Raw genomic sequence first — 132841 nt, 5'->3', positions numbered from 1 at the left:
TACTGGAAAAACCATAGCCTTGACTAGACGGACCTTTGTTGGCAAAGTAATGTCTCTGCTTTTCAATATGCTATCTAGGTTGGTCATAACTTTCCTTCCAAGGAGTAAGCGTCTTTTAATTTCATGGCTGCAATCACCACCTGCAGTGATTTTGGAGCCCAAAAAAATAAAGTCTGACACTGTTTCCACTGATTCCCCATCTATTTCCCATGAAGTGATGGGACCAGATGCCATGACCTTAGTTTTCTGAATGTTGAGATTTAAGCCAACTTTTTCAGTCTCCTCTTTCACTTTCATCAAGAGGTTTTTTAGTTCCTCTTCACTTTCTGCCATAAGGATGGTGTCATCTGCATATCTGAGGTTATTGATATCTCTCCCGGCAATCTTGATTCCAGCTTGTGCTTCTTCCAGCCCAGCGTTTCTCATGATGTACTCTGCATAGAAGTTAAAGGACACTGCTGCTGCTACTGCTAAGTCGCTTCAGTCGTGTCTGACTCTGTGCGACCCCATAGACGGCAGCCCATCAGGCTTCTCTGTCCCTGGGATTCTCAAGGCAAGAACACTGGAGTGGGTTGCCATTTCCTTCTCCAATGCATGAAAGTGGAAAGTGAAAGGGAAGTCACTCAGTCGTATCCGACTCTTAGCGATCCCATGGACTGCAGCCTACCAGGCTCCTCCGTCCATGGGAGTTTCCAGGCAAGAGTACTGGAGTGGGTTCCCAGCACCTTCTTCATAAAGGACACTAAAAAAGGGGCAAATAAAAGCCTTCCTTCAGCAACCATTTTGAAACAGTGGAAAGAAAATTTGATTAAAATTTTAGGGCTGAAAATGGTGGTCAGCCGAAGGGCTAACGGTCAGCCCTTTTCTTCACCTTTTCTTCTTTAAAAATATAAAAGCAAAAACCAAAATCTATTTTTACAGCCAAGTGGAAAACACTATAAAAGGGTCCGTGTGCATGTGATGAGAGAATGACGCGGCAGAACTTAAAAAAAGAACCCGATGAATTCCAAGATCAGATGCAGGGCGCTTGAAGCTTCCTTGACACAGATCAGCTTCTGTTTGTGGCTCAACAACCCATATGCTATATTCACTCACTCCTCAAGGATCACCCGCTCCTTTCCAAGTATTAAGATGTCAGCGAAAATCTACCTTCTGGGGAAATTTAATCTGTCGAAGAAGAGTTGCTGACACTCATAAACATAGCTGTCAGACGTTATGACTCCTCTGGGACACGGATGCCAAAGAGGGTCATGGAGCCCAGAGCAAAAAGCAAAGAAGGATCCTCATGCAGGCCAGAAACTCTCAGCCCAGGGTCCAGAAAGCCTGAGAGCTCTAGGGGTGGGCTTTGGAGTATCTAGAAATTCCCTGAAATGAAACTAAAACTTCTATAACTTTGTGGAATGTAGGGGGAAAGTCTTCATTAAAATCTCAGAAGTCATGACCAAAAAATGATTAAGAACCATCAAATTAGTATATTATTTCCAAAGGTTTTTTTTTTTTGCTACTGAAAATTGTTTATTGGTCAAGAAATACTTGCATACACAAATCTTCTAAGAAATTTTAAAATTATAGCTAAATTGGAAGTCTTTTTAAAATTCTGTTCCAGATCTGTCTTCCTTACTTCTGCCCCCTACAGAGGTAATAATTGTTCTACTTTTCTATGCACTTTCATAATTACACACTCAGAGAAAATTTAGAGCATTTGGGTGTGTCTTTTCTAACTTGAATGGTGCCATATTTTATATATATTTCTACAACTTGCCTTTGCGTTCCGCAATGTCTCAGGGTAAATCCCACGTGTGTACATAAACAGCCACCCCATCCTTTTCACCTACTACATAATACTTCTCAGTGGCTGTGCTAGGGTGCTTGGGCACTTCTCTACTGAAACATTTAGGCGCTTTCCAGCTTCCTCCCATTGCCAACAGCAGCACTATGAATGTCTTTGTGTGTCTATCTATGCACTGAATCAAGTGTTTCTCTAGCAGAGAAGCTGAGAAGAGGAATTGCTTGGTCATGAGATGTGCATTTTTTAAATTATAAGTTCAACTACCAACCCCCTCTCCCAAATATGTTATATTGGTTTATGTTTCTAGTGGGATATGCAAGTATCTGTTTCCTGGCTCCTACTGCTACATGAGATTTTAATCAATCTTTAAAATTTTTACCAATCTGAAAGATAAAAAGTATATCTCCTTGTTGTTTTCATTTCTACTTCCCTAATTGTGAGATTGAGTGCTTTTTCATTTGTTTACTGACTTTCCTTTGTTTATTTGTGTTTCTTTCCCGTGAATTTTCAAGAACAGTGGTTCTCACACCTTACTATATACATCAGAATCATTTGGAGGGTTTAAAACACGATTGCTGAGCCCTGCCCCAGAGTTTCTATGTCAGTGAGTCTGGGGTGGGGCCCTAGAAGTTGCAATTCTAAGATGTTTCAGGTGATGCTAATGCTGCTGGTCTGGGGACCAGACTTTAAAATCACCAAACTAGGGAAAACTCCTGGGCCATGGACTTCTGCAAGGGGTTGCAACAAGGAAGAGAAAGACCTCCTTGGGTGGGGCAATCAGGAAAATTGCCAAAGACTTTGAAGGAAAAGCAAGGTGTTGCTAGGGAGAGAGGACAAAAGTGTTTCTGATGGCAAGTACGGAGTGAGCGATGGCAGAGTTGCCAACGTGCTGAGCAATGAGCAGACCAGATGGATGGCCTGAGATGCTCATGAAGGGGGTGGTGAGAAGCACAGCTGGGGAGGCAGAGCATGGGGGCAGCTTCTGCAGGGCCTAGAAGACCAGGGAGGGAGTCTGAGTGACTGGAGTTTTGGTGGGAGCTGCTTTGCTTCCCTAAAATGGAAGAGAAAATGATTAAACTGTATTGTCTTCATTTTATTATTTGCTTTTTAACTGTTTTAATTTAGTTTGTTGATGGGTATTAATTATATGGCACAAAACACAAAGGTATTATAGTAAGAAGTCTCCTCCCTGCTGTTCCCCAGCTGCCTGGTTTCGTCTCTGAAGCAATCAGTGCTAGTAGTGGTCTGCATATCCTTCAAGTGAGCGCTCATACACACATATACACACCGATGTACACATGAGCCTTGTTATTCGTGGTTGTCACATGCTATGAAACTGCTGCTGTGAACACTAAGTTAGTGAATACTGGCTGATTGCTCCTAGGGGGAATACAAGGTTCTGTTCCTGCTAACTTTTGGTCACAATATTTTCATCAATCAATCAATAAGCAATGTTTTGTGTATTTCTGCTTAAAGACAACTTGTCTAATACATGTTGTTGATCCATTGACCTTGAAACCACAGTTAATAACACTATCACTGATGGCTGAAAGAAGCTTATCTAACACGTTATTTCCTCCATAAGGCACATCATAGCATTTTTGTGCTTTGGAACATGAAACAGGATGCTATCATTATACTTGAGGGCCATTTTAAACAGCAAGATCACCAACACAGTCATAAAAATGCAAAAAAAAAAAAAAAAAAAAGTTACCAAAAAAAGGTGACACCAAATAGACCCTGAGAAGATACTTTCAGTGAGAAGGCAGAGTGTCACCCTGCTCTCCCTCAGCTGAGAATGTCCAACTTTGGTGACTCAAAGTTTTCACCACCCTAAGCATTATCCACAGTTCAGTTCAGTTCAGTCGCTCAGTCGTGTCTGACTCTTTGCGACCCCACGAATCGCAGCACGCCAGGCCTCCCTGTCCATCACCAATCCCCGGAGTTCACTCAGACTCACGTCCATCGAGTCAGTGATGCCATCCAGCCATCTCATCCTCTGTCGTCCCCTTCTCCTCCTGCCCCCAATCCGTCCCAGCCACAAAAGTTCCTGAGTACTTATTTTGGGAGTGGGGTACCAATTAATTTTAGCAACCAGGCAAACTAGCAAATGTAGAATCATCAAAAAATGAGAGAGTCAATTGTACAAACTATCCATTAGAGTGATATAATTTCCCCCTATTTTCACACAAATGATAAAAGCCACTGTTCAGTCAGATGGATAAGTGCAGTGAGGCTGAAGAGATGCCATCGGGAGCGGTCCCCCCTTCGAGGCACAGAGTTCCAGGAAGAGGACGACGACGTCAGTATTCACAGAGGGGGCACAGAAGGCTCTCCCCAGGATGGGAGGACAGGTCAGTGATGGTCTCAGAGTGTCCTTTCACACAAGCATCTTGGGAAGAGGTGGGAGTGGGATCTCAAAGGAGAGAAGTTGGACAAATGAAAACCGAGATGAGTCTTGGGCAAATAGCAGGCAGGGAAAAAAAGCAGCAGGCAGGTAAATGAAGTAGCGAGTAACTGTGGATGTGGAAGAACCGGAGGGGTCTCAAGAGGAGCAAAAGGACTAGAGGGATGATCTTTGTGACCCAGCTAACATCTAAGAAGACAGTCAGGGCTGGGGAGAAGACAAGAGAAGAAACTCCCCCTGAGTCAGCACTTATGTGAATTGCAGTGACCAAGGCTGATCTGTCTTAAGAAGGGCAAAGTCTCAGAGGTCATTTTAGGGGCTGTTGCTATTACCAGCCATCCCTAAAGCTTTTTCAAAGAGGATATTTGCACTGGCTGTAGAATCTAAGAATTGGAGACAATTTTGTTATTTTGTTAGAGCAGCCTGAACTGACTAAGAAATTATAGGGTCACCGGGAGTCCAGGGCTATCTGTGGTCAAGGAAGACAAGACCAAGGGTCACCATGGCTGTGAAGCTCTTTCTGAAAGAGTCACCGTTCTGTTCTTGAGAATTGATGGTTCTGCATATCCAAACAATGCCCTACCTGGTTGACAGCTGTCTCCCAGGATCTCCAGATTCTAATGGCTGCAGAGGCACCAGGCAGAAGCTTCACTGGTATATACTGTGGTCATGATCTAGGCAGAATTCCCAAGGAACAGACATTACCTTTCTCGTGAATATTCACTTTCGCATATGGTGGTGGTTCTCAACTGGGGGCAATTTTGCTCCCCCTTGGGGACATTTCTGGTTGTGTCACACCTCAGGAGGGGAGATGCTATTGGTGTCTCATAGAGGAAAGGCCAGGGATGCTACTAAACATACTATGCACAAAGACAGGTCTACCCCCACAGAAAAGAATGATCACATCAACAGGGCACAGCTTGAGAAACCCTGGAATAGGGAGATCAAAGTTTAAGATGCTTGAAATGTCTTTCAAGCATTACTTCAAACAAGTCAATCTGCTAACAAACCCATGAAACTCATGACTTACAGCTCGGGGTTTGATGTATGATTGACAACCAAAAATTCAGACATGAGAATTAATTTTAGAGATGCATACTCTCAGTCACACTGTAGAGCATTTCATCTTTGAGTCTTGCCCTGCTGACTCAACTGATTTCCTCATTTTATCTCCACATCCTCAAAACTGTCATTTAACAATGACACTGAATGAAGCTGACTCCAGCTTATTTGATGTAAGCTGCAATTTCATAGGCTCTCTCTCTAGTCCTGAGCCCTGCAGAGACAAGACTGGCTCCCACTCTTACGTATGTATCTCAGGACGGCTTCAGGTGGCCAAGTAGAAGGATGACAAAGACATAGAGACTGACTACTCACTCTAAGGTATACATTAATGTGTGTATATAAGAAACAACATATTAGGAGATAAAGTCATTCTAAAAAACCCCATTCTTACTTCCTCGTGAGACTCTAGAATTTGGGGAATCATCTTCTGTGCCCTAAATGTGAATTAGGTGAATGTCTGACTATGCATCCTGGACACTGGACTAGGAAGCATGCTTTATGGTACGTGAGGATCACCTGGGGGTCTTGCTAAATGCAGATGCTGATTCAGCAGGGCCACAGCATGTCCAACAAGCTTCCAGGTGATGTGGATGCTACTGGTCTGTGGACCACTTTTGAGCAGCACCAGAGTACAGAGGAATCTAAGTAGCACTTTGTTAGAATCTGTCACTGTCTGAAAGCCATGTGGTCATCATTTCTAGAATTCAGAAACTATTTCTATCCACTCACTACCTTCATTATGCAATGAGATCAAAATTTTTGGGTCTTTGCTCCTCTGAGGGTCCAGAACAAGTGAACTTTTATATCAAGTGAAAAGTAATAGAGAATGGCTGTAGATAATAATCATTAGGCACCTACTTTGACTTGAAAGATGGTTCTTGTTCAGAATTAATGTCAAATATATGCTTTTTAAGACAGACTCCCCATAGAGAAAGAGATCAGTCTTGTATTTACTGAGGCAGGGGGAGAGGGAGTTGGATGAAGGCGGTCAAAAACACAAGTTGCAGTTATAAAATAGGTACGTAGGAGGGATGTAACACACAACGTGATAAAAATAATCAACCCTGCAGTGTGTTATATATGAAAGTTGTCAGGAGAGTAAATCTAAGAGTTCTCATCATAAGGAAAAAGTTTGTTTTCTTTTTCTTTTTTGTATCTACATGAGATGATGGATGTTCACTAAACTTACTGTGGTAACCATTTCATGGCCTGTGTAAGTCAATCCACTATGCTGTGCATGTCAACTGTATCTCAGTAAAACTGAAAGAGAAAAAGAAGATATAATAGCATTGCATAGCTGAACAGTGACAGCCCACTGGATCAAGAATGAGTAGAAGCAGGTTCCAATCCTGCTGCTGGAAGTCAGAAAATCTCTGCAGACCCAAGGTGACATGCGTGGGGTCTTTCTACATCATGAAAGGCCACAACTTCAAGTGAAGAAAACTGATTTTTATTTAAACTATGCATATACCTTGTACATGCCTTTATATGCACGATATGCTTCATATTACTAACAGTTATCTAAAGAGTTCAGTGGTATCACTGTTGGTAAATTAGAAGGTGATCTTCTGCTTTTAGATATTTAAATAAGATCTTATTTAATCTGTAGATAGGGCCAGCCACAATTTCTTACAGAACAAGGATGTTGACATTGCCAAATGTGTACATGAAATGAATTGTTAAAGAGGCTTTGAAACACCAGTATAAACATATATATGAAAAAGAAGGCAATTTAGCAAACTGTGTGCTTATAAATGTGGAATACAAATCATAACCTGATAGGGATATGGAATGAAAGATTTCAGAGTAGAACTGAAAGAAACTCCAGCTTTTCCTTACACCTCTGTAGGGTCCCAAGGTAGTATATAGATCAGTCTGACACCCAGAATTTTGGGAAACTTCTCTTGCAATATGACACTGCCGACTATCCTGAGAACAGGCGAGGGACGTCTCGAGCACACTGAAGGAGGAGGCTTGCATAGGCTGCGACCCACCTCACCACTGCACAGGCCACTCTCCACAACAGCTCCTCCCATTACCACAGCAGACCACCAGCTGTAACAGTGAGCAGGAGTCCCAGAAGAGAACGATGCAGCCCCCTCCTCCCCAGTTTGGAAACACTCATCTTTGGGTTCCCTTATGACGACTTTCTTCTTGAACTCTCGGTATCCTGTTGCCCATGGCTCCTGGCTTTGAGCATGGAGAGGTCTCCCTGCATCAGGCCAACATCGCAGTTCAGTGAGGGTTAAGAACTATAACTCTTTCTCCCCAGTCACAACAGGGAGCCTATTATGAGAGAAAACCCTGGGAGCTAGTATGATGAAAACACTACCCAGGAGACTACAGGGAAAGGGAACATGGACAAAGGTGAGCTTGAAATGTCAGCAGAACTCAGACCCTCCCACCCCTTTGACTGGAACCCAGAATAGGTTATTGCATTTCTATTGGAGAATTTTCTCATTTGAGGCTTCTTGTATCAGGCAGATTTTGCTTAGGGGGTGGGGTAGCTAGGAAAGAACCAAATTCGTCCATCATTACGTCAGTTATAATTGAGGTACTCATACTCAAATAGATACTACCAAAATTACTCAGTCCTATCCACTTGTGGAATGTCTTAGTACAACTGTGTTTAGTTAAAACTCAAGGTGATGGTGGTTAGAAGAACAGGATAAATGTTGATCACATGGCCACTTTAAGAACTTAGAAAGAAAAAGAGTCATAAACCACTGGAAAGTGGCTTCTCCTTTCCTATCATTGTTAAATTAAAAACATTCACATTTCTCTGTGAGTTTCATGTCAAAATGAAATTGATTTACCTAATTGATGTGAAAAATTATCTCCACACAAAAGCCTGCATGTGAATGTGTATTAACAACTATATGAAGTCGTCAAAAACTGGAAGCAGTCAAATTGTCTTTCAATAAGTGAATGGATAAACAAACTGTGTGGAGTGAATACTGAATGATAAAAACAGAGAGAGCTACCAAACCACAAAGACACGAAGGAAACGTACGTGCATATGACTATGTGAAAAAAAGACTTTAAAAAGACTACACGCTGTGTGATTCCAATTATGTATATAGAATTCTATCAAAGGCAAAATTGTAGAAACAGTAAAAAGATCAGCGGCTGCAAGGAGCTCAGGGAAAGGGAGTGTCATGAACAGGTGAATCACAGGGGATATTTAGGCCAGTGAAACAACTGTTTCATTTTCCTGGATCTGTTATATACTTTTCTTTTAAGGTTTTACTTCAAAAGTTTTCATTTTTATTTACGGTTACTACAAAACATTGGCTCCACTCCCTGTGCTGCATAATACATCCTTAGAAGCCTGTTTTATACCCAATAGCTTGTGCCTCCCACTCCGCCACCCTATGCCAGGCTGACTCCTCACTGGCAACCACTAGTTTGTTCTCCATATCCACGAGTCTGCTTCTCTTTTCTTACATTCACTACTTTGTTGTGGTTTTTAGATTCCACATGTAAGTGATATCATGCAGTATTTTCTTTCTCTGTCTGACATGCACTGAAACTATGCTTCATGATACTCTACTTGTTGGACACTGTGCATTTGTCAGAACCCATAGAATTTATAGCATGAAGAGTGAACTTTGATGTAAGCAATTTGGGGGGAAAAAAAAATCTAGGAGGTCAGGGGATCCCAGTAAGGAGGGCAGACTCTAAGAGACTGTAACTATATTACAAATGTATGAAACCACTTCACTGAAGGGAGCCAGGCTAAAAAGTGCTGACCTAAGTAATTTGGAAATAGGTCTACAAGACCAAAAACAAAAGGGACTCAGCACGAGCATGGTGCTCTAGGTGATACAATTGTTTCATGGGGGTCAGTTCAGTTCAGTCGCTCAGTCGTGCCCGACTCTTTGCAACGCCATGAATCGCAGCACGCCAGGCTTCCCTGTCACCGGCTCCCGGAGTTCACTCAGATTCATGTCCATCGAGTCAGTGATGCCATCCAGCCATCTCATCCTCTGTTGTCCCCTTCTCCTCCTGCCCCCAATCCCTCCCAGCATCAGAGTCTTTTCCAACGAGTCAACTCTTTGCATGAGGTGGCCAAAGTATTGGAGTTTCAGCTTTAGCATCATTCCTTCCAATGAACACCCAGGACCGATCTCCTTTAGAATGGACTGGGGTACAGGATGATAATTCTGATGCTTCTATACATGTATACTGAAGCTGAACAATGAAGTAAATGGCCAGTATTGGGAGCCAAGTGTCTCCTGTTGGACTGAGAGTTTACATATAAGCAAAGGAAGGAGGCTGGAATGAGCCCTGTGGTACTAGATTAAAGCTCATCAGGATGAACTCATGTTTAGCTTAATAGATAGATAGTTACATAAATGTGTATGTACACAGATTAGTAGATACACATGTATTTCTTTGCTGTCAGCCGTTAAGGCCTAAAAGACCCCAGGAGCAACAAACACACCTTAAACCTAGATACTTGTTTCCAAAAGCATTCTCCAATAAAAGGAAAGAGGATTTATTGGAGAAATAGCTTAATGAAAAATTGGGAGGGAAATATAGAATGAGCCTGGAGCATCTCATGGTGCTAGAAAGTAAGGACGTGATGAAACCAATACCCTCCCACCCCTCCACACACACACAATAATGGGAATTACGTCAAAGGGACACAGGAGCCAACCAAAGAACACAGTACAGGCAGGGGAAAGAAGAGTTCAGAGTGGAGAACCTGGCCAATACTACCAATATGTAGTCAAAGTCAGTGTTATCAGAAAATGTATTCTACCTCTGGGATAATAATCCCCAACCCAAAGCCCACCTAGTCATGAGAAAACATCAGACATTAGAGGACCATTCTAAAAAACACCAGAGCAGTGCTCCTCAAAACCGTCAAGGTCATCAAAAGCAAGTGACGTCTGAGAAAACGTCACAGCCAAGAAGAGCCTAAAGGCTCATGAACAGCTCAGTGAAATGCGGTGTGCCGCACAGGATCCTGGGACAGGAAAGGAATATGAGGTGGAAAACTAAAATCTGTTGGATGTTTTAAAGGCATTAAAAAGTGGGGGTGGGGAAGTGGGGAGAACTGTTGCCATAGAATAAACTGACAAAGCGGCCTTAGTCTCCACTTATACGAGGAGTCCAAATTTCCAACACATTTCTTCACATTCCTCAGTTAATCCATTAGAAAGGTGCAGGGATGCAGGCAGGATCTAGATCATAGTAAGCAGTGACGTCATTCATCTCCTTCAATTCTGTCTCCCCAAATAAGAAGGTGTGGAGGGCAATATCGTGGTCCTTAAGGTCCTAGAGCTGCCAATCCAAAGCTATACTCTTCTAAGTTTCTAAGTCAGACTATTCAAGAGTCATACCGATTTCAGTGGCCATGACAGGCTGCCAAGGCTTGGCTTATCCAGTGCAACGAGGGTGCTGAGGGAGTGTATTTGTAAATCCAGGACCCAGCATCTCAGCAAGTTTTATGATGATGCTAGGTTTCTACATTTCAGCAGTTCTTTTGAAACAAGTCCTTAAATATTCTCACAAACACGCAAAGGAAAATGAGTGGCAGCTCTATTTCCTGTAACATGTATCTTTAACCAACAGGTGTGGCTGTATTTATTTGGCTTTATGATTTCTTCTACAAAGGACTTGGGAATGTGGCCCTATAAATTTCAAATTCCTGTAAGAGTATATCCCCAGGTGTTTTGTTGAAATGCACAGAGTAGAAAAATAAAAATAAACATGAGGTAAAGAAATGAAATAGCAAAAGGGAAGGAAATCATGCTCTCCAACCTTTCAAAGTATAGTAACAAATAGGTTCATGGTAGGACTTAAAAGTTTCTTACATTATTATTCAAGAAAAGAACACTTTTATTTTCTTTTCACTAAGTATATATCTTTAGTAAAAAAAAAACAACAAAATTCAACCAAGTAAATTTAAAGATCCCATTGGCTTTATTCAAGAGTCCTGATAAGGGAGCATCCTACCCAACAAACAGAAGAGTGGTCTAGGAGTTGTACGAAATGGAAAGCTTCTATAGGCAGAAGGAAGGACAGACAGAGAGATTAAAGGAGTGGATTATCTCAGGCAGGGTCATGTGCCCTTAGGGGAGGGCAGGAGGTCTTCTCCAGCAGACTAGCTCACTGGTGTTGACTAGAAATTTCCAGTCTGCCTGGTTTAAAATTCTACTCCTGGCTGAAACTGCAGTGAGGTTAGGTATTCAGTCTTGGTGGGACTTTGCATGAGTGACTCCAGCTGGGGCCTGAAGGTTCTTTTTAACACTTTAAACTCTTTGACAGGAAACTTCATGTTCATTGCAAACACACATTCTTTTGAAATATTTTGTCTCATTTAAGGAGTGAGCTTTGCTGAGTTTGTGTTAAAACTAACATGGAATCAAGGAAAATGTTTTTAAATGGAACAGCTGGCAATCTGTTTTCTATTCAGTTTTCAAGCATAGTTAAAGCCACCTGTGGCTGTAAGCATCTCGTCTGTGGAGTGCTCTGAATGGTGAACCGTGTTTGTGTGGCTCTTCAGTGGTTCTTTCACAGTCTACAGCCCCAGGGGGTGTCACTGGAATTTGGGATGAAGCCTAATCACTACTAAACAAAACAAACTACTCTTCAAGGATAGAGTAGTGTAAAATATTTATACCTCCTACAATTACAACTGGAAAAGACCAAGGATCCAGTTATGAAATGGCCTGGGAACTACAGAGTGCTCTTTGGGCATTTATAATAGGTATTTTTAAACTCATTTAAAAACCCATTCATCATTCTTTTAGTCACTTACAATAATTACAAGTACCTATTTATGTTCTGGGTACTGTTGTAAGTGTTGGAGGGGGAAAAGACAAAAATATATGCCTTAACAGAGGTAAGAACACATGTAAATTTATCTCATACTTTTTCTAATACTGATTAGACAGATTAGTAGTATTTCACTGAATGTGTATTCATGACATAGTCATTCAATCTCCCAGTGATGGATATACAGGCCTTTTCCATCTTGTTGTTTTCTTTCCTGTTACAAAACTGCTACAACGAGTCCTCAGCATATATACTGGTGCACCAGTATGACTAAGGGTAAAATTTAAATTTCTAGAAGCAGAACTGCTTGGCTAAAGGATTTGTGCATTTCAAGTGTTGATAGATACTCCCAAGTTGCCCTCTTAGAGACACTGCCTCAGCGTATACCACCAGCAGCACAAGTTGAGAACCCCTCACCATGCTGCTGCTAAGTCGCTTCAGTCGTGTCTGACTCTGTGCGACCCCATAGACGGCAGCCCACCAAGCTTCCCGTCCCTGGGATTCTCCAGGCAAGAACACTGGAGTGGGTTGCCATTTGCTTCTCCAGTGCATGAAAGTGAAAAGTGAAAGTGAAGTTGCTCAGTCGTGTCCGACTCTAGCGACCCCATGGACTGCAGCATTCCTCCGTCCATGGGATTTTCTAGGTAAAAGTATTGGAGTGGGGTGCCATTGCCTTCTCCACCCCTGACCATAGGCATATTTAAAAGGCAGAAGAATGGGCTACAGAGGACTAGAATTGTATCAAGATCAGAAGGATCATCTAATCCAAGCCCCCTCAGCATATGAAAACTTTTTTCTGGGTGAGCAGCCACCCTGTTTATTTCAAGGTTGCTATGTGAGAAATGTGTCCCAGCTCAAATTTACGAGTTCCAGATGAAGGTGGCATGTCTTTCAACACAAGTCGTCTTTCATCGAGTTGAACATGAGCCACCCAAGGGTAACAATCTAGTTAGCACTCCAGGCTCTGGATGTGCCTGGGCAGCATAAAGCCTCAGAAGACGCAGGGCAGGCAGTATTCTTTCCTTACTAGCAGACACAGTTCATTTCTTAAATGGAGGCATCTCTCCTGCATATGAACTTATTTCATTCTTTCAGGACAGTAACAGTGAGAACATTTCAGCTGGGAGATTTTAATTCTTTGCCTAAACTCTTTTATTTTGATGGACTGATGAATAAAGAAGAAATCTCTGCATAAGACGTGTTCATTTCTATTAAGATTGTTGCCTGATATAACTATTACTAGTTGCTAGCAAAATATATAATACCAATATTCTTATGTACTACTTTTGGAACTTTTGACAAGTGAAAAGATTTTTTTAAGCTGATCAAAAAAAAAATGGACTCACTTTGCTTTGGATGAGGTAGAGTCCCTGAATTTTTCTTAGTGGAGTAAATGTGTATTCACAAGTCAGGAAACCAAGCTCTTGCCTTTCCCGAAGCTCAGTAAACTGACAGATGCTCTGCATCCAATTACCTTTCTAGATATTCTAGCATTCCATGGGAGCTATTTCAAGGCCATAGTTCTACAGGCAGATAGGATGCTGGTGGGTTTACTGGAAACCAATTTCACTGCCCTCCCCCCATCTACCTGTCCTGCCATCCTCGGTTTCTCTGCTCTCCTTCCATCCCTCCTTCCACAGTATCATGATGCCCTCTTCTCGTATTCCAGGGGCCACCTCTCATCTTATTTCACTCTTTCTAATTTCATCCTGTCTGCTTCCTTCTCCTCCTCTCTCCACTGGCTGAGCCCTGCTCCCCCATCACCAGTGTCCTCCAAAACTTATACTGGTCCTCAACCCCCACAGCCTCCTCCCTGCAGCTTCGCAGCCCACTGTCTTAACTCCTCCCTCCATATTTTACTTGATCTCCAATCACCAGACACCCTCACACTTTTCCATTAACAGGAACACATTTGTAACTTGTTGACCTCAACGTCAGTTGCCTACAGGTCTGAGCTTCTGAGTCACTGTTGTTTCACAGAGTGATGATACAACCCCACTCTGTGGGCAGAAACCTTTCCCCTTGAAAGGCTGCATTTTCAATAGTCCATTTTGACAGAAAGTAGCAGAGTGTCAAGGGCCATGTATTACATTTAAATTAGTTTAAGTGGACATTTAAATGAAGCCCAAAAGTAATAAACTTAAAGTATTGAATTGGGAAGGAAAAAGGAAAAGCTAGTGGTAACTACCTTTGATAGAAAAAAAAAATCATATATATTTTTTAAAAATCAAAGGGCAAGATCTTCCCAATTTCCAAGTTCCTTTCTGATATTCAAGTTCCTTTCTTATCAAAAGTTAAATGTCTGTAAAGTTATAACTACTGCATAGGTATTTCTTGAGAAGTGGTAATGGTACACATGGTGACCATACTGCAATGAGACAGTTACTTAAGTAACTTAAGATAACATATCATATATTCACAAATGGTGCAGCTGCTATGGAAAATGGTATGGAGGTTCCTCAAAAAATTAAAAATAGAACTACCATATGATCCAGCAATCCCATTTCTGGGTATCTGTTCAAAAGAATTGAAGTCAGGACCTCAAAGAGGTATTTATACTCACCTGTTCATTGCAATATTATTCACAGTAGCCAAGATGTACAAACAACCTAGATGTACATCAGTGGATAAATGGATTAAAAAAATGTGTTTTATACTATACACACAATAGGATATTAGCCCTGAAAAAGAAGGCAATCCTGCCATTTGTCAAAACATGGATGAACCTTGATGACAGCAAGCTAAGTGAAATAAGTCACAAAAGGATAAATATTACATGATTCGTCTTATATGCAAAACCTACAATAGTCAGACTCATAGAAGCAGAAAGCAAAATAGTGGTTTCCAGGGGCTGTAAGGAGGGGGAAATGCTGAGTTGCTTGTCAACAGGTGTGATGTTTCAGTCATGCAAGATGAAAAAGTTCTAGAGATCTGCAGTGCAACATCGTGTCTGGAGCTAACAGTGCTGTATTTATTGTACACTTAAAAAATTATTAAGAGGCTTCCCTGGTGGCTCAGATGGTAAAGAACCTGCCTGCAATGTGGGAGACCCAGGTTTGATCCCTGGGTCAGGAAGATCCCCTGGAGAAGGGAATGGCTACTCACTCCAGTACTGTTGCCTGGAGAATCCCAAGGACAGAGGAGCCTGGCAGGCTACAGTCCATAGGATTGCGAAGAGTTGGATACAACTGAGCAACTAACACTTTGATGTTTCTCACCCTCATGTTAAATGTTCTAACTACCAAAAAAAAGTTGACACTCACCTGACTTCGCTGGCTACTGTTGATAATCAAGCAAACAGCTGTCAATGCTATTTTTCTAATAGCTAGATGCGCCAGGCTGAGGGTGTGCACTAATGAATACGTGTACTTATAAAAGACCTAGCCCAGCCCCAGGAGCCAGGGCATGGTTAGAGGAAAGGGAACTGGAAGGCACCAGCCAATGGCAGCTGCCTCCTAGCCCTCACACCCTGAAGAGCCAGGTGGGGTTAGGGAGCCCAGGACACGTGGAAAGTATCCTGTCTACCTCTGCTTGGCTATCTGGTCCCCTGGTTTAACCAACAGCTTCAGCAGAAACAACTCCCAGGACTTTTCAGACTCTGATCTCTTCCCTTCCCATCCTGCCCTTTCCCATTCCAACCCTCAACTGCTTTTTCTATCTTACTCCAGGGGAAAAAAAGAAATGGGGGCTCTACACCAGTGTTTTATAAAAGACAGGCCCCATATCCACTCATATGCCTCACCCTCCATTGACATAAGCATAGGTATGCTAATTAGAACAAATGAGGATAGACATCAGATCTGTATAGTTACAAAATAAAAAAGGAAAAAATCAGAACAATGAAAATGAATGTATTGACACTCTATAAAAATATAAAACTAGATACTGTGACTAGACACTATTGACATTATTATAGTATAAAACAAGGTGGAAAAAAAAGGGCTTCTCCAAACAATAATCACCTTTACAAAATAAAACACCTTACAAAGCTACTAGGTACACTTCACTCACAGAGCACACTTATAAAGCAGGATCCTAGGTCAAATTAGGTCTAGTTCCCACTTTTTTGGCTAATATTTTGCTTCTCTGCTCATTCATTGTTGCTTAATAAAAACTCACATCTTCTACTTCTCTCCAATCCACCAGTCATTTGACAGATTCTGCTGATGTATCAAAAGAAGAAAATCATTCTATGAGCAATTCAGATTTTTGCTTAAAGATGTGGTTTTTAGGCCCAAAGTGTTTCTGAAATCAGTTTTCCAGCAGTGAAATGCTCAGAGAACTAAGTTAACAGTTTAAACCCGCTGTCATGTTATTTCAAAGGCAGACTATAATTTTTTTTGGTTCGTTTTTTGTTTTCCTAGCTTCAGGTCTAAGCTAAGTTTAAACACTATCAGATTAACACGGAGAAGGGGCGGTGAGGTGCAGGTGATGTTCTCTTTCTACCTGGATGAGGGTTACCTGGTGGATTCGGCTTATAAAAATTCATCAAGCAATAATCTTATGATACATTTACCTTTTTGTGTTTATATTATACTTCAAGAAAGAGTTTTAAAAACTAAACATGCTATCTTCACATAAGGATACAGGAGCTATAGACAGTTATGATATGATTTACCAAGGAGATATGATTTACCAAGAGCTTTTCTGGTCAAACTACTGCAATGGTTGTTGCCTGAAACCAATAAAGAGTAATAAGTTCAGGGACTCAGTCTTATACCCTGGAAGTGCATTTTTATTTGTTGGGGTATGCCTAACAAACAACAAAAATATCCCTTTCTTCCCCCCAGCTTTACTGAGATACAAGTGTAAGTTCAAGGTATACAATGTATTGATCTGATACACTTACGTATTTTAAATGATTACCTCCATAACCTAAACTCACCTCTACATCATAATTACCATTTCTTTTCTGTGGTGAGAACATACAGGATGTACTCACTTAGCAATTTTCAAGTGTATGATACAAAATTATTAACTATAATCACTACGCTAAACATTAGATCCCCAGAACTTATTCATCTTACAACTGGAGGTTTGGACCCTTTGTCTGAACAGTATCCATTTATTCAACAGAGTGTTGTGCTCTCTTGTGGCTTGGGAGTAGACCTTGCAGAAAAAAGCTTCTCTGTTACCACAGGAATCCCCAGGAGACTCTACTCAGCCATAACCGGCTGTGCTTGTCCACCTACCACGCAGTTCAAGTTCAGGGGCGTCAGTCAATTGCCACAACCTGTTTACAAAGTCACACACCCACTGTCTCTCTCTCCTCCCTTCCTCTCCTCCCCCAGGACATCACCACTGGACCCCTAGACCCCATTTAACCAGTGCTTCTTCCCTTCTGCTTTCAAACAAGCGCATTTACTCCTATTGAAGATGGGGGAAATGCTTACCTTGACTCTACTGACCTTTCAATGGTCTCTCCTCTTATACTTGTTGATTGCTTGCCTCTGAATCAGCCAACCTCTTTTGCCCCTTCCCAATATTCTCCGCTTTCTGTTTGTATTTCTAGACAGTTCCAGAGAAGGTGATTCCCCTCACCCTACTACCTCCAGGGATGGAGGGGGCACTGGCCTGAACCAAAACTGAAGCCATGATCAATTTGTTGTTATCCTTCATGTACCACTGGGAATTTTGAAAAACTGAGTCCCCTCCCATATTTTTAGTTTGACATCCAAAATCCTTCATTATCAGTTTTAAATGGCTGGAAAAGAAATAATCTTGCATTTATTTTGACATTTTTTGACATTTTGACATTTTTAAATAAAACTATTAATTAACTCTTTTATGTGGCTACAACAGAATCTAAATACCATGGCATCTGGTTTCCAAAATCTAAAATATGTGAACAAGATCTTCTATAACAGGCCAAATTTCCACTGTTCTTTTTTATTACTTAAAATTGTATTTCTATTTTATTTCTTCCCCAGAATTTGATCACAATGTAATGAATGTTCTTTTTTGCTATTAAGTGAGCCATCATTCCTTCATGCAATAAAATATGTCTATTATTTGAGATTAATTTTTTGAGGTTTTTCTGCATTGCTATTATTACAATTTTGGTAAGTAAAAATTTAATTAAAAAATCTAAATATATGATGTTTTGATAAGTAATGACCAAACATAAATAGTAAAGTTGTACTGAAAAGGTATTTTTTAATGAGATGGATGTGGCTGTTTTTATATTTTAATTAGTTCATAAATCCATGGATAGCTGTTACTAATTTTGAGAAAAGGTTTCCAGAGTTAATTCTTTTGCTATTGTTTTTCTTTTTATAGATGTAAGTGCTGAAACTTTCACTCATATAAATAAACAGAAGAAAAGGGATTCTATCAAAGAAATTAATATTTTACTATTAGCTTCACAGGTCATATAGCTAAAATCATAAAGTGGTATGCAAAAAACTTTTTTAATGATCAATTAGTAGGTAAGTTAGAGTTTTTTCTTAATTTTGTTGGAAACAAAGATTTGGAAATCACATGTCCTGCTAATAGACTTGATTCCCATTTAGGGTCATTTACTCTCTCAGTTTTGGGGAGTCATAACAAAAAGGCTTTACCTAGATAGCAAATGACTATGAATTATACTAGTAATTGTCAGTTTTACCAAAAAGAAGGTAAAGATGATAATACCAGATTTAATGTGAGATGGACACCCTGACAAAGTCTACACATAACTGGGAGAGCAAGAAGGAAGAGGAGGTGGTGGTCTCAAGTGTTCTGTCTGCCCTGAAAATCTTTAAGAATTAAGAATTCCTACAATTCAATAAGAAAAAAACCAAATCACTCAGGTTTTAAAAATAGATAGAAGATTTCAATGAGAATTCCCCAAGAGAAGATATCCAAGTGGTCAAAAAGCACATGATAATACATTCAACTTCATTAGCCGTCTGGGACATGCAAATTAAAACCACAATGAGATACTTCTTTATACCTACTACTTAGTTAAAATTTTATTAAAAGACTATCAATTTCTAATGTTTGGAGGATATGGAGAAACTGGAGCTCTTCTACTTTGTAGCTGAGAGTATAAACCAGTAAAACCACTCTGCAAAGCTGTTTGGTGCCTTACTATGAAGTTAAGCCTGCACCACCCTGCTGCTGCTGCTAAGTCGCTTCAGTCGTGTCCAACTCTGTGCGACCCCATGGACTGCAGCCTACGAGGCTTCTCCGTCCATGGGATTCTCCAGGCAAGAACACTGGAATGGGTTGCCATTTCCTTCTCCAATGCATGAAAGTGAAAAGTGAAAGGGAAGTCGCTCCATCGTGTCCGACTCTTCGCGACCCCATGGACTGCAGCCTACCAGGCTCCTCCATCCATGGGATTTTCCGGGCAACAGTACTGGAGTGGGGTGCCATTGCCTTCTCCACCCTATGATCTAGTAATTCCACTCTAGGTATTTATCCCAAAGAAATAAAAACTCAAGTCTGTACAGAGACTTGTTCACATATGCTCACAGACGCTTTTACTACAATAGTAAAAAAGAAAAAGTGTAGACAGCCCAAATGTCCATCAACAGGAGAATAGATTATACTTTATAAACAATGATTATACCTTTATATAGATCAATATATCTCAAAAACATTACACTGAATTAAGGAGCCAGACACAATAGAGAACAAACTGAAGGATTACATTTATATGAAGTCCCCAAACAGACAAACCTGATTTGTGGTGGAAAAATCAGAAGTGGTGACCTTTGTGGTAGGCTCTGACTGAGAAGGCACACAAAGAAACTTCCTGAGATGGTGGAAAAGTGTTATATGTTAATCTTGGTGGTAGTACAGGTGAAAGTCCATTGATCTGATTATGCCTCAATTTCTATAAAGTCTAAACGCTGTAATATATAAAACCTGAAATTTACTTGTCTAACATAATTAAAACACCATATTTTATCAATACTAAGACACATTTCCACACATTTTAACATTTCTGAAGTCAGGATATGCCTTATATTCAAAGGCACATCATGGTTTACTGGTAGCATATTTTTGTTGCTAGAAGTATATAAACTAATGATACATCTTAGATTCATTGAAACTTGGAATCTTCTTTCTAAATTTTTTTATTTTGCAAAGTTCTTACTAAAGTTATCAAAATCAAACTTTTCTCAGACTCCCTACTTAGCCTACTCAGTAATCTAGAAAAGCCTCCATTTTATGACCTACGGAATGACATTCTTTAACACCCATGTCCCTGAAGTTTGAAGACAAACTACAATGACTGCCCGCAGAAGGCAATGGCACCCCACTCCAGTACTCTTACCTGGAAAATCCCATGGACGGAGGAGCCTGGTAGGCTGCAGTCCATGGGGTCTCGAAGAGTCAGACACGACTGAGCAACTTCACTTTCACTTTTCACTTTCGTACATTGGAGAAGGAAATGGCAACCCACTCCAGTGTTCTTGCCTGGAGAATCCCAAGGCCGGGGGAGCCGGGGGAGCCTGGTGAGCTGCCGTCTCTGGGATCACAGAGAGTCGAACACGACTGAAGCGACTGAACACGACTGAAGCAGCACAATGACTGCCAGGCTCCAGCCCCATGTGGCTCTAGCACCCACACCTGGGGCTCCTCCACTAATATGCTCATTCGTGCTTCATCCTGAAGGCCTCATCAGGCCAAGAGCAGCAACATGTGATCACCGCCACGGCTCAGCAGCTCAACTACTCCTGCTGCCAATTCCACTCTGTCCTCATCCAGTTCTAATGATTAGTTTCACAGAATGGAGACAGGTGCCAAGTAAAACTTTTCTCTTCCCAAAACTAGTGTGAAAGATACTATATGTTGGCTTATTAGCAACTATGCCTCACCTTATTAATCCATATAATCCTCTATTACAGAGGTTGGAAAGACAAACACTCAGTTTTCCAACTTGCCTTGTTAGTAATGGCAGCCACCGACATAGTTCTGGCAGATGAAAGGCGAGACCTCACTCAGGTCTGTGGGTGTAAGGGAGGGAGGAGGGGTCTGGGAAAGGTGATTTCTTGCTACTCTGCCTCGTGGTGTCTTGCCTTGAACTTCAATGTGATGGCTGAAGATAGAGTAGCTTTCTTGCAACTGTTAAACAGCAAGATAAAGAATCACACGCCAAGGAGGGCAGACTGGGAAAACAGAAACAGCTTCAAGATTATAAAGCTTTTAAGAAATGGTAATGATATCGACCCGGGGATCAAACCCAGGTTTCCTGCATTGCAGGCAGATTCTTTACCATCTGGGAAGACTCTACCATCAGGGAAGCCCCGTGATATTGTGGCTATTTTTCTTGAAGTCCTTATACTTTAGTGATCCGTACTGAAAATCACAACAAACTGTGGAAAATTCTGAAAGAGATGGGAATACCAGACCACCTGACATGCCTCTTGAGAAACCTATATGCAGGTCAGGAAGCAACAGTTAGAACTGGGCATGGAACAACAGATTGGTTCCAAATAGGAAAAGGAGTACGTCAAGGCTGTACATTGTCACCCTGCTTATTTAACTTATATGCAGAGTACATCATGAGAAACGCTGGGCTGGAAGAAGCACAAGCTGGAATCAAGATTGCCAGGAGAAATATCAATAACCTCAGATGATACCACCCTTATGGCAGAAAGTGAAGAGGAACTAAACGGCCTCTTGATGAAAGTAAAAGAGGAGAGTGAAAAAGTTGGCTTAAAGCTCAACATTCAGAAAACGAAGATCATGGCATCTGGTCCCATCACTTCATGGGAAATAGATGGGGAAACAGTGGAAACAGTGTCAGACTTTATTTTTGGGGCTCCAAAATCACTGCAGGTAGTGATTGCAGCCATGAAATTAAAAGAAGCTTACTCCTTGGAAGGAAAGTTATGACCAACCTAGACAGCATATTAAAAAGCAGAGACATTACTTTGCCAATAAAGGTCTGTCTAGTCAAGGCTATGGTTTTTCCAGTGGTCATGTACGGATGTGAGAGTTGGACTGTGAAGAAAGCTGAGCGCCAAAGAATTGATACTTTTGAACTGTGGTGTTGGAGAAGACTCTTGAGAGTCCCTTGGACTGCAAGAAGGTCCAACCAGTCCATCCTAAAGGAGATCAGTCCTGGGTTTTCATTGGAAGGAATGATGCTAAAGCTGAAATTCCAGTACTTTGGCCACCTCATGCGAAGAGTTGACTCATTGGAAAAGACCCTGATGCTGGGAGGGATTGGGGGCAGGAGGAGAAGGGGATGACAGAGGATGAGATGGCTGGATGGCATCACTGACTCGATGGACATGAGCTTGAGTAAACTCCGGGAGTTGGTGATGGACAGGGAGGCCTGGCGTGCTGCGATTCATGGAGTCGCAAAGAGTCGGACATGACTGAGCAACTGAACTGAACTGAACTATGGTATCTACAACTTGCTTCAAAATAGCTCAGTGGCGGCTGCTGGGAAAGTGAGTGTAAGTATAGATTGAAACAAGATCAATTATAGATAGATAACTGTTGAAGTTAGACATACAAGCGTCTTCTCTCTACTTCTGTGTATGTTTCAAATTCTCCATAATAAAAAGACTGAAAGATTTGGCAGACACTACTTCTGTAATTAAGTTTAGCACTACCAGTTGACAGTCACAGGGCTAACATCACAGGGGATTAATCTTGTCGAGGTCATGTGGCCCCTGATATGATGCAATGAGAGGGGCACTCCACCTCTGGGGCATTCTTCCCCTAAACCCACAATCCCAGGCTAAGTATCAGAAACACCAGCCAAACCATGTTGAGGAACCATTTACAAACTGGCTAGTAATCTTCAAAAAGTGTCAAAGTCATGAAAAACAAATGAAGGCTTAGAGACACACAAGGATCCTAAAGTAAGTAAGTCAAATCATTCAGTCATGCCCGACTCTTTGCGACCCCATGGACAGTAGCCTGCACCAAGCTCCTCCATCCATGGGATTTTCAAGGCAAGAGTACTGGAGTGGGTTGCCATTTCATTCTCCAGGGAATCTTCCCAACCCAGGGATCGAACCCAGGTCTCTCGCATTGTAGACAGATGCTTTACCATCTGAGCCACCAGATCCTTCCAAGGATCCTAAGGAGACATGAAATCCAAATGTAATGTGATACCTGGATTGGGTGGAATAGGACAAACACATTAGTAGAAAAACTGATGAAATTCCAAAAAACTGTGGTTTAGTTAATAACAATGTACCAACTTTTTACTTTTGACAAATGTTCTTTATAGGAGACAATAATGTTAGGAGAAACTCGGGGAAGGGTATATGAGAACTCTTTGTAATTTCTTTGTGATTTTCCTGTGAACATAAAATTTCAATGTAAAAAGTTTTTTTTTTTCCCCCAAGTCTAAAAGAGTTTGGATTCCTAGTGGTAGTATTGAAGCGCTGAACCAACACCAGCAACAGCCTACCTTCAGATTTCTTGTTATGTGAGAAAAACAAAACACATCTTAAAAAGTAAATGCCACTCAACTAGTCTGTTACTTGAGCTGAATAAAATATGGACTGATAAAATGTGTTTAGTGTTTATCTGATGCAATTAGCTCTTAAACCCCAGAGCTGAGAACAATGGCATTAAGTACCTCACAGCAAATGGGGTCAGTTCCTGACCCTCAGCGCTGGTCGGCATCTGTCATTTCAGCAGAATTCACAGGACTGACACCCCACCCCATTCCTGCTCCTAGCTGACAGAAGGGAAAGACAGGAAGTGGGAGGGAAGGGATTGTTGGAGACCTGCCTAAAGAAAACAATGAGCAGGACCCTTTAGTAAAGCGGTTGTGACACACGATCAAAGCATAAAAACAACAGCTTTCTTTTCAACTATATCCATCAACTATAAAGGAACTGATCAACATAATGGAAAACAAATCTCACTCAAGTGGCAAAAAAAACTCCAAAATATCTTGGAATAAACTACTAAAAATGAGCACAATATATGTGGATAAAACTATAAAGTTTTACAGACATAAAAGACTTGAATCATTTAAAAAACATGATCATGTTCTTGGATATAAAAATATTACATTGTAAAGATGCCAGTGCTTCCTAAATGAATCTATAAATTAAATACGTTGCCAAAGTTTCAATGTAAAACCTAAATCATAATCATATATACTACACAAAAATTAACTGAAAGCAGATCATATATCTTAAGGTTTTAAAACATAAAACTATAAAGCACTTATAAGATAACAAGAGAAACTTTTTGTGATCAAAGGGATCTTGGTCATGACACCAAAAGCACAGTCAAAAAAAAAAGAAAACCCAAAAAGCCATAAACTGGACTTTACCAAAATGTAAAACTTTTGCTCTGAGAAAGACACTGTTAAGAGAAAAAAAAAAGACAAGCTACTGATGGGGAAAAATATCTGCAAATCTTGTATCAACAAATAAGATGAGCTACATAATTTATGAGGCCCAGTACCAATTGAAAATGTGGGACCCCTTGATGAAAACTTATTAAGAATTTCAGCTGCAACAGCAGAACATTAAATGGGGCTCCTCTGAGCATAGGTCTGTGTGACCACACGGGTCACACTCCCATGAAGCCACCCTTACCAACAAAGGATTTGCATCCAGAATATATAAAGAACCCTCAAAACTCAATAATAAGGAACAAATAGCCCATTTTTAAAATGAGCAAAAGATGTGAACAGACACCTGCACCAAAGAGAATGTGAGAATGGCAAATAAGGACATGAAAAGATGTTCAGCATCATTAACCATTAGGCAAATGCAAACTAAAACCATGATGAGATCCCACTGCACGCTGATCAGAATGACAGAATACAAAGAACTCACGACAGCAAGGGCTGATGAGGATACTGCAGGGCCTGTACTCTCAGACACGACTGGGGGGAATGCAAACAGGACTGCTGCTCTGAAAGAGTTTGGCAGTCTTTACAATTAAACAGAAACTCAGCATGCAACCCAGAAATCCCACATCTGGGTATTTAGCCAAGAAAAATGAAGGTTTATGTTCACATGAAAATCTGTACGTGTTTAAGATGACTCTCTCTTCAGAGTGGCCCCGAACTGCAAACAACTTGAGTGTCCTTCAGCAGAGAAGAATGAATAAACTGGAATCATTCATGCCGTGGGATATTACTTTACAATGCAAGAAACACACTCAAGAACTTGGGTGAATCTCAAAGGCACCATGCTGACTGAGAGATCGGTCTCAGAGGGCTCCATACTATTCGATTCCATGCATATAAGATCCTCAAAAAGACAAAATTATAGTGGCAGAGAATAGACAGTGGATGACAGGAGCTACAGCTGGAGGAAAGTCTGACAGTAACAGGTTGATGAAAGTGTTGCATATCCTGGCTGGGGTGGTGCCTACACCAATCTGCACACGTTGGTACTCACAGAACTGTACATTTCCCCGAAAGTTAATTCTACTATATGTTAATTTTTTTTTAAATTTCCAATGTAATTTTTAAGTGGAACTTGACAAACTAACACTAAAGCTCAGCCATAAGGAAAAAAAATGAACAAAAATAATGAAAATATTTTGAGAACAGTGTTTGAAGACCTGCCCCACCAAATTTGAAAACATCCTATAAGATTATCCTAACTGTATGGCATGGAAAGTATGGTTGGTTTAGACAAAGAAATCTATAGAAAGGCAAATCACTGGAAGAGTCAGAAGCAGGTATACATGCAAATTTAGTTCAGGATACAGTTTACATCTTAGACCAATAGGAACAAGTGAAGTCGCTCAGTCATGTCCAACACAACCCCACGGACTGTAGCCTACCAGGCTCCTCTGTCCATGGGATTTTCCAGGCAGTAGTACTGGAGTGGATTGCCATTTCCTTCTCCAGGGGATCTTCCCAACCCAGGGATCGAACCCAGGTCTCCCACATTGTAGATAGACGCTTTACCATCTGAGCCACCAGGGAAGTCCTAATAGGAACAAGAGGGCCTATTAAATAAATGGTTGGGAACAAAGGATACCTATTTCTTTCAAAGTACGGTTATATCACATTAATGTATTAAAATAAAACTTAGCTACATTAAAGATTCGTTAATTGTATAAGATTGTAAGTTTTCTTCAGAAATCTGTGTGAGAATATCCACCGGAGCATCCTTTGTAACAGCAAAGGGAGAGAGTGAGAAAGACAACAAATAAAGAAATGTCCATCAGAAGTTACATGACGCACATTCATGCTACGGAATAGGTATATTTACATATGCTCCAACATGAAAAGATTTGGAAAATGTAGTGCAAAATGCACAGAAAGATGTCTTTATATTGAAGCTGCATACACTGATCTGGAGGGCTTGCTCTAGCTGCTAACCTGGGAGAGAGGGGAGGAGGAGGTCTACATTTACCCTGCATACTTCACTTTAAACAGTTTTTCACTACAAAGAGCAATGTATTATTTATTGTTAAAACAGACAAACAAACAAACAAAAAAAACGCTTAACTTCCACTAACTTTAGCACGTAGTGGTAGGAGGAAAGAGGTCTGAGAGAAGAGCCTTGGAAGCCTGGAGACAGGCCTGTCAAGTCTGCGAGAGGCTGTCATAAGAGAAGGACGTTTGTGCTAAGTGACAGCCAGACCTCCCTGGCCAGCAGGGCTTTTTGTTCCCTTTGCCATCCAAGGCCCAGTTCCCCAGTAAGAAGTAGTTTTCAAGGAATAAGAAGACTCTTTTAGCCCAGATCCAGGGTTAGTAAATGTTTACTGATTTGCATTTTCCAATGCGTTGAAGAAGACTCTTGAGAGTCCCTTGGACTGCAAGGAGATCAAACCAGTCCCTCCTAAAGGAAATCAATCCTGAATATTCATTGGAAGGACTGAGGCTGAAGTTGAAGCTCCAATACTTTGGCTACCTGATGTGAAGAACAGACTCATTAGAAAAGACCCCGATGCAGGGAAAGACTGAAGGCAGGAGGAGAAGGGGGCGACAGAGGACAAGATGGTTGGATGGCATCGCTGACTCAATGGACATGAGCTTGAGCAAGCTCTGGGAGTTGGTGAGGGACAGGGAAGCCTGGCGTGCAGCAGTCCATTGGGTTGCCAAGAGTCAGACTCGACTGAGTGACTGAACAAACAGCAACAACAATGATTTTTACAAGAAAAAGAAAAGCAAGAGACAGAAAACCACGGCAGTGCTCAACTGTGAAAAGAATGCTCTGCCTTGTAATGCAGAAAGACAGTAAACCCACAATGAAGTGAAAAGATAATTAAAGAAATCAACTGGCGAAGGCCCTGGGAAGCACTAAAGAGGATGAGGAGGGATTCGAGCTGTATTCCTGCTTCACCTTCTCTCCTGGGTTGTGAGCTCTTGGAGGGTAGGAATATTTCTCAGATTTCCCTGAAGGTCTTAAACAATGATTTTCACATAGTAGAATCAATACATCAGTGACATGCTATTTAAAGAGCAAAATATATGCTCTGACAGCCTTTTGTTCGAATGTAAATTACGGTTTTCTGGAAATTATACCCCTTTAGCTCTAGTTTATTCTACCTATATCCGAAGGTGGAATGCAGAAGGATTGTCCTTCATTCTGTAGGGTACAAGAGCTTACATCATACTCACTAGTCAGGAAGATCAGAAAACCCCAAAGGGTTTGAACCTGAGCAGGAACCTATAGAGCCTTCATGGGGCAAATCCCCACCCTGTGTCCCCTGCCTCTTGTTTGTATCAACAGAAAAGTTTTAGCCTCCCAGGCCTTCTGAGTTCCAAAAAGCAAATTTCATCAGAGAAGTGAGAAAATGAAAACACAAAGGAAAGCAGTCAAGTAAAAGAGAATAATAATAATTTAGCTATAAAACAAAGTCAAGGATTCCTGATGCTTCAAGGGCTGCAGATAATATCCCTAGCCATATCCTCGGGTTGTTTTAACAGAAACCAAACTCTTACCAGATGAAAATTGGGAGCCACTGGCACAGAAACCTCAGAAAGGTTGGAGCCAGGAGGTTGATTGAGATTCCTAAAACATCACCCTCTTACCTCATCATCAACAATCAGAGAACTGCACAAGCTGATCACGCATCTGTGACCCTTTCCCTCACACTCTCTTCAACAACCCTTTCCTGAAAGCCACTGGGGAGTTCAGGTCTTTGAGCATGAGTTCCCATTCTCCTTGCTTAGTGCTCTACAAATAAATGCTGTATTTTACCTTCTCCACAAGCTGGGGTCAGTCGATTCACTTTGTTGCATGCCAGGCGTTGAACCCAGTTCCGTTTGTTAGTAAGTTCAGCATGGCAAGTTCTCCTGATAGAAAAAAATAATGCAAAATTTAACTTGGTTAAAACTTTTAGGTTTCAAGTCTTGTTTCTCAAAATTCTCCCACAACCTAAATCAGTAGCTGGAACTATTAGATGAGCCACAAGTACATCATTTATTGAATAACTGATGCCCTGCAATAAATGGCAGCTTTGAAGGAAATATTCATCTTCCAAATGGCTTGTTTCACCTAATTCCTATAAAAGTCATCAGACACTGAGACATACAGTTGTTTATTACTTAATTAGAGGGCTTCAGATACATCACATTTTGGTTCTTTTTCTTTTTTTTGACAAATAATTCTGAGTCCTGACCATATGTCAGACGATTGAGAAAGAATGGTGAGCAAAACTGAACCATACCCTCCAGTTCATGGAGTTTACTGAATAATGGTACTTTTTCATTCAGTTCCCTGAATTCCACCCCATACTTTCTGAATAAGAATCCCTAGGACAGTCACAAACTTTAGTTCAGTTCAGTTCAGTCACTCAGTCGTGTCCGACTCTTTGCGATCCCATGAATCACAGCACGCCAGGCTGTCCATCACCAACTCCCGGAGTTCACTCAGACTCACGTCCATCGAGTCAGTGATGCCATCCAGCCATCTCATCCTCTGTCATCCCCTTCTCCTCCTGCCCCCAATCCCTCCCAGCATCAGAGTCTTTTCCAATGAGTCAACTCTTCGCATGAGGTGGCCAAAGTACTGGAGTTTCAGCTTTAGCATCATTCCTTCCAAAGAAATCCCAGGGCTGATCTCCTTCAGAATGGACTGGTTGGATCTCCTTGCAGTCCAAGGGACTCTCAAGAGTCTTCTCCAACACCACAGTTCAAAAGCATCAATTCTTCGGCGCTCAGCCTTCTTCACAGTCCAACTCTTACATCCACACATGACCACAGGAAAAACCATAGCCTTAACTAGACAAACCTTTGTTGGCAAAGTAATGTCTCTGCTTTTCAATATGCTATCTAGGTTGGTCATAACATTCCTTCCAAGGAGTAAGCGTCTTTTAACTTCATGGCTGCAGTCACCATCTGCAGTGATTTTGGAGCCCAGAAAAATAAAGTCTGACACTGTTTCCACTGTTTCCCCATCTATTTCCTATGAAGTGATGGGACCGGATGCCATGATCTTCGTTTTCTGAATGTTGAGCTTTAAGCCAACTTTTTCACTCTCCACTTTCACTTTCATCAAGAGGCTTTTTAATTCCTCTTCACTTTCTGCCATAAGGGTGGTGTCATCTGCATATCTGAGGTTATTGATATTTCTCCTGGCAATCTTGATTCCAGCTTGTGTTTCTTCCAGTCCAGCGTTTCTCATGATGTACTCTGCAGAGAAGTTAAATAAGCAGGGTGACAATATACAGCCTTGACGTACTCCTTTTCCTATTTGGAACCAGTCTGTTGTTCCATGCCCAGTTCTAACTGTTGCTTCCTGACCTGCATATAGGTTTCTCAAGAGGCAGATAAGGTGGTCTGGTATTCCCATCTCTTTCAGAATATTCCACAGTTTATTGTGATCCACACAGTCAAAGGCTTTGGCATAGTCAATAAAGCAGAAATAGATGTTTTTCTGGAACTCTCTTGCTTTTTCGATGATCCATCGGATGTTGGCAATTTGATCTCTGGTTCCTCTGCCTTTTCTAAAACCAGCTTGAACATCAGGAAGTTCACGGTTCACAAACTTCAGTGCCTCTCAAAAGCAGACTGCTTTCCTCTCCACCTCCAGAGTTTCTGATTCAGTTATTTCAGGGTAGCGTTCAACAATTTGCATTCTAACAAATTTAGATTTAGGCAATGCCAATGCTGCTGGTCCAGGGACCACACTTTGACAGCCACTGGCCTAGGACGCAGGACCCAAGCATTTGCAGTGACTCTGATGGGCGTCCAGGGTTAAGAACCACTGGAGTACCATCTGCCCATCACCATGTTGTTTGCCATTGCTAATGGAATTTCAAAAGAAGCACAAGTCCAGTCTCTGCTTCCAAGAAACTCACAGTGAGATAGGAGAGATAAAACACAGCTGAATTTTATGAACAAATGAAGTGCCTTTCTGGGTGTTATTGTTACATTTACACAAAAGATCCAGAAATGTGTGTCCTCTGTGAAGGTTGCTGCTGCTGCTAAGTCGCTTCAGTCGTGTCCGACTCTGTGCGACCCCATAGACAGCAGCCCATCAGGCTCCCCCGTCCCTGGGATTCTCCAGGCAAGAACACTGGAGTGGGTTGCCATTTCCTTCTCCAATATACGAAAGTGAAAAGTGAAAGTGAAGTTGCTCAGTCGTGTCTGACTCTTCGCGACCCCATGGACTGCAGCCTACCAGGCTCCTCCATCCATGGGATTTTCCAGGCCAGAGTATTGGAGTGGGGTGCCATTAGGGAGGGTTAAACAGGCTGCTGGGTCTTGAAAACTAAGTGATATATGGATAGGCAGGCAGGAATTGGCAAATTTTTAATGAAAAACTAGAGACTTCTCTGTAGCTCAAATGGTAAAGAATCTTCTTGCGAGGCAGGAGACCAGTGTTCAATCCCTGGGTTGGGAATTCCTCTGGAGAAGGGAATGGCAATCCACTCCAGTATTTTTGCCTGGAGAATTCCATGGGCAGAGAAGCCTGGTGGGTTACAGTCCGTGGGGTCACAATGGGTCAGATACGACTGAGCGACTAACACAGCCCACAGTGAAATTAACTGAGTCCATTTGGTGACAAACACCAGGACTGGGAGCAGCACCTGTGACTTTGTCACCAAAAGAAACTACAGGTATTTTCACATCGTATTTCAGTTAACTATAGCTATTTCAAATATTGTTTATAGACATTACCTCTGTGAAATTACAACAGCCACAGGTCTGCCTCTAGATCTTACAGGAAATGCAAGTATGGCTTTTTTATCAATATATCTTTTAAAATATTTTGATAACTGTATTTCAGTATAACTTTAGTGTAAGTGTCTCTTGAAATCTTACATGTTTCATTGCATGCATTTTAAAATTACTCTGGGGAGGGGTCTATGGCACAAAACCTGGTGAAGACAGCATTAGCAAGGCTGGGTGGCCATGAGAGCAGAGGAAGCACAGAAGACAGAGGGCAGGGTGTGGAGCTGGGGATAAAAGTAAACTAAGTCTGGACTGGTGGGGGGTTGGGTGGGGGCTTAAAAACCAAGGACAGAGCCCATAAGTTTGGTGGACTCTTTGTCCTTAAGACGTAATTGTTGGTCTCAGTTCTGACTGAATAGTTGCATTGAGGCTTCTCAAATTTTGGTATAGATAAGAATTCTATGGAGAACTTATGAAAACACATATACAGCACATACAGCAGTCCATCCACACAGACCCTTCTGATTACCTCTGATATAATTAATGACATATACACAGAAAAATCAAGTTCAGGAACAGCTATAGGTTGTGCTAGTGGTAAAGAATCCTCCTGCCAATGCAGCAGACACATGAGATGTGGGTTCGATCCCTGGGTCAGGAAGATCCCCTAGAGGAGGAAATGGCAACCCACTCCTGTGTTCCTGCCTGAGAAATCCCAAGGACAGAGGAGCCTGGTGGGCCACAGTCCATGGGGTCTCAAAGACTCAGGTATGACTTAGTGACTGAACACCATACACATTGTGTTATAATACTTTCTGCATTTAGCAATATGGCGCAAGTACAAAGTGGGAAAGAAAAAAACGTCCCATGCTAAGGAGATATATGAAAACTTTAGAACAATGAAATCAGATTTATGCTCAGACTGTTTATCATGCCCGTGTGCACAGTCACTCTTCAGAAGGAGGTGGAGGGCAGTGTGTCCCAAGTTTATATCATGCTGGACTAAGAGTCCTAAGGACACATTTTGAGTAAAGCTGATATCTCTGGAAAAGCTTCCCAGGATACAAGAGACCATTTAAGGCAATCTACAGATAAAAAATTTTTGTTCATAAGTCTTTGCCCATGGGACCTGAGGAGCTGAATAAACATCATAAGGTTCAGCTGAAGACAGTTTCTCGGACTTTGATTTCCTTATGTCACCTAAAGTATTGATTTCCCCGAATGCTAACTTAGAATCCTCTGCTCTATAGGACCTCAGGGGAGAGGCCTATCTAAACACCCAGCTGCCCTGTGATGAGTCGGAGGTTGGGGCACTAAACACGCACGGCACCCACGTGTGCACACACACAGGACTCCATCTTCCATCCATCGTCTCTTCACAGACCTTTTACTTTGAGGACTGTTCAAGATTGGCCAGCTGGCATATCATGACAGTATGACGTGACTTGGGGGTTTCAATGGTTATTTTTATTGCTCAAGGGGGAAAGAATACAGAACATGAGGCTTGAGTCTCCATGGGACAATCAAAACACCCCCAATGCCTGTGTTCACTGACAGTGTATAAAAGGGACAAAGAATGAGAAAATTCACTCAAAAGTCCGTCAGGTTCCTCAGGCAGGCCGTTAGAGCAACTGGGTCTCTACCACGTTCGGTCTCTGGATGCCTGGCCCCTGGCTGCACCTCTCCTGAAGTGTTCTCCCTGAGTCCTGCCAAGAGCCAGCTTCTACACAGAACTAGTGCTTTGGATGACATTATCATCCTTTCCTTCAAATAAAGAAACCTGCCTCCTCAAGACCTAAAAATACTTCTCAGACTTGGAGCTCAGCCCTGTTTTCATCAACACCTGTCCACTGGACTAGTTGCTCAACTGGGGCAAGCCAAAAGCAAACAAAAAGCAGCAGTTTTGAGGAAGCCAGTTCTCCGTGAAATATCAAGTTCACAGAACGAGCAAAAATCTTTCTTCTTTTGACCATGAGAATTCCATTCTCATCCCAAACTCACACTCTTTTCTAAATTCACTTTTTGGGGGGATTTTTTTTTTTCTGAGGAGAATGATCTTGGTAGGACAGAACAAAAATTATTTTGATTGAGCTTTTTTCATTGCAACTGGTACAAAGGCAAAGAAAGACTTAATTGAATACTTTTTCCATTCCTAAAAATTGACTTAAAACATCCCATCACAATCAAATAAAATTTTCTCAGAGAAACATTGGGTAGACTTTATTTTAAACCATGTGTGAGAAGATTTTAGTGCTCAATGGTATCGCATTCTGAATTCATGGACTGTTGTTTTGCTCAATATCCCATAAAGGCTAAATATCTGTTTTATTCATGTCAAACTCTTCTGTATAGCCTTTGAGGCTCCTTGTGGTCACAGGCTGTGAGTGGGTTTGGGAGGGCAACATAGGCACAGAGCAGAAGTCACAATTGTTTCACGCTTCAAGAGACATCAGTGTGAGGAAGGGCCATAGTCAAGGGAGAGGGTGAAGGTTAGATGTCCTGACAGTGTGAGCAAGGGCAGTCCAGGGAGGAAGAGCTCAAGGCAGATCAAAGGCAGAATAGGGCCCCAGTAGTGAAAGGCTATCACGGTGAGTGAGGATATGGGGGCTGGGAAATAAACACAGTGCAGAACTGGATGAAAACCAAGGAAGCTGGGCTGGGGGTTGGTCAGTGGTCTGGGGATAAAGGCGGAAAGCTCCTGCAGCAGGTGCTACGGTCAGCCTCGGTTGCACTTTGGAGAAAAGACATTTTGTTCTTAATGGGTTAGTCACAGAAACAGCCTCTGACACACCTGGTCTCAGTTTGCCTCCCTAGACGTCTCCCTTACACAGCTGTTTGACTCACATCAGACAAGACAGCTCCCTCACCCTCAGACAGACTCCAAGCTCCCCCTCTTTCCTGCTTTGATCTTTCTGTTTCCATTCTTACCTCCATTCTTTCTTTCTTCCTGGATCTCTACCTGTCAAGTCCTACCCACTCCTTCCTGGACCGGCTCAGATGTCACTTCTATGAAGGCTCTCCTTCCCCTAGGTCCCATCTCTTCACGTGAGACGTATGTGTTCTGTTACAGGCAGCCACTAACTTGGGGGTGACTGAGAGCACAGGGTAGCAAAGGCGGGGGTGAGAATTATTCCACGGCATCTCCTCTCGGGGTGCACACTTCAGACTGTCTGCATTCCAGAATAACTAGTGGTAAATTCATATGGGCACAATCATCTTACCTCCCCAGAAGGTTTGTATGACGACTGGTGAAGGCTAGAATTTGACTAACGTACATCTTAACAATCTATGTAAAGGAGTTAGAGCAATTCTGAAATGAACAGCAATTGGAGTTACATATATTAGGCATTATAAGCAGAGGAGAGTGGAGCAGTTGAGCTCTGCTCTGCACAGGCGGCCATTTGACACACCCTCTGAATCATGGTTAATTCAAATATGAAATGGGTAATGTGTATTTTCTCCACCCACACTCCAGAGCTTCAGAATACAAAAGTAAGATAATGCCCACAAGGTATTTACAGGCTATAAAATGCTAGTACATAGTTGGCATTATCAAAATTATGTTATTTTTAATCATTCAACTAACATGAATTAATGTCTACTATTTGATAAGCAGGAGAATAATATAGACCAAAACATACTTATTATACCTCTTAACTGCATAATCAAATTAACCTGATACAAGTAGGTAAGTGAATGTTGAGATGTACAGAAGTGAATGCATTTTTTTCCACATCTAACATTGAGAAATAAATTATCTTGGCTTTCATTCTTTTGTTATTCTTTTTCCCAATTCCAGAATATCCATATACCTATGTTACTTTTGTAATTAGGAAAACAAACATTGGTTTGGTCTTAAGGGAGTTAGTTATTCTTCTCCCAAATTTCTCCAAGGATGCTCACCAAGCTCCCTTATCCACACACAGATTCCATGCTCTGTGCTGGTGGGACTGCTGGGTGTTGGACACCAGACATGGCCTATCTTCCTCTCTCCTAAGCTCTTAACAGGTTGCTTCATGCACAACAAGTCTTTGGATTCCTGCATTTTAGCGCAGCGTCGTTCCAGCAACTTCCTGAACAATTCTACCCACCAGTGCTCACAGATACAAACTTTCCCTCTCCCACATCTATTTTCAAGTAGGACTAACGAAGGCTTTATTTCAAAGCCCAATCTGCAGCTACTAAAAAGAACCACATAATACATCTTGCCTGGAGGATCCCATGGACGGAGGAGCCTGGTGGGCTGCAGTCCATGGGGTCGCTGAGGGTCAGACACGACTGAGGGACTTCACTTTCACTTTTCACTTTCATGCATTGGAGAAGGAAATGGCAACCCACTCCAGTGTTCTTGCCTGGAGAATTCCAGGGACGGAGGAGCCTGGTGGGCTGCCGTCTATGGGGTCGCACAGAGTCGGACAGGACTAAAGCAACTTAGCAGCAGCAGCAGAAATACATGACAAAACCAATTTATAAATGGCTTTTGAATGACTCTCACCATCTCTCTGAATAACTTTCAGTTATGAGCACTCCCACTGGGAGTGCTAGCCATTTTCTTTTTTCTTTATAAAGCAAATTCTCAGGGAATTCTGTGACTACATATTTGAAAGTACAGATTTTTACGATGGCACTTTATACATGTGGGTTGCTAGTGCAAAGGGATCGATCTGAACCAGAAAAGTCTGCACATTCCTAGAAAACGACATCGACACCCATAGTTTTCAACATGTGGTTCAATGAGTCTCGTCTACAGAAAACAGAAGTGGCTGCTGAGAACTTTCTAGGATCGTGACTCTTCCGTCTCTCATCTCTTTAATTCTGTGGCCATACTTCTTTCAATTACACTCATTCTCTTGCTGTGTTTTTTAGAGGGGTCCTCTTTTAACCAATCATCAATTTTTTCTTTTAAACACATACCCAGCACAAAATCAAAAAGTATGAAAGGCATAGCATGAAACCTCAGTCTCCCTTCGACCCTGCTATCAAATGTTAATTTCCATTCTCCTGGGAAAGTACCAGTGAACCAGTTTCTTCAACATCCTCTCTTTTCATTTCTACCACCAATTCTCTAGACTGGATTTCCATTTCTACACAACTGTCTTCATGTAACAGTTTGTCTCTTACACCAGTTTATCTCTTTCCAGGCCAAACTACCCTTCCTCTATCAGGTAGGATAACGGAAGGAAATGTCTGGGTAAGTCCTGGGCTGGATTTCGATATACATGAGACATATGAATGATGACAAAAGAGAGTCAGACATTCCACAGTGGCAGCGGGGAGCTTACCTAAGAGCCTGACTTAGAGGAACGTTCTGAAAATGTTTAGTGAAATAATCAATGAAACGAGCATGTATTGTCTCAGACGTGAATCAGAAAAGAAAACTACTTCACTGCAACAGAGAATTTACAATAAGAAGTAACAACAGATGGGGGACAGAGAACTCACAATTGTTAATATCCTTTGAATTAATAATGTTGCCAGACACTGTTCTAAAGTTTTAGATATTGTATTATTTATTCTTTAAACATCTTTATGAGGTATCACTTCATTATCCATTCTATAGATCAGGAAATGGAGTCTACTGGGGAGGCTTAGTAACTTCCAGAGATACCCAGCTTCTGTGTATTCATGGCAAATCCAGATTCCAGTTTGCTATTGGGAACGACAATTATTAAAGAAATCTGGAATGTCAAGAGTTTGTAAGCTGGAATTGGGGGGCACTATCTATACATTTGCACCATTCTAGCTGTTGATGAAAATCAAACAGATGGCTAAAATATGGCTCCTTCCTTGCAAATATGTATGCTGTATTTTTAAACCTGCCATCGCATTGTTCAAAAGGTGACCCAAGCTGCTTCATAAAGCTTTTTTTTTTTTTTTTCCCCAGCTAGCTTGTGACTTCTGAAGACAATCAGTGCCTGACATTCCCTTTGGCTCACCTTTAAGTGCACAGGCCAATATTCACTCTTGAATCCCCCTATTCCTGAGTTGTCAGTAGATCCAAATGTGACACATATCTCAAGGGGTAAGCAATGGAAAGTCAAAAGCACCTGACTTGTTAGAGCAGTGGCCAAAATATTGTTGAAATCAAGAAAAATTCCAGAAGAGAATGTATGTTTTGACTTGTTTGTAGACTGGAAAAGCAGATTATCCTGGTAGACATATTCCTTAAGCCCTAGTTCTCAGAGAACATCTACCAGGGACAAATCATGAGCCACACAGCTCCACAGGGGACAATTAGAAGTATTTCTCATCCACTGGAAATGAGGCTTTGCACTTTCTTTTTTACACTAAAATATATATTTTAGACAATTCTGTCAATAAATACAATATTCGCCAAAGGAGTTTACAAACTGAGGAAGCAGAATATAGAACCATGACAGGACTTAAAAGTTAAGGATGCTTTGTAAAGAACATAAGACAGGAAGTATTTAATAAAGTATAGAGAAAATGCCCATGGGCAGCAAGAACAGAACCAGACATGTCAAAATATTGGTTTGGGCAGTAAAAATTGGTTGCTTAGTGTGGGGAAATAGAACCACAGTTCCCCTGAAAGCAGAGCTGGCAACCAGTGAGTCTCAGCCTCAAAAAGGCTACTGATGTGCCATGAAATATTGATTCCAGCAGTCACAGGGTGGCTGATGGGCAGAGGCCAGAGTCTTGGGAGGTGGTCTCTGGCTGTGAGACATTAGCCAGAGGTTCCTCAGAGGGCAGTCTGGGCTGACTTAAAGTTGCATGGACCCCACAATCCCACTGCTGGGCATACACACCGAGGAAACCAGAATTGAAAGAGACATGGGTACCCCAGTGTTCATCACAGCACTGTTTATAATAGCCAGGACATGGAAGCAACCTAGATGTCCATCAGCAGACGAATGGATAAGAAAGCTGTGGTACATATACACAATGGAGTACTATGTAGCCATTAAAAAGAATACATTTGAATCAGTTCTAATGAGGTGGATGAAACTGGAGCCTATTATATAGAGTGAAGTAAGCCAGAAAGAAAAACACCAATACAGTATACTAACGCATATATATGGAATTTAGAAAGATGGTAACAATAACCCTGTATGCGAGGCAGCAAAAGAGACACAGATGTATAGAATAGTCTTTTGGACTCTGTGGGAGAGGGAGAGAGTGGGATGATTTGGGAGAATGGCATTGAAACTTGTATAATATCATATATGAAACAAATCACCAGTCCAGGTTCGATGCATGATACAGGATGCTCGGGGCTGGTGCACTGGGACGACCCAGAGGGATGGTATGGGGAGGGAGGAAGGAGGGGGGTTCAGGATGGGGAACACATGTACACCCGTGGGGGATTCATGTTGATGTATGACAAAACCAATACAATATTGTAAAGTAATTAGCCTCCAATGAAATAAATTTATATATTTTTTAAAAAGTTGCATGGATATTGTACCCTACAACCCTCAAAGCAGGCAAGCACAGTGATAGCATTCATCATGTGCTGAGTGGAACCAAGAAGGGCATGTACTTAAGAGCCAGCTGAGAGTGTGGTGCTGCCAGCCGTAGGCAGGAGACCCCTGGAGTTTCTGGGAGGGCTGCTGTTCCAGGATGCCTGGAACAGGGCATACCGCCAGAGAGCTGCCAGCCAGCGCAGAGGTGCTGGAAGGCCAAGGGATTTTTCTGGTGGAGACAGTTCCAACTGGTAGCTCCAAATTCTGGACTTTGACTCTCTCAGGTACTTCTCTGTATTTGTGGCCGAGGTGCCCTTTCAGTGATGACCATCCTGCTACAGGATAAGTCCTCTAACACGTGAAGATTATGGCTTCATCACCTTTCGAAATACTTGACATGAAAAAGAGTTCAAGTGGATTCAAAATTTATTCTCATTATCCTTCAAATTTCAGCATTATACTTGTCAATCAAGGAAAAAGAGCTACAAATGTTTACAATTTCAACAGTTGTTTAAAAATATACACATATGTGTGTGTACACACACACACACATATAGTTTTATGTTAGCATAGCCTTTATGGGCAAAGTTACAATGGTAATTATCAGGAATGCACTTACTCCACATTCTCATTTACTATTTTTGATAAGGGAACATGTCATGGCTTCAAGTACAAAGTCAGATATAAACAAGTTTGATTCATGGCATCAAGCTGAAATTTCTCCTTAAAAGATTTTTCAAAATTATTTGGAAGTTTTAGACACATTCAGTATTTAATATATTCCTTAATGCCGTGTATATTTATTGTATTTATATCACATAAAGAAGTATAAAGACATGTTCTCACCATGGCTTGTACATATTAATACATAACCAAAGCACACCCGCATTTTTCTAGCACAATACCTAAACGTTATTTTTTCCCCAGTGTGTTGACATGAAAAACACTGGGGTGTGCGCCCAAAAAGCCCTTTGAAATATTCAGCTTTTCTCTTTTTCTGCAGGCAAGTCAACTGAGTAGGAGGACAGGAAACGAGTAAGGGTACACCCCAAACTACAAGAAGACTGGAAAAGAGGACTTTCTTTTTAAATCGTTGAGGGCATGGAGCTTAATTTTACAGGGCTGGAAGGAAAGGATCAACAGGTGAAAATTAACCCTCGCAAAATTAAAATAAATATTTGTATTTTATTTCTACCATTTAATCTGTCAAATATGAAAAGTGATGCAACAAGCCCGAAAGGCATGCCCAGCAAGGCCAGGAGGAATTTAAGAGAGAAGCCAGGTATTCTGGATGCCTGGCCACTGCCTGTATCCACCAGCATGAACCTTCCTTTCAGATCATCTTCTCAAATTATCCATAAGAGATTTATCCACATACTCAATAAGAAAAATATTTCTAATTATATCCAACCATTCTTAACATGAATGACAATTATGCGGGGACACAAGATTGCCAAGACTTTTTTGCCAAACAATTCCTTTTGACTTAAGAAAGAAGAGGCAGCTGCATTGTTTCCATAGCTATCCATATAAAAGAGCCCTTGGAATGAGGCTGACTCGTCCTGCTTTAAAAAGCTCCAAGGTAAGTGGGAACAAGGACCAGACTCTCAAGAGGGACGCTAGCCGCACCACCCCGTGTCGGCTGCAGCTGCTGCCTAGGGTACTGCTCCTTCTGCATGTTTTACATCCATGGCTTTGGTTGCCCTCTGTTAACAACAGCCAGTGTTGTAGCAAATGGAGTTTTTGGTTTGCTTTGTTTTCTTTTTGGTTAATTAATCAAGTGCTTTTCCTTTTCCTTTTATAGAACCGTCTCACTTCCAGGCTGCGTTTTCTCACTTGGTAACAAGGTAAGATTTGGACTAACCAGTCCCTGGAGAAGGCGAGAGCCTCTGGGATGGATGTGTGTCACTTAGCAACCTTTGAGAAAGTGCTTGTCTCAGTAAATACCTAACAACTGTATTTCAGGAAAGATGCAGGAGAGGGAGAAGGGGACGGAGAGCTTGCCTTTTAGAACAAGGCACATAGTCTTAGGACTCTGGCACTGGTGGGATGACATTTTAGCAAGGAAAAGTTTGTGAAAAGAATATCATTTCCGTAGGGGAAAAAAACATCTGCACTAAGATTCCCTGGTTAAAAATCTCAACTTTGTAAAAATGTGTCCTGCTTTTAGAATTCATTTAGCAAACACGATATCTAACAAGTAAGAAAAGAAGAACCTAGGAAAGCGGGCTGCTTTTACTTCTGTGAAGAGTTTTAAAAAGTCACCTTACCCAATGCTAGGTGTTATATGAAACCAGAACACTGAAATTTTTGTTACATAAATAATGAAGGTATTAGTCTGCCCACTACTACACACTGCATTTCTAAAGAGAGAGGCTGGTGGGTAGATGATTAAAGTGAGTTTCAAGTAACTCGATCACTTAATGACTGAAGCAGCATCCTCTGCCAAGCCTTTCATTCTACTGATGTTGCCGGTGATCTGCAGACAGCACTGAATGGAGCAGCCTGAGCCTGTGTCCTTCGGAAGGAGATGTGGAACAGGAAAGTGAGCCTTCAGTGCAGAAGAATGAGGATAATGTTTGCTTTTATCCTCAATTAGTTTAACTGGGTTAAGCTGATTAACTGGATTTAATATGCAAAGAAATTATGCTAGAGAAATTCTACTAAGCACCTAACTCAAAAAAAAAAAAAAAAAAAAAGATAAACAAAATTATAATGTGACCTCCTGCCAAATCCACTGAACATGAGCACTTCCGGCTGAACACCTAAAGGAGGAAATAAAGTTCTCATATGGCAAAAAATGGAATTCTCTTACATTATAATAAACGACATTTTCTATCTTAGTCATAGCCTGAACTTGTTCAAATTGCTTTCTTACTCAAATTTTAACTTTTTCTCAAACTGTCTTCACGCTGTCTCATGGACTGTGGATACAAAAGGCAATATTGTGATCCCTAAAGATGGAGATGCTGAGGCACAGAGGATCAAGGGCAACCCAAGGTCACAAGCTCCTTAGCAGCTTGTGAGGCTACCCCTCAGCAATCTTATTAGAACATCAGTCTTGAAGGATGAAAGAAGGTAGCCCCGAGTCCACTGCTGGGTGCACAGTGACCCCAGATGCCTTTGAGTCCTGGTGATTTCTTATGATTATGTTTGCTTCAATAACTACAGCATGGAGTACAGTGCATCTGCCTGGTGAAATTTCCAACTGGGCCCATGAAATATCATCAAGGTAGAGATTTATGCGTATAGATGACAATTCAGAATCTCTAGTAAGAAATGCTTCATCGTCTTTAGGACCTCTGAGTTCAGCAGCCATGAGTTCGGACCAGGAAATGGCCATCTTTGGGGAGGCTGCTCCTTACCTCCGAAAGTCTGAAAAGGAGCGCATTGAAGCCCAGAATAAGCCTTTTGATGCCAAGACATCTGTCTTTGTGGCCGAGCCCAAGGAATCTTTTGTCAAAGGGACTATCCAGAGCAGAGAAGGTGGGAAAGTGACAGTGAAGACCGAAGGAGGAGCGGTGAGTAGTCCAGGAGCTGGCCACATGCTACTGATTATTTTGTTTGGCCACTTGGTTGACATAAGCAGTTATCCTTCCTGTTTACCAGACTCTGACAGTGAAAGAGGATCAAGTCTTCCCCATGAATCCTCCCAAATTCGACAAGATCGAGGACATGGCCATGATGACCCACTTGCACGAGCCTGCTGTGCTGTACAACCTCAAAGAGCGTTATGCAGCCTGGATGATCTACGTGAGTGTTCCCAAAACCCCAAAGTGGTTTTGACCACTAGACCCTGTCAGCTCACTGTACTACAAATGGGTCACAGACAGTGATTCACTGCACTTTCACTAGTAATGTAACTAACTAAGAGGTTCACGATTGCTACTGTAAGGCCCAACCCAACAGCTGGCACATAATCTTTTGTCTTCCCAGGCAAAGCCACTGTCCACATGGACTGGGTTTGCCACAGATCCCCTGAACAAACACGGTAGCAGCTACTGTTTACATCTCAACCACATGCCTGCGTCTCCCCTCATCCCCATTCCTGCTGCAGAATCATCCAGAGGAAAAACATAAACTTATGTTTCAACACTTAAAAGTAATGTTTTTAAAGACCAATTTTCAATCCCCCCAAATAATAGCAATTTGTATCTCTGTGTTCTGGTCCCTTCTGAGTGGAGCACTTCCTTGATGGAATCTTGCCAACTTCCCCAGGCAGAGTTCAACCTTGTGTCCTGGTGTTTCTGCCCTGCAATAATGCTGACAATGTTTTTTCAGCATGAATCATTTACATGTCCATCTCCTACACAGACTGGGAGTTCCTCAAGGAACAGTATCATATGTTCAAAGAAAAATAACGTTTATATTTCATTCTTAGGGCCTTGCAGAGACTTTTCACATAACACAAACTCAGTAATACTAATTGAATTTACAACGTTAGGTTGACATTTCTGTACAGTTTTGTGGTTGCTGCTTTGGCCCCACCACACAGCTTACAAGACCTTAGTTCCCTGACCAGGGATTGAACTCATGCCCCCTGCATTGGGAATTCAAAGACCTAACCATGGGACCATCAGGGAATTCTCATCATTTCTGAATGCTGTAGTCACTGCTGCTATTCAGCTGGACAACACCTACACAGGTGTGCCTGTGATTAGTGTCAGAATCCATTCTGTTTGGTTGGCAGTTATCCTAGACCAGATGTCAAAAATATTGGAAATCCAGCTGTTGTAATCGTAATGTATTCCCATCATTCTGTGTTCTGTTTCTTCACAATTCAGGAGTGGTTTACAACTATTTCCCCAGTATTGCTGCATACCTTCATGTTTGCCTTTTTAAATGTCTGAATCATACTATCTTAAGAAGATTTTTCCATAGTTCACCTACCTATTTCATACTGTTGAGTACTTAGGTACCATAAATTCATTTTCCTAGATCATAAATTCATTTTCATGAATTTGAACTATCTTAAATATACTCCTATTTTCTAAACTATGGTAAAAATGTATTAAACATTTTTTAAAAAACCCACAATTTTGGATCTCCTACTGTGTGAAAATCACTGTGACAAATCCCAAGAGGAATAAGAATCTAAACTGTATGCCTCACCCTCAAGATTTTGCTATCTTGTTGAACCTTTCAACTAGTTTCCATGCTGATACCTTGAAGATGTGTAGACCACTTACTTAGAGTGTTCTTTTTCTGTTAAAATTCATTAAATAACTGAGCTGTGCAAATAACAGGAAAGGTGTCTGGTTAGTTATTCTTTGTTATTCGCTTGCATAGACCTACTCGGGCCTCTTCTGCGTCACCGTCAACCCCTACAAGTGGCTGCCGGTGTACAACCCTGAGGTGGTGACAGCCTACCGAGGCAAAAAGCGCCAGGAGGCCCCGCCCCACATCTTCTCCATCTCTGACAACGCCTATCAGTTCATGCTGACTGGTGAGTTGGATGTTTCCACGTGCATCTTTTTAGGAGATGAGACTCTAGGAGAGAGAGACTAACCACAGGAGAAAGAGACTCTACTCATCTCAACACACTCTTTGAGGTGGTCCTCTAAATGCCATTGCCCTTTTCCCAGAACCAACCAAAACATACTCCAGAGTATAAGGTGTATCTGGAATTAGAGCGGTCACACTATGAATCTTCTTCCTGGAATGCTGTCTCAGCTAGACAATTCTAAGGCACAATGGCACCTTGGGGAAAGGACTGAGAGATTTCCTCTTCAGAGAGAGCAGAACATCAACATGAGCCTTTAGTTTTCCCTGAAAATACGACTAAGGCTGTGTTTACTTCCAAAGCTACCACCTTTACTATACTGACTCCTTCTCCCACACTAAAAATATCTCTAATGCCTTTTTTCCCCATTACTTTTTGTACTTACAATAAACATGCTACTAACTTGTCATCTAAATCCACCTGAAAACCCAAGTCCACTTGGTGTACATTTAGTGTGGAGTATAAAAAGAGAAAGCCTGCTGCTTCCTGGCAGTGTTCTGTTTCAGCGGTGGTCTGTAAGCTGATGCAATGGGGGAAGCCTCAGGGAGCAGGAGAGAGGGGAGCTGGAAAAGATGCTGGGCCTGGGGACCACCAACCCTCAGGATGCTGAAAAATACTAGCTTCATACCATTTTATTAATTTACCATTTACAAATATATTTAAAGACGGTATTGACTGCCTATAATTTCTCTTTTATAGACCGAGAGAATCAGTCAATCCTGATCACGTAAGTAGACTTGATGCTTTGTTTTCACGACTGCTATAGCTGCTGGCTTCGGGACCTCTACTGACTTGGTTTTTATTCAACAGCGGAGAATCCGGGGCAGGAAAGACTGTGAACACAAAACGTGTCATCCAGTACTTTGCAACAATTGCAGTCACTGGGGAGAAGAAGAAGGAGGAAATAACTTCAGGCAAAATACAGGTGGGTCTGATGGACATGTCAGAATCATGACGGAAAGGGTGCTCAAGAAGCCCCACGTGTGAGCACTGCTGTTGTGTTTCTCTGCAGGGGACTCTGGAGGATCAGATCATCAGTGCCAATCCACTGCTTGAGGCCTTTGGCAACGCCAAGACCGTGAGGAATGACAACTCCTCTCGCTTTGTAAGTCTCTTGGACATTACCATGGACACTACTCACTGGTCAAGATTTATGGGATGTTTGTGAATACATTCTCTGAGTCTTTTTCATTCCCATTATACCAGGGTTCTTTCCTTTTCCTCTAAGCACGTAATAATATGGATCCAAGCCTTGTCCAAAAAGAAATGTGACCCTATATCTGAGTTCTTATCTTTCATTACCTACAATTATTCACAGATTTTTAAATTAAAATTGTTTTATCTACAAAATAGGAGATACAGCTTTTTTTTTAAACCTGATACCAATAGTGTCTGAATTGATTTACTATTAAAACTTTAGCACTTAGTGCTAATGTTAGTGTTTTGAGTTTCTCAAAGATTTGATATGATTCAGAAACGAAGTAGTAATATTAACTTTTCCTTCAAGGGTAAATTCATTAGAATCCACTTTGGCACTACAGGAAAACTGGCCTCTGCTGATATTGAAACATGTAAGTGCCTGGATAGTCTTTACCACAATTTCTATTTCTTATGACCTACAACACTGAACAGAAATAAAATTTGCATTTCATATGAATTTTTCTTGTTTGTTATTAATTTCTTTTCAGATCTGTTAGAGAAGTCTAGAGTTACTTTCCAGCTTAAGGCTGAAAGGAGCTATCATATTTTTTACCAGATCACATCAAACAGGAAACCAGAACTAATTGGTAAGAAATGTCATCCTTTCTTTACAAAATTTATCTCACCTACACCTATCGATGCCTGGTCAACTTGGTATTCCATGATGGAATTTTGTTAACTGTATACATTATCTTTATTTTGAAAATCGCTTTGTAAGTTTGATAGAAACTTATGTGTGCTCTTCATAAAAATTCAAAAGGAAAACTGAAAACACCTCCAAATCTTATCACTATGAAACAACCACTATGAACACTTGGATGAAATCTTTAAATACATACAGTAACTAGGATCAGAGTTACATGCTCTTCCATCATCTACCTTTTTTACTGATCAATAATATATCCTGGCTTTTTCCATTCTAGTGCCTTAGAATTTGTCTCATAATCTCTCATTTTAATGAAGAGGATATTTCTGCTTACTTTTGCTTTCTTCCATTTACTTAGAGATGCTTCTGATTACCACCAACCCATATGACTACCCATTCATCAGTCAAGGGGAGATCAGTGTGGCCAGTATTGATGATCAGGAAGAACTGATAGCCACAGATGTAAGTAAAACACAAGAAAATTAGAATGATTATTTTGGACGGAGTGATGGTCCCTCTAGATAAACATTCAGTTTCCAGTAGAAATCACAAAACTTCAAAGATGGGCATGACCTGGAGTCAACTGAAAAGACTGGCATGTGCTCCTACATCTCACTTTCTCTTAATAGTCTTAATGATCTATCCTTTCTGAATTTCCCTAAACCATTTTTTAAAATCTGTGTGTGTGTGCTCAGTTGCTCAGTCGTTCCAACACTTTTGCGACCCCACAGACTGTAGCCTGCCAGGTTCCTCTCTCCATGGGATTATCCTGGCAAGAATACTGGAGCGGGTTGCCATTTCCTCCTCCAGGGGATCTTCCCAATCCAGCGATAAAACCTATGGGTCCTGCATTGGCAAGTGGGTTCTCTATTGCTGAGCCACCTGGGAAGCCTCGTAACAGTAATAAGTGCTCTTTTATTGGAGCACCCAATAAAAGAGCACCCCCCCACCCCTCCAGTTCCCTGCTATGGTTGCTTATTTTTCCTTTTCTTGTCTATCAGTCATTTTGAAACTGGCAATTTGATTCAAGTTAAACAATTTTCCTTTGAATCCAGAAAATAAGTTAAATGCAGAGTCATTATTCTCCCATTCTATATTTCCACTTACTCTAAGAATTTAGAAACAATCATTTGGATGACTTTATGTTATCTTACAAGAATCTGTTCCACCTCTCAAAACAACAAGTTAAATAACTATCCACGTTCTCTATTTTAAATCTACTTTTGGCATCTTTAGAAGGTATGCACCTGTGATTCCCATGCTCTGTGCTGGCCTCTGACTGACCAGCTCCCTAGGTCTCGAATCTAAGGAGTTCCTTGCTCTGCAGCAGTACTGGCAGTTTCCTCGGTTTGACCGAAAAATCAGGAATCCAAATATGAAGTATTGATAGTACGCATGTGGATCCTAACTTGACAGTTATTCTACTGGTTGTATTGGCAGAGTGCTATTGATATTTTGGGCTTTACTAATGAAGAGAAGGTCTCCATCTACAAGCTCACGGGGGCTGTGATGCATTATGGGAACCTGAAATTCAAGCAAAAGCAGCGTGAGGAGCAAGCAGAGCCAGATGGCACTGAAGGTACCAACCTAGTCACCTGCCTGACTTCACGTCTGCTTGAAAATGATGTTCTTAACTTGCTACCCTTGAGCTCTCCCGAGAAGACAAATTCATTTCCAAGAATTGCATTTGAAAGTATACCTAGATAGGATATATGTGGCATGGGTATTAGACACATGTTGCTACAATCTCTAAGTTCTTTGGGGAACACTACCCATAATAAAGGTCTTGAACTTATTGGGGGGTGAGTGGAGAAGGTAAGAATACTCAAAAGATATTCTTAAAACACTGCACAAAATGCCTGTAGCTTATTATTTTTGTTTTGTTTTTTTTTAAGGAAGTGGACTGCTGTGGGCAATAACATCATTCTATCCTTTCTTCCTTTCAGTGGCTGACAAGGCTGCCTACCTCCAGAGTCTGAACTCTGCTGACCTACTCAAAGCCCTTTGCTACCCCAGGGTCAAGGTTGGCAATGAGTATGTCACCAAAGGCCAGACTGTAGAGCAGGTAGGTACATAATTCAAATTCACCACCAGGGATGCAGGCATTTTACAGTCCTCTATTAACCTCAAGAAATACTCCTTTCTTTTTCAAGGTAACCAATGCAGTGGGTGCTCTGGCCAAAGCCGTCTATGAGAAGATGTTCCTGTGGATGGTCGCCCGCATCAACCAGCAGCTGGACACCAAGCAGCCCAGGCAGTACTTCATCGGGGTCTTGGACATCGCTGGCTTTGAGATCTTTGATGTGAGTTGGTAATCAGTTCATAAGGGGTTTTTACAATAAAGCAACGGATACTTAGTAAGAAGAAATTTGTGAATATTACAACCTTTTATTACCACTGTCACAAAGTTATGCTAAAATTTAAAAGAGAGTGAATGGGTAGCTACTAAATATTTATTGTAGTGGCAATTCCACTACTATGAGAAATAATCCACTTAATGAGGATGCTTTAACTCTAAAGGGATCTAAAGGGAGTCAGGAATTAGGTTGGTGTAATGAGAAGTCTAAAAATCCCACAATGCAAAGTGAAGTTAATATAAAACATCAAAATAAATCTGTGCAATGTATAATATGCTCTCAATATATGGTAGAGAAACCACTCAGAAACATATAGGCAGATGATAAGAGCTGAGAAAGTATCAGTAGTTTAGAAACAGCATTAATAAACTCAATGCAAGGAACTCTTAATTCTCAATGTGATATGGGGTAAAAATTCGAGTTTGATTATAAAATACATTTTTTCTTCCTTATAATTTTAAAGAAGCTTATTTTCTTCTAATTATAGACACAACACTTAGGCATGGCAGAAATCATTGAAAATCAAAGAAAAGAATTCCAGACTGATTCCACTATATGTGAAAGTCACTCTGAAAAGTCACTTTTCACGAGTGAAAGTCACTCGTGTCTGACTCTTTGCAACCTCATGGACTACAGTCCATGGAATTCTCCAGTCCAGAATAGTGGAGTGGGTAGCCTTTCCCTTCTCCAGGGATTTTTCCCAACCCAGAGATCGAACCCAGGACTCCCACATTGTAGGCAGATTCTTTACCAGCTGAGCTACCGGGGATTCCACTATATATATCCACTTAATGTCAACATTTTGGCTTTTCTTTTCCAAAAAAATATGAGTGTGTGTTAACATATTGTACATGATATTAGATACTTGATTTTTTTAAATCTCACATTAAAAAATAAAGGTGGTGATTATTGCTCCCTCGCAATGTTGACTATGACTGCTTCCACACAACAGAGAGAACATTCCAGTCAGCTTCTAATAGGTTGCAAATTAGCTGCTAAGTGAGTCAATAGACGGAGAAGGCAATGGCACCCCACTCCAGTACTCTTGCCTGGAAAATCCCAAGGACGGAGGAGCCTGTTAGGCTGCAATTCATGGGGTCGCTAAGAGTCGGACATGACTGAGCGACTTCACTTTATTTTTTCACTTTCATGCATTGGAGAAGGAAATGGCAACCCACTCCAGTGTTCTTGCCTGGAGAATCCTAGGGATGGTGGAGCCTGGTGGGCTGCCGTCTATGGGGTCGCACAGAGTCGCACATGACTGAAGGGACTTAGCAGCAGCAGCAGCAGAGTCAATAGAAAATGCAAAAGATAAAGGAAATAAGTACAGAATAATTAAGCAGGAACTCAGAAAAACACCTGAGTCAATTTAAGCAAGTACAAGAAAAAAGAATTACTAATGATTTAAGATTTTGGATAAAATGACCGCAGAGAAACAGTAGATTTCATAGGTCCCCAAGGATTTTGGTATCTATAATCTAAAGGCTATTCAATATACACTTTTGAATTAAAAGTCCTATATTTTAAAATGCCCAATATGCAGAGAGAAAAGTAAACCCATCTGTTTATTTAGTTCAACAGCCTGGAGCAGCTGTGCATCAACTTCACCAATGAGAAACTGCAACAGTTTTTCAACCACCACATGTTCGTGCTGGAGCAGGAGGAGTACAAAAGAGAAGGCATCGAGTGGACGTTCATTGACTTTGGGATGGACCTGGCTGCCTGCATCGAGCTCATTGAGAAGGTCTGTTTCAAGTTTCAGAAACTATGTTTTATGATGACTAAATTATTCATACATCTTGTTTAAGCCTATAGACAGAGAAAAATGCTTACATAGAGTTGTAACATTGTGTTGTGGGCTGCTTCCAGCCTATGGGCATCTTCTCCATCCTCGAAGAGGAGTGCATGTTCCCCAAGGCCACAGACATGTCCTTCAAGAACAAGCTGTATGACCAGCACCTGGGCAAGTCTGCCAATTTCCAGAAGCCCAAGGTGGTCAAGGGCAAACCTGAGGCCCATTTTGCCCTGATCCACTATGCGGGTGTCGTGGACTACAACATTACTGGCTGGCTGGAGAAGAACAAGGACCCCCTGAACGATACTGTGGTTGGGCTGTACCAGAAGTCTGCGTTGAAAACTCTAGCTTTCCTTTTCTCTGGGACTCCAACTGGTGACTCAGGTAATGCTCAAAAAAATCCCAATGTTTTCTCCTGATATTACAAAACATGGTGTTAGACTGAAGCTAGTGATATCCCAGCCCAGGACGAAGGGTTGTGGCCAAATCCACTGTGCCTCCAAGTTCTGAGGAAGCAGGCTGCATCATGACATTCACTCCAGCACTGATGAAGGCCCTGCTGCCAACAGCCAGAAAGGAACTTTCAACATCTTAAGCAATGAAAAGGCTTGGCTTCTATCATTCTCTCCTGCTTCTTCCTCCATATCTGCTGCTTACTGAGTGTCACTGAGAAATGGATATGAACTTAATTGACATATAAGATTCATTAAGGCTCAAACAGACAGGCCAACTGCATTGGAAAAAATGCTCCATCTGAACACAGAAATCAACAAATGGGCAGCATATAGCCCTGTCAATTTAAAATTATATCTGAATGACATCTTTTCCGATTTTTTTCTCCAGAGGCAAGTGGTGGAACTAAGAAAGGTGGTAAGAAGAAGGGCTCTTCTTTCCAGACGGTGTCTGCACTTTTCAGGGTAAGGAGGAAATTGTTTTTGACACTCTCTTGTTACTTTGTGAATTTGTTTTTAAAAGCACAAGTCATTTAGGACAGGATTAACCTTAGCTAATGATTTCTGTTAATCGAGTTTTGGAGAGAAGAGCTTTAAATTACTTGGAAATTATTAGGTCATCTTTTGTGCTAAGCCAAATAGTAAAAAATATTTTATATGTTATAAAACGTAGTGCTCTGCTATTCATAATCTAATTGAGTTGTGGAAATAAGCAATGGTACATACCCAAAAAGACTAAGTCCTCAGTAGCTCTAATGAACATCTGACAGCTAGTCTTTAAGGAACCTAATATGGTATCCTTGCTCTTAATCTAGTCAATTCTCAATTGTAGCTGGCAGGTTCCCCTTACAGATAATCTTTATGCCCCCAAAGCTGACAGAGTTGAAAAGGGGAAGCTATATTTATGAGAAGTAGACCAAATGCAGTGCAGGCATGTTTCCTTACTGGAGAACCATAGAGTTTAGCAGAAGAAAGGGTGACCATCTAGGATGGGAAGCCAATGGCTTTGTGAAGGCTTGTGGGTGGCCAGGGGCCAGGGCTGAGAGGACGATAGTGCTTGGATACTGAAAAGATTCAGCTGTCAAGACTGCTTTATGTGTGTAACTCCTGCAAACTCGAGTGGAACAAGAGGTACTAAGAAGGAAACTGCCTCTCAGGAGAAGCTTACCAAGGTGCTATCTTAAGTGAAAATGGTCCACAAGGGTCATTCAACTCAGATGGACACTGATTTTATAGACATTGCCAAGCTTTCATAAGCATGTCTAAAACTCAGATAACAGGGTTTCCTGATTTTACAGGAAAATCTGAACAAACTGATGACCAACCTCAGGAGTACCCATCCTCACTTTGTGCGGTGCATCATCCCCAATGAAACGAAGACCCCTGGTAAGACATTCCAGAGACGAAGAACAAAGCATGACTGCCATCCCTCCCTTTAATAAAACTCTGCAATGACATGAACATGTATTTGTAGGGGCCATGGAGCACGAGCTGGTCCTGCACCAGCTGAGGTGTAATGGCGTGCTGGAGGGCATCCGCATCTGCAGGAAGGGCTTCCCCAGCAGAATCCTGTATGCGGACTTCAAACAGAGGTCAGCCTCTCCTAATTATGGGGTGTCCTGGAGTTTTAGTGCAAGCAAAGCAATTTAGTAAAAAACATGCCTCTATTTGTTATTTTTAATTTGCCACAAAAAGTGTAAAAAGTTATAAGCCTCAAAGCACCTTTAAAATAAAGATACACCACCTGGTGGGTACTCTGTGGACTTTTCACTGGATATACCATGCTCCTAGCTTAGCTCACGGATGTCCACTGTAACTTCAATAATTAGGGAACATCATTTCTGAGTGCTTAATATATTGGGGTTATTTCATTTAATCCTTCCAAAACCACAGTAGAGATTAAGCACTACCAATAGCAAATGCATTTATTGGTCATCTACACATTAATGTGAACCAGATTATAGAATCCTTTCCTGAGAACAGGGTCTGATGAGGCAGAATGGAAAGTTGCAACTGTGCAGAAAGGTAAAATGGAATAAAAAGACAGCAGATAACTAGATTGGCCATCTACGTATACAATGTCCTTCTTGTGAAGAAAATAATTGTTTTAAAGCTCTGACTTTTAAAAATCAATCATTTATGTTAGCTACTTCTAGTCTCATCAATAAACCAAGTTTTAGAAAACTATATTTACTTTATCAGATACAAGGTATTAAATGCAAGTGCGATCCCTGAAGGACAATACATCGACAGCAAGAAGGCTTCTGAGAAGCTCCTTGCATCCATTGACATCGACCACACCCAGTATAAATTTGGTCACACCAAGGTAATGGTCTCTAAGGCCCACCTGGCACTGTGTCTGTCCCTTTGGAGTCTGTGTAAAGTTTCTGATCTGCAACTCTGGCCATACACAGGTCTTTTTCAAAGCTGGTCTTCTGGGGCTCCTAGAGGAGATGCGAGATGAAAAGCTAGCCCAGCTGATGACCCGAACCCAGGCCAGGTGCAGAGGGTTCTTGGCAAGAGTGGAGTACCAGAAGATGGTGGAGAGGAGGTATACAAATATATTGCTTATTTAGTCATACTTTCCTTCTTCAGAAACACATTTGAGGTGGCTTACAATTAAGACTCAGATATCACAAGTCTACCAGAGTAAGAGGGATGAATAAGAGTCTGATGCCAAACTGGAGATACACATATACCAAAGTACTTAAGGTAGCAATCACCATGGAATAAACTGAATGCTCGGGTAAAAAAGAAAAAGTAAGAAAATTAAAAAGAGAGAGAAGCATAATAAAAAAGAGAGAGAGAGATGTGTCAGTCTCATCTAACGAGAAAACATACCACTGAGCAAGCAGAGGCAAAATGTTGCCCCAGCATTTGGTTCTAACATGAATTTACTGGGTCGATAATTAAATAAGATATTGAACTGCAGAGCACACATTTATTTTCAACAGCAGTTTTACATGAAATACAGAAACAACTTCTTTGTCTGATCACTTATATTATTGAATTATTATGATTTAAAGTATTAAGGGCAAAACTGGTGAAAGAACTTTTTCAATAAGTTAATACAATTTCACCAAGGTATCTTACTTTTTAGTGATCTACTCTGATGCAGTGACAGTGCTCTAAGGCTACAGGTCAGGTGTCTCAAACTGTAGGACACATATGAATAGGATCCACAGAGAGAAATGTATTTTACACTGATCCCTGTATATGCATGCATACCTGTGTGTGTAAATACATAATTTACGTGAAACAGATTTTCTATCACCTGTAGTTCTGCTAATATTTTCTACTATATTCTATTTCATTAAAAATAAGTTTGGTATAACCCCCCTATACACACACACACACATACACACACACACATATATATATACACTTGGGCAATTGACTATATATGAAGGCAATTTTTAAGAATAATTATATTAAAACAAATGTGATGATATTAAAGAATAGAATGCAAAAATCATACAACATTAAAATATAAAACCAGAGATTTTTCAAAGAAACTGAGTTTTTAATGAGTCTCTTTATCCTGCGCCTCACACCTGGCAGGGGTCTGGTTCCCCCTTGGCTGCTCTCAGCGGTGTTCACATAGGAAAGTTTGCAAAGCACTGAAGCAAAGCAGTACTTCTCAAAGGGTGGTCCTTGGACCTGTATCATCAGCATCTCTTACAAACTTGTTAAAAATGCACATTTTTGGCCCCATCTCATATCTGCTGAATCTGAATCTCTAGGGAAATAGCCCAGGAATCAGTATTTTAACAAGGTCTTAGCTGATTCTAATGCACACCAAAGTTTGAGAAGCACCAACGAAGAGAAATAAATGACTGATGAGTCCTTGACCACCACCCCCAAATACAATTTATTTCATTTGTGTTTTTGAAAGTGGTGAGGAACATGGTGGAAGGCAGAACCTCCAACTCTCATCACCAAGATTTCATCTCATTCCATCATCCACACAGCATCTAATTTGCATTGGTTAAATTTCAGGGAGTCCATCTTCTGCATCCAGTACAACATCCGAGCCTTCATGAATGTCAAGCACTGGCCCTGGATGAAACTGTTCTTCAGGATCAAGCCCCTGCTGAAGAGTGCAGAGACGGAGAAGGAGATGGCCACCATGAAGGAAGAGTTCCAGAAAACCAAGGATGAACTGGCCAAGTCAGAGGCCAAAAGGAAGGAACTGGAGGAAAAAATGGTGACTCTCTTGAAAGAGAAAAATGACCTACAGCTCCAGGTTCAATCTGTGAGTACCCTCTGTGCTGAATGCACCATGTCAGTGACTTCAATTGCACCATTTTCTTGACTTCACAAACACCTTGGATTTACAAATGGCCTTTTCTTGAAAAAGAATATTTCCAACTGCTTTTTTCAGTATTTCACTTAACTTTCAACATTCCTATGAAGAAGGCAAGAACTACTTCCAAATTGCAAATGGGAAATTGAAGAATTTATTTAACAATGTCACAAATTTAACAGCCATGAAGGAAGCAATTTAAAGGCAAGCCCTCAAATCTCAGTCATTTTTCTGAGAAAATGACTGCTTTAATGCTTCAACCCAGCCTTAAAAGTGGAGCCCTATTTTCTGAATACACATGTATAAGATTGCATTTAAACTCAAAAAAGACAGTCATTCTTATTTCTCTCTGGATCTCTTTTTCCCAACCCCCAGGATTTAGCCCAACAAATTGACTTGCAGTTATTTGAACTGAACTACCAGGGTAAAAGGCAGAGCTAGTGAACCCTGTGATTCTTCCTTTGATACAGATCCCGAGTTCTTAAGGTCTCTCCTCTGTTTATTGATTCAAGAAGAAGCTGAAATCAAAGTGGGACAGGCTTGGCACCAACATTCTGGCCAATTACAATCTCCCATTTCCTTAGTCCAAGTCAAGCAAGCCCAACAATGTCATGAAGAAATCCATAAAAAGGATAGCTTTCTTAAAATTTTTAAGCTATTTTCAACTTTTCCTATTGATAAATTAACTTATATGAGTTACATTTTCCTTAAAGCACAGTATCACAGCCACTTCATTTTAACCTCTCTTCATAGGTATTATCGTTAGTCAGTGAGTAAATATGTACTAAGCGTATCACTTGAAAGCAAAGGAACCCTGAAAAGTCCCCATTATCATTCATTCAAGCATTTTAAAAACTTAAGATATAAACAAACACTGAGAAGTTAAAGAAATTCCCCAGATCAGAGTAATCTAATAAGTCAGTGGCTGAACTGATTTTTATGAGTCCTTTAGTCATTTATAAAAACCTTATTGAGTTATATAGTTTCTCAAAATTACAAGTTCTGACATACTCTAAAATTCCTTTTGAGACTAATTCTTAAAATGGAAAAGGAAACCTTGGACAATTATAGAACTGTTATGGCCTATCAGCCTGGTAGGCTGCAGTCCATGGGGTCGCTAAGAATCGGACACGACTGAGCGACTTCACTTTCACTTTTCACTTTCATGCGTTGGAGAAGGAAATGGCAACCCACTCCAGTGTTCTTGCCTGGAGAATCCCAGGGACGGTGGAGCCTGGTGGGCTGCCGTCTATGGGGTCGTACAGAGTCGGACACGACTGAAGCGACTTAGCAGCAGCAGCAGCAGCCCAAATACAAAGGGGGAGAACAGCGTGGAGAAAGTGATTTGTTTTCTCTACAACTTCCTTGAACTTCTAGATGTTTATGGATCTTAAATCACAGTGTGTACAGCTGATAACGGATAGTACTCTACATCAGTTTTTACTGAATTATTGTTTGTTATTGATCTCTAAAATGAGACTTGCTCTTTCCAATCCATCTCCATAGTCAGTGCGCATCATATAACGTTCGGGTTGCTGCATCAGCACTTAACTTGCTCTACCTGCCCCCAATTCTCTCCCTCCATCCAGCCTGCTCATTGCTATGCCTGAACCAATCATTTTACAACTGCTTTCATCAACTCTGAAATGTAATTTATGAGACTGTCTTTGATTTGAAGTGAACTGAATTGGTTTGGTATAATTTACTCATCACAAAATCATATATTTTTTCCTGCTGATTAAGATTGGTCTCTTCTGTCAAGTTGGGGTGGTATAATAACTCCTTCCTTTAGATTACAGAAGGGAAAAGAGCTGTTTTGCTGTCCCCATTCCCTTCAAAGCTATCCTGAAGTCTCTTCTCTTGTCCCTAGAGAATCACTTAGCTACTGTCCTATATTACCATGCTCACTACCTGCCTGTGTGCAGCACACTTTCTTCTTTTATGTATCCAAAGACTGATATGGAGGCTCACTGATGAATGTATCTATCAATTTCTCTCTCTTTTCCATCCACCCCCAACTCTCTTAAGTAGAAACATATGTTGCTAGGAATTTGATTACTTAATGCCTCAATTAGAATTTAAAGTATCATAACCAGGATCATCCTCCAAGACTACAAAGGGAAATAATTTGCTAGTAGTGGCTACATCTGGAAACTTCTGAATGCTTTCCCTTCTCCTGATCCTTCCCCCAATAAGTTCATTTCTACAAAACCAAGTCCTATCCATCTCTCAAAGCCCAACTCAAATGCCACTTCATTCATTAAATCATATCTGAAACAACTTCTCTGATCTTTTATGTCACTAATTGCTTTCTGAATTAATCGTAGCTTGTTGGGGTTAAGCTTTCTAACCTACTGTAGAATATACTCTTCTAAATGAACAGGACAATACCTGATACATTTTGTTTTTCCCAAAATGTGGAGCATCTGGCAATCACACATGACAAGTGGTTCATAAAAGTTTAATCCAAAGAATTAATGGGGGAGATTTATACCATTATCATTGTATAATACTTCATTCTTACTTCCCAATTTTGATTTTGCTTTCAACTCAAGGAAGCTGAAGGCTTGGCTGATGCAGAGGAAAGATGTGACCAGCTGATCAAAACCAAAATCCAGCTGGAGGCTAAGATCAAGGAGGTGACTGAGAGAGCAGAGGATGAGGAAGAGATCAATGCTGAGCTGACGGCCAAGAAGAGGAAACTGGAGGACGAATGTTCGGAACTAAAGAAAGACATAGACGACCTTGAGCTGACACTGGCCAAGGTTGAGAAGGAGAAACATGCCACAGAAAATAAGGTATGAAACATACAAGGAAAGTTTATGTTTTTATCATTACTAGGCAATACAAGCAAAAAACGGAAGCCACCAAAATGTAACATGTAATGAATGCAAAGTGTTTTTACTTCCTAAGGTGAAAAACCTCACAGAAGAGATGGCAGGTCTGGATGAAACCATCGCCAAGCTGACCAAGGAGAAAAAGGCCCTCCAGGAGGCCCACCAGCAGACCCTGGATGACCTGCAGGCAGAAGAGGACAAAGTCAACACTCTGACCAAAGCTAAAACCAAGCTAGAGCAGCAAGTGGATGACGTAAGTCTAGGATTGTCAAGGAAATTTTCTTTCAAAGGAAGCTAAGCAATTCTTTTTGACTCAGCATTATTTGTATTTAGCTTGAGGGGTCCTTGGAGCAAGAAAAGAAACTTCGCATGGACCTAGAGAGAGCCAAGAGGAAACTTGAAGGTGATCTCAAGTTGGCCCAAGAGTCCATAATGGACATTGAAAATGAAAAACAACAACTTGATGAAAAGCTCAAAAAGTAAGTATGAAAGAATTGTTTATGGACTTGCTTCCAATGTTGACTATGGACTCAACTGTTATCCTTTACTACTTTTCAAAAAGGAAAGAGTTTGAAATCAGCAATTTGCAAAGCAAGATTGAAGATGAACAAGCACTTGGCATTCAACTGCAGAAGAAGATCAAAGAGTTGCAGGTAAGTTCATATTTCTATCAGTCTGGCTCAAAGAGCCATAGTTATGAGCATAAAGGAGCTCACAGTGAGCTTCTCCCCACCTCCAGGCCCGCATCGAGGAGCTGGAGGAGGAGATCGAGGCCGAGCGGGCCTCCCGCGCCAAGGCAGAGAAGCAGCGCTCAGACCTCTCCCGGGAACTGGAGGAGATCAGCGAGCGGCTGGAAGAAGCCGGCGGGGCCACTTCTGCCCAGATTGAGATGAACAAGAAGCGGGAGGCCGAGTTCCAGAAGATGCGCAGGGACCTGGAGGAGGCCACCCTGCAGCACGAGGCCACGGCGGCCGCTCTTCGCAAGAAGCACGCGGACAGTGTGGCTGAGCTGGGGGAGCAGATTGACAACCTGCAGAGGGTCAAGCAGAAGCTGGAGAAGGAGAAGAGCGAGATGAAGATGGAGATCGACGACCTTGCTAGCAATGTGGAAACGATCTCTAAAGCCAAGGTACTGCCGAGTCTGAGAAACTGTTATTAACAGCAATGACCCATTATGTGCACAGTCTGCATAGGGCCTTTACACACAGGTGATTTGTTCTTTGCAGTAATCCAGGAGGTAAACAAGAAAGATACCAGTATTATATTATTTCCACTCAATCATAGGAAGAAACTAAAATTCAAAGAAGCTGAGCATATTAACCCCACCACACTATTAACATAGGACAACATCTGCAGCGAACCAGGCTGTCCGTGTTCTCTAGCACTCCAACTGGGGAACACAGGTCTCCAAAATTCTCAACTATCCAACATGCAGTTTCACTGTACATAAGTAGGCAGTGAAGTATTTATAAATGCTTTTTGAAAATATGTCACTACATTTTTCACAAAATCTTTAGTACATGATCTTTCATTTTTTTATCACAGGCAGACCTCAGAGATATTGCAGGTTTGGTTCCAGACCACCACAATGAAGCAAATATCAAAATAAAGCAAGCCACTCAAATTCCCTGGTTTCCCAAGGCGTATAAAAATGATGTTTACACTATAATGTAGTCTATTAAGTGTGCAACAGCATTATGCCTAAAAAAAAATGCATCCCTTCATTTAAAAATGCTTTCTTGCTTAAAAAAAAATGCTAACCATCATCTGAACCATCAATGAGTCACAGTGCCAACATCAAAGATCACAGATCACTGAAACAAATATAATAATGAAGAAAAGCTTGAATACTGTGAGAATTACCAAAATGTGATACAGAGACATGAAGTGGGCCAATGCTATTGGAAAAATAGTGCTGATAGACTTACTGGATACAGGGTTGCCGAAACCCTAAATTTGTTTTAAAAAAAAAGTGATATCTGGGAAGAGCGATAATACAAGGAATGCCTGGAATAATGAATGAAGCTTCACAATTAGCTTTTTAAAACTCCCAATGTGTGTCTTCACCTTAGGACAGCAATCATATTATACAAGATAAAGAAAAAATTCCTATATATTACATACAAGACAATTTACTTTATATGTCAAAATAAATCTTTTTCTATTTTAGAAGAAATGGTAGCTGTCAATGTCTGCACTTGCTTCTTCCACTTTTCCTCTCACAGGGAAACCTAGAGAAGATGTGCCGAACTCTGGAGGACCAAGTGAACGAGCTGAAATCCAAGGAGGAGGAGCAGCAGCGGCTGATCAATGACCTGACAACCCAGAGGGGACGCTTGCAGACTGAATCTGGTAACTCTCTCCTCCTCCATGAGGCCTAAAAGTGGAGATGATGTGGTCTAAAACAACTGATATGTGAGAGCCTAATAAAAGCAACTGAGAACATGTGATTCACCGGACAGTTCAGACTCTCCCCCACGTACAAGGTTACTTAGGGACGATGCTGAGGTGAAGACTTCCATAGGACTGGGCCAAGCTCTGCTCCACAAAGGCCTTGAGGATTTGGCCACATAGAAGGGATGCCTGGGGCCAAGGGTTTTTCCATCATGGGTCCAGGGCTTCTGTTTTAGATCGTGCTTCCTTTTAGCTAAACCAGAATGAACCAAATTCCTGCATAGGGCAATGGATAACCCAGTCTCTCAAAAGTCTTATGAAACAGGGCCAATGTGGAATTAAAAAGTTTAACTCCCTTCTTTGACAGTTATTAACAGGTTTTGTACAATAATGTAACCCGAAAGAATCAGTTATGGAGAGGACAAAGAGAAGTTAAGCTGCATTTATTCATTTAGGTTATTTTCACCATAAAAATCAGAAAATTGACATCAAGCATGATGATGTCAATAGAGAATTCAACCACCCGAGCACTCAACTGAAAAGGGGGTGTTGAGATTTTCAACTTATTTCTCATACAGTCTTGCAAAACCTTTTCTTCGCTTTAACAAGTGGTGCCATATCATTTGCCTATCAGGTGAATTTTCACGTCAGCTAGATGAGAAAGAAGCTCTGGTGTCTCAGTTGTCAAGGGGCAAACAAGCATTTACTCAACAGATTGAGGAATTAAAGAGGCAACTTGAAGAGGAGATAAAGGTAACTAGATAAGACTCATTTCCCCCTACCCTGACCCTAATTGGAGTCCATTATACCAACTTTTACAGGGTTTTGAAGCTTAAGAATTAAACACTAAGTATTCAGTAAAATGAACATATAACTCTCTTCGCAGGCCAAGAATGCCCTGGCCCATGGCCTGCAGTCAGCCCGTCATGACTGTGACCTGCTGCGTGAACAGTATGAGGAGGAGCAGGAATCCAAGGCCGAGCTGCAGAGGGCGCTGTCCAAGGCCAACACCGAGGTGGCCCAGTGGAGGACCAAGTATGAGACAGACGCCATCCAGCGCACGGAGGAGCTGGAGGAGGCCAAGTATGTGCTCAGATATAAGAGAATGTGCAGAGAATGTTGAACATTGAATCACAGAAACAGAACCTTTGAGGATTCAGTGAATTAACTCACAAACATTCATTAATTAGCTCCTATCTGCCAGGCATTATCAGCCCCTGAGAACAGGATATGAATAAAGCAAACACCATCACTGACCTCTGAGCCTAAAATCTAGTTAAAAAGAATAACTCACACAGATAATCAGCCTTATTGCTGGCTGTCAGGCACACCAAGCTCATTGATGCTTCAGGAATTTGTTAGCCCCTCTTGTGTCTGGAACAACCTCCCCCCGCCAGATCTCCCTCTGGCTCTCTCTGACTTCTTTTAGATCTTGACTCAAACATTACCTCCTCAGAAAGGACATCCCTGAATATCTAAGAATAGCTGCCCACTCCTTACTCCATTTTATCTTCCTTCACTGCACTTTACATCTGCAATAAGTCGCTATGCATTTTCTGACTTGCTTATTGTTTATCTCTCTCTTCTTTGGAAGCTTCATGAGGCAGGGATCTTTTCTGTCCTATTCGCTGCAGTGTACTCAGCATCTGGTTCATAAAAGGAGCTCATCAATATTTTTTTGAATGAAGGAGATTTTTAATATGAAGTTCCCCACACTTTTCAGCACGGTAACAGTTCATAATTCTCGGTTTGGTTTCCCTCTCTCTACAACCATGTGTAATCTTCAAGGAAGAAACTGGCCCAGCGTCTGCAGGCTGCTGAGGAACACGTGGAAGCTGTGAACGCCAAATGCGCCTCCCTTGAGAAGACCAAGCAGAGGCTCCAGAATGAGGTTGAGGACCTCATGCTCGATGTGGAGAGGACAAATGCTGCCTGCGCAGCCCTGGACAAAAAGCAAAGGAACTTTGACAAGGTAACTTCTGCACAGCCTCCGGCCTCCACCACTGTTCTCTGTCCTTTCCAGCCAGGTAACCTCTTTTGGTGTGTGTTTCAGATCCTGGCAGAATGGAAACAGAAGTATGAGGAAACCCACGCCGAGCTCGAGGCAGCTCAGAAGGAGGCCCGCTCTCTGGGTACCGAGCTGTTCAAGATGAAGAATGCCTACGAGGAGTCCTTGGATCAGCTAGAAACTTTGAAACGAGAGAACAAAAACTTGCAGCGTGAGTCCCTTTCACTTTGAATAGTTTTCATGCCTTGGAGGTACCTTTCTCTTCTGTTTTCTGTCTGATCAAGTCTCTTCCCGTCTTTCACCCAAACAGAGGAGATCTCTGACCTCACGGAGCAGATCGCAGAAGGAGGGAAACGTATGCATGAACTGGAGAAAATAAAGAAGCAAGTGGAACAAGAAAAGTCTGAAATTCAGGCTGCTTTAGAGGAGGCAGAGGTATGAGTCAAAAATGTACATTGTAAACAAATTCAGAAAAGAATTAGGACTAGCCACATTCACTGAACAGAGGAATAAATGGCACAAAATTAGCGGAAGGAAAGGTGTGCAGAAAAGCTGCTAAATGTGTCCATTCCTGCTAACGTCATCCCTTGCTGTTGTTAAGGCATCTCTTGAACACGAAGAGGGCAAGATCCTGCGTATCCAGCTGGAGCTGAACCAAGTCAAGTCTGAAATTGACAGGAAAATTGCTGAAAAGGATGAGGAAATTGACCAGCTGAAGAGGAACCACATTAGAGTCGTGGAGTCCATGCAGACCATGCTGGATGCTGAAATCAGGAGCAGGAATGACGCCATCAGGCTCAAGAAGAAGATGGAAGGAGACCTCAATGAAATGGAGATCCAGTTGAACCATGCCAACCGCATGGCTGCTGAGGCCCTGAAGAACTACAGGAACACTCAAGCCATCCTCAAGGTAAATGGGTTCAGGAGATGGTCCCAGTACAGGTGGGTGACTGCAGCCCTGAGAACAAGGTGTCTCAATGATCGTTCATTCCACAGGATACCCAGATCCACCTGGATGATGCTCTGCGGGGCCAGGAGGACTTGAAGGAGCAGCTGGCCATGGTGGAGCGCAGAGCCAACCTGCTGCAGGCTGAGATCGAGGAGCTGAGGGCCACCCTGGAGCAGACAGAGAGGAGCAGGAAGATCGCAGAGCAGGAGCTCCTGGATGCCAGTGAGCGCGTCCAGCTCCTGCACACCCAGGTAAGATTCAGCACAAAGAATTCACCTTCAGTAAATGCCTATGACCCAGAAAAGATAAACTTGAATTTTTTATATAACAGTCAGGTTTTATACTTCTACCAAATTTTCACTGCATTATTGAGAAATCTTTCGCTATTTCATCTTGCATGTATTATTAGTGATTAACTTCTTAAAATATTCTAAAACTTGCCATATTCTTTTGTGTTAGTATCTTTATTGACCCTGGCTATCAATATTGACATTTTTATTGTGGTAAAAGAAATACTTGAACATGTTATAATTTTATCCTTGTGAGTAGTTTCACTGGTAAACGGCAGTTTAAAATTATAGAGATATTTGGTCTAATTATAAGAAATGTACAAAGATGCTAAATATTCTATAACATTTCTATTTTAATTAATTGTACTACATAACAGAATAATATTCAAGAGCATTTGACTTCCAAGTTTTTATCTGAAATTTTTATCAAACAGTGGCCACCACTACGTACTTTGGTAACATGATTAAAAGAGCATATAACTTACTTTCAAACAGAACACCAGCCTGATCAACACCAAGAAGAAGCTAGAGACAGACATCACGCAAATCCAGGGAGAGATGGAGGACATTCTCCAGGAAGCTCGCAACGCAGAAGAGAAAGCCAAGAAGGCCATCACTGATGTGAGCAGAGGGCCACACCGGGTCGTCAAGCTAGAATCTTGATGGGCTGTCTCACCTTCCTCAACTAGCTTTATTTTACTGCTAATTAGGCAGCCATGATGGCTGAGGAGCTGAAGAAGGAGCAGGACACCAGCGCCCACCTGGAGCGGATGAAGAAGAACATGGAGCAGACGGTGAAGGACCTGCAGAACCGTCTGGATGAGGCTGAGCAGCTGGCCCTGAAGGGCGGGAAGAAGCAAATCCAGAAACTGGAGGCCAGGGTGGGTCTCCCAGTATCTATCTATTTCCATTTATTCCCAGTGCCTTAGTGGATCAAAGTTCTTAAGCGCCTACTCCTTTGCAGGTGCGTGAGCTGGAAGGAGAGGTAGAGAGTGAGCAGAAGCGCAATGTGGAAGCTGTCAAGGGTCTGCGCAAACACGAGAGGAGAGTGAAGGAACTCACTTACCAGGTGCAGCAACAGTTTCTATCAGCTAAGCACTCCTTGTATATATAGGAAATGCTCCCATGTCATGACACAACAGTAGTGTGCTTTTGAACTAAGACTCTGTGGTTTGTATCATCTTTCAGACGGAAGAAGATCGGAAAAATATTCTCAGACTTCAGGACTTGGTAGATAAACTTCAGGCGAAAGTGAAATCTTACAAGAGACAAGCTGAGGAGGCTGTAAGTATTCTTAAGACAAAGGGAAGAAAGTCCTCTGTTAAGAAAAACTCATAAGTACTTAGATTTACTATTTAACTGTAGTAAATAAGCTGTCTGCATTATAGAAGACTGAGTACTTCTTAAAAATATTTGTACTTTTTTTTAATTTTTAAAGTTGACCTTCTATCCACAAAGAAACCTCAAAAAAATCTCAAAGCAGAAATAATACATTCTCTAGCCCTAGTGTGATAAAGTTGTAAAGTGATGAGAAAATATCAAGAAAAATTTCCAAGTATTTAAATGTTAAAAAACTGACTTTCCTAAAAAATTTTTGGATTAACTTGAAATAAAAACACAATTACTGAATAGTTTTTAACTGTAAATAAAATTTCATGGAAGATGAGACTTTTATAAACCTTGAATGTAGTCTGAGCTGTCCTTGAAGGACAATTCATTTCTTTATATGCTTTCATTATGAATCAAAAATAAAAATAAATGAAGAAACTGACAGTCCAATCAAGAAGTTAAAAATAATAGTAAAATAATGAAGAGGTACTGTTAAAGGTAATATAGAAATGAATGAATGAGTATATCCTATTTCCAACAGCTAATCTCAGTAATATCTTGGGAATTAATAAAAATAAATATATAATCAAATAAAAAGTGAGTGAAAGTAAAAACTCACAACATTACAAATGAGAAAGGGGACAAACCATATCAGGAAGAAGATTATTTTTTTAAATGCAAAATATGTAACTATCAAGGTGGTTGAAATCTTAAATAAGAGAATATAAATTATTAAATTGGCTGAATAAGTTACTTCAGAATTCCTTCTGAAAATGAACTCATTCCAGATAAGTCTTTCAAATTTTGAAGGAACAGATAATCCCTGAGCTATGTAAGCCACTTCAGAGCATGGGAAAAGATGAAAAGCTTTCCAAATCATTTTAAGAAGCTCGCATAACCCTCATACCAAAACCTGTCCAAAAGAGAACAGGGGTGGGGAAAGACACTAAAGGCAGTTTTATTCATGAGTATAGTTGTAGTGAAGATAAATTACTAGGTCACTGAAACCCGTACTTTATTAAGTAAATTGTCCATCAGTGATTAAATATATTTAATTCCTACAAACTAAGGATTACTTAATATTAAGGAGTCTGTCAACAGAATCATTACATACAAAGTAGGAGGGAAAAAGTGATTGCTTTGAAATGTGCCAAAATAACATATGATAAAATCCAACATTTATTTCCACTTAAAGAAGCTATTAAGAAATGCATCCTTAGTGATGAAGAATATCTAACTCAAGCGAACAGTCGTCATCTTCCAGCAAGCATTAACAAGCATGATTTTATCCTTGCCTTCTTTCCTGCTTTTATATTATTTCTTGCTTTACTTGTGGTACATATTTGTTACCCTGTTTTGGTTGCAAAAGTAGAGCTGCAATTCTTTATGAAGCATAAAGCCCCAGATAAATCTTAATTTCAATGATAAGCAAAGTCCAGGAGGTGGTAGGATAATAATGTCTCCTGTTGAGTATTCTAACTTTGTAGATGCCAAGTCCTTTCTTTCCTTAGGCCTACAGAGTCTATGAAGATGCTCAGTATGCATTCCTTACAATTCCATTTTTATTCTCAGGAGGAACAATCCAATACAAATCTATCTAAATTCCGCAAGCTCCAGCATGAGCTGGAGGAAGCCGAGGAAAGGGCTGACATTGCTGAATCCCAGGTCAACAAGCTGCGGGTGAAGAGCCGGGAGGTTCACACAAAAATCATCAGTGAAGAGTGATCGTGTCCTGATGCTATGGGATGACTGAAGAGAGGCACAAAATGTGAAGTCTTTGGTCATTTCTCTCTGTAATTATCATCTATCCTACTCTACTGCAAAGGAAATAAAGAGCATAGGGCACTGTATAAGCAATACCCTTAGACTGGTCTTTTCTTTCTCTCCTGAAGCAAAGTCAAAACTGAAATAATCATAGAATATAAACAATCCCATTTGATCTGCCACTAAGAAGTAATTATGCACTTGCTTTTATTTTAGGTCTATAGTCATACTTTGGGGCTTCCCTGGTGGCTCAGCAGTAAAGAATATGCCTGCAATGCAGGAGATGCGGGTTTGATCCCTGAGTTGGGAAGATCCCCTGGAGAAGGAAATGGCAAACCACTCCAGTATTCATGCCTGGAGAATCCCACGGACAGAGGAGCCTGGCAAGCTACAGTCCATGGGGTCGCAAAGAGTCAGACACGACTGAAGCAACTTAGGGGGAATAGTCATACTTTAAGACCATAATGTTGTCACTGATCAAGGAAGCCTGTTCTGATGAACAGAAATATGGAAATTACTTTTATTTCTTCCTAATCTTTCCTTGAAACTGGGGTCTAGTAGGAACTCAGAAAGCTCCTACTTCCTCTAACATGAATCTATTTTCCAGGTCTATGCAAGGAATGGCCCTAGTTATATTCTCACACAGGGGTGCCTCCTGAAGCATATCATGAATTCTCCTTGCTAATTCTCCTTGAATTCGTAGCTAATATGAATTCCAAGTATGGGTATTATTAGCACAGAAAGATTTTCATCATTAATACCAGTACACAATATATTCATAGTATATGTGCTGGATAATAGGTAACCACATGAAACAGTCAGATGAGACTTTTCTCTCTAGGAAAGCCATAAAGTCTGGAGGCAAAATATTATTCTATATATTATGTAATATCAATAGGCTGTTTATTAGCCTATGTTTCCAGACTTTATGGCCTCCTATAATTATGTAAAGAGTCAAAATAAATGATTACAAGTATCAATAAAATATGATCCCAAATAAATTATTCAAATGTATATTAAACCCACAGAATGATAAGAATTTGGTGCAAAAGCTAGATATAGTAGCAACCTGAATTATTTAGAGGAGTTTCCCAAGAGAATCAAGATTTTTTTTAAGCTGGATTTAATTGCAATGCATAGCCAAAAATATAACCTTCTTGGACAGCATAAAGTAAAGACTAAATGATGATTTCCCATCTGAATAAAAAGCACATCAGTCTAAATGGCCCTGCAAGAGAATTGACTTAATCATATGTGCGGAAGTAGTTGCACAGGTAATTTGGATCCACACTGTCACACTGGCTCAGGAAGGATGTGGAATCACTTCTCACTGCCCTGGCCCCTTTCACTGTGTTCTCACACCACCTGTAAATAGTTGTGTGCCTCAGAACTTGGCAGTAATGACCAAAACCAACGTCTATTTTCTACTTATTGGAAACTCTATCCAGAGTAGTCCAAAGGCTGTCTTAAAATTCCCACAGAACTCTATTGAGAGCATTATTAAAATGTTCTCTCTTCCTGAAACTACTCAACATTTTCCTGATAAAGTGTGTAAAAAAGCAAAATGATGCACCTGTGGTTACAAAGCAGATGAAGGCTAGGCTAGGGAAGCCCCTCTCAGACTCAAGTCTCCAAAGACCCTTCCTAAAGGTTTTAACCTACTCAGTTACCAGCAAGCACACCAGACTGCGAATCAGGTGCCCAGTGTCTACACTGCTGTGTCATTTGTGAACTCTCTTCTGTTCTTGGAATCTCCGTTACATTATTAGTGAAGTAACGAATAGCGGTTAGATAGTCCATTACAGCAATAAAATCATGTGACTGTTACAAACAGTATCTCCAGATATCTGCTTTCATAAGGCAGCCTCTTTGCACTGAATCAACTGAAATATCAGTACAATAATACAGGAATGGTTGCCAAGCAGGGTATATTAAGCAAATTTTGTCTCAGTCCCAGATAAACAATGCTGACATAAGAGATGCAAGACCATCGAGACGATAAGCCAAATTTTTAAAATTAAAAATCAAAATAGAAAATAATGTACCAGTATTGTTTGTAAGCAAAATGTGAAATATATACCATGGATAACTGATAGAGAAGTCACAGATGTTATATATTTAGACAGATAAATGCCCTGTTTTCTATGGTGAGTTTCATAGAGGAAAACAAATGTCACAAGCAACTTGCATCTAAAAAATAAAAGTGAAGGAAAATGATTTTGCTGGCTTGGCAAAAATGATTTGACAATGAATCAGGAGTGACTAACCAAAGGAAAAAAAAGAAGCTGTGTATCTTTGGCTGCTCTTCATGAGGAAAATTGTAAAATTAAATTTCCAAGCATCCTTGAAAAAGTACAATAAATTGGGAGAAAAAAAACATGGCTTCTTGGGAGAAACTATCTTTTTCTGGTGCTCTGGTAAAGAGCAGAAACTTTGCTCCCTAGTATAATATCTGCAATTGTGCAGGCAGTCGAAAAGACTCACACAGGCGATTCAGTGAAATACAAGAGCAGCAGGCAACAAAGTCCAGGGAATCCAGCTCATGGCTATCTCTGAAACAACACCTTACATTATTCCAAAGGCAGTCACTTTCAGGTTGCCAACAACTCAACTTATTTATAGGAGATTGATTTATACACTTAACCCAATGTGAGAGGAAATATTTCTAATTATATCCAAACATCTTTAATATGAAGGGAATTATGCTTGGAGACCTTCATTGCCAAAAACAGGTTTTGCCAAATATGATTTAAGAAAGAGGAGGAGGCGACGTGTTTTCCATATTTGACCCTATAAAAGTACCCTGGGGATGAGTATGACTTGTCTTTCCTCATAAAGCTTCAAGGTAAGTGTGTGTGAGGACAGAGCTCTGTCTGAAGGGCCAGCAGGGATGCCTGGCTGCCCGCATGCATGCCACACATCCTGGCTCCTGCTGCCCCTGGGAGCCCTTCCAGTGAAGCACCAACTTACTCCGCAGCAATTTTAATTAGATGTTTTGGTGTTCCCAGTCATTTCCTGCTTCTCAATTCAGAATCATTCTTGCTACTATTGGGAACTGTTCACATTTAATCAGAGGACATTTGCTCTTTTTCTTACAGTTCTGACCCACTTCAAGGTTGCATCTCCAAGGTAAGGCACTGGCTTGTTTTTCTCATTCCTTGCAAGGAGTAGGAAACCTTCTGCAGTGGTTTGGAGAGTGGTTGAGGGTAAGGGCTACAAAATAAAAGCATTTCAATTTCATGGCTGTTCATGCTTCCCTGAAAAACTCAGAGGGAGACTTTAGAAACTGGTTCTCATTAATCAGTATCTTTTGCAATAAATACAATGCTTCAGGAGTTTTTAGATACGTTGTTTTTTCTATTTCCAGCATTGCAGATTATCTTTTAAATAATTCAATTACAATATGCAACGCAGCATTTCACACCATTATTGCTCATTTACAGAGAAAATGTAAATGTCCTATCCTGCAGCTCTTACCACTGTATATAATATAAAAACCCTTGAGATGCAGCATTACTGGATTAATAAAATGAAGTGAATCTTTGACCTGGAAAAGTGGTTGAAATCTGCATGCTGTTTCACACTCTGTAAAATGAACATTTAAAAAATTATATGATACGAAAAATGATTGTGAGCATTTTCAGTAGGACAAAGGATTTTTAAAAAATATATTTTGCTGTGGACCATTTTTAAAGTCTTACTGAATTTGTTACAATATTGCTTCGGTTTCATGCTTTGGGTTTTTGGGCCCGAGGCATTTGGCATGTTAGTTCCCCTACCAGGGATCGAACCTGCATCCCCTGCCCTGGAAGATGAACTCCCAACCACTGCACTGCCAGGAAAGTCTAGACAATGGACTTTAACTGTGCTATCCAAACCACTGTGGTTTGAATAGAAAAATATTGAGAAGATGACTCAAGTGCTTTGAGTTTTTCTCAATAAAATATCTTTTTAAAATTATAAAATAGTATACCTGTGGCAGATTCATTTCGATATTTGGCAAAACTAATACAATATTGTAAAGTTTAAAAATAAAATAAAATTTAAAAAAAATTATAAAATAGGTTATATATGATTCTTATTGACAGGATTAATGAATGTTAAAGTGACAAGAGACAGATTTGAAAAGAAAAAGTTTCCTGAAATTTTTATGAGAATACTAGTAATAAAGCAAGAAAACTTAAGTAATAACTAATGTCTTTGAGAAATACTAAAGACAGGTGAAGAAGCTGAGTTTCTCAAAATTATGACACAGGAACAAGAGTAGTGGATGTAAAAACAGGATTTTTTAACTGAACAATGCAAAACAAAGCTCCTCACATTTATGCTTTCCTTTATTATTATGTGGTCCTTGTAAATTTCAAATCTATAATGAAAAGGTTTTCACCAGGCACTGAATAGTTCATATAACTTTAGCAACATAGTTGTATTGCTCTTTTAATATATAAAGCCAACTCTGGTCCTTACCCACACCCAGCATGTGTTCTAAGAGGTGTGAAGGATGCTATAAAAGGAACATACTCCCAGTCTGCAGGGTCCCTGTAATCTGATTGGAAGACAAGAAGTACAGGTGAAGGAGCTCGAGAAATCCTGCTGTCGTCTTAGCATTGTGTCTGTATAAGCTGATGATAAGCGGCTTTCTTTTATGCAAAAGAAACAGAGAAAGGAGTTATAATATCGTGTAGAAGATGAGCCAGAACCAACAGTCTCTTGCCAAATAAGTATCTGTCAGCAATGGTACAGAACACAGAGACTGCCATTTCACCTCCAGCCAAGCCAGGGAGGTAGTCATACCCAGCAAAGATGCTAGTGCTCAACCTGTCAAGGAATAAGGTTGGGTTTGTTTTTGTTTGTTTGTTTTTTAAAAAAAAAAACAAACATGAATCTAATGATCCAGTTTCTGAATTTCTGTAATATGTTTTCTTCCTCTGCCAGGCAGGGTCTTTGATTGGGCTGCCATCAATAAACTGCAGCCATGAGTTCAGACCAGGAAATGGCTGTTTTTGGGGAGGCCGCTCCTTACCTCCGAAAGTCTGAAAAGGAGCGCATCGAGGCCCAGAATAAGCCTTTCGATGCCAAGACCTCAGTCTTCGTGGCGGACCCTAAGGAGTCCTTCGTGAAAGCGACTGTGCAGAGCAGGGAAGGGGGGAAGGTGACGGCCAAGACCGAAGCTGGGGCGGTGAGTAGAGCATCTGGAGGGGATGCGATGGGGCCCCACTGCCCATTAGGAGAGCTGACACTTCTTTACTAACCTGGCTCCTCTTGTTTGACCTGACAGACAGTAACTGTGAAAGAAGACCAAGTCTTCCCCATGAACCCTCCCAAGTTTGACAAGATCGAGGACATGGCCATGATGACCCACCTGCACGAGCCCGCTGTGCTGTACAACCTCAAAGAGCGTTATGCAGCCTGGATGATCTACGTGAGTTTGTTCTCATGGACTCTGTTCATGCAGGCGGTTAACATTTTGAAAACCAGTATTAATGTCCTCATGAAACAATTATATTCCTTTTTTCCTTTATGGTGCAGACTTACTCAGGCCTCTTCTGTGTCACCGTCAACCCCTACAAGTGGCTGCCAGTGTACAATGCAGAGGTGGTGACGGCCTACCGAGGCAAAAAGCGCCAGGAGGCCCCGCCCCACATCTTCTCCATCTCTGACAACGCCTATCAGTTCATGCTGACTGGTACGAGCCTTGACCGTTTATCATACAAAAATTTTCACCATCTATAATCACCAAACGGGGAAGCTAAAACATAAAAAGATCCTTAGAAATAACCAAATCCAAATCCAAGCCCCCTAGTTGCACACCAAAAGTGAGCAAAGAATAGGCATACACACCCTGTCAAGTGGGGAAAAAACCTCCGTTCTCCTGATTCCACCTCCACAACTTTATCAGACCACACTGCTGCTCCAACCCAATTAAGCTTAATTTGTTTACAGTCTCCTTGCTGAGAAATATATGATTCATTTTATATATTCAAGTCACAAAAAAGGTTAAGTTAGAGCTGAATAGTATTGCCTGAACAGAAATGAAAAATATATGTTCAATCATTTTAGTACCCAAGTTTCTTGTTGATTTTGAATTAGATGGTTAAGAAGTGTTGTATGTCTTTAAAGTTATCAGAACCCATTTCAGAGATGGCAGCCTCTCTCTGAATGAAATGTATTGGGGGACTACAGCATTCAAATGGAAGCTGTTTCTGGCCCCTCTCCAAAAGACTTTATTCTGATTAAGGCATCCTCTCTGATCTGTCTTTGACCCAATGGCCTACTCTGGGAAGCCTGATCAGAGTTAGGGTTGCAGTCTGGGATCTTGAGACAGATAGATGTGTGTATGTGTGTGTGTGTGTGTGTGTCTGTGTGAGATTGATCCATAGAAACCAAATCTCAATCTTGGCCTAATTAACACTATTTGGAACTATGAAATACAGTCCGCATCCTGAGTGTACTGCATTTCTCAGTTATATGCATTTGTCCATGAAGAGCAGGCCATTGGAGCCTAGAGATAACAATGAACAGCTGTGCCTCTGGAAAGAACTGCTCTTTCCTTCAAACCAGAAGGACACACTTTCTGTGGAGTTCAAGGAGTTTAAAATGTGACAACATTTTAATGTTTCTCTTCCCCAACTTGAGAGATATAACAACATTGCATGTACCTTTATAATAATATACTGAAAAATTCTCCTAAATATGACACTTACACTCAATGCCCTCAATGTTTCCCGGTGGGAAGTTCTGCGTAAGTAGCTGGTAAATAATCTGATTGTCCACTGTTTTTCTTCTAGATCGGGAGAATCAGTCTATCTTGATCACGTATGTATTATTATTCTGACACTCCAGTTTTATTTTCACTGGGAAAATGACTAATCAAAGGAATAAATTAGTTCATGCCCCCGTATTAAAGCAATGGCAAATCAGCCAGGAACTAAATACCATTATTGTTTATTATAGGGTTCGGATTGCATCTGAATGTAAAATAGCAATGTCCCAAATTACATCATTTGCTAGACCAACCTTAAAAGTCCCAGAGCTTTCCAGGGATTAGATGTAAAACACTATGTCCACACGTGGCCAGAACCCAGTACTGGACAGCAAGCGTATATACCTTCTAAAGGCTGGACACTTTGTGAATATTACCAGTGGTTCATTTTCAAGGCTTACTGGAGGAATGTCTAGTCCTTCAAAGACCTAACTTGGGAGTATCTTTAGTCTAAGGAAGCAAAAGAACGCATGCATTGCTTCAGAGAGTTTTTACTAATCGTTTCATTTACTACATAATGGTTGAGTTAGTTGCTTCTCGGACTCCTCAAGCCCTGGCCTCAGCACATAGAAGAGAGCTTGACACATTTTAAGCACTCAAGAAACAAGTGCTGCATGATTAATGATTGAATGTCTCAGCTTTTCATCAATGCAAAGCAACAGAAATAATACGAGCTAAACACGGGCTGAAGAGAAAAACCTAGGGGGCTCTGACAAAGACATATAAAGACAGGCACATTGGCTAGTCAAGGGTAATAAAGGAAGCAGTTTCACTTGTCATAGAGCTTAAATTCTCACATTTATTTGACAACTGTTTGACAGCGGAGAATCTGGGGCAGGAAAGACTGTGAACACGAAACGTGTCATCCAGTACTTTGCAACAATTGCAGTCACTGGGGAGAAGAAGAAGGAGGAACCAACTTCAGGCAAAATGCAGGTGGGTCTGGTTGCCAGGGCAGCATGTGGGCTATCAGGTGAGAAACTCCCAAGCCCCACATGTGAGCACCGCTCTTGCCTTGGCAGGGGACTCTGGAGGATCAGATCATCAGTGCCAACCCCCTGCTGGAGGCTTTTGGCAACGCCAAGACCGTGAGGAATGACAACTCCTCTCGCTTTGTAAGTCTCTGGTCACAGAAGGGTGTTCTTTTAGATGCCAGAGAGGGCTGTCTGTGTTATTATTTCAATCTCTTTTACTGTGTGCTTCCAGTTTTATATACACCATCATCTTTTTCACTTTCAAGGGTAAATTCATCAGGATCCACTTTGGTACCACAGGGAAACTGGCTTCTGCTGATATTGAAACATGTGAGTAACAGGACCTCCTAAACAGAATCCGGAGTGACAGTGATGGATTGGAGGAACATCTTACAGCTCATACTGGGCCTGGAGCCTGTGCAATACCACTCACTGCCAAACACACCCCTGGGAAATGCCAGTCTAACTAGATCCAATGGTGTGCTTCACCCACTTCAGTCAGGGGCTGCAGAAACTGCCAGGAGTTGCTGGGCTTGTCAGAAGAATTCCAGCCTCACAAGACACTTCAAATTTTTATAAGAAAAGACTAAGATTAGGGGTGCATTATTTGGGTTTAGTGTATGAGATTTCTTCCTAAGTGTGAGCTTGATAAATTTGCTCTTAGTAATAACCCCTGTTATAAAGTGAGCAGAGATGCTGAGGAGGAACAGGTTATCAAGAATCAATTATACCCAAAATGTCAAGGATCCTCTGCATGAGAGGTGAATATGTCTTGAGCCAGAGAACATGAGTTTCCTTCAAGAGGTGGTAAGAGTAACCACAGTGATAGAGACAAAATTACGTGGTACCTCATGGGACCATTCAGCTGAAATCACAAGGGGCCAATGAAATTTTTAGTTCATGACCCCAAGAACCAAAGTCACTCCCAGAACTTTATCAGTTTTCCCTCTAATCCCGTGTCCACTTGCCATTGCAGATCTTCTGGAGAAGTCTAGAGTCACTTTCCAGCTGAAGGCAGAAAGAAGCTACCATATTTTTTATCAGATCATGTCTAACAAGAAGCCAGAGCTAATTGGTATGCAAGAGCTTAAATGTATTAAGTTAAAAGCTAACATCTTTATTAGTCCCTTCTAATGCAAAACATACACCCTAAATTCTATGTACCCAGAAATGCTCCTAATCACCACCAACCCATATGACTATGCCTACGTGAGTCAAGGGGAGATCACAGTCCCTAGCATTGATGACCAAGAAGAGTTGATGGCCACAGATGTAAGTTTCACATGCAGTTTTTAAAGCGAATTTGTATATATGGGAATGACAGTGACAACCCTGCTGTAGGTGTGGTTCAGGACACAGTATAAAGTCTCCTAAATAAGTTAGTGTCTTACGTCCTAATTCTGTCCTCTCATCTCTCCTGGCAGAGTGCCATTGAAATCCTGGGCTTCACTTCTGATGAAAGAGTGTCCATCTACAAGCTCACGGGGGCAGTAATGCATTATGGGAACCTAAAATTCAAGCAAAAGCAGCGTGAGGAGCAAGCAGAACCAGATGGCACTGAAGGTACCAATGAACCCCCAAGTGGGTTGAATGAGAGAAAATAGGCAACTCCACGCTCATGTCTCCTTTACACCTGAGCATCTGATGGACACACAAATCAAACCCCACATAGCAGTGATTCCCTCCTTACTCTGCCCCTAAGTGTTGTGGGGCCACAGCAGGCCATGCTGGATGTCTGAATTGTGTCTCTGCAGTTGCTGACAAGGCTGCCTACCTCCAGGGTCTGAACTCTGCTGACCTGCTCAAAGCCCTCTGCTACCCCAGGGTCAAGGTTGGCAATGAGTTTGTCACCAAAGGCCAGACTGTAGAGCAGGTAAGTGCACAACCTCTGTGAATCACATCCTTCCCAGGCCTTCACATCATGCCTTTATTAATGGCAATGATCATTACTTTGTCCATGAAGGTATATAATGCAGTGGGTGCTCTTGCCAAAGCCGTCTATGATAAGATGTTCCTGTGGATGGTCGCCCGCATCAACCAGCAGCTGGACACCAAGCAGCCCAGGCAGTACTTCATCGGGGTCTTGGACATTGCTGGCTTTGAGATCTTTGATGTGAGTAAGCAGAAACTTAGCAGGAGGAAAACTTACAAATCTTGCTGCCACAGTAAATGTTTAAAAAGATCCATGAAAATAACTACACTACAAACTGAACTGACACATGAAGGGAGATCAAAAGTCCATGAATGGACATCAGCTTTGGGATGAGACAGATCTGGGCTCAAACTGCACCTCTGTGAACTTAGATAATGAAAATGGTATTGACCCCAAACAGGGTAAATTCACCTAGGACCTGTACAGAAAGCTCCACATAACATGCTTATTTCTGTAAATCTTTTGCCATTGTAAGATTTCTGGATTTAAAGACCTAAGCACTGTCCCCCAGCACATAGTTTAGCATTTAGTAAATGATAAAGAACGTGATGAGGGTGACAGTGGCAGAAAAGATGGCCATGGGGAAGTTAATGACAAATTCAAAGCAGAATCCAGAGATTCTCACCTGCCCTCCATGGCCAGTAGAGGGGATGGAAATGGCATGGTAAATAAGCTCAAATTCATTTGCCTGAGACAGAATACCTCCCATACAGTTTACCCAAGTCTTCTCCCCAACAGCAGTGTCTCAGGTGTGTCTGATCGAGAGGTCTGATTTCCACACCTTTCTCTATGAGTGCATTCATGGACACTGAATGAGATTTTCTGGGTTTAGGAACAAAAGCATTTCCAGAAATCCTCAACCCAACATGGGAAGAAAGGAATAATCTAGTACCAAGCAATAATATGAAGAGTAATCCACAAGCTTTCAAATAAAAGTGCTAAGGACAGTGCAAACCTGCAACCTCTTTCCCATTTCCCTCTTACTTCACCCCCTAGAAATCTGTTTCCTGTCTGTAAGGATATGCTTAATCTGGACATTTCATGTAAATGACATCATACACTACTTAGAGCTTTGAACCCGGCTTCCTTCACTCAGCCTAGTATTTGCAAGGTTCACCCGTGTCTTAGAACCTCTTTGGCTTCTGTGTATGGGGACATCACTCTGAGTCAGGTTGTATTTTCATGCAGGAAGCAGTTAGGCTAACTATGTCAGAAGAGTCCTTTCAAAGAGAAGCTGTTATCACAAGAAGAATGTTCACTTGTATTTTCTACTTATTTAGTTCAATAGCCTGGAGCAGCTGTGCATCAACTTCACCAATGAGAAACTGCAACAGTTTTTCAACCACCACATGTTCGTGCTGGAGCAGGAGGAGTACAAGAAGGAAGGCATCGAGTGGGAGTTCATCGACTTCGGGATGGACCTGGCCGCCTGCATCGAGCTCATCGAGAAGGTTCGCCTTCCTTTCTCAGACCACAGGTCACACTGCTGACCCGTATTTAGAGGAAAATCACAAATCTCACTGCACACTCTGGTAAAAGGTTTCTATTGGTAACTAAGATCAGGGAAGGTCCTTTGGCCAACTCTGAGGTAGATGATCTGATGAAAGGAGACTGAGTCTTTCCTAGAGTCCAGAACTCTACCCTTCCTCATAGTCTGATGACAAGTCTGATTCTTAAACCATCTTTCCTTATTAAAGAGCTCTGAGGAGAGCATGATTCACTTATTTCTTTGTCAGTTTTGGAGCCATTCCTGCTGGCATTTGAAGGTGGAGTTCCTAGTACTTGAAAGCAGGGGCTCTCAGTTGTGCCAAAGACCCCACAGGTACTGAGTAAACCTGCACATTCCCCTAAGCTCGCTCCTAGAAACATTTTGGGGGAAGGGTGGGGTAGAGCCTTGGGATCTGCATTTTTACCAGGTGTTTCTGACACAACCCATCACACTTGGAGAAACATTGCTCCAAGGCTTTGGGGCAAAGACACAAACTCCACCAGAGGTCCTTCCTTGTTCATCTTACCCTCCATCATATCCCAGAGCCCAGCACACACCTGGGTATTGATAGACACCCAATTAATCCTTGCCATTTAACGACTTCTAACCAAAGAAATCAGTTTTCACTAACTGTAAAGAATGATATGATGTATTTACTCAAGTAGGATCAGAATGCTACCCATTACTTCTGCAGGCAGACAATTCAAGTGGCATGTTTCTTTTCATTCTCTCAGCCTATGGGCATCTTCTCCATACTGGAAGAGGAGTGCATGTTCCCCAAGGCCACAGACATGTCCTTCAAGAACAAGCTTTATGAACAGCATCTTGGAAAGTCCAACAACTTCCAGAAACCCAAACCTGCCAAGGGCAAGGCTGAGGCCCACTTCTCCCTCATTCACTATGCGGGCACTGTGGACTACAACATTACTGGCTGGCTGGACAAGAACAAGGACCCCCTGAATGAGACGGTGGTCGGGCTGTACCAGAAGTCTTCAGTGAAGACTCTGGCTTTACTGTTCTCTGGCCCAGCATCTGGTGAAGCAGGTAATTACCAACAGAATTCATGTCTACCTAAGGTATAAAATGAGATAAAGCAAGCCTGTACTACGAGTGCCTGTGGTTTCTCTTCCCCTCAGAGGGCGGTCCAAAGAAAGGTGGCAAGAAGAAGGGTTCTTCTTTCCAGACCGTGTCTGCTCTTTTCAGGGTATGGACCTCATTTTCTCTCTCTCATTAGATTCAGGAAATTAAATCTGAATTTACTGTGTGGGGAAGGGGAAGCAGTCTTGCAAGTATTCTAGAACTGAATGTAACTCAAGGAACCAGGGCAGCAGAGGTAGTGGTGCTGAGTCTCTCAGGAAGGTTTGGGGCAACTTGGAAGAGACAGTCAGCAGGTAGAAAATACAGGTGCCCGAAGGTCGGACTCCGTATAAGATGGTAACACTCAATATTGGGGCTGGGAAATATAGTCATTCGACACATAAAAGCTTCTTCTTGGAAAAGCAAATCAGGAGATTTTCTTGAGTTTCTGGGGGCGTCTAACTGAGGTAGAGGCTTAGGTGCATCTTGGCACAGAACTAAAATGAGTGGATTTTGAAAAGTGAGGGTAGAAAAAATAGTGGCAGGACTTGGAGGCTGTTCTAAAAGAAGAAAATAAGAAATCAGAGAAGGTGTGCTAAGAAATACCGCTTAAGGAAAATTTACTTACCTTTTAAGAATTCTATCTATAATAACTGAAGTTCCAGTTATTCTGAAAACTCAGAATTTCCATAGGGTGAATGATCTCTCACACTTGGTAATATGGCTGTCCATTTTCTGCCAATTCCCAGAAGCAGGCATTATAAGAGCCCTTTCTATGAAACCAGCAGGAGGGCACAGCTATGTAATTATAAAGAATAAACTTGTGCTAGAGAAGCAGATACAATTGAAAAGTTGGGAAAAGAAAGAAAGGGGTGAGTTGGAGGAAGACTCTGAATTTGTAAATCAGACTCCGTATCTCGTAAAACATAATGGGTTGAGTATTTCCATATGTTAATATGCCATAAATTTACACAATAAACTAGGAAATTCAACAGGAATGAACAACCACTTCAACAGCAAGTTTATAATGCACAAAGATAGGGAAAATAGAGCTATTTTCAGAGACAACCCTTGGCAAATTCAATCTAGATACTATTCACTGGATTAAACAAATTTCATGGATGGTGACAATTATGTCTATAAATATGAATGTATAAAAATGCTGCATTTTTAACCAGATATGTATATGGGTCCACAGGAGAACCTGAATAAGCTGATGACCAACCTGAGGAGCACTCACCCCCACTTTGTACGCTGCATCATCCCCAATGAAACTAAAACTCCTGGTAAGGCACATCTGATACCCAGACAAGCTCCTGCATGACTTCTCAGGAGATTATTCTATGGAAAACATCTTTTTTTTTTAGGGGCCATGGAGCACGAGCTGGTCCTGCACCAGCTGAGGTGTAATGGGGTGCTGGAGGGTATCCGCATCTGCAGGAAGGGCTTCCCCAGCAGAATCCTGTACGCAGACTTCAAACAGAGGTCAGACTTTCTCACTGTGAATTATTTTACAAGGTTCTTGTTATTGAATTTTTCAATGAAATAAGCCTATCCTTTATACCATCTATTAAAACTGGAAAAAGCAACAAATTTAACAAATTCCATATTGATATACCAAAAGTTTGACACCCTTTGAATATACAAAGAATAGATAAAGAGGTAGATATGATTACTTGGTTATGTGTTAGACTACCCAACCTTTCAACTGTTTCTGTAGTAAGGCAGAAAGAGTTCTTGTTGGTGACAATAGCTATATCACTTATTTGTTTGGCTCAAACAGATACAAGGTATTAAATGCAAGTGCGATCCCTGAAGGACAATTCATTGACAGCAAGAAGGCTTCTGAGAAGCTCCTTGCATCCATTGACGTTGATCACACCCAGTATAAATTTGGTCACACCAAGGTAATGGTCTCTAAGGCCCACCTGGCACTGTGTCTGTCCCTTTGGAGTCTGTGTAAAGTTTCTGATCTGCAACTCTGGCCATACACAGGTCTTTTTCAAAGCTGGTCTTCTGGGGCTCCTAGAGGAGATGCGAGATGAAAAGCTAGCCCAGCTGATTACCCGAACCCAGGCCAGGTGCAGAGGGTTCTTGGCAAGAGTGGAGTACCAGAAGATGGTGGAGAGGAGGTACTCTATGGGAAACTTTCTAACCCCATCAGCCTATGCCCTGTAATTCCGTTTCCTATTATACCTGACTTTGAACATTTCTGCTCCTATCACAGAGAGTCCATCTTCTGCATCCAGTACAATGTCCGTGCTTTCATGAACGTCAAGCACTGGCCTTGGATGAAGCTGTATTTCAAGATCAAGCCCCTCCTCAAGAGTGCAGAGACAGAGAAGGAGATGGCCAACATGAAGGAAGAGTTTGAGAAGACCAAAGAAGAGCTGGCTAAGTCAGAAGCAAAAAGGAAAGAACTTGAAGAGAAAATGGTGACTCTGACACAAGAGAAGAATGACCTGCAGCTCCAGGTTCAGTCTGTGAGTATCAGAAGCCATTGTCTACTATCTGATGCTAAAATTCCAATTCAGCAGCTACTAGGGGAGAGTCTAGATGGCACCTTATTGAGGGACTGATCACCAGTCTTTCCTAATTCCCATCCTCAAAGTGTTCCATAAAATTTCATATGCACTATTATGAACAGCTCTGTCGGAGGATCCTGTGCTGTTGAGAAGAAAGTAATAAAAGTGATTTTCTTTTGCCCCTGGTGTTTTTCCTAGCAGAATACGGGCAGGAAATAAAGTGATCTTTGCTCCCTAAGATTCTCCCCACTGAAAAATGCAAATAAGAACAGTGAAGAAAGAACAATATAGACAGTAAAGAGGGTGGAGACTCTATGATGAAAATGTACCAGCTGGAAACCAATATTGTGAATTTTTAAATCTGTGGCCTCCTGGCAACTTCCCTCTCAACTAGCTCTTTAGGAATCCTCCAGTACCTGAAAATATAAGATCATTGCCAAGATAATGGCAGCACTTTCTAAAAATAGTGTCAATGAGGCAAAGCATGAGTTGATGCTCTTGTTGTGATGTCCTAAGAAGTCTCCAGAGGCTTGGGAAGAGATATTTGATGAACATCACTGTCTATCCCATTTCTGTGACTCAAATGACAAGAAAATTTCAGCTGCCACCAATGAAATCAATAACAGAAATATTAAAAGTTACTCTCTAGTTCTCTGAATTCAGAAGGGAATCTACATCGCTTCTAGGGAGTGCACACATTTTAGACACATAACTAGAAAAAATAAAAGTGAATTATAAATACTTGGGTTGGCACTTCCCAAGTCACAAGTTGTGACTTCCCTTATGGTTTATGGAGTTCAAGATTTTTCAAACTGAGGATGGATTTATCATACCTTCAAAAATCAAGGGATAACTACATGGGAATTAACTCCTCTCAGTATAATATGCTCCAACCATTTCTTTTTTTTTCATTTACTAAACCTTTCTGGAAAACAATGCTAAATAAAGTCAGCTAACTGAAATTATGGGAATCAGGTTGGGGCTTCCCTGGTGGCTTAGATGGTAAAGAATCTGACTGCAAACACGGGGAGTTATCATGTAGGGGAGTAAAAAAATTTCATTGACCCTCTTAGGGTTCCTTGGCTAGGTCTGAAAATTAAACTCACAAAGATTGATAGGAGAAAAACATACAAACTTTATTTAATTTTTATGTATATATGTAAGCCTGTATAAGAGAATGAAGACCCAAAGAAGTGACCAGAGCATGAAGCTTTAATACCTTTGAGACAAAGAAATGATAAATACGTGAAGAACTGACAAGACAGGGGGTCCTGGACTGGGGTAGTAAGTGATGAAGAAACAGAAAGATAAGAGTTAGTTTAACAAGATTTGTTTATACAGCCTTCTCAGCCCTAAATTCCCCATCTCTTGTAATAAGAATGCCTTCTTTCCTCCCAGTACAGAGAGGGAACCTTCCACGTAGAAGGTTAGTGGCTTGTTTCAGGGAAAAGGGGCAAGAGGAATAGTTCAGAGTGGTCTTCCTGTTTCTGCTCTTTTCTCAAACTCCTTTAGCTTAAGATATTCATTGTGCCAAGGTACCATATTTTGGGACAGAATATCCTGAAACTCATCATTAATACGTTTATTTTATTATAATTTCACCAGGAATTGTAACTTAAATTCCTTTTTAAAAATCTCCAGTGCCTTAAATACCCAATAAATATTTCCTAAATTATGGAAAACTAATAAAAATTAACCTAAAGCTTTAAAGTACAATTTACTTATTTGGTTTCAATTCTTAATAAAATCTGAAAAGGTCCACAGAACAAGACCTAAAAGTGTCTACCATCCCTTCTCAGGAAGCTGATGCCTTGGCTGATGCAGAGGAAAGATGTGACCAGCTGATTAAAACCAAAATCCAGCTGGAGGCTAAGATCAAGGAGGTGACTGAGAGAGCCGAGGATGAGGAAGAGATCAATGCTGAGCTGACGGCCAAGAAGAGGAAACTGGAGGACGAATGTTCAGAACTAAAGAAAGATATAGATGACCTTGAGCTGACACTGGCCAAGGTTGAGAAGGAGAAACACGCCACAGAGAATAAGGTATGAAATATACTTCTATACAGCATATAGAGACTCTGCCATCTAATTAGGCTGCTTTACAACAGAGATCATCTCTTTCTTAACCTTTCTAGGTGAAAAACCTCACAGAAGAGATGGCAGGTCTGGATGAAACCATTGCCAAGCTGACCAAGGAAAAGAAGGCCCTCCAGGAGGCCCACCAGCAGACCCTGGATGACCTACAGGCAGAAGAGGACAAAGTCAACACTCTGACCAAAGCTAAGACTAAGCTAGAGCAGCAAGTGGATGATGTAAGTCTAGGACTGTCAAGGAAATTTTCTTTGAAAGTAAGCTAAGCAATTCTTTGACTCAACATTATTTACATTCAGCTTGAGGGGTCCTTGGAGCAAGAAAAGAAACTTCGCATGGACCTAGAGAGAGCCAAGAGGAAACTGGAGGGTGATCTAAAACTGGCCCAAGAATCCACAATGGATATAGAAAATGATAAGCAGCAACTGGATGAGAAACTCAAAAAGTGAGTATGAGAGAATACAATTGTAACCCACTCATTGTCTGGATCTCAAAAATATTACTTCACAGCACACAGAAAAAAAAAATAACATCTTTGACTTTTGATTTAAAGAAAATGGTACATTTCTGACTTGTAAAACACCCACTTAGCACTTCCTCATCACCAGCCATACAAAAATGTTCAGTTACACACAGAAAAGAAGACACGGTGTGAGCTAACATGCTGCTCTCCTAACAGGAAGGAGTTTGAAATGAGCAATCTGCAAAGCAAGATTGAAGATGAACAGGCCCTCGCGATGCAGCTGCAGAAGAAGATCAAGGAGTTACAGGTAAGTCCCTGGTTTCCACCAGTGTCATGCAAAATGACAAAATTACCAACTCAAAGGAGCTCACAATGAGCTTCTCCCCACCTCCAGGCCCGCATCGAGGAGCTGGAGGAGGAGATCGAGGCTGAGCGGGCCTCCCGCGCCAAAGCAGAGAAGCAGCGCTCAGACCTCTCCCGGGAACTGGAGGAGATCAGCGAGCGGCTAGAAGAAGCAGGCGGGGCCACTTCCGCCCAGATTGAGATGAACAAGAAGCGGGAGGCCGAGTTCCAGAAGATGCGCAGGGACCTGGAAGAGGCCACCCTGCAGCACGAGGCCACGGCGGCCGCTCTTCGCAAGAAGCACGCGGACAGTGTGGCTGAGCTGGGGGAGCAGATTGACAACCTGCAGAGGGTCAAGCAGAAGCTGGAGAAGGAGAAGAGCGAGATGAAGATGGAGATCGACGACCTGGCCAGCAACATGGAGACTGTCTCCAAAGCCAAGGTACAATCATGATTTAAGTCTTAAAAGAGATTTCTGTGGGACAGGTGAGAGCAAGCCTTTCAGGAATCATTAGCAACTGTCAGGATGAGATTATGACAGGAGGCTAGTGGCAGGAAGGGCTAACCCCAGTGTGATGGGGCGAGTGTTCCCTCTTACACGAGACTAGCTGTACCCCAAGACTGTGCATCCTGAAAACTCAAGTTCTTTCCAATAAAAAATACAATTCAATGGTATATTTTGAAATTTTAAAAACACCTCACCTTGAATAGGCTCTTTGTTTTCCCCTTAAGCACAAATACATAATTTGTTTCTCAAAAAAATTTCTTGAGCTGAATCGTTGACTATCACTATTCTCATATCACAGATGAGCCAACTGAGTAAAGGTTTTGAGTCACAAGGCAATTTCATGGCAGTACGTTTAGACTGTTATATTTTGACTCTTTCCATCACAGCCTAAGGCCTCTGTTGGTTTTGTTTGTAAAGATAGCTTATTCTCGAAGGAAATGAGTACAGCAGCTCCTATGGAATCCTGGGATTACTGCAGATTTCCATGATCCAAATACTTGAGATGATGCCATCTACCACTTTTTGAATGCAGGGAAACCTCGAAAAGATGTGCCGCGCTCTAGAGGATCAGCTGAGTGAACTTAAGACAAAAGAGGATGAGCAGCAGCGGCTGATCAATGACCTAACGACTCAGAGAGCGCGTCTGCAGACAGAATCAGGTGGGCATCTACCAGTCCTGACTTTGAATGACCAGTTTACCTTGGATTCTCAACTGGCTGATAAACCCTGCACTGAGTTACTTGAGCTCATGGGAGGTGCTGCTAATATGAACACCTTAGCTACCACCGGCTTGGACATGTATTCATCAATGCAATGGACATGAACTTGGACAAACTTTGGGAGATTGTGAGGGACAGGGAGGCCTGGCATGCTGCAATCCACAGGGTCACAAAGAGTCAGACATAACTGAACAACAACAGTATTTACTTTCACTTTTCAAAATGCTTCCACACATTAATTACTTTTTTACCCTCATTAGTCTGTATAATGTTATCCCCATTTTAATGATGTTAGATTACGGTTGCAGAGAAATGACCTGTCCAAGAATGCTTACTCCAGTCTTTTCCCTGAAGTCTTGACAATTTCTGGTAACACCACATTTAAGTAGGGAACTATTCAGGACCACGATCTAACCAGGAGCATGCAAGTGAGATTCAAAGAGTTCTGATTATCCAAACTGGAGAGTCTCTGCATTTACTCCTCCCCGTATGTACCAACTTGTCCAATTTTCTACCAAAGTTCTGCCTCCCCAAGTGAGAGGTGGAAATTGCTTTACGGGTCTTTTGAACCAGTAAAGCAATGGGTGGATCAAATTGTTGGAGAACCACTTTTACTCTTTCATATTCATTCAAATATTGTTCTTTCTAGAACAAAACTCAAGTAAGGCTTGTTATTACTGTTATACAGGTGGTAAGTACATTTCATGAAAAGAAAAAATTGTCTTCTCAAAGAATCAAAATGCCCCTTGTAGTTTCTTTTCCTCATTACATGTTTGTTCCTAGTAATCCAGTGGTATGAAAAAAAATTGGAAGTTGTGATTCTTATTAAATGTTAAACAGGTAAGGCTTCCAGGTTATCTGTTCAAAAATGGTGCTGAAAGGGTTTTCCCTCTTTTTAACATAATACATTTGACCCTTGAACAACATGGGTTTGAAGAGTGTGGGTCCACTTATACGTGAATTATTTCCAATAAAAATGCACTATAATACTAGATTATCCACAGTTGGTTGAGTCCATGGGTGTGGACAGAGAGGGCTGACTGTAAAGTTATATCTGGGTTTCTAACTGCTGAAAGGGTTGAAATCCCTTGGTTGTTCAAGGGTCAACTGTATAGTATATGTTCAAATTATGGTGCTTAAAGAATGGAAGACAAACTTAAATGACACTTAGTTTAGGAACTGATTTGTTATCCACAGACCAACTCATTCTTGGGGTGGAAGGACGCTTGACTGTCTCGATATAAAAATTCTTCCAGGATTTCTCTTTGAACATCAGTTCAAAGGGTGCTGCTCCAAGTCTCCTATTTTCCACAGAATAAATTCTGTTTCAGTCAAGTTTCAGTGGAAGGTAAACTAGTACAACACCATTGCCATAGACAAAAAACACTGGAATGCTTTTTGTTAGTCTGATTTATATTTCTTTTCACATATTTCTTCATCTATTTCTACTGTGATCAAACAATTTTAAATATCTCCTGAAATCTTTTCTGTTGTTCAGAAGAGTGTAATCTGCCTTAAAGTCTTCCCTACTTCTCATTTTCACATGGATGTGCTCACCAGGGTTGACGTAGAAATTCGTGGTTTGCTGTAATCCACACTCTGCATCATGTTTCAACCCCAGCTCCCTTTCCCCTGCTCCAGTTTGTATCTTGGGAGTTTTAATTTCCAAAGTGAGGTTGAGTTTTCTGGTTCTTGGTCTTTATAGGTGAATTCTCACGCCAGCTAGATGAAAAGGATGCACTCGTTTCTCAGCTCTCAAGGGGCAAACAAGCATTCACACAACAGATTGAAGAACTGAAAAGGCAGCTGGAAGAGGAGATAAAGGTTAGCCCTACTTATTACTGTTGTTGTTTCTGTCATTATACTTGCTTTTAAGGTTGTTTTCTGCTTACTTCTACAGATTTTCTTCTGGTGGCCTACAGGAGCTTAGGGACTAAACATCACTTTAAAGATAATAAAATTAAGTCACCAATTGCTATGTTCTCAGGCCAAGAGTGCCCTGGCCCATGCCCTGCAGTCAGCCCGTCATGACTGTGACCTGCTGCGGGAACAGTATGAGGAGGAGCAGGAGGGCAAGGCCGAGCTGCAGAGGGCGATGTCCAAGGCCAACAGCGAGGTGGCCCAGTGGAGGACCAAGTACGAGACGGACGCCATCCAGCGCACGGAGGAGCTGGAGGAGGCCAAGTATGTTCTAGACTTACTTAAAATGGAAATAGAGATAACAATCAAAGTGCACCTGATATTAAATACCATGTGAACAAATGTCCATTGCTCCCCAAACAAGAACTTAGGAATAGATCATACATGATATAAACTTAAGCAAGTAAAACAAATACTCTAGGTTATCTGGGGAAAGAAATTAAGTTAGAGGGTAGAAGGAAGAAGGACATGAGCAACAGGAAGCTGAAAGATTATTTTTTAAAAAGGAAGCTTTTGATGTCATCTTATATAGAGTAAGAGTCAATTATACTGTCCTGAGCTTCTCCTCCTTCTTAGCCACTAATGAAAAAATTGATCCAAAGTGATAGGTATGTAAGAGAAAAAACATCTGGCTTTAAACCACAGGTCCTCCTTTTGAGATGTAAAAGTACAGCTACTTGTAGAAGGAAAAAGAAATCTATTATTAAAGACTAAAAAGTAGACATTAAATTCTGCAATAAGAAAGAAAACATTCTTATATAAAGATTTAAATGCAATCAAAAGTTCAAGACTGAACTTAACCGGGAGAATCTTATTCTACAGAAAGTTTAAGGAAGGGACCTGCTTATTCAAGAGAAAACTTAAGAAGAGATCTAGTCATTTCTCCTGTGAATAATGTACAGCCAGACAGGAATGATAATGTTTTAGTGGATGCCTTAGAAGAGTATCTGTGTGAGCCTTTATTTCACATTTTAGGAAGAAGCTGGCCCAGCGTCTGCAGGATGCTGAGGAACACGTAGAAGCTGTGAACGCCAAATGCGCCTCCCTTGAGAAGACCAAGCAGCGGCTCCAGAATGAGGTTGAGGACCTCATGATTGATGTGGAGAGGACAAACGCTGCCTGTGCAGCCCTGGACAAAAAGCAAAGGAACTTCGACAAGGTAACTTCTGCACCAATTTCTGCCTCAGCATTCACATGTGGCTGAGGACAGCTGGTCACCTTCCGTGTGCCTATTCAAACCATCCACGGGCTGTGCTCAGCAGCTCCTGCCATAAGTAGGTGGGGAGGAGGGGGCACTCCTGTGGTTTCTACTCTTCTCATTCATAAGTATTTTTTAGTCCCCAGTCATCTCAACTCTGTTTGAAAGCTGCCAGAAAAAATGGTTTCATCCCATCCAACTTTCTCCACCAATTTCCTGACCATTCCTTGCCCCTCAGATCCTATCAGAATGGAAACAGAAGTATGAAGAGACTCATGCTGAACTTGAAGCCTCCCAGAAGGAGTCTCGCTCCCTTAGCACAGAGCTGTTTAAGATCAAGAATGCCTATGAGGAGTCCTTAGACCAACTGGAAACCTTGAAGCGGGAAAATAAGAACTTGCAACGTGAGTACACTTTACCTTTTCTCCAACAAAGAATTTGAAAGAATGTTTTCCTCACTGAATGAATTTTTAAATGTTTTTCACCAACAGAGGAGATCTCTGACCTCACGGAGCAGATCGCAGAAGGAGGGAAACGTATCCATGAACTGGAGAAAGTAAAGAAGCAAGTGGAACAAGAGAAGTCTGAAATTCAGGCTGCTTTAGAGGAGGCAGAGGTACACATTTTACTGTAGACTCTAAAACCATTTTGAAAGCAACTGAGATCGAATACATGCAAGAACAGGTGAATCAAGATAAAAGAAAAATAATTTTCACTCTGTAATAATAAATATGAGGATGGAAAATTGACCATGCATACAACAAACATAACTGGACATCAGAAACTATGTGCTAGACACTGAGAAAATAAAGATGAGGTCAGGGCCCTAAACTCAAGGGCATGAGCTAGCTGGGAAGATAGAATTATACAAAACCAACAACTCCACATTGCAGAAATTTCTATAACAGTGGAATAAAGATGCATTATGGTAGCACAAAGGTAGTAGCTAATTCCTATCTCCAGAATACTAAACACTTCCACTCCTTGCTAACGTCACCCCCTTGCTGTTGTTAAGGCATCTCTTGAACACGAAGAGGGCAAGATCCTGCGTATCCAGCTGGAGCTGAACCAGGTCAAGTCTGAAATTGACAGGAAAATTGCTGAAAAGGATGAGGAAATTGACCAGCTGAAGAGGAACCACATTAGAATCGTGGAGTCCATGCAGAGCACGTTGGATGCTGAAATCAGGAGCAGGAATGATGCCATCAGGCTCAAGAAGAAGATGGAAGGAGACCTCAATGAAATGGAGATCCAGTTGAACCATGCCAACCGCATGGCTGCTGAGGCCCTGAAGAACTACAGGAGCACTCAAGCCATCCTCAAGGTAAATGGGTTCAGGAGATGGTCCCAGTACAGGTGGGTGACTGCAGCCCTGAGAACAAGGTGTCTCAATGATCGTTCATTCCACAGGATACCCAGATCCACCTGGATGATGCTCTGCGGGGCCAGGAGGACTTGAAGGAGCAGCTGGCCATGGTGGAGCGCAGAGCCAACCTGCTGCAGGCTGAGATCGAGGAGCTGAGGGCCACCCTGGAGCAGACAGAGAGGAGCAGGAAGATCGCAGAGCAGGAGCTCCTGGATGCCAGTGAGCGTGTCCAGCTCCTGCACACCCAGGTGGGCATAACAGAACAGCAAAAGATACTGGAAATGAAAATCTTGCTCAAATCTTCATATTATTTAAAAATTTATTCACAGTGTTATATGGGGGATTAAAGTTTAAAATACGTACTATTTTTGAATTAACAAATATTTTTATTAATATGAACTATGACATTCAGAGTTGACTGTCTTGTAAAAATGTATTGTCAACTCAGATAATTTATGGAACAAGAAGGGATACTAATTAGTTATCTTAATTAATTAGCTTGTGGGTTCATTAGAACATTGGACACCCTGATTTTGCTCTCATGTATTAATATTTCTAAATTTGGTATTTTAACCAGAACACCAGCCTGATCAACACCAAGAAGAAGCTAGAGACAGACATCACTCAAATCCAGGGAGAGATGGAGGACATTATCCAGGAAGCTCGCAACGCAGAAGAGAAAGCCAAGAAGGCCATCACTGATGTGAGCAGAGGGCCACCCTGGGTGCTCAAGCTAGAATCTTGATGGGCTGTCTCACCTTTCTCAACTGGTTTTGTTTTACTGTTAATCAGGCAGCCATGATGGCTGAGGAGCTAAAGAAGGAGCAGGACACCAGTGCCCACCTGGAGCGGATGAAGAAGAACCTGGAGCAGACGGTGAAGGACCTGCAGCACCGCCTGGACGAAGCTGAGCAGCTGGCCCTGAAGGGCGGGAAGAAGCAGATCCAGAAGCTGGAGGCCAGGGTGGGTCTTCTGATCAGCCTATTCCCATCTCATTCTAATCTAATGTGCGATTTTTTTTTAGAATCTCCCACTGTTAGATGATGTGGGGCATACAAAGATTCAGAAGAGATATTCTTTGTAAGAGCTTATAAAGGGGGTGACTAGACTAGGGCATCGTATACTACATATAAAGCAGAGTAAAAGCAGCATTATGGTTCATCTGAAGAAGGAGAAATCCACTGAGTGAATGGACCAGAGTAAACATCTCTAAAATACTCATCTTGCAGGTACGTGAACTGGAAGGAGAAGTTGAGAGTGAACAGAAACGCAATGTTGAAGCTGTCAAGGGTCTACGCAAACACGAGAGAAGAGTGAAGGAGCTCACTTACCAGGTAAGGAAAATATCCCGTCTCTGTTTTCCCCTCGGCTACAAGGGATCAAAAAACCAAATAAACAACAAAATGGGATGGTATCTGTGCTTTCAAGAAACTCACTCTTGGAAATATTTCAGACTGAGGAGGACCGCAAGAACATTCTCAGGCTCCAGGATTTGGTGGATAAACTGCAAGCAAAGGTGAAATCTTACAAGAGACAAGCTGAGGAAGCGGTGAGTTCAGTCCCCCTCGGGGTGATGGGGCTGCCTCCTGTTCTCAGATATATCCAAGCCAATTTAGTTCAAGGGGTGAAAGAAATAGGGTAAAATAAGGAAGGATCAATGAAAGATGATTCAATGAATATGTGAAGAATGAACAGAAACCAACCACTTGACAAGATAGTGGAGAGTGTTCTAGGAAGGAGGAACAGCAATGCAAATCTGTTGAGTGGGAAAGAGCCTGGTCTGAGAGGTGGAAAGAATAGGGGAACAGCAATAGAGACCCCCCTGCCCTGGGCAGGGGGTGGGTCATGGGGTCTTCTAGGCAATGATAAGAAGTCTGGTTTTTATTCGAGGTACAGTGAAACACTGGGGAAGCCGCAGCAGGGTTTAAGCTGGTTTGGTCATGCCTTGATTTATATTTTTTAAAAAAGAATTCTGACTACTATTGGAGAATGGATAGTGAGACAACACTACTAGGTACAAGAAGACATTTTAGAAGGGTTTTCAAGTGGTCCAGTGGTTTGTGGAGAAAACAGAAGTAGAGAGATTCAAGATATATTTTGGAGGTCAAAACTAGAAGATATACTAATAGGTTTTGCTTGGAAAGACAGAGAAAGGAAAACAAGGATAATTAATCAGATTTATGATTTGAGTAACTAGGTACATGACATAAATTTACTAAAATGAGAAACTAAGGAAGGAACATATGTAGGCCAAGAAGAAAACAGGAATTCTGTTTTGGAAACATTGTTTGAGATATCATTATATATACACAGTGAAGGTGTCAAGTAAGCCTTTAAATATCAAGTCTCAGAAGGTCTTGGTTATATTCCAACCACTAGATCCTCAGCACTCCGCCTCATCTCATTTCTTCAGCCTGTGAATTATCTGAAAAAATAATAAAAATATGAATTTCCAAGGTATAGAAGTATAAATACATACATACCTAAATATCACAAATTGGTTCCTCTGACCATCTCTGGTTTTGTTTTTCCCCTGATCTAAGGTCTGAGAGAGAGAGAGAGAGAACATTTCTCTGGCTCCTACTCTTTCATTTATAAGAGGACCATCTGGGGTTTTTCTCAAGTTCTATTTTTTAATGACTCAAAGTTTTCTAAACGTTCTAAATTGGAAAGCCTTACTTTGGACAGTTCTTAATGAGCCTTTAAAAAAAGAATGACTACTAGAGACTAAACTAGAACTGGCCTTCCCAAATTTACTGCTATGTGCTCAAATATTCATATAATTCATATAATCAGGGAACACATCGACTGTTTTGGCAAACAACTTCCTGTTTAATTTTTAAACTGCATTAAGTGGCAATAATTTATACTCAAGTGACAATAATAATTTATGGGGCTTCCCTGGTGGCTCAGTGGTAAAGAATCCACCTGCAGTGCAGGAGTCACAGGAGATGAAGGTTTGATCCCTGGGTCAGGAAGATCTCTTGGAGAAGGGCATGGCAACCCACTCCAGTATTCTTGTCTGGAGAATCCCATGGACAGAGGAGCCTGGCAGGCTACAGTCCATAGGGTCGCAGAGTTGGACATGACTGAAGTGACTTAGCATGACAATAATTTATAGTCAAGGGTACTAGCTTGGTATAGTACAAATTGTATACATGTATTTTTAAGAGGTCTGGTTCCATTCTCAGAATTCTGGGAGGTAAGGGGAAAGAATAAGAGTCTGGAAAGCTGGCATATTTAGCAGTAGTTCTAAGATGTTTAGATGTTATAAAAAGAGAACTTTTAGTTAGAACAACTTGGAGACAAATGTCACCTGTCCTTCCTTGCTACCCATGACTTCAGAAACATGAGAGAATTTTTTTTTTTAATGCAAGAGCATTTCTCTAAGCTAAAAAAAGGTGTACTAGAGTGAACTGTTTTTAATTAATAGGAAATTCAAGACCCACTGATCTAAGAAACTAGAAATTTTTAACTTTCCCCCTCTTAAATGCATTTCCATTTATTCTCAGGAGGAACAATCCAATGTCAACCTCTCCAAATTCCGCAAGCTCCAGCACGAGCTGGAAGAGGCTGAGGAACGGGCTGACATTGCCGAGTCCCAGGTCAACAAGCTGCGGGTGAAGAGCCGGGAGGTTCACACAAAAATCATCAGTGAAGAGTAACTCATCCAAATGCTAAAAAGTGACCAAAGAAATGCACAAAATGTGAAAATCTTTGTCACTCTGTTTTGTACTTATGATTTTTGCAGATAAAAAATTTATCTGCAAGGAACTTGTGAGTCTCTTTTTTACAGTGTCAATTTATCTTTTGGTGCCACAAGAAACAAACATATTACTTATAACTTATGGTATTTAGTCACCAAAAATAAAACATGGAACGAGCAGCCAAGCCAGCCCCTGTTAGGAAGAGCCCTAAACACCACATGGCCCTGTGGGAAGAGCAGGTGAAGCCTAGAGGCAGATCTCAGACATACAAAACAAGAGTATGCAGAGCCGAGTGTAAATCGCAGCCGGCAGAGCATCAGCTAGTTATCAGGAGAAAAGGATTTCTCTTAGTGAATTTACTGACCTTCTTCATAAAATGGTAGGAAATCCTTGATCCTAAGACTGAGAACAAATAAAACAGCAATTACCTACATAAAAGAAAAAAGTTGAAAAAAATTGGAATAGACACGTCAAAGTATTTAAAATGCAAACTTTATATCCACTAAGTTGGGACTAGGACCCCTTGAGAGGGAAATATGTTTTATAGATTTTCTGGAATTGTTAGTTTTTTTGCTACTACAGATGTTCTGTTGTTTGTTTTACTGAGTCTTCTCACTTGTTAAGAATGAATATATTTTCAGTAGTTCTGTCTCTTTGGAAATTTCTGTGCTTTTTATAAGACTTTCTCCTAGTACTTCTACTAGCAACAGAAGGTCAATTGATCTTTCCAAAAAGTCGGTTCCCTGCTGTCATTATTTGATCTTTCGTTCCCACACTGTGCCTCTCTACAGTATACGGCAATTACTATCATTACTCTAACTGGTATTACTGCTACAGATTTACATGTGCTGAGGCCAGCATGGGCCTTCCCCTTATTTTTCACAGGCAGGGAGCAGGTTAAACAGCATTATCTTGTCTATTAGGAATGTATACAACAAAGGTCTTACAAGAACATTACACACCTCTTTAAAAGGAACAATACAAAATTAAATGTTTTTAATTACATTATCTAGTAGGTTAAGTTAATCCAACTGCACCCTCTGGATCTCAGCTCCTGGGGACGATTCCCTCTGGGGTATTACACACCTCCGTCTGCTTTCTACCAATCATTAGAGACAACTGTTTAATGCTACACCTCGAGTTGCACTTTAAAATACTTTATAAAGCAGTTTTTAACAGTCCTTAATATATGATTCAATTCTCTGCTAGTGGTTACAACCTAATATTCCAATCTCATATTGCCATTTCATTTGGCTACTGACTTAATGAGAAAACTCAATAGGAAAATGGACAAATGTTAAGCAGAAACACAGGAAAGAGAGGCAGGCTCTGACAATGGCAGCCAGTCTTAGTGGGACCTCACTGAATATTGACTGTGCTGGAAAACATGAGATTCCTCATGCCTCTTGGAACATGCTCCACCTCTTGGCTTGAACTAAAATCTGCTACCCACCAAGATCAGTGCTTCTCCAGAAGCTCTTGTAAGAGCTGACCATTATTCCCTAATGCCTTAAGAATGCCTTAGTCCTAAGCTAGAAATGATAACCCCCTTGACCCCCACTGCTGTTTATCCTCTTACAGAAAGCTCTTCCTTGAGAATCATGCTACCCTGCTATTCAACATACCTATTGATGACACCTAATGACTTCTCATTCATTGAAGATTTTGGCACCTCTCCTCTCTCCATGCAATTTGCACTACATTCCTGGTAGACGTCAGTGCCCACATGGATGGTTCATCCAATACACTGACTCCTGCCTCCACTCCATCTCTTCCACAGCCTTACTCTAGAAAATGCCTAACCTTCTAAGTCACCAAATCAAGCATCTCTCTCCTGATTTTCTAGCTTGCTTGTTGGACTATTCTCAACATAACAATTCTTTAACTCCATTGACATCTCCAATATTTTGACCTTTTGTTTCTTCCATATCCATCAGCCCCTATTTCATCTTTATTTTTCCCCCAGCTAAGCAAAAATTCATAATTTGGCTTTTTGTCTATTCTACTGACAGAATCCTAAACATCCTTGCCATCTCTTATCCCCTGTCACACTTGAGAGCAAAGACACTAATGAATCAAACAACTCATTACTCCACACTTCAGAGAAACTCCCAATCACTAACCCCAGTGAGCCTTCAGTGCAGGAGTTACGTAGTCAGCTTGCTCACTCTTACTTCTCTCTACTTCAAATCTTCCCACTCTCCTCAAATTTCCATTTCCCTCTTTGCCTGACAAAATGATCTCACATCCTGATTAAAAGAAAAAAGAAACTGGATGTCAGCCGATGAAAAAGGCCACCCATTTTTACTGCAAAACCAGCTTCTGATGTGGAGGTCTCTCCACCAATTCAGGGCCCTCTCCTCTGCCTGGCTCTGAGTCTCATCCCTTCCCCCTACTTAGAATATTTCTACGATGAACTATCCTTTTCTTTCAGTTTTATTTCCAATCTCTCCCACTCTACTATATCCTTTCTTAAACTCTCCCTTGACCCTATTTTTTTCTCCAGCTATTGAGTCATTTCTCTGCTTTTCTTTACAAGAATTCTCAAAAGTGTTATATATACAAACCGACTCTACTTCCTCACCTTCCACCTACTCCTTGCTTTAGACTTTTTAAGAACTGCATGGTCAATCTATCTACAACTGGGCAAAGCTGTGATATTAGGTAGAGAATCCCCAGTAGCTCTACCTGTATAACTCAGCCTATATGTCTTGATCTCATCCATAGTTTCTTCTTTCATCTTTCAGCTCCAAAACTAGTACACGTGTTTGATAACATTTATGTCTATCATTTAGATATTAAGGTCCAGAAAAAGTAAAACTAAATAAGTTGTGAAAATCTTAAATTTGAGAAAAAAATCAAAAGTTGGCTCTTCTTTCTGGCTTCAAGACTAACATTTTGGGTAAGTCACTAGATTTCTGTGAATCATTTCCATGGAGACTGGGGGAGGGGAGGCGGGGAACAGACTGACCAACTCTTCCACGGTAGTGTATCAAAGAAATAAAACCTGTAAAAGATTCAATCTGCAAATGTATGAAAAAGAAATTCTAAGTTAATAGGACATTTGAAAACAGTAATCACACTGATGGGTCATTTAAGCTAGCAGATGATAGCCAACAATATCACATCAGATCTCAGTCACACCAAGTAGATAGGTTTCCTGTCATGTTCAGCAGCAGCTGTCTATAGCAAAACCACCAAAACCCAATTTACATGTACTATGGGCATATGTGACAGCCCACTCATGTTCTCAACTCAGAGAGAGACAGTCTTATGGATACCATAGCTTTCCTCCCACCTTCAATAAAAATGTGTACTACCCACCTCATTTGAGCAACAAATAGTCATGAAGATTTGCCTGTTAACTAGGAATGTGTATTATGTCTCCTTCCATTATCCAGTGGAAACATACATGGAGTATCACATGGCATCTTGTTTCTTCAGTGAAAACATGTGAACTGAAGACAGCTATGTCCTCCAGAAAAGGACAAACGTGTTTATATCCACTCTAAATTCTATATGACTCCCCCACTGGTCTGTCACTACTGTCTACTCTGAGAATCTGCCTAAACTTTCTCCTTCATGTTTAGGAGACTTGAAAAGAATCCATCACTAGTGTTTCCAAGATCCGGACCTGGGATGGAAATTTTCTGCTTCAATATCCATCACTCACTGCTTCCAGTCATACTGTCAGATCTAAAATTCATCCCAGCTCCTTAATGGCTCTAAGGGCTAACAAATCCATTAGTTCTAAACTCCTCATGTCAAGCTCATTCTGTTGGACCAGTTTTATAGGAGAATAGTGGGAACCTGGCTTTGAATGCTGTGATGAATGATGCAACAGCAAAGCTGGAGAAATAACCTTAGAAGCACTGAATCCCCATCCCTATCAAATACCTATAAAGAACCCTAGATCATCCTCTGTCAAATTATTTATAGGTGTCAAGAAATATTTCTAATTATATCCATTCACAGCCACAGTCAGTGAATATTGTGCAAAGAGATTGCCAAAAAAGGTTTTGCCAAGTAGGTTCCCAGATGGGACAGCTGAGGTGGCTGCTGTGTTTGCAAAACGGTCTCTATAAAAGTAGAGTTGGAATGCCTCTGTCCTGTCCTTCCTCAAAAGCCTTTAAGGTATGTATACGTGGAAGAACACTTGGCTAGTCTTACAGTCCTGATAAAAATGATTATTCACTTAAGGGAGATGGCTACTATTTCCCAAATTTTAATTTCTCTCTCCGACACTCCTAAGATGACATCGTACACAATACAGTTACTAATATTTTGTGATTAAGTGGAAAAAAATCAAAGAATCTGCATTCTCTTGTTTGTCTTTCAACGGTAGTTTCTGCTTTGAGCCTGCTACCTTCTGCATCTGGTAACACAAGAGGTAAGAGTAATTTATTATTACACTCTAAAGAATAAAGAGATTTCTATATTGCTATGTCTTAAAGAGCTACCAGTTTATTTCCTAGTTTAGTATTGGGAATAGGATACAAGAAGCAGTTCTTCTTTAAAACTGGCTTCTCATAAAATTCTGGCTTTTCAGGCCACTTACTCACACAAAATCTAGTGACTCTTCTCTTTGACATGTGAGAACTTCAGAAAGAATGTAAGGATCACATCTAATATTTAATATGAACTATTACTGCAACTTAACCTCTGAGGATATTATCAGGAGGGATAAAATCAACAACGTGCAACAATAGAAGTCAAAATTCCCAGGTGCCAATCCAGGCTTTGCACCAACTCTATTTGCCTGGGTCAAGCCAGTTGGCTTTGTGTATCTTAAAATACAGCATGTTGCAGTGGAATTAGCACTGAACCTGGACTTAAGACAACAGGGCTCACATCCTAACACCACCACTCACACCTTTGGAACACTGCATGACTCTTCACCTTTCTGGGACTCGGTTACCTCATCAGTAAAATAAAGGAAGCTGAATCCTACGTGACTACTCAAGGGCCTCCAGCTCTTATAAACTATGATCTAAATCAGTGGTTCCAAGGACTTCTCCATGGAACTGAAACATTTAACGGATCTCCCTCACTCCATGTATTGGAACGTGTACTTTTACTACTACACTAGAAATATAAAATATACATAATGATAAAAACATACTATATATTTAATAACTATTTTGAATGAGTTTATGTTAAATATAGCAGCTATATTAGATATATTCATTAAAAGAAGAGAAAACATAGTTTGGGAATGTTGCTTGTTTGAACTTGAGACCATTATCACTGTGCGGGTGGATTCAAGGACCTTGGGGATCCTTGGGGGTTTCTGACCCTCATGTTGGGAAATGATTTATCTCAGACTGAAATGAGAAGCATCCTTTCTGAGTTCTATGGATACACTGCATCATAGTAATCTCTGCAAAGTAGATTTTTGTTAATTCAAAACTGCCTGGTGTGAAAACAAACACAGAAGCAAAAAAAGCTTTTCTCCTTGCAAGAGAAAGCCCTAGCATTAAATGTTCCAGTATCTAAAAAAATGTCTAAATTTCAGAATTGTCAAGAGACTATTAGGGGTACAAATTAGATAGATTTCAGAGATGCAGTACATGGCAAACACCCAAACTTTCTTAGTCAAGGGAAGTTTAATCCCGATGATTAAGGACCAAGACTTCTTCTGGAAAGCCTACAAAATGTTGAGGCTGTTGCTGTCTTTGCTGTTGGCAACCAACACATGGCTTTCCACCTTCTTTAACTCTGGTCACTCATCTGGGCTAAAGGACTTATTTTCTCATAATTAATTTTTGAGTGAGAAAAAAAGTTCACTTTGGCTTGAAACTTTATACTGGCTATCCATTTCAGAAGAGAGATTTATAGGGCTGAAGGAAAGTTATGACCAACCTAGATAGCATATTCAAAAGCAGAGACATTACTTTGCCAACAAAGGTCCGTCTAGTCAAGGCTATGGTTTTTCCTGTGGTCATGTATGGATGTGAAAGTTGGACTGTGAAGAAAGCTGAACACCAAAGAATTGATGCTTTTGAACTATGGTATTGGAGAAGACTCTTGAGAGTCCCTTGGACTGCAAGGAGATCCAACCAGTCCATTCTAAAGGAGATCAGTCCTGGATGTTCTTTGGAAGGAATGATGCTAAAGCTGAAACTCCAGTACTTTGGCCACCTCATGTGAAGAGTTGACTTATTGGAAAAGACTCTGATGCTGGGAGGGATTGGGGGCAGGAGGAGAAGGTGACAACAGAGGATGAGATGGCTGGATGGCATCCATGTCCATCAAGTCCACCGACTCGATGGACATGAGTTTGGGTGAACTCCGGGAGTTGATGATGGACAGGGAGGCCTGGCGTGCTGCATTTCATGGGGTCGCAAAGAGTTGGACACAACTGAGCGACTGAACTGAACTGATATTTTTTAAAAGAAAGAGAAAGGGGAAGATAAACATATAGATATATACCTAAAATAATAAGAATCAGATAAAAGCAACTGGTATGCTGAAATCTAGCTTAAAAAAATCATAGACCAAAGATACACAATCACTATGAAATTTTACTAAGAATTCAGATGTTTTAATTCAAGAGTCTTTTAAAGTTATCTTATGTTTAGATAAACCACTGACTTCCACAAATTTTAAGAACAGATTACAGAAAAAGACTTTTATATGACTTAGGATAAAATCATTTGTTGCATTTTCAGCTTTCACTGTACTTATCCTTTTACTTACCTAATACCTTTGAATTAATGAAGAGTATATTTGTGTTTGTTTTTTTTTTTACCATACAAACAATTTTAATCGTGTAGTTACAGTCAATAACCACTCCTAATCAGAACATTTCTGCATAAATAAAATTGTGATACACTTTTAAAAACAGCCAGCTGTAACAAAATAGCTGGTGTTTTCATAGCCATAAACTCATAAAAAAGAAATAACACCTTTATACAGAAATTTTATACAGATGTAGCTTTAAATTGATTGTAAACCAAAGGAAGACACGTTGCAAACATCAATTATTTTCACATTAATTGCATAATTTTCTAAGGTGATCTATTAGTTTTATTAACCTAAGCTTATTTGCATGATAGTAAAAATTGCATACAACAATAAGAGTGAAGCTTATAGTATGAATTGCTTGGATAACATAGAACACTTTTTATAGGCAACTGTGTAAAGCACTATATTTGTGTTTATCAGGTGTTTTCAACCTGGAATTTTGTTCAAATAACAGATTTACCTTTTCATACATCCAATTTTAATAATTTTCACATTCAATTAATAAATCTAGTTTTAATAATTTGAGGCAGGAGGAAAATTTCCCTGAGTAGTTGAGTTTTTAAAATAAGTTCATTTAGATGGTAAAGCCATTAGAAATAGTTATTTTCCATTTCTTTTATAATCACAATGTCAAAAAAAAAAAAGGGCAGGGGGTTTGGAAAAGGAAACAACAACAACAAAAAAAAAAAAAAGGAGAAGAAAAAATTCTGAACACATTGGAGAGGTTGCTGGTTGAAATGTCAATTACTCCACATTTGTCAAGGATGGATGGCTAATAACGCAGAGGATAGAATAGAGGCTTAAATATCACAAATACTAAGCTATCAAGATAAGACTTTCAAATCAGCGATCTGCTCTACCAGCACACTGGCATAATACACAGGAGTAAGTCCTCAAGTCAGAGTAAGGAATAAGCACAGCCACTGAAGCATACTGACCAAAAAGCAATGGGACGAGGTCCACCTGTGCCCTGGTTCACCGTCCAGCTCTGTCTCTCCATCTAGGTATTAGCTGCGCTGCTGCCACCAGTAACCTGCAGCCATGAGTTCAGACCAGGAAATGGCTATTTTTGGGGAGGCCGCTCCTTACCTCCGAAAGTCTGAAAAGGAGCGCGTTGAGGCCCAGAATAAGCCTTTTGACGCCAAGACCTCAGTCTTCGTGGTGGACCCTAAGGAGTCCTTCGTGAAAGCGACTGTGCAGAGCAGGGAAGGGGGGAAGGTGACAGCCAAGACCGAAGCTGGGGCGGTGAGTAGAGCATCTGGAGGGGATGCGATGGGGCCCCACTGCCAATTAGGAGAGCCGACATTTCTTTACTGACCTGGCTCCTCTTGTTTGACCTAACAGACAGTAACTGTGAAAGAAGACCAAGTCTTCCCCATGAACCCTCCCAAATATGACAAGATCGAGGACATGGCCATGATGACCCACCTGCACGAGCCCGCTGTGCTGTACAACCTCAAAGAGCGTTATGCAGCCTGGATGATCTACGTGAGTTTGTTCTCATGGACTCTGCTCACACAGGTGGTTAATATTTTGAAAAACAGTATTAATGTCCTCATTAAATAATTATATTCCTTTTTTCCTTTATGGTGCAGACTTACTCAGGCCTCTTCTGTGTCACCGTCAACCCCTACAAGTGGCTGCCGGTGTACAATGCAGAGGTGGTGACGGCCTACCGAGGCAAAAAGCGCCAGGAGGCCCCGCCCCACATCTTCTCCATCTCTGACAACGCCTATCAGTTCATGCTGACTGGTGAGTTGGATGTTTCCACGTGCATCTTTTTAGGAGATGAGACTCTAGGAGAGAGAGACTAACCATAGGAGAAAGAGACTCTACTCATCTCAACACACTCTTTGAGGTGGTCCCCTAAATGCCATTGCCCTTTGCCCAGAACCAACCAAAACATATTCCAGATTATAAGGTGTATCTGGAATTAGAGCGGTCACACTACGAATCTTCTTCCTGGAATGCTGTCTCAGCTAGACCATTCTAAGGCACAATGGCACCTTGGGGAAAGGACTGAGAGATTTCCTCTTCAGAGAGAGCAGAACATCAAAATGAGCCTTTAGTTTTCCCTGAAAATATGACTAAGGCTATGATTACTTCCAAAGCTACCACCTTTACTATACTGACTCCTTCTCCCACACTAAAAATATCTCGAATGCCTTTTTCCCCCATTACTTCTTGTACATACAATAAACATGCTACTAACCTGTCATCTAAATCCACCTGAAAACCCAAGTCCACTTGGTGTGCATTTAGTGTGGAGTATAAAAAGAGAAAGTCTGCTGCATCCTTGCAGTGTTCTGTTTCAGCGGTGGTCTGTAAGCTGATGTGATGAGGGGAACCTCAGGGAGCAGGAAAGAGGGAAGCTGGAAAAGGTGCTGGGCCTGGGGACCACCAAGCCCTCAGGATGCTGAAAAATACTAGCTTCATACCATTTTATTAACTTACCATTTACAAATATATTTAAAAATGGTATTGACTGCCTATAATTTCTCTTTTATAGACCGAGAGAATCAATCAATCCTGATCACGTAAGTAGACTTGATGCTTTGTTTTCATGACTGAAATAGCTGCTGGTTTTAGGAACTCTACTGATTTGGCTTTTTTTTTTTTTATCTTTATTTATTTTACACAACTGTAAAAATTATATATTATACATAGCATGCCTGCTCAGTCCGTGGGATTTCCCAAGCAAGAATACTGGAATGAGTTGCCATTTCTTACTTCAGGGCAAATATTTATTTTCATTAAAAAATTTTAATGCACAAATACATCTTTGTGTATTCAAATTAAACTATTTTTTGTAGTTTCTTCCTTTTCTTTCATGGTTATTAAGTCCTTTCTTATTCCAATGGCTCAATAATAGTTAACTTTGTCATTCATATTTGTTTTTCATAATTTTTTTTTATTTTTTATTTTTTTACTTTACAATATTGTATTGGTTTTGCCATACATCAACATGAATCTGCCACAGGTGTACACATGTTCCCCATCCCGAACCCCCCTCCCATCTCCCTCCCCATACCATCCCTCTGGGTCATCCCAGTGCATCAGTCCCGAGCATCCTATGTCATGCATCGAACCTGATCTGGCGATTCGTTTCACATATGATATTATATATGTTTCAATGCCATTCTCCCAAATCATCCCACCCTCGCCCTCTCCCACAGAGTCCAAAAGACTGTTCTATACATCTGTGTCTCTTTTGCTGTCTCGCATACAGGGTTATCGTTACCATCTTTCTAAATTCCATATATATGTGTTAGTATACTGTATTGGTGTTTTTCTTTCTGGCTTACTTCACTTTGTATACTTCCCTGGTGGCTCAGATGGTAATGCATCTGTCTACGATGAGGGAGACCCGGGTTTGATCCCTGGGTTGGGAAGATCCCTTGGAGAAGGAAATGACAATCCACTCCAGGACTATTGCCTGGAAAATCCCATGGACAGAGGAGCCTGGTAGGCTACAGTCCATGGGGTCACAAAGAAATATGACTGGGCAACTTCCCTTTCACCTTTTACACTTTGTATAATAGGCTCCAGTTTCATCCACCTCATTAGAACTGATTCAAATGTATTCTTTTTAATGGCTGAGTAATACTCCATTGTGTATATGTACCACAGCTTTTCTTATCCATTCATCTGCTGATGGACATCTAGATTGCTTCCATGTCCTGGCTATTATAAACAGTGCTGTGATGAACATTGGGGTACACATGTCTCTTTCAATTCTGGTTTCCTTGGTGTATATGCCCAGCAGTGGGATTGCTGGGTCATAAGGCAGTTCTATTTCCAGTTTTTTAAGGAATCTCCACACTGTTCTCCATAGTGTCTGTGCTAGTTTGCATTCCCACCAACAGTGTAAGAGGGTTCCCTTTTCTCCACACCCTCTCCAGCATTTATTGTTTGTAGACTTTTGGATAGAAGCCATTCTGACTGGCATGAAATGGTACCTCATAGTGGTTTTGATTTGCATTTCTCTGATAATGAGTAATGTTGAGCATCTTTTCATGTGTTTGTTAGCCATCTGTATGTTTTCTTTGGAGAAATGTCTGTTTAGTTCTTTGGCCCATTTTTTGATTGGGTCGTTTATTTTTCTGGAATTGAACTGCAGGAGTTGCTTGTACATTTTTGAGATTAATTCTTTGTCAGTTGCTTCATTTGCTATTATTTTCTCCCATTCTGAAGGCTGCCTTTTCACCTTGCTTATAATTTCCTTTGTTGTACAGAAGCTTTTAATTTTAATTAGGTCCCATTTGTTTATTTTTGCTTTTATTTCCAATATTCTGGGAGGTGGGTCATAGAGGATCCTGCTGTGATTTATGTTGGAGAGTGTTTTGCCTATGTTCTCCTCTAGGAGTTTTACAGTTTCTGGTCTTACATTTAGATCTTTAATCCATTTTGAGTTTATTTTTGTGTGTAGTGTTAGAAAGTGTTCTAGTTTCATTCTTTTACAAGTGGTTGACCCATTTTCCCAGCTGCTGCTGCTGCTGCTGCTAAGTCACTTCAGTCGTGTCCAACTCTGTGTGACCCCATTGACGGCAGCCCACCAGGCTTCCCCGCCCTGGGGATTCTCCAGGCAAGAACACTGGAGTGGGTTGCCATTTCCTTCTCCAATGCATGAAAGTGGAAAGTGAAAAATGAAAGGGAAATCGCTCAGTCGTGTCTGACTCTTCGCGACCCCATGGACTGTAGCCCACCAGGCTCCTCCATCCATGGGATTTGCCAGGCAAGAGTACTGGAATGGGGTCCCATCACCTTCTCCATTTTTCCAGCACCACTTGTTAAAGAGATTGTCTTTTCTCCATTGTATATTCTTGCCTCCTTTGTCAAAGATAAGGTGTCCATAGGTGTGTGGATTTATCTCTGGGCTTTCTATTTTGTTGCATTGATCTATATTTCTGTCTTTGTGCCAATACCATACTGTCTTGATCCTCTACATAGAAAACCCTAAAGACTCCCAGAAAATTACTAGAGCTAATCAATGAATATAGTAAAGTTGCAGGATATAAAATCAACACACAGAAATCCCTTGCCTTCCTATACACTAGTAATGAGAAAACAGAAAGAGAAATTAAGGAAACAATTCCATTCACCATTGCAACGAAAAGAATAAAATACTTAGGAATATATCTACCTGAAGAAACTAAAGACCTATATATAGAAAACTATAAACCACTGGTGAAAGAAATCAAAGAGGACACTAATAGATGGAGAAATATACCATGTTCTTGGATCGGAAGAATCAATATAGTGAAAATGAGTATACTACCCAAAGCAATCTATGGATTCAATGCAATCCCTATCAAGCTACCAACGGTCATTTTTCACAGAGCTAGAACAAAGTATGGAAATACAAAAACCTCGAATAGCCAAAGCAATGTTGAGAAAGAAGAATGGAACTGGAGGAATCAACCTGCCTGATTCAGGCTCTACTACAAAGCCACAGTCATCAAGAGAGTATGATACTGATTTGGTTTTTATCTGACAGCGGAGAATCCGGGGCAGGAAAGACTGTGAACACGAAACGTGTCATCCAGTACTTTGCAACAATTGCAGTCACTGGGGAGAAGAAGAAGGAGGAACCAACTTCAGGCAAAATGCAGGTGGGTCTGGTTGCCAGGTCAGCATGTGGGCTGTCAGGTGAGAAACTCCCAAGCCCCAGATGTGAGCACCACTCTTGCCTTGGCAGGGGACTCTGGAGGATCAGATCATCAGTGCCAACCCCCTGCTGGAGGCTTTTGGCAACGCCAAGACCGTGAGGAATGACAATTCCTCTCGCTTTGTGAGTCTCTGGGTCACAGAAGGGTTTTCTCGGGTCTTAAATGCCCACAAAGGCATCTCTCAGTCATTATTTCAATCTCTTCTTACTCATGAGCTGTTTTGTATGTAACATCATCTTTTTCACTTGCAAGGGTAAATTCATTAGGATCCACTTCGGTACCACAGGGAAACTGGCTTCTGCTGATATTGAAACATGTGAGTAACAGGACCTTCTAAACAGAATCCAGAGTGACAGTGATAGACTGGAGGAACATCTTACAGCTCCTGCTGGGACTAAGAGCCTATGCAACACCAAATAAGCTCTTGGGAAATGCCAGTCTAACCAGAGCCAAAGGTGTGCTTCACCCACTTCAGTCAGGAGCTAACTCTGCTATAGAAACTGCAAGGAATTGTTGGGCTTCTCAGAAGGATTTCAGCCTCACAAGACATTTCAAATTTTTCTAAGTAAAAAGTAAGACTAGGGGTACATTAGTTGGGTTTAGTGTATGAGATTTCTTCCTTAGTGCAAGCTTGATAAATGTTGCTCTTAGTAACTATTATTAAGTGAGCAGAGACACTGAGGAGGAACAGGTTATCAAGAATCAATTGTCAAGGATCCTATGTATGAGAAATGAATATGTCTTCAGACAGACAACTTTAGTTTCCTTCAAGAGGGGTAAGAGTAACCACAGTGGTAAAGACAAAATTACATGGTACCTCATGGGACCATTCAGCTGAAATCACAAGGGACCAATGAAATTTTTAGTTCATGACCCCAAGAACCAAAGTCACTCCCAGAACTTTATCAGTTTTCCCTCTAATCCCATGTCCACTTGCCATTGCAGATCTTCTGGAGAAGTCTAGAGTCACTTTCCAGCTGAAGGCAGAAAGAAGCTACCATATTTTTTATCAGATCATGTCTAACAAGAAGCCAGAGCTAATTGGTATGAAAAAGCTTAAATATGTTAAGTTAAAAGCTAACATCTTTATTAGTCCCTTCTAACATTAAACATATACCCTGAATTCTACGTACCCAGAAATGCTCCTAATCACCACCAACCCATATGACTACGCCTACGTGAGTCAAGGGGAGATCACAGTCCCTAGCATCGATGACCAAGAAGAGTTGATAGCCACAGATGTAAGTTTCACATGCAGTTTTTAAAACGAATTGGTATATATGGGAATGACAGTGACAACCCTGCTGTAGGTGTGGTTCAGGACACAGTACAAACTCTCCTAAGTAATTTAGTGTCTTATGTCCTAATTCTGTCCTCTCATCTCTCCTGGCAGAGTGCCATTGACATCCTGGGCTTCACTTCTGATGAAAGAGTGTCCATCTACAAGCTCACAGGGGCAGTAATGCATTATGGGAACCTAAAATTCAAGCAAAAGCAGCGTGAGGAGCAAGCAGAACCAGATGGCACTGAAGGTACAAAATGAACCCCCAAGTGGGCTGAATGAGAGAAAATAGGCAAGTAAACCGACTCCAAGCTCATGTCTCTTTTACACCTGAGCATCTGATGGACACACAAATCAAACCCTACATAGCAGTGACTCCCTCCTTACTCCGCTCCTAGGTGTTGTGGGGCCACAGTAGGCCATGCTGGATGTCTGAATTGTGTCTCTGCAGTTGCTGACAAGGCTGCCTACCTCCAGAGTCTGAACTCTGCTGATCTGCTCAAAGCCCTCTGCTACCCTAGAGTCAAGGTTGGCAATGAGTTTGTCACCAAAGGCCAGACTGTGCAGCAGGTAAGTGCACAACCTTCATGAATCACACATTTTCCAGGACTTCAGTTCATGTCTTTAATAAGAGCAATAATCATTACTCTGTCCATGAAGGTGTACAATGCAGTGGGCGCTCTGGCCAAAGCCGTCTATGAGAAGATGTTCCTGTGGATGGTCACCCGCATCAACCAGCAGCTGGACACCAAGCAGCCCAGGCAGTACTTCATCGGGGTCTTGGACATCGCTGGCTTTGAGATCTTTGATGTGAGTTAGCAGAAACTTCGCAAGAGAAAAGCTTACCAGTCTTGCTTCAGCAGTCATTACTAGAAAGAGTCTATTTAAAAAAACAACCAGTTAACACCGTAACACCTTAAATTGACACATGAAAGACAATCAAAAAGTCCATGAAAGGGCATCAACTTTGGGTTCAAACTCCACCTCTGTCACTTCCTACCTGTGAACTTGGATAATGGAAATGGTATTGACCCCAAACAGGGTAAATTCAACTAAGACCTGTATAGAAAGCTCATAGCACCCCAGATAATGGATCTACTTCTGTGAATCATTTGCCATTACAAGATTTCTGCATTTAAAGACCTAAGCGCCATCCCCCAGCACATAGTTAGCAGTTTCATAGTTAGCAGAGATGGCTGTGTGGAAGACAAGGACAAATTCAAAGCACAATTCTGAGATTCCTACCTGCCCTCCATGGCCAGTAGATGGGATGGAAATGGCACGGTAAAGAAACTCAAATTCATCTGCCTGAGACAGAATACCTCCCATACAGTTTACCCAAGTATTCTCCCCAACAACAGTGTCTCAGTGTCTGATCCAGAGGTCTCATTTCCACACCTTTCTCTATGAGTGCACTTATGGACACTGGATGAGATTTTCTGGGTTTAGGAACAAAAGCATTTCCAGAAATCCTCAACCCAACATGGGAAGAGAGGAATAATCTTGTTCCAAGCAACAATATGAAGAGTAAATCACATGTTTTCAAATGAGAGCTAAGGACAGTGTAAGCCGGCAACCTTTTTGAGAGTTTTCAATAACAGTTTTTTACTGAGATATAATTCACATCTCATACAGTTCATCTCATTCAGTTAAAGTACTGAATTCAATGGATTCTGATGTATTTACAGACGTGTGCAATAGATTCTAGGACATTTTCATCCACCCAGTGGGCAACCGCTCCCCCCTAAGCAGTTAGTTCCCATTTCCTTCTTACCCCATCCCCTGGAAATCTGCTTTCTGCCTGTATGGATGTGCCTATTCTGGACATTTCATGTAAATGACATCATACACTACATAGAGCTTTGAACCCGCTCAGCCTAGTATTTGCAAGGTTCACCCGTGTCTTAGAACCTCTTTGGCTTCTGTGTATGGGGACATCACTCTGAGTCCGGTTGTGTTTTCATGCAGGAAGCAGTTAGGCTAACTATGTCAGAAGAGTCCTTTCAAAGAGAAGCTGTTATCACAAGAAGAATGTTCACTTGTATTTTCTACTTATTTAGTTCAACAGCCTGGAGCAGCTGTGCATCAACTTCACCAATGAGAAACTGCAACAGTTTTTCAACCACCACATGTTCGTGCTGGAGCAGGAGGAGTACAAGAAGGAAGGCATCGAGTGGGAGTTCATCGACTTCGGGATGGACCTGGCCGCCTGCATCGAGCTCATCGAGAAGGTTCGCCTTCCTTTCTCAGACCACAGGTCACACTGCTGACCTGTATTTAGAGGAAAATCACAAATCTCACTGCACACTCTGGTAAAAGGTTTCTATTGGTAACTAAGACCAGGGAAGGTCCTTTGGCCAACTCTGAGGTAGATGATCTGATGAAAGGAGACTGAGTCTTTCCTAGAGTCCAGAAGTCTACCCTTCCTCAGTCTGATGACAAGTCTGATTCTTAAACCATCTTTCCTTATTAAAGAGCTCTGAGGAGAGCATGATTCACTTATTTCTTTGTCAGTTTTGGAGCCATTCCTGCTGGCATTTGAAGATGGAGTTCCTAGTACTTGAAAGCAGGGGCTCTCAGTTGTGCCAAAGACCCCACAGGTACTGAGTAAACCTGTACATTCCCCTAAGCTCGCTCCTAGAAACATTTTGGGGGAAGGGTGGGGTAGAGCCTCGGAATCTGCATTTTTACCAGGTGTTTCTGACATAACCCATTTGCCAGTCACACTTGGAGAAACATTGCTCCAAGGCTTTGGGGCAAAGACATAAACTCTACCAGAGGTCCTTCCTTTTTCATCTTATCTCCATCATATCCCAGAGCCCAGCACACATCTGGGTATTGATAGACACCCAAGTAATCCTTGCCATTTAACAACTTCTAACCAAAGAAATCAGTTTTCACTAACTGTAAAGAATGATATGATGTATTTACTCAAGTAGGATCAGAATGCTACCCATTACTTCTGCAGGCAGACAATTCAAGTGGCATGTTTCTTTTCATTCTCTCAGCCTATGGGCATCTTCTCCATCCTGGAAGAGGAGTGCATGTTCCCCAAGGCCACAGACACCTCCTTCAAGAACAAGCTTTATGAACAGCATCTTGGAAAGTCCAACAACTTCCAGAAGCCCAAACCTGCCAAGGGCAAGGCTGAGGCCCACTTCTCCCTGGTGCACTACGCAGGCACCGTGGACTACAACATTGCCGGCTGGCTGGACAAGAACAAGGACCCCCTGAATGAGACAGTGGTCGGGCTGTACCAGAAGTCCGCAATGAAGACTCTGGCTTTCCTCTTCGCTGGAGGTCCAAGTGCTGAAGGTTATTTTTAAGATCAATTATATATCCTTAAGAGTCTCAAAACAGAAATACATTGCTTATCAGAGACAGATACAACAAAATCTACCATTGAAAATACTGGCCAATGTGGAGCTAATAGAAAGAGGTATATTTAATAAGCATGGTATCATTCTAAGATCACAGACTTTCAAAGCTACAGTTGACACTATGCATCTTTGTCTATAGCCTCATTTCACCAATGAGGAAACAGAGACTCCAAGAGGTTAAGGGACTTACTCAGGATCATAGAGCTCATTTATACCATTTTAACAATATTGGGTTTTTCAAGGATTCAGCTAAGCTAGAAATGAGGACATCTTTTGCCAGCCCACCAGTGCTTAAGAAATTGAAGTTCGATTCTCCTAAACCCCAAATGCGCAAGTAACAGGACAAAGGTACCGGCAAATAGGAAATAGGACTTCCTTGCAGGTTACCAGAGGTTCACCATCTGGGACCAAGCATGCAACTTTGCCTTCCCTCCTGGAATTGTGTGCACTAAAGAGGCATTACTACTCTGTCTCCTGGGCACTTCCTGCAGGGGACAGACTTGGCCAGTTTGGAGTAGCTGTGTCCCATCCCTTGCCCACATATATTCTTTTCACCTACAAGTTTTTTTGTTTGTTTTTGTTGCTGTTATTCTAAATGCCTATTACATGAACCAACACATATCTTCTAATTCTAAAGTTGAAAGGGGAGAGACATGGAAAGAATAGGAATGACACAAGTGAATGAGTGCAAATTTAAATTCTCAAGGGAATTTTGGCAGCCATGATGTCTGTGGATAATTGTAAATAATTTTAATTTTTCCATTTCATTTTTCAGAGGGTGGCGGTGGAAAGAAAGGTGGCAAGAAGAAGGGTTCTTCTTTCCAGACTGTGTCAGCTCTTTTCAGGGTACAGTATATTCTTGAATTCCAAAGGATTACTTTTGTAAAAAATAATATTAACATAACTTAAAAAATTATTTTAAAGAAATATATGGTGAAACTGAGGTAGTGACATACTAAAAAAAAAAAAAAAAAACTGGAAAATTCCTTAAGGAAAAATTTAGCAAAAAGACCCATGGTGTGTCTCTTCTTCATGTAAACTTTTAGGATAAATTACTCATTTACCCCTTAAGCCCAATATCTAAAAGCCCTGCTAGTAAGCAAATTTCACATGAAATCAAACCCTCTTTGAAGCAGATGTAGTCAGTTACATCTACTTCATATGACTGAAGTCACAATACAAATTTTCTCTGATTGGCAGTGCTTGAGGAAAATAAACTGAAGTTGGCTGATTTTTTGTAATCCATTATTTCCTCTCTATAATCCATACATATGATTTCTCATGGTCATTATGACTTGTTCTTCATTGAGACAGCTCATTAAAAGGTGAAATGGGGACAAATTCACTAAGGATCATCGATAGGAACTCTCTTGTTGATGCAACTAGAAATTATTTTGAAACTTTTAACATGGTTCCACAGGAGAATCTGAATAAGCTGATGACCAACCTGAGGAGCACTCACCCCCACTTTGTACGCTGCATCATCCCCAATGAAACTAAAACTCCTGGTAAGGCACTTCTGATACCCAGACAAGCTCCAGTGTGACTTCTCAGGAGACTGTTATATGGAGAACATGTCTTTTTTTAGGGGCCATGGAGCACGAGCTGGTCCTGCACCAGCTGAGGTGTAATGGCGTGCTGGAGGGCATCCGCATCTGCAGGAAGGGCTTCCCCAGCAGAATCCTGTATGCGGACTTCAAACAGAGGTTTGTGTCTCTTTATTTTTCCCTTTCAGTGTGTTAGCCTATATAAAAATTGCCACAAAGCTCATTTGAAAGACTTTTCCCTGAAAAATGAGCTCCAGCCATTTTAAAGGTGATTGTAAAAGAAAGAAGCCTTGGTTTATATAGTCATTAAGTTTTTCATCCTATCTTCTCAAGTTTTACAAAAGGCATTGATGGTTTTAATGGAATTTTTTTCTCCAAAACTCAAATTAATTTTTTCAACGGTAGCTACCAAGACTTTCATTTTTTTTTCAGTGAAAACCCACATTTTTATATTCTTTTTATTCTGACAGATATAAGGTTCTAAATGCAAGTGCTATCCCAGAGGGTCAGTTCATCAACAGCAAGAAGGCTTCTGAGAAACTTTTAGGGTCTATTGACATTGACCACACCCAGTACAAATTTGGTCACACCAAGGTACCAGCAACCCTAATTTCTATCATAATTCACCCCCTCTGGGCTTTCTTATGAGCAGAAGTAACATATTTAACTTGTTCTTTGGCAAGGTTTTCTTTAAGGCTGGCCTGCTGGGAATTCTAGAGGAGATGCGAGATGAAAAGCTGGCTCAGCTCATCACACGCACTCAGGCCATTTGCAGAGGGTTCCTGATGAGAGTGGAGTTCAGGAAGATGATGGAGAGAAGGTGAGGAAACAAGTACAAGTCTCACTTCTCCACATTTTCATAGCTTAATCCAGTCATTATTTTTGTTGAGAGATGTTAACTTTCCACATTCTTCTTTACTTGCCTCTTTTCTTCCAACAGAGAATCTATCTTCTGCATCCAGTACAATGTCCGTGCTTTCATGAACGTCAAGCACTGGCCCTGGATGAAGCTGTATTTCAAGATCAAGCCCCTCCTCAAGAGTGCAGAGACAGAGAAGGAGATGGCCAACATGAAGGAAGAATTTGAGAAGACCAAAGAAGAGCTGGCTAAGTCAGAGGCAAAAAGGAAAGAACTTGAAGAGAAAATGGTGACTCTGATGCAAGAGAAAAACGACTTACAACTCCAAGTTCAATCTGTGAGTATGAGACATTGCACAGTTCAGCTACATAGCATCCAATCACTGACTGGATATGAGGCTTTTTTAAACTGAAGATTTATAAATAAATGGTTTCCACTGAAACATTTGTTGCAATTGTTTACCATTCAAAAATTCAAAACTCAGACCTAAAGAAGAGTAGACGCAAAGTCACAAATTACGCCCTCTACTTTCAATGCACATTCATGCATAGTTCGGTCATCAGTGAGCAAAGTCACACACATAAAAATCCATAAAAATTCTCCTTTCTTTCTAGAACCTTCCCTTGCATTATAATGTTCTCCTCTTAATAAATGTTTTTGTGCATAAAATGAAAGTTATGTTGCTTTTACCAGGACAGAAAAAAGGCTAAATTAATCCCCCCTCAAATGTGAGAAAACTGATCCCTAGAATGAATAAGTAACTTTTCCAAAGTAGCCAAGGAGCAGATTTTGCCAAAAGGCTAATTTATACTGATTTGACCTTCCACACACGGATATTTGGAAGAAATTCACTATTATATTTATTTAATCAGTAGGTTGCAATTACTAAAATTTTATGCATTTGATTAAGTTGACAAGTTAGTTGGCATATGTGTTGACCATTCTGACTGAGTCATTGAGGTTTGCTCCTTTTAATACATTGTTGTGTATTTGCAGATACAGCTTAAACAAATGATTATGTTTCCTTTCCCCCTCTAGGAAGCAGATGGTTTGGCTGATGCAGAGGAAAGGTGTGACCAGTTGATTAAAACCAAAATCCAACTTGAGGCAAAAATCAAAGAGCTAACTGAGAGAGCAGAGGATGAGGAAGAGATTAATGCTGAGTTGACGGCCAAGAAGAGGAAACTGGAGGACGAATGTTCAGAACTGAAGAAAGACATAGATGACCTTGAGCTGACACTGGCCAAGGTTGAGAAGGAGAAACACGCCACAGAAAATAAGGTACAAATCATGACCCATTTTAAAGTGTTTACAAGTGCGAGCTTGTTACTGATATATTTTAACTGCATATTTAATCGTGAAATTATTGAATATGAAAAGATAATATTGTTATAATTATGTCATCTCTTTAGTCTTCATCATTTTTATCCATTTACCTTGACCTTTATCTCCCATATTTTTCAGCTACATAGGCCTGGGTTAACTTTCAGTTTCCATTTTTCATCTCAGGTTGACATTATTCTAAAATATTACTGTGTTTCTCATCAAGACAACAGAATGTCATTAATATTCCTGTAATTTGTTTAACTCTAAAGGTGAAAAACCTCACAGAAGAGATGGCAGGCCTTGATGAAAACATTGCAAAGCTGACCAAGGAGAAGAAGGCCCTTCAGGAGGCCCACCAGCAGACCCTGGATGACTTGCAGGCAGAAGAGGACAAAGTCAACACCCTGACCAAATCTAAAACCAAGCTAGAACAGCAAGTGGATGATGTAAGTGTGAAAAACAGTGTTTCCTCTTAAGGTGAAACAAACTATTGTGACACGGAACCATCAGTGATGCTCATAAGCCTTTAATTGCTGATTTAGAAATAATAATTAAAGCTTTCCTGCTATTTGCTGTATCTTTTAAAATTCTCCTGTGCCTTTGAAAGGTACGTTTGGTGCTTAAGAACTGAAACAAATAAAATGCATTATAAACTTAGCTTGAAGGATCTCTGGAACAAGAGAAGAAACTTCGCATGGACCTAGAGAGAGCCAAGAGGAAACTAGAGGGTGACCTAAAACTGGCCCAAGAATCCACAATGGATATAGAAAATGATAAGCAGCAACTGGATGAGAAACTTAAAAAGTGAGTATGAGAGAATACATTTGTAAGCTTCTCACTATCTGGATCTCGAAAATATTACTTCATGGCACACAGAAAAAAAAAATTACATCTTTGACTTTTGATTTAATGAAAATGGTACATTTCTGACTTGTAAAACACCCACTTAGCACTTCCTCATCACCAGCCATACAAAAATGTTCACTTACACTAAGAAAAGAAGACTGGCAAGAAGACATAGCGTGAGCTAACATGCTGCTCTCCTAACAGGAAGGAGTTTGAAATGAGCAATCTGCAAAGCAAGATTGAAGATGAACAGGCCCTTGCGATGCAGCTGCAGAAGAAGATCAAGGAGTTACAGGTAAGTCCGTGGTTTCTGTCAGTCTCATCCATCACGACAAAATTACCAATTAGCTTAAAGGAGCTCACAATGAGCTTCTCCTCACCTCCAGGCCCGCATCGAGGAGCTGGAGGAGGAGATCGAGGCTGAGCGGGCCTCCCGCGCCAAAGCAGAGAAGCAGCGCTCAGACCTCTCCCGGGAACTGGAGGAGATCAGCGAGCGGCTGGAAGAAGCAGGCGGGGTCACTTCCGCCCAGATTGAGATGAACAAGAAGCGGGAGGCCGAGTTCCAGAAGATGCGCAGGGACCTGGAGGAGGCCACCCTGCAGCACGAGGCCACGGCGGCCGCTCTTCGCAAGAAGCACGCGGACAGTGTGGCCGAGCTGGGGGAGCAGATTGACAACCTGCAGAGGGTCAAGCAGAAGCTGGAGAAGGAGAAGAGCGAGATGAAGATGGAGATCGACGACCTGGCCAGCAACATGGAGACTGTCTCCAAAGCCAAAGTATGTACTAACCTGTCCCATTTCATCTTATTTTCCATGACTCAAAATGATTGAGTTTCTATATGATCTAATCTAACTGTACAAGCCTTAGATGTTATCTCAAACTTTAAAATTATTATTAATAGACAGTACTATATTGAAGTAAATTATTTTAATCTTCCTATCTCATTCGTAGAAAAATAACTTTAAACTTTGTCATTATTACCACGAAAGAATGAAAATACAGAAAAAAAAAAAACTTATGTAAAAACCATATTCTCCATGATGCAGAATTTAAATGACATTCTAGTTTTCCAAACGACAATAATCTAACTTTTACAATAGTTCATTTATTCATTTAGCCAAAACCAGGTGCCTCTGACTTTGCATCCAAGGCATTATGCAGAGCTTTGCAGTAGATAGGAAGGTAAAGAAAACTCAGCCCCTTTGTGCAAAGAGTTACAGCTCCCCAGACTTACAAAGAGAAGCATGTTATCTTTCCCTGTTTTCTACTTCGCACCGCAGGGAAACCTCGAGAAAATGTGCCGTACACTAGAGGACCAACTGAGTGAAGTGAAAAGTAAGGAAGAGGAGCACCAGCGCCTAATCAATGAACTGTCAGCCCAGAAGGCACATCTACACACAGAGTCAGGTCAGTGAACGAGGAGGGCCTGGAGTGCAGGGTACACCTATCAAAAGGGAATCATTTCTTTGGCCATGTACACCCCTTTATCATTGATATGTTATTCCTCCATCTTTTTACTGTGAGACAGTAGGTTGATTACAGGTTGTAATCAGAAAAAAATTTAATCTCAATGGGCTGAAGAGATTTTTTTTTTTTGCCTCAGCATTACTCAAAACACCCTCCTCAACCTTAAAATACCAAAGAAAACTCCCACACTTTTTGCAGAAAAGAGCAAGAAATAAACTTCTCAACAGCATCGAAGTTCTTGAGTTACTCTCCCTGTCATATGAAATAACAGAGTTCTGGTGTTATTTCATTCATTAAGCTATTCTTCACCTAGACAACAGAACTAAATCACCACATTCTGTCTCTCACAGGTGAATTTTCACGACAGCTAGAAGAGAAAGATGCTCTGGTGTCTCAGCTATCCCGAGGCAAACAAGCATTTACACAACAGATTGAGGAATTAAAGAGGCAGCTAGAAGAGGAGACTAAGGTGAGAATTCTCCAGCTGATACCTTCAGTCACTTGAACTCTGCAGCATGTCACCCTATCCAACTCTACACTGAGACTATCAATGATCAGAACATAAACTTATAGAGCACACTTTCTGTTGGTCCAGGCCAAGAGTGCGCTGGCCCACGCCCTGCAGTCAGCCCGCCACGACTGTGACCTGCTGCGCCAACAGTATGAGGAGGAGCAGGAGGGCAAGGCCGAGCTGCAGAGGGCGCTGTCCAAGGCCAACAGCGAGGTGGCCCAGTGGAGGACCAAGTACGAGACGGACGCCATCCAGCGCACGGAGGAGCTGGAGGAGGCCAAGTATGAGCTCTTAGCAAGGCGGGTGGAAAGAAATAGATGCTTTAAAATAGTGAAGGAAAAATAAAAGAAAGAGACTATTCCATGGAGATAGGGGAAGGATTTCAGCCTATTTATGTAGAGTGGTGGACTCCACCATATTCTCCTTATGTCAGCCCAGAGTATGTCCACTAGAGAACGGGCCAAGACCAGAGCCCTCACCCTATTCTGGTCTGTTACAAAAGCAGCTTAAATTTCTTTCCACCAAAATGAATTAATAACTATCAGCATATCCTTTATGAATTAAGAAGAATTCATTTTCTTTAATATAAGGAGAAACAGAGGCACTGAGACTACCTAGTACATTATTATGAATATTATAATTAACAGCAATCCGTTTATCCTTACCTGGAGTACTATTAGTTCAGAATAAGACTATCATACTTTCCCATCATTTAACTAACAACCAGTACCAATGAACTTACTAATTACACACGCTGTGGAATAAAACTCATGGGAGGTACACATGGAAGGAAAATAACCAATGCATTCTAGTGAAGGAAGTTTTCTAAAGTTTGATTTATCTCAGCAGTTGTCAGAATTAAACAATGAGAGAGTTTGATGAGCTTTTGCAGAGGAAGCATCCTGGTTATGAGTGTGGGCTGAAAGAGAGCAATAAGACTTTGGAGAAATGTAATAAGGGAATAATATTTATTCTCTCAAGGGACCAGACCTAGAAGACTATTGATTAATTGTATGGCATTGACAGTGTCACTCTGGGCCACAGTTTCCTCATTCGTAAAGAAGACAATACTAGAAAATGGCTGAGGATCCTATTCAAAGTTAAAAGTCTTTAATGCCAGGCTTCCTGTTCATGGCTGTCCCTTCTTCCTCACCCTCACACCCTCACATTACTTGCTCCACTAAAGTGCTTACTCAGAATCTCCATACCCCCCCCACCATTACCACCAGCACACACACCAAAATGACCTTGTACATTGTTGAATATCTCCAAGATAAAAAAGAATTCACTAGGGAAAACAGAACTGCAGAAGAGATAAAACAGGTGCTGAGAAGGTGTTTTTAGTAACAACTCATGGGCAAAGGAGCAAAAAGTCTTGGGGAAAATATGCTAGTCAGAAGCTTGATAACTGTTCATGGCGGTAACTCTGACTCTGCTCTTGGTCATTCACACTGACCAACTTCTCAGGAAGAAGCTGGCCCAGCGTCTGCAGGATGCTGAGGAACACGTAGAAGTGGTGAACGCCAAATGCGCCTCCCTTGAAAAGACCAAGCAGAGGCTCCAGAATGAGGTTGAGGACCTCATGCTCGACGTGGAGAGGTCCAATGCTGCCTGCGCGGCTCTCGATAAGAAGCAGAGGAACTTTGACAAGGTGGCTCAGCCTATATAAACTCCACCCACGTTTTATTAATACTTAGTCTCCCTTTCTCCATCAGCTGACAATTGACTGCTTTTCAGGTCCTATCAGAATGGAAACAGAAGTATGAGGAAACTCAGGCTGAGCTTGAGGCCTCCCAGAAGGAGTCCCGCTCTCTTAGCACTGAGCTGTTCAAAGTCAAGAACGCCTATGAGGAGTCCCTGGACCAACTTGAAACCCTAAAGAGAGAAAACAAGAACTTACAGCGTGAGTCTTTGTAGCGTTTCACTTTCAAAAATGGTAGACAGGTATCTTTTCAATTTTTCATCTTTCTCAACTGAACTTTGTGTTTTATTATTAAACTACAGAGGAGATTTCTGACCTGACCGAGCAAATTGCAGAGGGAGGAAAGCATATCCATGAACTGGAGAAAGTAAAGAAACAAATAGAACAGGAGAAGGGTGAACTACAGGCTGCTCTAGAGGAAGCAGAGGTACATGTTTTGTTTGCTCACTTATGCATTATACATAAATTGAAAAATTAATAGCCACTGAGATCTATCATGCTGCAAACTTTCAGGGGATAACTCATGTTATTCAGTAAGAAATATTGAATTGTACTTTAGGAATATAGAACTAAAAGGTTAACTAAGCTGTATTAGAGTTTGTGAGTTTTTATAATGCCTTCTTGAAGAAATCATCATAATGTACCCCCCAAAAGCACTCCTTAGATAATTTAAATGTTTCTTTTTCTAAAGGCATCTCTCGAGCATGAAGAAGGCAAAATCCTTCGCATCCAACTTGAGTTAAATCAGGTGAAATCAGAGATCGACCGGAAAATCGCTGAAAAAGATGAAGAAATTGATCAGCTAAAGAGGAACCATCTCAGAGTTGTGGAGTCAATGCAGAGCACCCTAGATGCTGAGATCAGGAGCAGGAATGATGCCCTGAGGATCAAGAAGAAGATGGAGGGAGACCTCAATGAAATGGAAATCCAGCTGAACCATGCCAACCGCCAAGCTACTGAGGCAATAAAGAATCTTAGAAACACACAAGGAGTACTGAAGGTACATTGGGATAAACAAACGTGGTGTTATACACTCTGGGAGTAATTGTGTGACTCAAATTTTAATATTTCAGGAGGACTATATGCCATAAGTCATCTGAATAGTAAAGTAATTCATTGAAGTTTTGCTGCACACAGTCGAATAACAGCTTAATTCTTAAAAGCCCAGGGCAGAATTTACTTTGTCATCTGAAAAGAAGACAAAGTGATGAGCGGTGACAAGACAGAGGTAGTGATAAATGATTTTAGCTACATACCACTGCACAAATCACTTCACTTACGTGGACTGCATGTGTTTAATGTATAAATAGAAACATAATATGTATATCTCTATTTATTTAACATTGATAAAATAAGACCATTTTATTAGCTCATCTCTAAGGATACTTTCCTAATGCAAAATTGTATAGCTTTATTCATGGCATTGTCTTTAATGACTCAGGATCTAAAATAATATAACATCACGTTCTTGGGTAGAACTGCCACCCAAGCTACAAAGAATTTGTCTTTAAAGAGACTTAAGGATTTTTCCTGTCCAATCACGCACTCAGTTGTCAAGATCAATGTGTGTACGTAACCCTAAAGTTGCATTTGCTTTAACTGGAGCGTGTGTAAGAGCCCTTTGCTCCATCTGCACAGGACACTCAGCTCCACTTGGATGATGCCATCAGGGGCCAGGATGACCTTAAGGAGCAGCTGGCCATGGTTGAGCGCAGAGCCAACCTGATGCAAGCTGAGATTGAAGAGCTGAGGGCATCGCTGGAACAGACAGAGAGGAGCAGGCGAGTGGCAGAGCAAGAGCTTTTGGACGCCAGTGAGCGTGTGCAGCTTCTGCACACACAGGTGAGGTTTGGGACTATGGTTGAGCAAATGCACTCCCTGAAGCTGAAGACCATTGCAGAGGATAAGCTTGTTCAACAGTAAGGAGGAACCTTGGCCAGGGTCCCTCCCAGGAGTTCAGGAAAATGTACAGCAGTAAATATGCACCGGGGTCCAGCAGATTCACAAATACACTTATAGGCTGGCTTAATCATGTTGATTTGAAATAATTTACTGTTCTAGAAACTTCTGTTTAAAAAAAGCACAAAAGACCCTCTATTAATAATCATATTTACAACATCGGTAACCCATCTTATCTTGTAACTCTAAGCTGCAAACAGATAAATCAGATGCAAGAAGGCCACAGTACCTCCAGTCAGCATTTGTTGTTTATACTGGATTTGTGAAATCAGTGGTGGTTATATCCTCACAATGGCTAATAAGCAGCACTTAATATTCATGTAATAAATGTCATGGAAAGACATTCACAATATAATAAGTTTAAAAAGCAATTTAATCATATAGAAAGCATTATCCTTTCTTTTAAAAATACCCAGAAAACATCCAGAAGTGTAAGCAAAGCTTTTATCAACAGTCATCTCTGGGTAGTAAGAATATAGTAATTATTCTTTGTCTCTTTTTTGCTAGTTTATATGTCAACTATTTTTTTTACAATAAGCATATATTATTTATACTTTTTTAAAGTTGCGATATATGGAAATAGCCATTATGAAAAGTTAAAATCACATACTACAAAATAATTTTAAAATCAAGTTAAAATGCATTTTTGTTACTCATCATTAGTATCCTTGAATTGACTGCATATTTCAAATACTGTCAACTTTCTAAAAATGTAAGAGATCCTTGGTTCATTTTTGTACCAATAATGATGCTATTTATCCATATAGAGCCAACAAATGTGAATAAACAACTAAAAATTAATAATCCATTCATCATGAGCCATGTGATGCCACCCGCAGCACTTCACATTTTTTCCTGGGGCAGTGGTCGTGCTTTATACTTACAGCAGCCACTGATAATAGTTGAATATGCTCGGTATCCAAAATTAATTTTCATCTGGAAGAATCTAAAAGAATTTTTATTAATAGATGTAGGTATGTAGAAAGAAGAGAAGTGAAACTTAGAGTCTACCTTTGATTTGGTTTTTATTCTGAATATTTATGATCAATAATTTTATGCCTAGTAAAAATAACAATGTAAATAGGTACAATACAATTAAATGACCTTGTCTTCTTTTTTACTAATCTGAAACAGAACACCAGCCTGATCAACACCAAGAAGAAGCTAGAGACAGACATCACGCAAATCCAGGGAGAGATGGAGGACATTGTCCAGGAAGCTCGCAACGCAGAAGAGAAAGCCAAGAAGGCCATCACTGATGTGAGCAGAGGGCCACCCTGGGTCATCAAGCTAGAATCTTGATGGGCTGTCTCACCTTTCTCAACTAGTTTTGTTTTACTGCTAATTAGGCGGCCATGATGGCTGAGGAGCTGAAGAAGGAGCAGGACACCAGCGCCCACCTGGAGCGGATGAAGAAGAACATGGAGCAGACGGTGAAGGACCTGCAGCACCGTCTGGATGAGGCTGAGCAGCTGGCCCTGAAGGGCGGGAAGAAGCAGATCCAGAAACTAGAAGCCAGGGTGGGGCTCCCAACCCGTTCAACTCCCATGCTGCTAGTTACAGCCAAGTGGCTAACCATCTTTGTACTCTTACAGGTGAGGGAGCTCGAAAATGAGGTTGAAAATGAACAGAAGCGCAATGCTGAGGCTGTCAAAGGTCTTCGGAAACATGAGAGAAGAGTGAAGGAACTCACTTACCAGGTGACGAGCTTTTCCATGTAATTCAGGCCTACTGCTTTCAAGAAAATAAAAATAAATTGTTTTCAAATTATGACACTATCTATTTGCTACCTCTTTCATCGCAGACTGAGGAGGACCGCAAGAATGTTCTCAGGCTGCAGGACTTGGTGGACAAGTTACAAAGCAAAGTCAAGGCCTACAAGAGACAAGCTGAAGAGGCTGTGAGTACCTCTACAGCGAGAGAAAAAGGTTCAGGAGCAGGGCCAGGTTTTGTGGAGACAAAAGGTCAAAGAATTTAAGAGGCTTTTTTTAAAGGCAAAGAACACAGAATTGGGAATATGAAAGTGGGTTTGAAAAATGAATATTTAGAAGGAAAAAAACCATAACACTAATTACCAGAGCCTTGGAGGTTCAGGTTCATTTCTTCTGACGTCTCCTTAAGTACTTTTCCAGACATGGTAGTATAGAAATGTTTCTTGGTTGTAACTCACTTCCCTCCCTATCTAAAACACTCAGCAACAACGAGTACTCGCAGAGGTGTGCAAATGAGGGCTCTGAATCTAAGCCTTATTTAAGTTTATGATGAATCCACCTCAGAACATTTCTTTTTCATTTGGTTGCAGTTCTCTTTCTCATGGGCTTCCCAGGTGGCTCAGTAGTAAAGAAACCGCCTGCCAATGCAGGAGACTCTGGTTCAATCCCTGGGTCAGAAAGATCCCCTGGAAAAGGAAATGGCAACTTACTCCAGTATTCTTGCCTGGGAAATCCCATGGACAGAGGAGCCCGGTGGGCTACAGTCCATGGGGTCACAAAGAGTCGGACACAACTTAGCGACTGAGCACTTAATGCACACTTTCTCATACTATTAATTCTAAAATCCTTCCTTAAGGTTCTCTGCATCCAATACTACCAAGGTACCCTGCTGCTAAGTTGCCTCAGTCGTGTCCAACTCTGTGCGACCCATAGACAGCTGCCCACCAGGCTCTGCTGTCCCTGGGATTCTCTAGGCAAGAACACTGGAGTGGGTTGCCATTTCCTTCTCCAATGCATGAAAGTGAAAAGTGAAAGTGAAGTCACTCAGTCGTGTCCGACTCTTAGCGACCCCATGGACTGCAGCCTACCAGGCTCCTCTGTCCATGGGATTTTCCAAGCAAGAGTACTGGAGTGAGTTGCCATTGCCTTCTCCACCTACTTTTAAGAATTTGTTTTACAGAAACAAGGTTGATTCAAATTCCTGCTACTTTGATCTCCCTGTTGTCACTGTAGCATCTTAAGTTTGCCAAGAAGAGAGTTAAATAAGAGATAATGAACAGGGAGTTATAAGCCCAAACAACACAGAGGCGAATGTGTGGGATGCCCTGTCCCAAACAGGTATATTACCAAAGAACAGAACCTTCTGCTTCTTACTTATTAAGCAAATCCTGTAGCTGCTCCTAGTAAGAAAGGCAGTAAGAATCAGGAAATGTCACATTTTCTTGTTCTCTCAAATGCATTTCTTTTCTCAGGAGGAACAATCCAATGTCAATCTTGCCAAATTCCGCAAACTCCAGCACGAGCTGGAGGAGGCTGAGGAACGGGCTGACATTGCCGAGTCCCAGGTCAACAAGCTGCGGGTGAAGAGCCGGGAGGTTCACACAAAAGTCATAAGTGAAGAGTAATTCATTCTAATGTGAAAGGGTGACCAAAGAAATGCACAAAATGTGAAATTCTTTGTCACTGTCAAATGTAATTTTAATACCAAGGAAATAAATCAGTAGAGAATTTTGCAATCTAAAAATACGTGTGTTTCTTAATTACAAGCTCAACAGTGCTATTAGAACTAAGTCATTTGTTCAACATTTGTTATGCTCCTACTGTGTGCAGTCAGAGACAATGACAAAAAATGAATGCGGTCAGTGAACCAACTTTAATAGAAGGCAAATGAAATGAAGCAAAGGTGTTTAATGGACCCTCAATTCCATTCAACCATTTTTACTGAGTACCAAGAATGTGTCTGTACAGAAATGGGCACCATGGATATGACTACTGTGTCCCTGCTCTTGAACTTCAAGCCAGCAAGTCATGGCAGTTCAGATTCTGGTACAGCATGCATACTCTGCGAGAAGCATGAAAACAAAGTGTGGTAACAACAGAGAATGAGATGCGAACCTGGGGAATCCAGGAAGGAATCTCAGAGGAGACGGAGTTAGCTCCTAAAAGATGAGTAGATAGCTATCATGTGAAAGAGAAAAGGAGATGAGCATTCTAAGAAGAGAAAACAGCATGAGATCTCAGAATAGTTGAAGCAGAGGCTCCATGAGCAAAGAGCATCTGAGAAGGCCAGAGATGGAAGCTGAGATCTGACTGTGAGGGGCACGGCCCCACACGCAGGCCTGAGGAATTAGGACAAGCATCTAACTGGTCGCATTTCATGTGGAGGAGAGTTGATGTAATTCTGGTAGTAGCATGGAGGATGCAGAAGAATAGGAAAGAACAGAGCCTGGAAAGACTGTGGAGCTTTTTACATGAGACAGACTGCAGATGACAGTGACAGAAATGAAGAAGAATGCAGCATGAAAGCAAGGCTCCAACACTGCTATAAGGAAAGGCCTGGGAGAGCATGAGAAAGGTAGGCAGTTTCACACCACTCAAACCTCACAGTTACTTTGTAGTTACAGATTTTATTTCCTTCCGAGGGAAAAGCTTTTCCTCGGAACCACCTATCTCTCCAAGAAGAAGGACAGAACTTTTAAGGTAAATCTTCCTTTTGACCCAATTTCTACATACACTCCTGCTTACCAAGAAACCTAAATTTTCTCAGTACCATACATATTTCAAACAAGAACTAGAAAAAATTTCTTAATATCAAAAAGAATGTGACTGAAATTTTATCACAGCCATTGCCAGAGTACTTTTTAAAAATACTTCTTAAAGCTTACAATTTGGTTTCACTCTGTAGACATTTAAAAACAAGCTAGTCGAATCCCAATTTACTCTTTTACAGGGCATCCCTCTCTCAAGAGGAAGCTACTGTGAGAAGTCTCCTTTCCCCAGTGTGGGAATCCTAATTAGCAATAAGGAACCTGCTTCATGAGAAGAGAATTTAAAAGCAGTAGAACATAATTATAAGGAATATTTTACCTAGGTCATGATGAAGACTAATGAAATATTCTGCCTCGAGTAGGCGTTTATTATCAAATGTTAATTAAATTCTGTAGAGTGAACCTATTGACCTCAAAAGCACTGGGCAATTGCTTTATTATCCTGTTTCCTAACTATTTAAATAATTGCTTATGTAGAGAGTTGAGAGTGGATTTCATTATCTAGGGGTCAATTACTCTGGGGTCCTTGATTAAATAAGGCAGCAAGGATTTAGCTAGTTAATATTCTTCTTCATCTTCTTCATAGATTAAGTGATTTATAGATTTATATCCTTATGTCTTACAATAAAACCACACATGATCATATATAAATACTTATAATGCTCTTTGTATTTTCTTTAACTGATATGAGGGATCATTGAGATTTGGGAACTGTTTCTAAATTATTGATACCAGATATAAGAATCCAAACAGGATGCCAGCAAGGAGAAAGCAGAAGGCAGTCTCCATGATTAATGTTAAATCAGGAAAAATGCAGGCAGTTTAAGTCCAATTCCTTCCTGATAAGTGTCGCTTGGACTTACTAGGATGGAAAGAATCTAAGACTGGAAGAAGACTGTGAAATGTTACAAAGAGCAAGGGACATTTTCTCTAACTTACAGATGAATCTATTTAAAATGTATGCAAGCAGAACTAAGCAGAGATGGCCATGCCCTAGTGTTTTGTATCTAGCCAGGCACCATTATACTAAAACATCTCCTAAAAATTTGTACAAAGGCCAGTTTCTTTACTCTCTATGCTCTTAGGACCATGAAAACTGAAAGCAAAATCTGGGACCATTAACATACTGATACTTGAAAAGATCATGAATGTTTTTCCCTCAACTCAATTCATAAGTCTCCACATAAGCAACAGGCACCAAAATCAGAAGAAATCTCAAGAGCCCTCTACTCCAAAACAGTACTTCCCCTTCTCTCAATCCTCTGTCTACATATCCTACTCGTAGAGACTGAACCCTTGGCTTCTTCAAGGATGTTGACTTTAATCTCTAATTAAATTGAGAATATACTAATCTCAACTAATACTCTAGCTAGAATTATTGGCTAACCAACTAAAAAGCATAGAAAGAGGTCTCTCAAGATGTGCCTGAAGGAAGGCAAGCTGGAGAGAGGGAAAGGCAATAAGAAAAAGTATCCACAGAGGCCATTTACTAACAATTTTGCTGAGGGCTTCCTTGGAGCATTAAGACTGCCAGCATCCTTCCTTGGGAGCCAAGAGATTACTTGAACCTTTTCTTTAGTGCTGCTCAAATGTAGCATGCATCAGAGTCATCTAGAGGTCCTGTTAAAATGCAGGTTTGGGGGTCTCACTTCCAGAGTTCCTAATTCAGTAGGTCTATGTTGGGACCCAAGAATTTGTATTTTTAACAACGCCCCAAGTGATGTTAGTGCTGCTGCTAGTTCAGTGACTACATTCTGAAAACCATGGCTCTAAATTATGACCAAATATTTCACAAAGAAATTACATATGATGTACAATTGCCCCACATATACACCTATCAATTCAGCCCAACCTCTCTGGGCCTCGGTTTCTTCATCTATAAAATGAAAAGGCTGAGCTGAAACAATCACTAAAATACCATGTAAATGCCTTTGAGCTCATGTTGGAAAGCACTGTCATTATAATTATATAAAATAATTACATCTTACATCTCTAGACTCTTTTATTTGCAAAACATTTTCACTTACAATTTATCAGTCACTAAACATTCACAATGATGTGAGACAGACAGAATCCTTTTGGAAACTGAGATACAAAGAGGATGATGGTTTGCCATAGTTGCATAATTAACAGGTAATAGAGTGAGACCTAGACCAGTATCTTCTAATTCAATCCTGGAAGAAGTGAGAAACCCAGCCTAGCCTGATCAGTGAGAGGTGCTGATGACAACCTTCCCCTAGAAACAAGGTCAGTAATCTGCATTTCATGAGAGGAAAGGAAGAGCAAGTACTCTTCACCTGGACATCCATATAGCTCATACCTTCATAGCTGCAGGATTCAGATCTATTACACCTTCTTAGAGAGGCCTTTCCCAGCTACTCAGTATCAAAAGACAACCCCTTCTCCCTGCCCTACCAATTATACTTCTAACTCCTTGGATTTACTTTAAATGTCTTCATGTACCTCATCACTCCTTGATTTTTTAAAATTTATTTATTTATTTTAATTGGAGGCTAACTACTTTACAATATTGTAGTGGTTTTTGCCATACATTGACATGAATCAGCCATGAGTGTACATGTGTCCCCCTTCCTAAATCCCCCTCCCATCTCCCTCCCCATCCCATTCCTCAGGGTTGTCCCAGTGCACCGGCTTTGAGTGCCCTGTTTCACGCGTCGAACTCGGACTGGTGATCTGTTTCACATATGGTAATATACATGTTCCAATGCTATTCTCTCAAATCATCTCACCCTCGCCTTCTCCCACAGAGTGCAAAAGTCTGTTCTTTATATCTGTGTATCTTTTGCTGTCTCACATATAGGGTCATCGTTACCATCTTTCTAAATTCCATATATATGCATTAATATACTATATTGGTATTTTTCTTTCTGACTTACTTGACTCTGTATAATAGGCTCCAGTTTCATCCACCTCATTAGAACTCATTCAAATGCATCCTTTTTAATAGCTGAGTAATATTCCAATGTGTATATGTACCACAGCTTTCTTAACCATTTGTCTGCTGATGGACATCTAGGTTGCTTCCATGTCCTGCTGCTGCTAAGTCACTTCAGTCATATCTGACTCTGTGTAACCCCATAGATGGCAGCCCACCAGGCTTCCCCGTCCCTGGGATTCTCCAGGCAAGAACACTGGAGTGAGTTGCCATTTCCTTCTCCAATGCATAAAAGTGAAAAGTGAAAGCGAAGTCGCTCAGTTGTGTCCGACTCCGTGCGACCCCATGGACTGCCGCCTACTCCGTCCATGGGATTTTCCAGGCAAGAGTACCGGAGTAGGGTGCCATTGCCTTCTCCGTGTCCTAGCTATTGTAAACAGTGCTGTGATGAACATTGGGGTACACGTGTTTCTTTCAATTCTGGTTTCCTCAGTGTGTATGTCCAGCAGTGGGATTGCTGGGTTGTATGGCAGTTCTATTTCCAGTTTTTTAAGGAATCTCCATGCTGTTCTCCATAGTGGCTGTGCTAGTTTGCATTCCCACCAAGAGTGTAAAAGTGTTCTCTTTTCTCCACACCCTCTCCAGCATTTATTGTTTGTAGACTTTTTGATAGCAGCCATTCTGACCAGCGTGAGATGGTACCTCATTGTGGTTTTGATTTGCATTTAGCTGATAGTGAGTGATGTTGAGCATCTTTTCATGTGTTTGTTAGCCATCTGTATGGCTTTGGAGAAATGTCTGCTTAGCTCTTTGGCCCACTTTTTGATTGGGTCATCTATTTTTCTGGTATTGAGCTGCAGGAGTTGGCTAAATATTTTTGAGATTAATTATTTGTCAGTTGCTTTGTTTGCTATTATTTTCTCCCATTCTGAAGGCTGTCTTTTCACCTTGCTTATAGCTTCCTTCATTATGCAAAAGCTTTTAAGTTTAATTTGGTCCCATTTGTTTATTTTTTATTTATTTCCATTACTCTGGGAGGTGGGTCATAGAAGATCTTGCTGTGATTTATATCAGATATTGTTTTGCCTATGTTTTTCTCTAGGAGTTTTATAGTTTCTGGTCTTACATTTATTTATTTATTTTTTTCTTGAAATACAGAATTTTATTTAGAAACTGTTTAAAAGTAGGAAAAAACCCTGTCAAGAAAGACCAGGTGGAAAATGGGTTCCCAACAAAATGGAATTTTAGGGCAACATTTAGATCTTACATTTAGATCTTTAATCCATTTTGAGCTTGTTTTTGTGTATGGTGTTAGAAAGTGTTCTAGTTTCATTCTTTTACAGGTGATTGACCAGTTTTCCCAGAACCACTTGTTAAAGAGATTGTCTTTTCTCCATTGTATATTCTTGCCTCCTTTGTCAAAGATAAGGTGTCCATAGGTGTGTGGACTTATCTCTCAGCTTTCTATTTTGTTCCATTGATCTATATTTCTGTCTCTTCACTAGTACCATATTGTCTTGATGACTGCAGCTTTGTAGTATAGTCTGAAGTCAGACAGGTTGATTCCTCCAGTTCCATTCTTCTTTCTCAACATTGCTTTGGCTATTCGAGGTTTTTCTGTATTTCCACACAAATTGTGAAATTATTTGTTCTAGTTCTGTGAAAAATACTGTTGGTAGCTTGATAAGGATTGCATTGAATCTACAAATTGCTTTGGGTAGTATACTCATTTTCACTATATTGATTCTTCTGATCCATGAACATGTTATATTTCTCCATCTGTTGTGTCATCTTTGATTTCTTTCATCAGTGTTTTATAGTTTTCTATATATAGGTCTTTTGCTTCTTTACAGGTGAATTCTACCAAAAATTTAGAGAAGAGCTAACACCTATCCTACTCAAACTCTTCCAGAAAATTTCAGAGGAAGGTAAACTGCCAAACTCATAGTATGAGGCCACCATCACCCTAATACCAAAACCAGACAAAGATGCCACAAAAAAATAAAACTACAGGCCAATATCACTGATGAACACAGATGCAAAAATCCTCAACAAAATTCTAGCAAACAGAATCCAACAACATATTAAAAAGATACATCATGACCAAGTGGGCTTTATCCCAGGGATTCAAGGATTCTTCAATATTTGCAAATCAATCAAAGTGATACACCACATTAACAAATTGAAAGATAAAAACCACATGGTTATCTCAATAGATGCAGAGATAGCCTTTGACAAAATTCAACATCCATTTATGATAAAAACCCTCCAGAAAGCAGGCATAGAAGGAACATACCTCAACATAATAAAAGCCATATATGACAAACCCACAGCAAACATTATCCTCAATGGTGAAATATTGAAAGCACTTCCCCTAAAGTCAGGAACAAGACAAGGGTGCCCACTCCCACCACTACTATTCAACATAGTTTTGGAAGTTTTAGCTACATCAACCACAGAAGAAAAAGAAGTAAAAGGAATTGGAAAAGAAGTAAAATTTTCACTGTTTGCAGATGACATGAGTCTCTACATAGAAAACCCTAAAGACACCACCAGAAAATTATTAGAGTTAATCAATGAATATAGTAAAGTTGCAGCATATAAAATTAATACACAGAAATCCCTTGCATTTCCATACACTAATAATGAGAAAACAGAGAAATTAAAGAAACGATTCCATTCACCATTGCAATGAAAAGAATAAAATACTTAGGAATAAATCACCCCTTGATTTTTAACTTACTCATTAATATCTATCTCCCTCAGCTAAAATAAAAGCTCCACAAGGGCAGGACTTTGTTTTGTTCACTGTTGAATGTCTGATGACTTGAATACTGCCTGGCATGTAACAAGTACTCAAGAAATATTTGTGGGATGAATAATACTCCAGTAATAATTTAACATGTGCCATGCACAGTGTTAGGGATTTTACATGCATTATCCCAAAATAAATCTCAAACCAGATGATATTTTAATTCCACTTTCTCAGTATTCAATAGAAATTAAACAAAAAAATCAGTAAAGATACTTCTGTCTCCAGGAAGATGAAGTGGACCTGCTTTTCCCTATTCTTCCCACTAATAACAGCTAAAACCCCTGGACATTAGACATAAAACTAACCTAAGAAATTCTGAAAGTGGAGAGAAGAAGATGGACCAGCCAGGTAAGTTCTCCAGGTTTTCTTTTTGCTTAATATGCCCCAGACTTGAAACTGAATAAGCAGACAACACAGAAACACAAATGGGTGCAGACCAAGAAAGCCCCAACAAGAATCTTTTCTCTCTAACCCAAGTACAAAGTAATGGGCAGCCTATCAACAGAAAAACTTTTAGATAACTGATCCAATCCAATCAAAAAAAAAAAAAAAAACCAAAAAGCTATGGCTGTATCCCACCACAGCAAAAGTCAAGGAGAAAATCTATTCTTTCACCCCATGAGGCTGTAATGTGGTGCCCCACCACCACTAGGGAGGTGTCAGGAGAGACCAAATAGGAAGAAAAGACTTTCATGTTTGCTAGCCAGTAATGGGACCCCACAAATGTGGTCAATAGATGGGATCCTTGACTCTCAGCCATCAGGTAACTCTTGTCCTTCTCACTGTCAAAGGAGGCCTAATGGGAAGTCAGCATTTTCACAACTGCGCAGTGGTAATGAGGCTGCTGCCCCGCAACTGTGGAGCCAGAGACAACCACTTGGAAGACATCCATCTGTACCCAGGATTAATAAGGAGACCTCCCTGTCAAGTGTTAACAGAAAGAAACCTGGATTTGTACCTCCACCTGGCAGTAACAAGGTGGTACCACCCCCTTACCTTAACAGAACAATGTCACAGAAAGTTAGATGAAAGCTTTAAATAAGATCCAGAATTACAGAACATAATATAAAAATGTCTAGGCTTCAGTCGAAGATCACTCATTATTCAAGAAGATCTCATACTGAATAAAAAAAGGATAAATGACTAGAAAAAGTCAAAATCAAGATGATAAGAGATGTTACAATTACCTGACAAAGATTTTAAAGCATCTACAATAAAAATGCAATTATGAACATGCTTGAAACAAATGTAAAACTATAAAGCCTCAGCAAAGAAACAGAAGATCTAAAATCTAAAATGGAAATTTTAGAAGTGAAAAATACAATAGCAAATTTTAAAAATGCAATGAACAGGCTCAATGGAAAAATGGAAGGGACAGAGGAGAGAATCAGTGAACTGTAATATGGAACAGAAATGATCCAGCCTGAACAAGTGACAGAAAATGAACAGGAAAATGTACAGAGCCTAAGGGTTCCATGGCTCCATCACAAACAAATCTAACATTCATGTTATCAGAGTCCTGAAATGAAGAGAAGGAACAGAGTGAAAAAGTACTCAAAGAAATAATGGCTGAAAAGTTGAAAAGTTCTAAACTTGTCAAGAGACATAACGTACAGATTCAATAAGGAGTTTATTCAAGTAGGATAAACTCAAATCCACAGCAAGTTCTATCATAAATGTCTGAATCCTAAAGGTAAAGAAAAATATCTTGGAAGCAGTTAGGCATACCATTTAATCAACAACCAAAGACAAAACAAAAAACAACAACCTGATTAAAAACATTGGCAGAGGAGTTAATTAGACATTTTTCCAAAGAAGATGTATAGATGGCCAAGAGGCACATGAGAAGATGTTCAATATTACTGATTACAGGAAAATGCAAATCAAAACCACAATGAGACATCACCTCAAGCCTGTTAGAATGGCTTTACCAAAAAAAAAAAAGAAAGAAAGAAATAACAAATGTTG

General features: G+C 40.9%; 3 protein-coding genes across 5 annotated transcripts; all 3 read left to right on the top strand.

Moving 5' to 3' along the window:
* The first annotated feature begins 40005 nt into the window (after nucleotides 1-40005).
* Nucleotides 40006-66408, top strand: LOC113876998 (myosin-2). 2 transcript variants are annotated; one of them, XM_027516639.1, is made up of 40 exons: nucleotides 40006-40065; nucleotides 40288-40330; nucleotides 41781-42004; nucleotides 42093-42236; nucleotides 43773-43929; nucleotides 44686-44713; nucleotides 44797-44911; nucleotides 44999-45091; nucleotides 45494-45557; nucleotides 45675-45773; nucleotides 46191-46294; nucleotides 47273-47411; nucleotides 47779-47897; nucleotides 47986-48135; nucleotides 49763-49933; nucleotides 50059-50368; nucleotides 50828-50901; nucleotides 51735-51822; nucleotides 51911-52028; nucleotides 52639-52762; nucleotides 52851-52987; nucleotides 54436-54691; nucleotides 57298-57540; nucleotides 57656-57832; nucleotides 57913-58058; nucleotides 58142-58232; nucleotides 58319-58708; nucleotides 59805-59931; nucleotides 60608-60726; nucleotides 60860-61056; nucleotides 61762-61945; nucleotides 62027-62192; nucleotides 62292-62416; nucleotides 62583-62891; nucleotides 62978-63181; nucleotides 63716-63841; nucleotides 63931-64101; nucleotides 64185-64289; nucleotides 64409-64504; nucleotides 66122-66408. In XM_027516639.1, the coding sequence occupies exons 3-40, from the start codon at nucleotides 41801-41803 to the stop codon at nucleotides 66272-66274; spliced, it is 5823 nt and encodes a 1940-aa protein (XP_027372440.1). In that variant the 5' UTR covers nucleotides 40006-40065; nucleotides 40288-40330; nucleotides 41781-41800; the 3' UTR covers nucleotides 66275-66408. The 2 variants fall into 2 exon arrangements, with proteins under 2 accessions (XP_027372440.1, XP_027372438.1); XM_027516637.1 differs by lacking the exon at nucleotides 40006-40065 and adding an exon at nucleotides 40077-40143.
* Nucleotides 66409-69090: 2682 nt separating this feature from the next.
* Nucleotides 69091-93452, top strand: LOC113876999 (myosin-1). 2 transcript variants are annotated; one of them, XM_027516640.1, is made up of 40 exons: nucleotides 69091-69158; nucleotides 69412-69442; nucleotides 71249-71492; nucleotides 71592-71735; nucleotides 71843-71999; nucleotides 73102-73129; nucleotides 73898-74012; nucleotides 74099-74191; nucleotides 74317-74380; nucleotides 75027-75125; nucleotides 75219-75322; nucleotides 75475-75613; nucleotides 75805-75923; nucleotides 76014-76163; nucleotides 77264-77434; nucleotides 78207-78516; nucleotides 78609-78676; nucleotides 79748-79835; nucleotides 79917-80034; nucleotides 80333-80456; nucleotides 80545-80681; nucleotides 80777-81032; nucleotides 82874-83116; nucleotides 83209-83385; nucleotides 83464-83609; nucleotides 83844-83934; nucleotides 84022-84411; nucleotides 85010-85136; nucleotides 86902-87020; nucleotides 87184-87380; nucleotides 88092-88275; nucleotides 88553-88718; nucleotides 88806-88930; nucleotides 89330-89638; nucleotides 89725-89928; nucleotides 90258-90383; nucleotides 90473-90643; nucleotides 90910-91014; nucleotides 91134-91229; nucleotides 93193-93345. In XM_027516640.1, exons 3-40 carry the CDS (start codon nucleotides 71289-71291, stop codon nucleotides 93343-93345), a joined length of 5817 nt encoding a protein of 1938 aa, XP_027372441.1. In that variant the 5' UTR covers nucleotides 69091-69158; nucleotides 69412-69442; nucleotides 71249-71288. The 2 variants fall into 2 exon arrangements, with proteins under 2 accessions (XP_027372441.1, XP_027372442.1); XM_027516641.1 differs by lacking the exon at nucleotides 69091-69158 and having other exon boundaries at nucleotides 69420-69442; nucleotides 93193-93452.
* Nucleotides 93453-101175: 7723 nt separating this feature from the next.
* On the top strand, nucleotides 101176-124034 carry LOC113877400 (myosin-4). Its single transcript, XM_027517468.1, has 38 exons — nucleotides 101176-101379; nucleotides 101479-101622; nucleotides 101730-101886; nucleotides 102644-102671; nucleotides 105632-105746; nucleotides 105833-105925; nucleotides 106056-106119; nucleotides 106749-106847; nucleotides 106941-107044; nucleotides 107197-107335; nucleotides 107537-107655; nucleotides 107746-107895; nucleotides 109146-109316; nucleotides 110094-110400; nucleotides 111241-111311; nucleotides 111886-111973; nucleotides 112054-112171; nucleotides 112483-112606; nucleotides 112696-112832; nucleotides 112953-113208; nucleotides 113910-114152; nucleotides 114467-114643; nucleotides 114856-115001; nucleotides 115248-115338; nucleotides 115430-115819; nucleotides 116324-116450; nucleotides 116861-116979; nucleotides 117106-117302; nucleotides 118489-118672; nucleotides 118759-118924; nucleotides 119026-119150; nucleotides 119415-119723; nucleotides 120362-120565; nucleotides 121817-121942; nucleotides 122032-122202; nucleotides 122278-122382; nucleotides 122487-122582; nucleotides 123867-124034. The coding sequence occupies exons 1-38, from the start codon at nucleotides 101176-101178 to the stop codon at nucleotides 124017-124019; spliced, it is 5817 nt and encodes a 1938-aa protein (XP_027373269.1). The 3' UTR covers nucleotides 124020-124034.
* Nucleotides 124035-132841: the final 8807 nt, after the last annotated feature.

This window comes from Bos indicus x Bos taurus, chromosome 19, assembly GCF_003369695.1.
Source record: "Bos indicus x Bos taurus breed Angus x Brahman F1 hybrid chromosome 19, Bos_hybrid_MaternalHap_v2.0, whole genome shotgun sequence".
Taxonomy (NCBI): domain Eukaryota; kingdom Metazoa; phylum Chordata; class Mammalia; order Artiodactyla; family Bovidae; genus Bos; species Bos indicus x Bos taurus.
The sequence above is the reverse complement of the archived record's forward strand: the minus strand, read 5'-3'. Positions and strand labels throughout refer to the sequence as shown.

Bases quoted from the DNA above. Each gene is read 5' to 3' on its own strand.
- LOC113877400 (XM_027517468.1), top strand. From the start codon at position 101,176: ATGAGTTCAGACCAGGAAATGGCTATTTTTGGGGAGGCCGCTCCTTAC. The intron at 118,673-118,758 runs GTGGCTCAGCCT...ACTGCTTTTCAG, and splicing joins AGCAGAGGAACTTTGACAAG to GTCCTATCAGAATGGAAACA. The intron at 122,583-123,866 runs GTGAGTACCTCT...TTCTTTTCTCAG, and splicing joins AGAGACAAGCTGAAGAGGCT to GAGGAACAATCCAATGTCAA.
- LOC113876999 (XM_027516641.1), top strand. From the start codon at position 71,289: ATGAGTTCAGACCAGGAAATGGCTGTTTTTGGGGAGGCCGCTCCTTAC. The intron at 72,000-73,101 runs GTACGAGCCTTG...TTTTTCTTCTAG, and splicing joins CTATCAGTTCATGCTGACTG to ATCGGGAGAATCAGTCTATC. The intron at 80,457-80,544 runs GTAATGGTCTCT...GGCCATACACAG, and splicing joins ATAAATTTGGTCACACCAAG to GTCTTTTTCAAAGCTGGTCT.
- LOC113876998 (XM_027516639.1), top strand. From the start codon at position 41,801: ATGAGTTCGGACCAGGAAATGGCCATCTTTGGGGAGGCTGCTCCTTAC. The intron at 52,988-54,435 runs GTATACAAATAT...GTTAAATTTCAG, and splicing joins CAGAAGATGGTGGAGAGGAG to GGAGTCCATCTTCTGCATCC. The intron at 61,057-61,761 runs GTATGTGCTCAG...GTAATCTTCAAG, and splicing joins GAGGAGCTGGAGGAGGCCAA to GAAGAAACTGGCCCAGCGTC.